This window comes from Phalacrocorax carbo, chromosome 3, assembly GCF_963921805.1.
Source record: "Phalacrocorax carbo chromosome 3, bPhaCar2.1, whole genome shotgun sequence".
NCBI lineage: Eukaryota > Metazoa > Chordata > Aves > Suliformes > Phalacrocoracidae > Phalacrocorax > Phalacrocorax carbo.
Window position 1 is genome coordinate 1,556,160 of NC_087515.1, and position 134,255 is coordinate 1,690,414.

The window sequence follows — 134,255 nt, forward strand, 5'->3', positions numbered from 1 at the left end:
ACCAGAGCCATTACTCCTCCATCAGCTTGCTCTGTGTCCCCAGTGGCTACTGCGAACACGCAAAGGTTAGAGATATAAAAATAGGTGGGCTTTTTAAATATATGTATATCTACGCTTGTTAAAGAAGCATCTGAATGCAGGGTATCACTATTCTTCACCCATCCGCAGGGGTGATGGTGATGGGGTGACAGACCAAGGGACAGTCCCTCAGCGGGGGGGGCTGAGAACGGTCCTGTCGTGACCTGAGTGGTCCCTGGGCCGGGGCTGGGGTGTCCCCCGGGGGCTGTCGCTTTGATTCCCTGCTGGCCCGAGGCAATTTGTTACACGGTTAATGGGTATTTGAAGCTGAGTGAAGTTATTTGTTGTCCCTGATGGGGCTGAGTGTCATTGCCTTGGGTGACATTAATGCCTCACCTGTACGGAAACAAGGACCGCCGCTTCCTTAGCGTGCGTCTAACTGATTAGTGAGGTGCCTGCCACTTTTAACAACCTCAGCCTTGGTTTTTAACACCTTAAAAACTGCATTTAAGAAATTTGGCCTCCCCCAAGCGACAGTAGGGAGATGCTGCTGGCATCAAGGGCTTGGCCGGGGGTATTTGGCGATGGGTTGGCACCAGCAAGCGATGGAGCACCTGGGAGAGAGCAAGTGCCAGACCCCAGCTGGGGGCCCCGTCTTGCCACCGAGACGTGACACGATGGCAAAGGGTGAAAAGTGAGTAAACTTGGGTTTTCTGCAGAAGAAAAGCGAGCCACCCACGCGCCAGGAAATCTCTCCTCTCCGTGTGGGTGGTGGAGGCCCCAAGATGAGTTATCTCTAAAGGGCGACTCTGGGGATACCTAGAGATCTTCATCAGTGTGGATTCAGCGCGCGCCGAGGAGGAAATATCAGCGTCGCCAGCTGGGGTTTTGGGTTTTTGTGTTGTTTTTTTCAAAGCTCTTTTTTAGCAGCTCATTTTAAAATCAGTTAGAAAATAGGAGCCTCCGCCCCGCCAGGTCGTCCCTCCATGGACCTGTTCCCACGGCCGTCACGCCACCCAGCCCCTCCTGGGAAGGTTTTACCCTTTATCCCTCCCGCTCCCCCATGGGACGCTCGTGGGAGGGGATGGCAGGAGCAGGGGGCAGGAGCCCAACACAGGGGCTTCTCTTTAAGGCTATTTGATGGAAAATAACTGGGCACAGGCAGTCTGAACCTGACCCTGCGCTGGCATGGGGCATCCCTTTAGCCATTCCCACCAGCTGCCCCAGCTCAAACCTCCGCTCCTCACCGGGGCTCGGCTATAATCACTCATAGCAAAACTAAGAGCCCAGGATGATAAAATCAAGGCACTTGCAAGCAAAAATTGCACCCGGTGCATCCCTGTGAGCATCCTCAGAGCTCACACCCATGCCCAGCTTCCCTGGGATGCTCTTGGCCATTGAGCAGGAGCAGTGCTTGCAGGCAGGCGGGACACTTGCGAAGCGAGGAGGGATGCACGATGAGTTATAGCTAACACGTATCTACCATATATAACGATGTGAAACTCCTACACCCACGCGAGCTCCTTCTCCACTCGCAGGGGGGCTGACATTTAAGCTGTAGATGCTCCCGCCCGGCTGGCGGCACAGCTGGCGGGGACACACCTGTACCGCAGCTGAAAAAATCACTACCCCAAGGGGGGGGGGGAGCAGTAAGAAATTAGCATTAATTAGGGGTAAACACACAGGTAAAAACTCCATCGTGCTCATAATGCAGTGTCATATGCCACTCCAAAAAGCGCTCCGCTCTTTTTTACGGAGTGGTGTACGGCACAGTGTTATGAGATGAGGAACTAAATATATATATATTTACTCTATATATAAAAACTTAAGCCTGGCAGAGATTTTTGCCTGGACAGAGAACAGCTGGCTCCAGCTCAGCTCATAAGAAAATGAGATGAAGGAGGAAAGGGGGGAAAAAAAACCCCCAACCTCAGCCCTGAGTGTTTGTATTTCCACCAGCTACAAGGTTTCTCCAGCTGATCTGCCTCACAGTGCAGCTTGCTCCAGCTGACTTCTTAACCAGCTGCTTCGTATCAAAGCCAAAGGCTTTTCCATATGCCACAGAAAGCCTAACAAGAGGCAGAGCAGGCTGCATTAAAGGATAACCAGAGAGTTATTTGCCATAAAGGCAGGCAGAGGAGCCCCAGCTGCAGGGAGATGGTCCCTGCTGCTGGAGGGAAACGTCCCGCGCTGCTGCGTGACATGGAAAAGGTTTCCCAAAGCGAGGAAGTGCTGCCAGGTCTCCCAAAACTGCAGGCAGGTGGACAGGCAGCTGTGGAGCCTGGGCACGCAGCACCGCAGCCTGTGGGGATGCATTGGTGGGGGCAGGTTTGCTGCCGGCAGCCTGGAGAAGAGCAAGACCCCGATGCGAGACCCAGGAGGAGCAGATAAACAAACAGTGTAAGTGAACTGCCCGAAGTGACACATTGGCTGGGCTCGACGCCCCTCCTGCCGTCACAGGCTTTTCTGTGGCGCACTTGGATTTATGAAACCAACCCAACAAGTGTTTCCAGGCCCTCTGCACGCAGAGCATCCTGCGATCCCGCCTCGCTGGGCGGCCGCCTTCGCCTCTGCGACCCCCAGGCCAGAGCAAAGCCTACGGAAACCAAGCCACCCGTCCCTGCGTGCGGCGAACCCAGCGTCCCCGCTCTTCCTCGGCATCCTGGGCTGTATCGGCAGCCTGGGCTTAGCTCAGCTCACCTACCCAACCCCTGGCTGGTTTTCAGGTTGAAAAATTTAAGTAGAGGAAAAATACAGCGAGAAGCAGAGAGATTTATGAAAGTCTGTTATTTGTCTCCCTCCTGTGGATAGACGCACAAATAAAATTAATGCCCTCACCTCCCCCTGGGGCTCTGCTGATGAAATGTCCTCTCTTGGCTCCGTGTCACAGGATTATAAACCAGGGCACTGCACGAGCGCGACCGCGAGCAGCGTCGGGATAACGGCACGCTGCGAAGGGCTTGGGAGCGCCACCGAAGCATGCACCGTAGCCGTGCTGCAGCGCCAGCCCGCCAGGGGCAAAGCCCCGTGGGTATTTGTTCCCTGAGATCCATCGGCAGCCAGAGCGGCTCGAGCGAAGGCAGCAATAAGCTGTGGTACAACTTTCTGCCCCAAGATGGGGCGGGGAGGAGGGGAGGTTTTGCTCCTCGCAGTTGCAGAAGAGGATGGGGAAGTCAGGTCAGGCCCAGTGAAGAAGCCATCCCAAGCGAGCAAGCTGTGACTCCAGAGAGGTCACAGAGACTAGTTTTAGCTGCAAGTCTCAGCTTAGCAATGCTGGAAGATGCAGAGAAAGAAAGAAGTCACTCCATGGCAAGGGGAGCTCAAGAGGTGCCATCCATCCCCCACAGCACCCTTCTATATTTCTTTGGAGTTGGTGTAATTCAGGTAACTCAAGTTATTTTGACATTCAACATTTAACAAATTAGCTACACCGTCAAGCTAACCTCGTGCAAACTCAAGTGGGGGACGCGCGTAGGCAGCAGCGATTCAGTGCGTTGGCGTATAACCACTGTAATTAAGAAACACATAAAAGTAGATAAAAAGGAATAGGGAGCACATTTAAAGGAATGCTTTCCTGGCCTTTTCCCAGAGTATTTCCACAACGTTTGGCCACAGCGAGGGAAAACAAAACCTCACAACAACCAGAAAAGAGCCCTTTCAATTCCAGTAAGGAGATAATTGCCGCTTGGTTTTCCCCTTCTAATAATTATGTTGTGGCTGGTCAGAAGGGAATTCAACGGACAGGGCGAGGGTGATTTCAGTCCTAGCTAACGTAGATCTAATCTGTGAACCACGGTTTCTTTCAACCTAGAAGCTCCTGGGAGACGGGGAAGAGGAGGGCTGCGACTGCAGGAGCCCCAAGCCTCGAACTGCGCTGGGAGCGCTGTCGCTCACCCGCACGTTTGCCTTGTCACCGACTCAAAGCAGCTTTTCCTCCTATTATTTACCTGCAGGGGCTTTTCTGGGAGAAGCGACCTGCAGAACGCTCGTCCCCCTCACACCTACCGAGCAGTGTTTCCCCTGATCAGGTGTAGAAACCTACCCCCAGTCACGCTCTCGTAGCCCGCATTACAGGCCATTTCCCTTCCCGTTGCTGCCGTCCCTTCTCTCTGAAGAGGCACCGGAGTCTTCCCCGATGGTGGGGTCTCGGTCCAGAGTTCCATGCCCCTTTCCAACAGCTCGCTCCTCCCGGAAGGCTCTGTTCGCCGTTCTGCAGAGCCCGAGCCTGAACTCGGCGCTGACCTTGCCGCCGGGTCAGGGCGGCCGGCTTCCCAAGGCCCCTTCGGCACGAGTGATTTACGGGCCTCTTCAAAAAGCCCCGGGGAGGCCGAAAGCAAGGACACTACCTTTTACCAGCTTTCCCCCTGCAATACACAATATTATGACAACCGTCTCCAGCACGCCCATGCCTCTCAAACTGGACACGTTAAATGAACAAGTCATTTCAGTGTGATTTTTTTTTTTTTCCACAAAAGCATAGGAAGATGCACGTTGTCATTCCTGAAGTTAACGCTAACAACGTTTATTTTTAAAACAAGTCATTAAAAAGCATTTCACATCAATAAAACGCCAGTCCTCGGTCACTGTGCAAATGAGACGCTCATTTTCGTGACCGTTTGTGTTCTATAAGCAACACAACAAGTCTGTTCCGAAGGAACTTTATCTCCTTTGCATATGACTTGCAAAATAATTCCTTCAGCCTTTTGCGCAGAGCTCCCAGAGAAGGCAGGCTGTGGCAGCTGGGGATGTTTAACATGCTCTCAAAGAACTCTTTCCACAGTTCGGCATTGGCAAGCCTGCAAAGGAACGAGAATACATGCAAAAAAAGTCTAAATTTGAGCTGTTAAAACACTATTTCCCGTATTCGCCCCGCTCGCTCCCCAGCCAGAGGCTGGAGCAACTGCAGACAGCGCTGTAACACCACGCGGCTTCCGCTGTGGCACGCTGCTTAGCGAACCAGTGGGATTTTTCCTCGTTAGCTGTCGTTTCCTCCTTCCAGGCAGCAAAGTAGCTGAGGAGGCTGTGCAATTCGCCACTCGCGCCGCTGAAATGCTTCCTGTGCTTAAGGCGGTGAATTCTACGACGCCGTTCCCACGCGCCGAACCCAGTTTTTCGGGCATCAAGAAGCACGTGCAGGCAACGCTGAAAGCTGTGGCAAACTAACCTCAAACCGACCTGGTGTAATGACACATCTTTCTAGACAAGGGAAGGTTTCGAGAAGATTTTTGGACACCAACCTTCTGAAGGCTCCCTCAGGCTTCCAGATACCGTTTTCATTCTTCACTTGCATGTAGGTACCAAAGAGCATGCAGTAAACCGTTGCTGCGATGCCGAAGTAGTCCGTCTAAACAAAGTATAAACAAGTTTCATATTAGAAATTTACGGAGACCACTAAAAATCAGCTGAAAAAACACACTCTATGGAGCCAGTACGGCAAGGTGTGGAAGAAGAGGGTTCAGGATCGCGTTTTTAAAGCAATAAGCCGAAGCTACCACTCCAGTGCAAAAGCCTAATGTTTCTCTACTCCATTTGTTCGCGCCAGATGCACGCCCTGAGCTCCGAACGCTCGGGCTGTCTATGCAACCTCATACCTGGTAGTTCCACGGTTTCTGCGTCAGCATTTCAATACACTGAAATCCGGAGGTTTCACACTTTGCAGTAAACGCCGTTCCTTCGGGAAAGAGCGTCATGTCTATACTCTGGCCCAAGTCAATGAGCGTCAAGCCGTGAGAGAGGCCATCTATGTCACATGTATCGTTGTCCAGAAACCTTCAGCCACGGAGACAAGAAGCGATCGTGTAAGTATCAAGGCTTAGGGATCGAGATATGCTGGCATCTCAGGGAGCAAAGGGAAATACTTGCCTTTCTCCAAGTATGAAATTGTCAGGTTTAATGTCCCCATGAATGATTTTGCAGCTGTGGAGCTCTTCCACCATATAAAGAATTTTTACAGCGAAGTAGATGACAAGTGCTTGAGGCATCACCTTTTCAGGAAGCTTTTTGTAAATGTTTATGGCATTCTGTAAACCAAAAGATAGCAAAGAACCATCAGCTACACAGAAACAACTTGATATGGATTACAGGTCTGTGTTGGTAAACACAGAATATGTTCACAACGAAGGTCCACGAAGGGCAGAGTAGAGGAGACATCTGTACCTTGTAATACAATAGCACTCCAAAAAGAATACAGATGTTCCAGAGCATCAGCTGATTACACTTACTAGCAATGTTCCGTAGTTGTAGAGCTCACCAACCAAAATGCTTCCATTTTGAAAGAAATGAGCAGAATAAAAGTGGATGTAGAGATGGCGTATACTTGGATCGAGCCTTTCTACCAGCTGTGTTGCTATGTAGAACTCCCAAGGGTTGGCAGGCTTCTGGACCTGTAACCAAGAAGTTGATTTGCTAGGAAAATCTATTAGCATTAAAGCACAAGTTCTTCTCAGGTTGGGGTTTTTTGTTTGGTTTTTTATTTTGCTGGCAGACTGGGCATTTTTCCTCCTGACCAAATAAAATACAGCGATGACCAAATAAATCTACAGCAATTAACCTCAGGTCAATACACTCAACGATTAATCCTCTTGAATCAAGACTTCAATTACACGCCACAATTGCATTCTGGCTCGTGCGCTCTTTTGTGTTATTTCAAATGTCAGTTTTTCTGCAACGTTGATATTTCTGCTGGCAACAGACATTTTCCGTGAGAGAGAAAGCTTTTGAAGTCAAAAGAGCAAAACCATTCCGATTCCTTCCCCTACTATTTCCCCTGCTACATCGAATACCTGATGCTCAAAAAAACCCCGTTAAGTCACCTTTGCATGCTAGAAAGCTAGAAAGTTAATGTGTTACACTAAAAAGATTTTTGCTGAAAGATTAAACGCTGCAGAAGAGATCCACAAAAAGATTCCAGGGGTAGGAAGAAAGATCCGGTGTGGAGAGGCTAAGGGGGGGTGCGTGTGCGTCAGCTCAAACACATCACCACGTTTCAGCCAGACTCTAGTAACCCTGCACGTGCCCTCCCAGCCAGCAGCAGATGCAGGGACGCATGACCTAGTACAACCCTGCTGGGCTAAGCCGAGCTCGCAGTCGCACAGACTTTCCTCTTGGCAGCGGTTCTGATGTAAACACATGCTATCATCTGTTGCTCATTCCTGCACCGAGGCAGCCCAGAAGGCAGAGCAGAGAGGGAACTGCTCAGTCTACAGCCGCCATCGAGACAAGTGTGTTTTATTAATACCAGAGAGGTATCACCCGGCAAAGCCTACGTAACAGGCAGCTGCCACCGCACAGGCTGGCTGCATGAAGTGTGAAAGTGCTTGTGGAAAGCTAGCGGGCGTGTATCCGGAACGGAGCGTGGCCCTTTTGGGGCGATCTAGCAACAAGAGCAGTTTATCACCAATCCACACACATTTTCACTTGCTATGGACGAAAAGCACAGGTAGCTGCCTTTGTTCAGCTGAGAAAGACAGCCCGGCTGTAATGCTTACTCCTTAGGATACTTGTGACCACTTGATAAGAGATGAAGAGGCAAGCCAAGTCAAGAGGATAAATAACTTCCCATGCAGAATGAATCAGATGTCACAGGATTCAGTCTAAACGTGGCTTTGGGGATAGACCAATAAGCTTTGCTTTGTATTTATGAACAAGAAAACTCAGCAGAACCCACCCAGGGTAGGTGTCTTTACTATAAGACTCCACAATTTTCCAGCAGAGCTATTGTGAATTACCTTGAATATTACTTTCTGGTTGTTTCTTGGGTTACTTGCATCCAGAATGGAAGCCTGATAGACTTGAGCAAAAGCTCCTTCTCCAACCAAGCAGTCCACATGGAATGAGCTGGAACCTTTAAGAGATGAACAACATTAAGCCCAGCTTACAAACTTCACAGAAAAGAGATATCACCACTCGGATGAGGAAAAAAAAAAAAAAAAAAAGAGATAAAAGCAAGCACCAGCCACGTACAAGTTACTGGTTTAACCCCAATGCTGGCTTTTCTCTACAGGTCTCTTCCTGCTGGCCAGCCTTTCCACAGAAGAGAGCCTTGAGAACAAGAGTGCTGTAAAGTGCCACATACTAAAAAAAAAATTAAAAAATCAATGTTTCTGTTTTAGTCTGACTCCCTGGAAGTAATCAAATTCCAAAGTGCATGCCTTAAAAAAAGCAAACACTAATGTTTAAGTCATACAACTATGTTGCAATTACTGTCATACAGATTTTGTTGACACAGGACTGCTGCTATTCTATACAAAGTTTGAGAGTTGTGTCACAGATTACTAGGAAGGGAAAACTGCCTACTCAGAATGCCTAATCAAAAACTTGTGGCTTATGCTACAAAAGGCAAACAAAAAACCAGGTCTAATTTCAAATCTGGGGTTTAGATAATCTAGAAGCTCTCTGGATATATGCGCAAGTAAACTGAATTAGAAAAAAATACTTTAGAGGTTCCCAGAAAATCTTCAACAAATGCTTGAAAATGAAATGTTTGAAGCAGCTCTTACCCAGTGGGAGTTCAGCCTTCAGTCTGATGGATGGAAGGGTAGATTTCCATTCAAAGTAGTTGGCATAGGTGTGGAGTGGTTTAGGAAGCTCTGATAAGAATTTGCAAATCAATTCCTTATCCCAAGGGTTCTCAACAAGGACTTTGTGGAAAGAAGAAAAATATTTAAGCTATAAAAGTGTCATTTCAAAGAGGTAACATAAGCTTATACTTGAATGATTACTGCTGATTTAAAAAAAAATCCAACCACCCAACCGAACACCACCAAAGTCAGAGGGCAAAGTTAAGTATTCCTCAATTCTGCCAATCCAGTTTTTATACCTATGTGTCTTCCCTGTCAAAGTTGCCCAGAATGACAGATGTTTCTGAAGTATTTGAGCCTCAGCTAGCGAAGAACCCTTAGGCACTCCTGGGTAGTTCTGTACTTCAGAATACCTTTAGCATCAGGTAATACATGTACGACCCACACTTGTCTTTCCCTGTATCACTTGTACATAACGCAGCGATCTCCTTGCAGGAGCCACAAGGCAGTCTGCTCCCTGCAGCCACCACCTCCACGCTGGAACAAAGCGCTGCCGCAAGAACTTGACGCCGCTCTGGCCTCAGACTTGATGGAAGAAAAGGGTAGGCAATGCTCTGTACCTGCGGCTCTAGCACTCCGGGCTGTCCTGTCTTGCCCAGCTCCAGGCGGCTTTTCATGGGGAGTTTTGTCCACCCCAACGGACAAGGAATATTCAGTTCTGCTCGTGCCAGTCTGCTCGCGTAACCTTTGAGAAGCAGCTGTAGCAAGTCCTTGAATTCCATTTCCTTGTTTCAAGACATTTCCTTGAAACTCCCCTTGTTCTGCAACATGTTTAAGAGCAGGGCTACATATTTAAAACAAATTATTATTAATTGACAGTACTGCCATGGTATTTCTGCATCTTCAGTAAGCAAAAATGTGTCAGATGTCTGCGCTTGCAACTTTGGCCATAATCGATGTTAAGATGAATAAAACTGACATTTCTTAAGAGAATAAGATCTGGTCATAACATGCTACCCATAGACTTTCAAGGTCATTGGCCAACAAGTCCAACCCATATTGAAAAGAAAGCAGTAGTTTTACACCACCCCCCACCCTTAAAACTTTCTGGATCGCAAACTTAATTTATCTGTGTCAGAAAAGTTAAATCGTAGCAGCATTTTCAGGGGCATTATCACCATAACCAGGTTCACTTAACGCTGCAAAGTGCCGAGATGCACGCTAAGCGGAGTCAGCCTGACACAAATACGTCAGCTCCAGATTTACTTGGAAAACTTGACTCAAGAGCGGCATAGCTAGACCTGCCTGCTGCGGCATAGATTTGCCTACTGCTCTCAAGCCTTGAAAACTCTCAGCAAGTCACGACATACCTTAGCTTCTTCGTTTTTGTCTGCTTGTGCAGTTCTTCAGAGTACTCCAAATCCATTTGTGGCAAGTCATCCTCACAGGCTGAACAAAGGGAGCAGCAACGATAGCAAGTGTTTATTTCCCCCAAAGGCAAGCACGTTTAGAGTATTCTTACCAAGACAAGGAGGCTAAGTCACACTGAAGCTGCGAAAATTGCTAAGCTATCAGAAGAGCTAGAACTGAACAAGCCTATTTTAAAAATATATAAGGAAAGGCAACAGGTTGATTTCTTTCGGGAGTGTATTCCAAGACTAAAGAGGGGCAGACAAGCATAAAGGTGCCTCCCAAAGAAGGTGGTACCAGGACTTCAGTCAGTTTTTGTGACTATTTACAACCCCTTGGAACAGTTCAAACCAGCACTTCCACAGCACAAAGTCTCTTGTCCCTTGCCACCCTCTCTTATCCCCCCGCAGTTAAAAATCCTTGGAAGGCTCATGTGCTGGCCAGCCCATGCTCCCAGCTGCTGTTCTTGCACAGAGTTTGTACCCAGAGGTGGCAGCAGCGGGAGCCGTACCCATGCAGCATTTGGCAAGGCCTGCGAGGTAACTAGGGCAGAGAAATGGAGTTTAGTACCGAATTAGCTGCTCTCAAGCAGAAGCATTCGTTATTTTACCTTTGTCCTCCAAAGGTTGTCGCGGATGTGCCGACAGGTAACTAAACGGCGTTGATACAAGCTGGGCAGCTCGTGCAAAGTCTCTTGTGTTGTTTGGGCTGGGAGCTAATGTTTTATTACTACTTTGTACATTCCACACCGTATAATCATCCCTCAAGAACTCCGGTGTCCCTGTTTCTTCCTACACAGGAAAAAAAATATAAGAAGATTTAAAACTAAGCCAAACCTCTCCTGCCAGAGCTGCACTGTAACCTACTAGCAGCCTCCGGAGTCAGTTTCAGTAGTGTTGAGTCTGCCTGTGTCAAAGTTAGAAAAATACGGAACAGCAATATAACCTAAATCACAGGTTTGCAGTTCTGTAACAGAGCTGAATGTTGGAATAATCAATATCACTGCAAAATGCTCGACAACGAAAAGTTGCCGTAAGAGTCTGAAAAAGCCCATCTCATCACTTGGTGATCACTTACATCCAAGCAGCCTGAATTCTGTGCATCTCCTTGGCTATGAAAACTGTTAGGTGGTTATTAGAACATTAAGTGTCTCTTGCTCAGCGTCCTTCCTCCCCCAAACAGATGACAAATCTACACACCCACCGCAGCCGGATTTGTGCTAGATTAGAGGTCTCCATTACTAAGCTCCTAGAAGCTTTGTGAAAGTTAACTGGAAAAGTTCATCCCATTGGCAGGAAGTGGGAAAGGGTATCTAGACTTGAGCTAGGTATCATTCGTAAGAATGTTGCAGGATTGGGATAGAACAAAGGTAAATGCAGCCACCTCCGGTATCCCCTATAACTACGTAACCCATTTTCAAGGCTAATTCTTGTGATAAGACAAAACAACTCACTTCTGTACCCGCTGTACAGTCAGTCAGGGGACGTTCTCCAATCGTTCTGGGCTCTTCTGGCTTGTTTTTATGCTGTGGGATCCTGACAAAACAGGTAGTTTAGAATAGCTTTTCCCCAGAAACTTTCCCAGGCAGACTGATCATAACAAAGACTTGTGGCTTTTAATTTTTTTTTAATGGATTTTTTTAAAAGAACCCATTTGCAGATACTCAAAGAAGTTGCGGTAGATCAAAGAAACGAGCTACCCACAGTCATCCAGAAAATTAAGCATCTCAAGCACACTGTCCAAACAGGAAAGTTGCGCAATTCCACAGAAAAGCAACTACAGCTTTCTCATGCCACTTCCACACAGCTGCTAGTGATTGTATTCAGGCCAACCCTGATACAGCAAATACAGCCACGGCAAAATTATATGGAATAGAATCAATCCTATACGTAATTCTTAATAAAGTGAACTCAGATGTTCCTTTTTCCCCTCCTTACCCGCTGTTCTCTTTTTCATTCTCATCTTCAAAGATGGAAAATGCAGGCGTGACAGGGGCAACAACAGTAGCTTTCAGACTTCCATCAGGCTCTTAAAAATAGAAGATAACCAACATTATCTTCACCCAACGAAGATGACAGACGGCCTCATTTTCTCCCCTAACCAGGCAACTGATGCTCATGGCTACGTCTAGCTAGACCAGAAGCACCCTCAGAACTGCCACTCAATTAATCTCTCCCATAAGCTCTTGGAAATGGGGAAGATTTTTCCATCTCAAAACCAGGACTGGCAGGAGTACAGAAGCCTTCTTGGCTGCATCTGACCACTTGTGAAATCTCTCTGTGCTCACTCTTGTAAGTGACTGCTGCTGTCTGGTCTGCAATTTTAACTGTTACGCTAAGATGGTGATTCAAATGCTAACACCCAGCCGGCAAAACGGTTTAGGAAAAGCTTTACTCATGTGAAGTACCAGCTGTGCCCTTTTCAAAGTTAGGGTTTAAATACCAGAGAAATCTCTACAGGGAAGCTACACGTTTAATACACACATTAACAGGCGTGCTAACAGTAAAGTGATTCTGCTGTTCCCAGACTGTGCATAAAAATTTAGAACCCATCAGTAAACTAAATTCTTTATCAGGAAAGAAGTGGCTTTGTCACTCTGCACCTAATCAAACAGCCACCTGCCTCAAAATTCCAAGGACCAGTGGGAGGGGTAAACAGGAAATAAAGGAGTGAAATATCATGGAGTGAAACAATAAGTAGTACTTACCACTTTTTCTGCAAAAGACTTCAAATTGCTCCTTGCTTTCTTCAAGAGGAGATAATTCAGGCAAGATTGGTGTTTGAAACATATCCAAGAGAAATCCTAAACAAAGAAATAAAAACCACAAGAAAATCACCCCCAGTAAAAGAAATTTTCAGAGGTTCTTCCATTGTGTAGTGGTCAAATCAAATGCCGATTAATTGTTATCAATTGTCAAGTGCCAATAACCACTTATTCCTTCATATTGCATTCAAACACTCCAGACAGCTGAACAAACACAGGAAGATCCGACTTGGCCAACGCATACTTGTTGGCGCCATGGCCTTCGCCCTGCTCCAAGATGAGATTTCAACTTCTCCTAAAGGAGTAAATTCTCCTTTTTCTGCATAGTTATTTGGAAGACTAATAAATATCACAAGCTCTTCTTTAATTATTATTTTTACAGCTATATATTCAGCTGCAGCTGTTTGCTACATGGTAGCAGTTAACAGGTTTTCTATCAAAACAGAAGAACATGGCAGAAGAGTACAAAAAGGATAAAACAGTATCAGGATATTGTTGCTCCACATCTGACATCAGAAATACAATTGCAATTTCCCTGTTAGGATTTTGGAAGTGCAATGTTTAGAACTGACAATGTCCTTTAAATAATCAAAGAGCTTGTGCATGAGTTACCCTTGCTTCATCTTTGGGGGAAGCTCAATGTCAGCCAGAGGTAACTTATTAACTTCCTAACATTCTTCCACATTAGTCGTTGCAGGTCATCACCTCAGAAACAGGAGTCCCTGGCAGTACTGACACAAGCAGCTCAGAAAACATGCTGCCCAAAGAAGCCTGGCTGGTGACTTCTCCAGGAGTTTACAGGATGTGGCTCTGGGATGTTATTAATTAAAGCATCTACTTCTGGTCAAAAGCTTTGGGTCATCCAAGCAATCGCAAGAGAAAAGTACAAATTTGATTTTATTTTCCTCTTTGAATGGTGCACATGCCCATCACTAGATAGCCTCCTTGTAGATTTGGCTCCACTAGAATTACCGGGCAAGACCCCACGAACTCCAGTGCAACTAGCACATTATTCCAGCTGCTTACCCAACGCTTCCTTCGTGTGAACCGTAGGCGACGGTTGCACTTTGAACGGCGTTGCCTGCATTGCTCCTCCCAGTGAGGTGTTTGGGGTAGCTTGAGAAGCGTTTCCAGAAGCAAAGGAAGAATTTCCGACTCTAGATGCTACAAACGAGAACAGTGAGATCATTCCTGAAGTAGCCTGGGATTGTTTACATTTCAGTAGTGAGGAAAACATTAGTAAGAGGAGTAAACAAGATGAGTAGCAGAACGACAACCCAGAATTTTGGGAGAGCAGATTTTGGCTTGTTCAGAGATCTGCTTGGCAGGTCCCCAAGGGAGACTGCCCTGAAGGGCAAGAGGGACCTTGGGCAGCTGGGTGGCCTCCGAGGACTCCATCCTCAATTCACAGGAACGATCTATTCTGACACAGAAAGTCAAGCAGGCAGGAAGCCACCAAGGACAAACAGTGAACTCCAGACCGAGCTCAAACAAAAAGGAGTTGCACAGAAGGTGGAAACAGGGACTGGCCACATGGAAGGGATATAGAGACATTGCCCAAATGTGCAGGAGTGGAGGCAGGAAAGTCAGAGAGCTTAGCTAGGGTTGGAACTAGTAGCCACATGCTATTGAGCCCCAGCCAATAACAGTCATACCAATAGCATCAGTCTTTATCAAAACTTGGCTTATTACCTTCTTTCACATCCACAGAAGTAGCTAGTCCAGTGGATCTCTTGTTAGGGTGCCTTCAAAAGAGAGATGAAGAACATAAGATTGAAATAAGAGCTACCATTTAAACTCCAGCCTCAGTTCAGGACTCAGCAGTACTACCCTCTAAGCAGTTGAGGCCTTTCCCGGTCTAAAACAAAGGAAACATCCCAGACAGGCAGCAGCTAGTGTTCCTATTTTTTCCCCCATGAACGACTCTGAAGTCACACAAACGAAGCAAGTGAGAGATCCTTTAGAATGTTATTAGATACTGCCCCCCAGAGAGCTTCTCATACAGTTGCCAATAAGTATAAAACCTCAAAGGCAGTGGAGTCCTTTAAAAAGGCTAAAATGCTGGCATTAAATACTCTTTTTGGACACAGTTTGCCTCCGAGTAACTCCCATAATATGAGTGAAAGATAACTGGTTCCATTTCCTCGTCGGCCAAGCCTATGCAGCCGCGCTTGCTTTGCCAACCTAGGTTTCTCCCTCTGCCCCCCAGTTCTGTTTCCTGTATTAGCCAAGTCCCACAAGCAAGAGTGCAGAAGACAAATACAAGCGCTTTTGTTCTTCTCTAGAGACCTTTGCGGCCAAGATGTAATGTATGGGACCTGCATGAGCTAAGCATGTCCTGTTGTTTATTTTAGGTATGCCAGGGACAGCAACACTGAATAATTACTTCAGTTACACACTGGATTTCCTCATAGTTATTGCAACGAAAATACAGGGTGAAAGGAATTAAGAACTGAAATGAGGACTGTAAGTTATATAGGTTTGATTTACGTCTACATATTGGTTTCCACAGGCTACTTCAGATTTTTTTTTCAGAGGAATGAGAGGACTTTTAATTGATTCTCAGCTGAAGTGTAGATGTGGAAGACCGCAGAATTTGCAGAGTAAGAATTAGCCTGTTTATACGTACTGTTCTCCAACACTCCAGTTAAGAGCTGAGTCAGGACGTGCCCGTTCCTGAGCCAAAACATTGAACGGAGGGTGCACAGAACTGTTCTGGAGCTCTCCAAGCTCAGGCTGAGTTTTGACGACATCCTTCTTAAATGTTACTTCCCACAGGGAGGTTGATGTCATCCGGTGACCTGCGGGTTTCACTGACTGCAGTTTAAGAGCAGCGGATGATAAAGTACTTGATTGAGGCTGGTCTGGCACCAGGGTGTTTTGCAGATCTGAATTTTGACAAGATGCTGTCCAGTTTTGCTGTAAAGCTGCACTGGGTGTCACACGTGGATGCACCTTTAGAAACAAAAAAAAGCTTTTTACACTCAACCCCCCCAAGTACAGCCATTGCCATTTCCCCGTTTATTTCTGCATAACGAGAACAGTTTTTCATGCATAAGAGAACTTTTACATGCGACTAAAACTAAATCGCGGAGAAGCAAAAACAAATCTTTGGGATTAAAAATTAAAGTGTATTTCATCAAGTATTTGAAGTTATGCCAGATATCTATGCTAGCCAGGTATTGCAGCCTGAACTTCCAGATTCAGTTAACAACTTACTCTGGTTACTGTCTAAAGTATGGTTAAATTTTGTGAGATAGAACCTTAGAATCATACAATCATTTTGGTTGGAAAAGACCTTTAAGATCAAGTCCAACCGTTAACCCAGCACTGCCAAGCCCACCACTAAACCATGTCCCTAAGCACCACCTCTACACGTCTTTTAAACACCCCCAGGGATGGCAACTCCCCCATCTCTCTGGGCAGCCTGTGCCAGGGCCTGACCGCTCTTTCAGTAAGGAAATTTTCCCTCATATCCAACCTAACCCTCCCCTGACACAGCTTGAGGCCGTTTCCTCTCGTCCTGTCACTGGTGACTTGGGAGCAGAGACCAGCCCCCCCCTCACTCCAGCCCCTCTCAGGCAGCTGCAGAGAGCGAGAAGGGCTCCCCTCAGCCCCCCCTTCTCCAGGCTAAACCCCCCCAGCTCCCTCAGCCACCCCCCAGCACACTTGTGCTCCAGACCCTGCCCCAGCCCCGCTGCCCTTCTCTGGACACGCTCCAGCCCCTCAAGGCCCTTCTTGTCCCGAGGGGCCCAAACCTGAGCCCAGCATTCGAGGTGGGGCCTCCCCAGGGCCGAGCACAGGGGCCCCATCCCTGCCCGGCTCCTGCTGGCCACACCAGTGCTGACACAAGCCCGGGGGCTGGTGGCCTCCTTGGCCACCCGGGCACTGCTGGCTCATGCCCAGCCGGCTGTCAGCCAGCACCCCCAGGGCCTTCTCCGCCGGGCACTTCCCAGCCCCTCTGCCCCAGGCCTGGGGCGCTGCCTGGGGTTGGTGTGACCCAAGGGCAGGACCCAGCACTGGGCCTTGTTAAACCTCACACAACTGGCCTCGGCCCATGGATCCAGCCTGTCCCGGTCCCTCTGCAGAGCCATCCTGCCCTCCAGCAGATCGACACTCCCACCCAGCTTGGTGTTATCTGCAAACTCACTTAGGGTGCACTCGATCCCCTCGTCCAGATCATTGATAAAGGTATTAAACACAACTGGCCCCAACACCGAGCCCTGGGGAACAGCAGTTGTGACCGGCCACCAGCTGGGTGAGTGCATGAAGACTGCTCCTACTGATCATAGCACATACTTACCACTGTCTTATTTGGTTCAGCTGATGTTGCAGATTCTGGTTCCAGTCTAGTTTCCTCCAAGCTTTTGGTGAGCTGGGTGAGCTGTTCCAGCTTCTGCTGCAGGGCTTGCAGTTCAAGGACAGCAGACTCTTTTTTCCTTATGGAGTCTTTCTCTTCTTCTTCTAAGGATTAAACAATGATGTCAAGTGAAACAGTTAATCAGTATCCAAATGAGTTTCTCAACACAGACATTACAAGCTGCTTGAATTTAAAATTTAGATATATACAGTCTGTGCAACTGCAGGACGATCTTCAGATGTCGAGGCATAAGTTTGGGAGAAGGAGGTATTTCTTACAGGACTTGGTGTCTAACCCCTCAGTCCTGATCCCTCACGGGAGGGCTACACAGCACTATCTCAGCACTGGCCTGGCAACCAGCAGCAGCCCTAGTGCTTTTTAGCAGAGTTCACAGGGTAGCCTACCTCTCACCTGGTGTGTACTTGTGGTGCCAGACGCAACCACTTGTTTTAAAAACGCATTAGCATCTCCCCTCCCACTGAATCTCTCCTTTTTCCACTGACTGCAATTGATCCATTTCTTCCTTTACCAAATGAGATAACTACTTCTTTCATCCAGCAACTTTCCTCCCCCCATAAATGTCACACATACACAACTAACCCACTTCTAAGCAGCTGCTCTTTATTTGCACTCAGTTTTTGTTTTGCTTCTCTGAGACTTGTCTATTTGAAAGTCCCCCTGCTTCTCCAAAACGTCATCATTCAGAGGTAACACCTTTGTTTGCTAATTATGAACTTCGCCTGGACCCCATCCCAGCTACAAGCATGCCACCACTGTCTACACAAGGGGTGTCCCACAGCTACATTTGCCAAGAAGGCAAAGTGAAGACAGCATCACTCTTTGCTGCAGCATGCCTTTGATTGACATGGGCCACGGACAAAGCACGGCATCATGTATATGACAGTTTAAAGCATACCCTGAGTTCTCCCCGATTACAGCCTACCGACAGGAACCAAGATACTCTCAATCTTGAATTACAGGCTGCAGAGAGCCACAGCTAGAGCTCACATCAGGGAACTAGTACTGCAAAGAGCTGCTCACACCTTCCTCCCGTTTCCTCAGAAGAAATGCCACCCTCTGTATGAAAATCTAGGCTTGAAAAGGACAAACTCAAGGGATGAGCTTAAACAGTAACTATCAATGCCAGTCATTTGGCATGTTACCCGTTGCTTCCAAGCTCACCCCACCCTGTTTCCATACGGGGAGGCTAACTTGGGCTTTGAGAAAGTTTTCAGGCTTCAGGAGAGAGGTTGAAAAGAAATGAATGCAGCCAAGTACTAGTTTTCCAAGAATATGAGAATGTTTCTGAAATAGCTCGATGGAAAGAGAAGAATACCCCATTCTTGCTGTCTTCTGAGGCGCTCGTATTTCTTGAAGTATCTCTTGGCTCTTAGCTCCTCAAATGACAGTTCAGAGCCTTCACACATGAGCAGGTTTTTATCATACATTGCGATCTGCTCACATTCAACAACAGTAGACGACGACTTAGGAAGAACTTCAGATTTGGAGAGGTAGGTAACATACTTTCTGTGAGAAAAAAATAAGAAAAGGCTCTATTCAAGTTTATTGGACTTATTCTGGGAGCATGTTAGTTTTCCCACAGTGTGACTTTAAAAAAGACCCCACACACTTACACTTCTTCTCTTCCACCAGAAGAGCATGACTGAGTACCAGCAGGATCAGGACCCTAAAGCAGAGCAGGGGAAATAAAAAAATTAAAAGAATTCCAATATTATAGTTAACCATCCATTTTGACAAGACCAGCAACCATGAAGCCCCTAATATTTAATTCCGACTGAAGAGGTGACAATTCAGACCGTGAGCATGGCAAGAACAGATCGGAAAGAGCTCCACAAGTCATCAGAGCCTGGGGAAGTTCATCCTGAAGAATCAATCAGCATACAACAGTTTGCCATAGTCTCCGAGAGCTTTTGGAAGATGAACAAGATCCCAGAGAACAAAGACAGACATGCGTAGCTCTGGAAACTGCAGTCCAGAAGGATGCTGGAACTGGCTGAACAGGTAGTTTCTATTCCAAAAAGCGAGAATGTAAGTTATGGATCACTTGGGTTTGTTAAGAACAGACTGGGTGGCCTCTTGCTGTTTCTTTGACAAACTATCCAGCCTCAGGGGGAAGGAACAGGCAGCCAGCATAGTAAGGTTTAAGCTCTATTCCATCATCCAAGACACCTTTCAGTGTTTGCAGGGAATACTAGAGAGAGACAAGCGCTTTAGAAAAAACAACCAAGCTGAGAAAGGCTACATCAGTTTCCTACCCACAGTCTTTCACAGCCTTTAATTTCACTCCCCATTCACCTTTCATCTGACTGCGCCAGAAAGGCTGTGAGGAATCGTAACTAGCTTTGCCAAACCTCAGAAGAGCGAGGCTGCTGCATTCCGGTACTTAAAAACCAAACCTCTTGTAACTCAGCTTTTTTTTGTTGTAGTTTTACTGTGGGGGAGGGGGTGACAGAAGATAACTACAGGGTGGTGGGATTTGGACTGTAAAGGTAACTCAAGACCTCCACAAACTATGAGCAGAACCTCAGCTGGAACTTGTTAGAGACTGACCTGGCAAGCTACAGAGGGGCTCGTGAACTGCGATAAAGTCGTCTATCTCCTAGTTATTTCCCAGCTCAGACTGACTTCTGCAGGAAGGCACCATCCCACTGAGGACCAGCCAGAAACTTCTCTTCTTCCTCTGGCATTCTCTTTTATTCATTCTTAAAGAGCGTATTTAAGAACTAACTCAAATTTCACACCATTCAGTGTAGGCAATCTCCAAGAAGCATGACCAGCACAGAATCTATCAATAATATTCCTCCAAAGAATGCTAACCAGCTGGATGGATCGCTCTTTGGCAGTGATTCTGGAAACATATCAGGTGACTAAAAACTGTGTCCCATTGCTTCCCAACTGAGATATTTCTAAGAAGATGTGATGCTTACAGCATAAAAAGATCAGTGATGTTTGAGACAAACTATACTAACTATATCTGGTATATCTTATTCAGTCAAGCTCATCGATCTACACTTTGTGGGGAAAAACGTGGAGTCCTCACAATGTCTATGTTGCTTATTAATAGTCACATACCTGATTTTTGCAAGTGTATGCCGAGTCATTAAGATTTGAAACACCTTTTCGAGGAACCATTTGATTCACAGCATGAGAAGTTTGAAGTGGTTTTATAACAGCAGCACCTGGGGCAGGTAATATAGGTTTGCATTAATAAGTAGAAATAATTTTTTCATTTATGAATTTTTAATAAATTTAAGCATTGTAAATTAATACCTTTTTCTGAATACACTCCCCTTAAGAATTTTAAATACAGCCAGGAAAAAATAAAAATCAGTTTCTACAGGAAACTGGTTTTCTTTAGTGACAAAACTCACGGATCAAGGTAAAAGATGCATTTAATTGAGCTACAGGTTACAGGCAGATACCTTTGGCCTCACCTTGCAAAGGAGGATTCCGAGGATCATAATTCTGCAGCCAGCTAAATTGCAAGAAATATCAGTTATTATCGTTAAGTCATCTGTCCCTCATTCCTCCCCACCCGCCAGGAACATCTGCTTTCCTTGTACAGTTATCGACACCAGGAAACGTGACACTACGGAGTCCAGCTTAGTTACAGGACAGTTATTACTGTATATGGACATATCCTGTTGGCTTCACATTCACAAACATAAAAAAGCCTGCAATAGGCAGCAGTACATGGAAATTGGGTTCTTTTTTTTTATCATCACCAGAGGAAAAACATCATGAGAAGCACCATCTCTAGTGCTTTTAACAGCTAAACACTAAACTCCAACAGGCACCTGCTCTCAGCTAAGTACTGCATGATAAACACTAGAAACTAGATATATGTAGTATTGCAAACACATCCCTAAGGTGGACTAAAAAATCCAGCTCAGATCAGGAACTGACATCCGATTCCACTGCGGTTCCAGCTATGGCCACAAACCAAAATCAAGGAGGGCCCAAATCAAGCAGCAGCAGAAGTATGCATTCAACTGGCAGTGTCAACAGAAGCAGAGGCAGCTACAGGGTGAGCTACAGCCAATTAATACACTCTGGAAAGCATACAGGTGTCCCTAACTTGAAAAGCCGAGTGTCATTAACACAGTCAGCTTGCTCGAGCTCCCAAGTAGTGAAGCTCATGTGTAGTGTTTCCAGGGTAGGCTGCCTGAAGCAGGTCAGGCTGTCCATCTTCAGAGTTTGAATCCACTTAACAGAGACTAAACAGGAAACGAATCAATTCAGTGAAGGTATTTTCTTTCTGGGCCCTACTTAAGACACTGTAGCACAGTTTTTCTCAATACACCCTCCGAAACATCCAACAAATATTAAGGAGCAAAGAAGTATTTTTAAGCTTACATCCGCCTTTCACAAAAATAACCGCTGATTTACTTCTGCTACAGCACAGGGCATGTGCACACAAGAAAAAAAATTAACCATGCACTATTCGAGTAACTCAACAAGGAAAAGACACATCAGAATTACCAGTACAGCTGTTGCAAGTTCTCTCGTGGCTGTGCCTGGTTGTGAAGTCCTTTTTGAAGGACAGCTCCCGCACACTGCACATTGCCTTCCTTTACAAGCTGCTGAGCCCAAGCAACATAGAAGTTGGATGACTTTACTCCAATTCCCTGCCCATACATGTAGTCAAAATACTGGCAAGGAGAAGTTATGAACTCTGCCTGCATAAGATAAAGTTGCATAAGCCATAAGCACTTTCAAAAACATTTAAGGGAAAAAAACCAAACTCCAATAACAATTTCTCAGTTACCATTCTAAGAAAGCATTGTTTTCTAGAGATAAAACCAGCTAGTAAATAAGATACCTCTCACAAGCTAAACAGCTTAATAACACAGCTTTAAAAAAAAATATGCTATCCTTCAGCAAGACTGAGAAGTTCTCAGAGCTGCTACAGAGCACAGTACATATGAATTCCACAGCACACCCCCGAGGGCTCCTTTTCCTCCCACAGCTCTTTGCAATCACGGAACTACAGAATAATAGGACGGCTTTGGATTTTTAGGCTAGCTTAATTCCCCAAAAAGCATATACCTACCAGCTTAATGCAGCAGTTAACAAATCTTGGATCATCGTGGTACCTCTTGTCGCTTACGAATATCTTCACAAGCTGCTCCAGGAGATTGGGCAAGCGGTTTTGTTTTTCTTGAAGGGGAAGACATCCTTCTATCCACTGCACGTACCTGAAACGCACTCAAGCAAGTTAAAAGCCTGTCGTACCTCAGCAGCGATACTGACATCTGAACCACGGGTGTACTGACCTGTCCCACGGGTCCAGCGGGTCAGTGCCTTGGTAATTCTGTATCTGGGCCTCGTAGCTCCTGCAAGGCAAAGGGAAGGTTTGGGCCGGGGGGGGAAGAAGGAGGGAAATCCTTTGGGTGGAGTCCCAGGCAGGGAAAGGCCCAGAGCTGGAGCTCAGCACCGCCCGCCCCCTCCGAGGCGTTAGCATCCCCTCAGGCCCAGCAGGCAAGCCTCCCCTCAGGACCGGTAGGGGCGAAGACCAAGGCCGAGGCCTACACCGCTCCCTCTCCCCTCAGCTCCCCTCAGCTCCCCCCGCCCCGGCGCCCCCGCTCACCGCGCGGTCCCGTCCATCTCCCGCCCGCCCTCACCAACCGCTACCGACGATTCAAACCCGCCGCGCAGGCGTGCCGGCAGCCCGCCTCGCCCTCCCATTGGCCGGTCCGTCTCGCCCTCCCATTGGCCGGTCCGTTCCGCCACCACCCCAATCACCAAGAAAGGCCCGCCTCCCCGTCGGCCCATTGGGTGGGGCGGGCGGCGCGGCCCCGCCCCCTGCCCCGGGCTGCCCCGGGCGGAGCTCGCGCCGCCCCGCAGAGCCCGGCTCAGGGTTGCAAACTGCTGTTTTTTGTGTGCTCAAGGGCTGTTTAATTCACCTTACATCGCTCCATACACGCATATAAAAGTGCTGCAATACAAGATTCCAGTTACAAGTAGTAGGTATTTCATAACATACTGATTACGGCACCGTTACTTGGCCGGGAAAGGCAGATACACCCGCCCTCCCTCTGCTTTCCCATGAGGGTATAGTTCCAGTTCCAACATTTATACGAGACTTTACAAGCTCCTTTGCATGACGAAGCTGTTTCCGGTGTCAGCTGCACGTTCTGCTGCGTAACCCAGGCACGTGAGCTCGATGGCTGAAGGCAGCCAGCCAGGGAACACGCTGGAGACTCGCTCCTCCTTGTCGACCGCTGTGGATCGCCCCTGTTACGCAGCGCTCTCCGAAGTCAGATTACCAGGTGCAGGAGCAGTAGGGGACAAGTTTAAGATCTCTTCAAATGAAAGGCCTTCATCCTCAAGGGGTATCTCTGCCTCAAACATACGCTGGAGCAGAGCATCAACCGTCCTGTACCCTGCAGGTGGCCAAAAAGAGTCACCGTGAGCACGTGTTCCCAGTCCTCAGCAGAAGTCGGGAAGCAGCTACCTTAAGGCAGCTCCTACTCAAAGGTAGTTCCCCATGCTTTACCCTGAACAGGCAAGAAAAATGCCCCAAATGACCTTCCTGGGTATTTTACCCCCACACTTTCAAGCACTGTGAGCACTTGTAAAGGATAAGACCATTATTTTAATATTTTCAGCACTTTTCCTGTGTGTCCTTCAAAGGATTTACCACCCCAAGCAGCTGCCATGCCAAGAAGCACAAGACTGGGTAGCTGTTGAGGTATGGCAAGAAATCTGGAAGAAAAAAGTAAGCATTAAGCTAGAGGAAAGGAGCATACAGTCACCCTGTGATCCAAGCCAGGAGGAACACAGAAGGAGAAAAGGCAGAAAAAACAGACTTCTTGCAGCAGCAGGACCTCAGCCGCCAAGACTGTCTTCATAGGCTGGCTACCGAAGACAAGGGCACACAGGAGGGCCTAGGTAGGAAGGAGGAAAAGGATTGCTACAAAAGTAGGAAAAACAGCAAACATTAGAGCATCCACAGTTCTCTAAAGATCTCCAGTTGAGTTTTAGCTGCTTTTATAGCCTAAAGAAAGCAGAAGTGCACAGGAGCTTCCCCAGAGACAGGCCTATGACCAGGGACAGTTCCCAGCCTTGGCCTCTTAAGCCAAAGACCAGGCACGCTGTTGGGCTGCACTTACGTTTGGAGGCAATTTTAAACACCAGCCCTTTAGACTGCTGCTTCATTCCACCTTCCCGCTCGAGGTCGTGCTCAGAACTCTCCATGTTATCAAGGAGCTGTTCATCCTGGAGCTCATCCCTACACAAGAAGGACCAGAAGTTACCCTGGGGGGGCACGTCTTACCCAGGGGCCCACATGCACCCAGCAGCCATGGATTCTCTTGGGCAGGGCAAGTGCCACAGTCGTGCTGTTGGTCTCCAGCTCCTCCCCTGTCCTCTGGGAAACAGCCTGGGGCCGGAAGAGCTCAGCGAGGCAGACCCAAGGCCAACGTGAGTAGCCTGCTAACATTAGACCAAGCCTATATGGTCACGACAGATTAGCAAGAACAGTGTGACAAGGAAGAGGAGTCTCAGCTCACACCTGGGGGCAGAGGCAGGCATTTTCCTGCAGTCCCACAGCCCTCATCAGATGTGCCAAGCCGGCCGCACCCAGCGCGACCCTTTTGCGGGGCTTACTCTTGAACTCCCATTCCCAGCTCCTGGATTTTCTGTTCAATGGCTGTTTCTACTTCACTCTTCTCTAGGGAGTACTCGACAAAGAAAGCTTCCAAAATGAATGACACAAAGATACTGAAAGAAACGATGAGCAGAATTACATCACGGCATTTCCTTACTGACACCCCCCCTGCTTTTGGGCACTGGCTCAGTATTCCCAGGCCCATTCCCCAGCATGCCATCCCCTCCTCTGCTGGGGATGGGGAGCTCCAAGTCAGTCAGAGCAGCACTCACTGGAGAAAACACATGCAACAGATTCCTCTGACACATGTCCCGCCTGTCTCTAAGAGTCACACCGTGTGTGACCGCCAGTACCACCCTGGCAGGGGGCAGAGCCCCTCTTCCAATCCAAAACAATGGAGGAGAGCAACCCAAAACTTACTTGACAATAATTATCACCATCACAATGTGGAAGGCAATGAAATACAGCTTGGCAGGCTGAACCGTCACGTTGGCAAATCCGTTGGCAAAGAGTATAACGGGAGTTAAGGGCAAGAGCGCTGGAGGAGACCATCATGCTGTAGGGTAGTGCTAAGGGAGGAGCCCGATACACTGCCAGCAAGGACCTTCTGAACAAAGACCGTTCCTCTGTTGGCTGGCACTATGTGCACGGACGCACACAACACAGGGGACGAGCATGGATCACCAAGCTCCAGTTTGGACCTTCCACCACAAAGGATATCATGCCACTGATTGACTACGGTCAGCTCCATCAGGACGATGAAGGACGATGCAAAGTTGTTGAAGTTGTTCTTGCAGTATTTTGCACGGGCAAACAGAGAATCCTTGAGGGCTGGGTTTCCACATTCCAGGGCATGAGGAGCATTCGAGTTTGCAGGGAAGAACTGGATTTTCCCATGGAATAACTCCATGCCAATGATAGCAAATACACAGTACACAACCTGGGAAGAGAAACCTCATTGCCTGCTTCTCCAGCGAGCAGCAAGCTCCACAGCAAGCTGAGAGTTCCAGCAGCTTTTCCAGTCTTTACGGACACAGCCAGCTGCCAAGGAGCAGCATAGAGTCTAAGTGACCCAACCCACTCAAGGGCAATTACCAGTCAGGAATAATATGCCAAGAACTACAGCTCAAATGCATGGAAATGAAGTATTCTTAAATCGTAAGAGGAGAACTTATTTTTAGGTAATTATTTGAGAAACAGATTTCTTGTTCAGCTTCTTACCTAGGTCACAGCTGCAAAGAATGTCCTGACCTGGCAACTAGCAGGATCCCCAACCTCTCTGCACACATTTACATGTGCGATGACCAAGAATCAAATGGACACTTACAGTTTCAAAGGCCATCCATCCAGAGATTTGCATTTATCCTCTTGAAAAGAGCGTGAGCATGGGACTTTAGACACAGCCCTGTAAAACTGGAGTGCTTTGAGCTAAAATACCAGGATTTCTTACCAGAGTCAGCCCACCAAATGTCAGCATTGTTGGTACGATGTTTATCAGTGTGTTCATGATGACCCGGAACCTACAGCAAATGATTTATGACAGCATCTGCTGTGGGGAGGCTCTTTTAAAGCCCATGCTTATTAATTGTCACACCCCATCCAGCACATGCTCCCCACATGCCCTTATTTATACTTAAGTCTCCAGAGACGCTGCAGCAACAGGGATCATCCCAGGCACAGTGGGACAAGGCCTTGGGATGCTTTAGAGTGGCCACAGTCAGTCCAAAGCAGCCATGCAGAGCAATTCAAGACACTGTCTCAGGCAGCCTCTGACATGGCTTGCCCCAAAACCCCATATCCCTATACCACTCTCTTCATTACCTTTGAATGCTGTCAACAATCCTTATTAGCCTGAGGACCCTTAAGATGAAGACGATATCCAGGATCTGTTGGCTGTTGTACTTGGTGGCTAAGAAACCAAAAAAGAAAAGATTGTTTTTCTTCTGAAAAACAAGCAGGGAAGTGAAGTGTAAGAACATGCTTTACAATTATGTCCTTGTTAAACACTGTTTATAACAGGTAGTTATTAAAAAGAAGAGACTGAGTTAGTTCTTAGAAACCCTACAAGAAATTAATTGTCTTGTCAAAAAGCCTCCCAAGGCCAAGGTGATGGCAAAAAGACAACTCAAGACCACCGAGTTTCCCAGATGCATGCAGACTGCTTAAGCTGCACTTACTCGATTTCAGGGTGGTATTGAGTATCGTTGCAGTCAAGGCAGCAAAGATGATGAGGGTATCAAACCTAGCACGAGGGAAGGCAGTGCTGTTAGACTTGTGGCAGAGAATGGGCGCTTAAGCTGCCGTGTGACACATGAAAGTAGTAGCCCCTCTTCCTCACACGTGTGCCAGGCAGCCCTGCATCATCCCAAACTATCTGCAGAGTGGGAAGAGGAGAAAGCATTTTGCTAAACGCAGCTTTCCCCTGCCCAGCCACTACCTTTACACGCTGCAGAGTTACCTTTGAGTGAGCTAACAGAGCAGGGCAGAGCACAGTTCAGAGCCAGGTTAGGCCAGGAAAGCACAATGCCCTCTGGTGCACACAATCATTTTGATTATTCCCTGGCACGTGAGTCAGGAAGCCCATCTCTCCAAGAGACTTCCAGTTTGAGGGGCTGAACACACAGATCTCATCGCATTTCACACCACATTTAACACCAACACTCATCCCACTCACCAGTTCCAGAACTGATTTTTGCCAAAGAACGCCCTCGGTTCGTAAGTGTACACTTTCAGGAGTATCTCAATTATATACAAAGCAAGGAAGACCCACTCTGCATATGAAATATAGGGGGATTCTTCATCCAGAGCAATGAAGACAGCATTTATTAGAATGATCACATCGTAAGTCCAGACAAATCCCCTTCAAGAAGAAAAAGGTAAATCAGTTTGCCACTCCCAAGAAGGTAAAAGTTACACAGTTATTTCAGTTCTTTGCCTCCTCTCAAACATTGAGATTTAGGTAAACCACCTTTACCCATCACTTCTCCCCAAACCCAAGAGCTTCGGAAAGTTACTACAGAGTTTGGCTTTGCCCTTGAAGCCCAACACAAAGCAGAGCACAAGCCTTCAAGGCACACCACTGCCAATGCTCTCAGTGTTAATCTCGTAGAGGCTGACTGCAGCTGTGTTTCTTACAAGCCGAGCAGCATTTCTCAAGCAGAAAGACTGCATGAGTAAAGCAGATGACTATACAAAACTGGGAGGGGCTGGTGCACCAGATGGGTGCGCTGCAGCCAGAGGGACCTGGATGGGCTGGGAAAGCAGGCAGGGAGGAATCCCACCACGTTCAAAGGGAAACGCGAAGTCCTGCTCCTAGGGAGGAATAACCTCAGGCACCAGTGCAAGCTGGGGATCAACCACCCGAAAAGCAGCTCTGCAGGGGGTGTGCGGTGTCTTGGCTGTCGAGTCGAACATAAGCCAGCAACGCACCCTGGTGGCAAAGACGCCAACAGCATCCTGGGCTACAGGAGGAAGAGTGTTTTAAGTCCAGGGAAGTGATTTACATCCCCTCACCTACTCAGTACCGGTGAGGCCACATTTGGAGTTCTGCATCCACAGCTGGGCTCCCCGGCACAAGAGAGACATGAATATACTAGGGCGAGTGCAGCAAAGGGTCACAAACCGAATAAAGGGTGGGAGAGTCTGACACATTAAGTGTTGAGAGAGCTGGGATTGTTCAGCCTGAAAGGGGGATGGGTGAGGGGAATCTCAATATGTACTTATAAATACCTGATGGGAAGGTGTAGAGAAGACAGAACCAGACTCTTCTCAGTGGTATCCAGTGAAAGCACAAGAGGCAAGGGGCACAAGTTGAAATCACAGATTTTCCGTTTAAACAAAAAAGCTTTTTTTTAAACCGAGGGTGGGCAAACATTGGAACAGGTTGCGGAGAAGTTACCGAGCCTCCATCGTTGGAGATACTCAAAATGCAACTAGACATAGCCCCAAGGGCCCTACTCTAGCTGACCTTGCTTAGAGCAGCAGGGTTACACTAGATCATTTCTAGGTGTTCCTTCCAATCCCAGTGATTTCACAATGCTGGGAAGACTCAGATGCCAAACAGAGCACTAGTAGCTCATAGTACCAATGTGGTAAGAGCTGATGAAGCAGCACAACATAGCTTTGCAGCAGAGGCTGCTGATGTAAGATCACCATGAAGCAAAGCATTTAGTCTGGCCCTTCAAGGCAGGCCATAAAGCACTTCTTGCTTTCAGTAAAAACTATTTACTGTCAGCACCTATAGAAGAACTAGAACTTAAGATATAGAACAAGCGGGACTGCAAGAGGTATGGGCTCGCCAATAGCCAAGTCTAGTTTCTCCACACCACTGAAGGCAGGCTAAGAGCAGAGTTGGTCCACAGATCACTTAAAAATGTCCAATGTTTGCCTAAATGTAGTTTGCACTTTCCAGCATGACACCCAGATGAGCATTTGCTTTTCACACCACTGCTCCGCAGCCCGTTGAGCGTGAAGAGCTGCTTGCTCTGCCAGTAGAGGCTTACCTGTGCCTAACCATGCTGCGCAGGAACCGACTCACTGCTGACTTGTATACACGAGGCACCCATTGTCCCAGCGGATGGCTGCGTATTTTCAGGGTAATCACCTGGATGTTGAGCAGATCTGCCAGTTGTACAAAGGACTTCTTGTCTGCAGTAGGGAAAAGCACTACGCATCAGTTTGCTGCCATTAAAAAAAAAGAGACCGTGTCCGGCAAATGCAAACATATATGCACATAAGCCGGAGCTATCTGGACTCAATACCTGTTCATGCACACACACAAAGTGGTATCCACCACAGAACAGGCTGAACTCAGCACTCAAGCAGCTCCTCTGCCCCATTCCTGGGGGACTGGCTCAAGCCACAAGCCAACAACCACCACAAAACTTTAATGATCAGGATGGGCATGATCCAGCATGAGGAGATTGACCCATCTGTCCTGATATTCTGTCTCCAGCAGGAGCAAAGCGAGATGCTCCAGAGGACTGCGTGGGAAGGTACGTTGCTTAGAGGAATCTGATAACGAGAGGCTTTCCTTGTCCTGTGCTGAGAACAGGAGGTCCCAGTCTCCATGGTGAGCTTGGCCTGATATCAAACAGTCAGGAAGAGTTGCCCACAGCATACATGATGTGGGCTACGGCACAGGAGGAAAGAACAACCTTCCAGGATTTAAGCAATCTGGAGGGAAGCAGAAAGAGGGGCCTGGAGTCCCTCTGGGTCCATTACAGACCACAAGTCCCAATGCCAAACCCCTTGAAGCACCAGGCTCCTCCCCAGGCCCTTGAGCACAGCAGTGCCCTGTTGCTCACCTACAAAACCCTTCTGCTCATCATCTGATATGTGTAGCAGCAGCTCTCGGTGGGAGTTGCTGATATCAGGAGCCACCAGCTTGACAAGCTGCTTCCACCGGGCTTCTTTAACCACAAACTGTGCTCCTTCCTCTTCCTTCAGGAGGTTGAAGGCCTCTATCATCTTGCGGTGCTTCATGTAAGCAAGCTTACGGATCTCATTCTAGAAAAGAGTATCATGATTCAGGCAGCTTCAGTCACCCTTCCCCTCTTTTTTTTTTTTGAGAGGAAAAAAGTCTTATTTTATTGGCACAGAGATGCCAGAAGAGACTCAGAGGAATGCACTTGGAGTGATATTAGACATGTAGTACAGCACAGTCAGTGGGGGTGATGAGAAATGATATTTAACAGGCAACAATGGGCTCTCCACACAGCACTCTAGAAGGATCAGTAGATTGCTTGCTACTGGGAGATGCACTGAAAACCGGAAGAAAAGACAAAGGACAGCGTCTAACAGGAAGGAGATGACAATGATCACAGGATCTGCATGTCCACAGGCCACGGAAGCAAAGAGGATGTGCCCACACATGCTTCCCATCTGCAAGTGAATACTGCTGAGATAAGGGGTGGAGAATCTCTTTCTGTGCATGATTAAGCAGGCTAAAGAATCTTATACCCTTGGGAGACCAGCCTCCGGGAAGACCTAGCAGACTGCTTACTGAGATGGAGCCAAGTCCTTCATGGGAGCACCCAGGAATTCCCAGCTCTCACCCTTTGATCCCAAGTACTAAACTGCACCTACTCAGTTTGGGTAGAAGCAGCAAGAGTTCCGATTTACTTAGACCTCCCTTTACATTTCCTTTGCTTTAAGGGCACATGCAGTGGCAGAAAAAGTGTGCTGTGTGCTTATAGCCAGCTGAAAACAATCTCCTGCATACAGACAGCATTTCTGAGCTAGGATTAGGCCTTTAGCAGTAGTAATGCAGAGACATGTGTTTCCTACCTGTTGCAACTTCTTGGGTCCACAGCACCATAGAATATTTCATTGTTAAATGCTAAAAGCAGAACTCACAACAATCCTCACGATATGAAAGGTGGACCTGTGCTTGCTATTTGCAGAGCATCAATGGTAAGAAGCTGTACTCCCTCCTCCACACCCAGAAGCAGAAGCTTTCCAAGGGAAAGCCAGATATTTCCTTACAAGGTTAGACAGAACAGCAGGCAGTCACAGATCACAATTCCCCCCTCCAAACGTTACCTTCAGGTGTTTTTTGTAGTTGTTGTACACAACAGCCAGGAAGAGAGACATGAAGATATACGTGTTGACAATGACAAAGGCAATGAAGAACAGGGCATACCATGAGCTGAAGTCAAATGCTGGCATCCTAGAGAAGGGGAGAGAGATTGCTACTTGCTAGGCAGACAAACAGGGAGATAAAAGAAACCATAAGAAAACAGTCTTCCCGATGGATTTCTACATACTGTTTTGGATAGCCAGATTAAACTTGCCAGATAATACCCAAGCTAAAAACTATGCATTAGTTCAGTGGGAGAACAGCTTTCTTCAACTAGGTTTTTGTCCTAGTTTATCACGCCCCAATTCAAGGGACGCAGAAGAGAAAGTGCAGAGGTTAAGCTTCTGTCAGTGTGGCTAAGTTTAAGTGCCAAGTCTTGAGGTGACACCTCAGTCATAAGCTGGTTATTGGCTTCACAGACACTCGCTGCCCTCAGACCCCATCCTTCCTCTTACCATGGGAGGACTAGAGGTACTTCTCAGTCTAAATGCCCAGGCTCCCCGTAACACTCCAGTTCTGTTCAGTACATCTCCAGCACACAAATGAGCACGCCATTCCTCCCTGCCCCGCTCTTTGATGGCACCCTCACAGTACAAACCAAAATGGGAACCCAGTTAAAACAAATGGGGATAGAAAGCCCAACCTCGCCTAAGTTTAACACAGCTGTGCAAATTAATAAAAGTCTGCACAGAAAGCCCTGCAAATATTATGAGAGAAAAAGGTGTCTGCTCACTAGAGCACACCCTTCCTTTTCTGGAATTGGCTTTAATCAAGAAAGTGTTTGTCCCTCTGGTTTAAGCCTTCATCAGCTGCTGGGTCAGTTGGAAAGCAGTATTTTTAATGCATCTTTTCTAAAAGTCTTCCTAACCTCATATTCAGAGCCATTTATAAAATGGATGGCAGAGAATTCATGAAACACCTGCAGGCTGGAAAAGCAAAAGCCCTGTTGCTGCTCTGAAATACCTTGTTGTGCAAAACACAGCGGCAGGGTTTCTCGTTAGAACAATGCTAGGAGCGGGACACCAGCATTCACAACAGAAGGACTACAAGCTCAGCACACATACAGCACACGTACATGACATCCGGGCTGTTTGCTGTTGTCACCAGCACATAGAGGTCAAACACAATTTCAAGGTAGTTTTTGAAATATGGCAAGCCTTCTGCTGTCTGGAGATTCCTAGGAGGAAAAGGACAATCTAAGTCAAGCAGAGATCACATGTCCCACCACAGGAACTGCATGTGTCAGCAGTGCTTGTATTCACTAATAATCATTCGGAGTCGCCAGGTTCCCTCCTGCCCGAATGTATCACACACATTCTTCCCACACAGCTCTGAGCAAAAGCAGTATTCGCACCTCTCACCAAACAGCTTCAAGGCCATGAGGGAGAACATGAGAAGGCTGAACATGAAGAGCAAGAAGACGTAGGTGATCTCCGGCAGCGTGTTGCGGATGCTGCGGAAGGCTCTCCGAATCTGCTGGGGAGAAGGGAAGCGTTTAGAGGCAAGGCGGTAACCATTTTTCCCCTCGCCATCCCATCTGGAACAAACACCTGCACAGGGACAGGCAAGCAAAGTCAGACACAGGCACTCTTGCGTCACCCGGCTGGAGAGATTCCGACACAGATGTGCCAGCTCTGTTCTGCTAAAACCTGTGCAAGAGCACCAGGCCTTTCCTCTTCATTCCCAGAGGGGATGCTAAGAAGAGAGACCCTATCTATGTACCATCACAAACTCAGCTAGCCAAGGGACAGAGGGCCCTGTGTCACTGCTGAGATGCTCTTGTTGCAGGGGACTGGCCAGGGACAGAAGCCCGTTGCTCCAGGCCACGAAACACATGCTCCGAGCCTGAGAGTCCAACTGCTCCCTCCCCCAGGCCTCCACACCACAGTAGTTTATTCATTTGTAAGTCAGGACCAGAACAGTCTTGGGCAGCAGGGCAAAGATCTCACTGTGACAAGAGGAATCAGAGTCCAAATCAAGTTCAGTTTCTGAGAACAGCGTGACACTTGTGCTTGTTTGCCTACTCCAGAAATAAGTAACCTGGCCCCCAAGCCAGGGAGAAACAGTTTTCTTGTCTGCAGTGCTGCTCACATTCACCCCTCCCGAGGACAGCATCTAACTCCGCATGCAGAGGCTGCTCCTCCACGCAGGCTGGACTAAGCACAGCCCATGGGCTGACCTTACAAGAAACATTCCTCCTCCATGCAGTCGTATACTTTGTTAAGTGTGATCTCCCCTAAATCATCGCAGCACTGTTTGGTGAGGAGCTCTAGTTCCAGCCCCAAGCATGCTCAGGGCTCTGGACAGCAATAACCCAGCCCACAGGTACAGGGAGAAGCCTTTTGGTACTTTGCACAGAGCCCAAGCAGCACCAGTGCTAACACACCCTCTTCTCCATCTCAAAGTCTTGCTTCCAGACACCTCTGAGAGAAACCTTCATTCACAGGAACCTAAGGTCTGCCATTTCTGCAGAAAAACCTTTATACTAAACCCCCTGGATCTCAGAAAGCAGTAGGCTGTACAAAAACAGGGCCCTGCACCAGGGGTACATCCCACCAGACCTCTTCCTTACCTGGCGACTCTCTGCAAAGTTGATCAGGAAAATAGGCCTCACAATTCTTGACCATCGAATGCTCCTCACATTGTATGTCCTGAGGACCCCGTATATGGCCAAGTCTGTTAGTGATAACTGTAGGAGAAAGAAGGAACATTCCCAGAAGCAATGCTGGAAACGTGTCTAGATGGCGACGACAACAGGGTCGGCCGATACAGGACGGATGCACACATGACAGGTTTGTGAGAACAGGGTGGCTGAGCTGTTGGTCAATTGGGCCATGGCTCTTGTAAAGCCCTTGTGCATCAGGCCTATGTTACCAGGAAAGCAAAAGGAGGAAAAAGCTGCCTCCACGTTGGCCGTTTCAACCTCAGAGGCTCCCCTAGGCCTAACTCACCAGGATTGCAACCATGATGCAGATGTTCTTGGTATCTTTCCAAAATACATTGCGAAGGGTGACTTTTGCAAAATGCGTCAGTCGGCCGAAGAACACCAGGAGGCACAACACCTCGACCAGAGAAGTGACCTGCAGAGAGAGAAGGGGCCCAAATCAGGACAACCAAGAGCAGTGCCAGCCCTCTTCACACAGCCCTGAGGATGTTCAGGCAAAGGAAAAACAGGCAGAGTCAGCATAAAAGTTTTTCCAGTGGGTTTTGCTGTCGGCTGCTTTACAGGCTCACACATCTGGCACTGAGCGATAGTTTCAGGCTTCCTTTTGTGAAATTCCCTGCCACAGGCAGGCTAAACCCAGTAAATTTAGATTTGTCTAGGATTCAGGGAGCACATCTCTCACAACACACTACCACAGGAAAAATAAAGGCTACAGAAAAGTCGGTCCTAAGGGCAACACTCCAATTCTGCTTTCATAGATGAGGACTGGATTTGGGTCACAGAGAAGGCTAGAATTGTTTCTCAGAGGCAGAAAAGCAACATGACTGTGTCTGCGGTCACATCAGCCATTGCTGATGGCCATGATGGCTCCCGCAGTCCCTGTCTAGCTCTTATGCCCCTTTTTTGTGCCCCATTTCAGTAGATCAAAAAGACGTCAACAGAAATACCAGCATCAATTCTCTCCTGACAATTTGACAACTACTTGCAAGCAAGAAACCTTTGCCTGCTCTGCCAAACAAGGCAATACTAGTTGCATTCCTGCTTCTCCACTGAAAACTTACCAGGAAAGGGAGTGGATACACAGCAGGTTCTTCAAACATGGCAAGGGACAGGTTGAGAAAGATGAAGAAGTAGGTGGCTGTTCGCATAATCCAGTGGTTATAGAGGTAATAGAGCCTGTAGAAAGAAGGTAGTGGCACCGTAAAGGCTCTAGTGCACAAACCCACAGGCTCACCAAATGTGTCTTGGAAGGGCAGCACACGCCATCCCAAACAGTCATGGGGGAAGAAGGGTAACAGTAGCACAGCTTTTGCCAGGCAAGGATTTGGCAATTTGTTTCCTGGCCCTTCCTTGTAGGCTGATAGCTGATGGATGCCTTACTCCCTTTCAGGGAGCAAAAATCCTGGGAAGGTGGAACACAGGGGTTCTTCAGTTCAGTTTAACACTGCAACATACGGATTTGGTAAAGCTGCTTCCTTTCTGCAATTACCTTGTTCCTCAATTTGAGTGTAAACTCCTGCTAAGCACAGGTATCCACATGAGAGACAAACTAAGTCTGGTTAGTTATCTAACACCCTTTCTTTACAGGTTAAAAAGCAAACAGATAAGAAAAACCACTAGAGAGAAGCACGTTGTTGCACATTAAACTGTTTTTTATACAGAGCTTAAGCAGTATTCTGTGTCCTACAGCAGGAAAACCTCTGGTAAATGCTAGCAATAACCATGAACGCATCCAGCTCTGAGCCTCCCACAAGGCGATTTCACACAGTGGCACACAACAGCAGCTCCTCTGGGGAGATGTAGAGCAGATCTGCAGGGCATATAGTTTCTCTGCCAATGAAAAAAGCTGCCAGCGTTGCCAAACAGTCCTCTCATCTGCCCAACAACCACCTGCATGAAAGCTACAGGGCAGGTGATTATACAGATGACATGATATTATACCCATAATAGCACCATCAAGACATGATCATGTAAAAACCTGCTCATTTTTACTATTTATACTAAGCATACTTGGGCAGGACAAAACCACATGTACCTAGTCTGTTTTTTCCAAAGCAGGAAGGCATTACAGCTACACAACAGCATTCACCTGGTCAAAACCTTTGTAACAAAGGTGCTTTACCATACTTATGTCTCCAAGATGCCTAAGAAGCTTCCTTGGCTAAGACAGGAGAACTACGTAAGAAGGAAGGGTTTATGGGGAGGGCTACAGGAGTCACTAATGCTCACACACAGCTTTGCTGCCTGTCTGTGGTATCTCCTTTCCCTTCCACACTAGCCACCTCCTCTTAAGGTTGCTTGCCTACAGCAGGCCAAGCCCGAAGGAAAAAGTGTCCCCCCTCTCTGAAGCTGCTCAGCCTCTTCCCAACAGCTAAAAGGGAAGCAACTACAACGTTGTAAGCAACACATTCTTGACTTGACAATTTCACCTATTGCCAATTAACACAAGCTTTTAATTACTCCTGCCCCCAGCAGCTACCACCCTTTCTGAAGTTCACCTGCGCAGAGGTACCACACACTCCCTTGATTAGCTGAAGCTTTGGTGTGCAGCAGGCTGGTGTCACCTGCCGCCATGCCAGCTAGCTACAGCCGTGACCGCCTGGCACGGGGCTGTTGTCCCACACAGGCCAACAGTGCAGTCCCCACTACCAAAACCCCACCACCTACACCCAGCACAGCCGTGCTCCAGCACTCCCATGCTCCAGCACTCCCATCTATACAGGCAAGGGCTGACCAAGCTTCCCATACTCTTCATCCCCATGGTATGTTACAGCTTCTGGTTTGGGGGGTGGTGGTGGTGTTTAATTTTGTTTTGTTCCAGCAAAACCCAAGTTTTTATTTCCTTTCCTGTCCTCAGCATACAGACACCCTAAGCCCCACTTGGTATAGGCATTTCAGCTTAAATCAGTTCTTTGCATCCCACCCACCCAATCTCAGTGCCCAGCTGCTAAACCTGAAGTCCTCAGTCTTTGCTGGCTGTTGTTCTTTGGATGCAGGTGTGTGTGGTTCTCCCCATCCCAGCTCAAGTGCCCCAGAGCCCTGGTCCAGTGGGATGGCATGGGGACGCAGACCTCCTTACCTGACCGCCTCCGGGGAGGTCTTAAAAGGAATATTTCTGTTGTACTGTGCATCAGAGACAAACGCTGCTGCCAGCAGAAGATCCTGTGGGAAAGGGGAAAAAAAACACAGCTGGTCAGTAGGTGTTGGAGCCTGAAATAAAATTGAAGGCAAGTGATCAAAGGAGGTCCCTCTTGCCACACGGTGAGGTACACAGAAATGGGACGAGGGATGCCACGGCTTCACGCACCCGCGACTCTCTTCTACTAGCGAGCACCCCCTGCTGTCCCACCCTCCCTGGGGGCACCGGAGTCCCCCGCTACCTGCGAGGCCGCCTCCGCCATGGCTGGGGCAGACACTGCTCCTCCCTATCCCCGCCGCCTTTAACGGAGTCCGCCCCGCCCCGGCGGAGGCGGGAGGCGGCGCCGAGCCCGCCCCGGCGGGGAGCCGGCAGCGGGGATGGCTGCGGAGGCGCTGCGGTCCCGGGCGGTGCGCTGGGCGCTGCTGGCCGCCTTCGCCGCCGGGGTGCTGGTGGGCTGGCAGGCCAACCGTGCCCGCCGCCGCTTCCTCCGCTGGCGCCAGCGGCGCCTCCAGAGCCGCCTCGCCGCCGCCCAGAAGGAGCTGGAGGCGGCCTGAGCCCGGGGGAGCCGAGCCCTCGGTGCGTCCCCGCTGCCGGCCTCCCTCCTTCCCTGCCTGGGCAGGGGGTGCGGGAGGTCGGCGCGACCCTCCGGTTGTCTCCTCCAGCAGCCTCGCCTCGGTGGATGCTGCACCGGATTCGCCCCGCGCCTGCTGTCGGAGCCGGTTTGGAAAGGGACGGTGAAAACCCCATTGAAACGCTGCTGGAGGAGGATGGCATCTGTGGGACACCAGGGCCTCTCGTGTCCTTCGGGGAGCGAGGTCCCAAACGGCCTCGGACTGACCTGACTGAATATTGAGGATATGGGAACGACACCACCAGATGCGTTTCCGTATTTCAGAGCGTGGTCTGTACCTGTCTTGCTTTAAGCCTGCTGCGGGGGCACGCTGCTCTGCCCTCGCCGAGGAGCGCCACTGATACATTAAACTAGCAAAAATCACGATCCTAGGCGTGCTTATTTCTTTGATAAGTGAAAACATACCTTACGGGCGAGGGTAACAACTGGCGAATCTCATTATGAAAGTACACACGTGGAAAAAAACCTGTGGGGACGATTAAGTGGTGAAACAGCCACGTGTGTTGGTAGCGTGAATGAGGAAATTGAGTAAGGATGTTTGTGCTTTGGGCTCTGGATTTCTTCTTGCGCTTTGGACAAGGAATTGTGGCGATAGCTGTAGCGCGTTTCTTCTTTCCCCCTCCACCGCTACCAAATACCAGAAGAGCATTTCCTTGAGGCTGAGAGAAGGGGCTGCTCCCGCTTCGCGCCGGAGGATTGCAGGCTGCTGGTTTTCAACTGTGTTGCTGAACTGTAATGGTTTTGAAGGATCTTTTTGGGGAAAAAATACACTGCCCAGCATCCTGTAAGATCTCAGAATGCTGATTTATCGCCAAATAAGTAGTTCTGTGGGTTTTTGGTAGGAACAGGGCGTCAGCCCTTCGGAAGCTCTGTCAGCGCAAAGGCCGGGGCGTGCAGTACGAGGGGATCCTTTCAGCAGAGCTACGGCTCACTGTGGTGCAAACCACGACGGCTCGCCCCACGCAGTACCTACGCCACCAGCGAGGCGTCGTACCTTTTCACGGTGCGCCTTTTGGTGCTTTTTTTTAACTTCGAGGCCGGCAGAAAGGGAGGATTCCGCGGGGCGGCCTTGCCTGCGGCCGGGTGCCATTTTGTGAAGGGGCGGTCCGCGTTGACTACAGCTCCCGCCGTGCCGCGGGCGGCGGAAGTGACGTCATCTTCAGGCGCCAGCGCGGCCGTTGCCTAGCGACCATGCCGGTGCGGCGGGCGCGGGGTCCGCTGCAGCGGGTGCAGCGGCGGAGCCGGGAGCTGCGGGCCCAGGTACCGGGGGCGGCCCGGCCCGGGGCGGGGCGGTCCCGTCCGGCCCGGCTCTGACGGCTCCTGTCCTGTGTTGCAGGTGGAGGCGGTGCGGGCGGAGAGCGCGGCCCTGGCCCCCGGGCGGCGGAAGGCGCTTTGGCTGAGGTGAGGCGCTGCCCGCCCGCCGGCGGGGCCGGCGGGGACCCGCAGCAGGGTGGCTGCTTACCAGCCCTCAGGGGCTGAGGTAGTTTTAAGCGGGAATTTGCACGTTACAGGTGATAACCAGCTACGCTGCACTGGTTTTGCACTGGTATTTGTCAAGCTGTGCGCACGCAGAGCTGGGGGAAGGTCCGAGTATCTAAACCTACGCGTTTCAGTAAGGACGTGTGATTTGCGTCGCCCGCCTATCAGAATTTTAAGAAAATGCTGTCTGTCTGTCTTCTTTTCAACGCAGATGTGTGCAGCTGCGGAAACTGGTGGATGAGAATATAAATGCTCTTCGTAATTTGAAAAAAGTAAGTGTGGGGAGAAATTTGTTAATGGTTTTCTCCAAAACACGTCATGGGTGAGTGTTCAGAGAACAGCAGCCTCTCTTGATTTTAGCTGCCTCAAGAGCAATGTCTAGTACTGCACAGCCCCCAACTGAGATCTCTGAGATCTGTTTACATTATTTAAAAGCACCTTTTTAATGCTTTATTGTGTACAAGTTCCACGCTTAAAATCTTTTATCAACCCGATACGTTATAACATGTCTATCAACCCAATGCAGTGTGTTGGAAACGGAGAATGCAGATTAGAAATTTAACAGGAAATTTCATCTTGGCAGAGGAAAAGGGCAAGAAAGACGTCACTATGCAGGGAGCGACGGCAGCCCAGCAGGGAGAAAGCTTGTGAGACGCGTCTGGAAAACTAACTTTGTAGGGGAACGTTGATTCTTTGAGCAATTTGTTGTGTTCTTCTTTCTCAGGCTGATGAGCCTGCGCCTGTGGGGAATTACAGTCAGAGGAAAGAAGAAGAAGAAAAGCTATTGCTAACACTCTTTCAGGAGCTGCAGAACCTTGTTCTTGCCTTGGATCAGGATAGCGTGACTATGAATTATGCAGCGTAAGTAGCCTAAAGAAGGGAACACAAGCTGCACTTTAATAGAATTGTACATGTAGGGCTGGAAAGGACCCTAAAAAATTGTTAATTCATTGCCTTTTTTTCACACGTGATTAAAAAAACAGTACTGAAGAGCCAGCTCTTATGGGGCTTGTTTTCTTGATGCAGTCAAGAATGACTCGCAGGAATTTTCTGAGGGTGTTGGTTAATGTCTCAAATATAATGTGGCTGTTGTGAGGAGAGGACGCAATGTGGTCTGTACGCTTAGGGAGGAAACACCATTGGGATTTTGGAAGTTTTTCAGATCAGGACAGAGAGTAAAACAGAGGAATGAAAATTCTGTATCTGGATAATGTCCTTGCAGAGAAGCCTGTGTTGCAAGGCTTGACAGCAATTTCAAGATGCTTTGTTATAATAATAATTAAAGTTTAATTTATTTTGGGTAGGGATGAGGAACGTCAGAAAGGTCCTCAAACAGAAGATGAAAATGGAGAAGAGGATGAGAGTGAAGATGAAGAAAGTAGTGAGGAGGAAGACAGCGAAGAAACAGATGATGAAGACGAGGATAAGTTGCTGGATGATCCAAATGTTAAAGAATGTATTGCAGTTGGAAACTTTGATGCACAGCAGGAAGGGGATCTCACATTTACGGTAACTCTGTCTCTAAGTTTTTTGACGTGTCGGTACTGTGGATTGTTCTGCATTAAGCAATAACTATAATTAAATCCTGTGCTCCCGGGATTCAGCCAGTTCCTTGCAGGATTCAGGGATAAATGGCTTTTCCTGGTGTACATTTGGCTTGGTGGAGTCCAGCCTCCTTTCGCCACCTTCCGTAGTGGCAGGGTCTGTCGCAGTAGCATGATCTCCGTTGTGGGAAAAAATAAGTCTTTGTGTGGTGGTTTGGTTTTTTTTTTTTTTTAATTGTGCCTGGAGCCCTTTTGAGATATTTGTCTGTCTTTTTTCCCCGTCTCTCCTTCCAATGGCAAAGAAAGGTGAAGTCCTACTTATACATGACAAGAAGGCGGATGGCTGGTGGGTAGCTGAAAACTCGAAAGGGGAGAGAGGCCTCGTTCCTAGAACCTACCTTGCGGTTAGTGTGCTGCAACCTTCTGCTGTTCTGGGCTCGCCTCTGCTGTTTTATATACATTAATGATGATATAGCTGCACAAAATGGATCACCGTGCTTACGCGGCGGTACGCAGCAGTGTTTTGCCAGTTATCTGGGAAATAACACCATGTTCGTATATGTGTGAATGGAGGTGGCTAGCAAAAGCAGCGTTTTTGTGCCTTGTGCAGATGTGGCACGGAAAGGCAGGGAAGTTCCTTGTTATGGGAGTCATAATCTCTGTCACTAAAGGTCAACTCTGAAGACTCCAAGCTGCTATGGACTAATTTGGGCTTTTCATAATTTATGTGAAATGTGAGTCTCTGTAAATGTTGGAGTTTTTGTGATTTGACATGGAAGAACCTTTTCAAAATGAGATTTAAAAGTTTTGTGACTTTCAAATTGTCATTTTCAGAGTGGCTCACACGTTACTTTCTGTATTTACGCACATATATCCAGTATACAATTGGGGTGAACATTTAAATGTGGGGATGGTTTGGATGGAGTGAGACCTGTTAGTCCAACCTTTTCGCCCTGGAACAGAGCTTTTCACAGTGTAACTGAAGAGCGTGTTGAGGTGCTAACATTTCACTTCATGGTGCTGATGTACTTCTCTTTCTAAAGAGCCCGCTTTGCCAAAGTGTCCTCTTGCTTACTCGTAGGAATGCTCCAAGCCCTTGCCGTAAGCGCAGAACTAAGGGCAGTGTTCTGCAGTTACAGCGCTATGGAGTGATAGGTCATTGCAGACAGAAAATCTCTTCTAAACCATTAACATGTGCTGTGGTTGGAGAAAGCGTTTTTAAGAACAGAACTGTGAAGAAATCATGTGCTTTCCCTTTCTGAATCTGAATTCCAGATCCGTGACGAAGATGTTGACAGCCAAGAGCAAAGCGAAGAACACATAGAAGTGGTGGATGAAACAGCAGATGGAACTGAAATTAAAAAAAGGTAAACAGATGGTGCGAAAGCAAATAAGTATAAAATTACTCTCCTTAAAGCTGGCGGCACATTTCTTACAGCGAGAATACCTCGCAAGGGTAGTCGGTGCTTTGTGACGGCATTTTTCTTTTCAGTACAGCAGACACTTGGGTGTTTTTGAGCTCGCAGACACACTTTTACTTGAGTGGGTTTGTTTGGGAGTTTTGCTTTGGTTTGCTTTTGCTTTTGGTTTGCTCCATAAAATCAAAGAATGGCTGGGTCACGTGTGAATTATGTTCCAGCTCAGGAGATAGTTTAGCAATTAGTCCTAGTAGCTGGAAATATGTCATTATTAGTATCTCAGAAAAATACAGTTATTAAGCTGCTGGTATTTGAAGACAAGCCTGTATTTAGTGTTTAAATTTTTGCCCACACGAGGATGATATATTATAAAAAATGCATTACTTTTCTTCCAGAACAGATTCTCACTGGAGCGCTGTAAGAAGAGCTATCTCAGAGGTAGGTGTATCTCTTACGTTGCTACTCCATCTACCATAACGTTAATGATTTTGTAGATGAGGTTTGCTTTTTACTAAACACTGTTTCTCGTAGTGCAGGCCAATGTTTTTAATGAACGCCTTGGTTTTTGTAGCCAGAAATTCTAGGGTTCTCTAATGCTTTAGAAATAGGCTGCAGTTATAGCCCAGTCCGCGTGTCGTCTGAACGAAGGTGCAAATGAGATGTCTCGTGTTGTTTTGCCACAGTAGTATCACACCGTTTCTTTCAAGGGTGTGATTTTGTTCTGTAACTGGCTGCTCTGCTGCTGCTTTGAAATGGAAGGGGGATTTAACAAAATGGGAGCCTGGCTGCGTCGATACGTGAAACAGAGCAAAAGTAGTTCCTGGAGATGGGCCAGACGAGCTTCACATGAGAAGAGGTGACCGATGCCCAGGTCTCTGATATTGGTTGTGTGAGAGTTCTAAATGAGGATAGAATTCGATGTTAAATAGCAGGAACGCCAATAGCTGTTTGGGGTTTTTTGTTAATAGAATGATGCAGTGGAGGTATTGGCAACCATAGGAGCAGTTCCTGCAGGATTCCGCCTGTCCATGCTTTTCCAGCTCTTAGAAGAAGGTAAGGTTTTTCCCATAATAACTGCAGTGCAGGATTCGCTTGGTCTGTGGGGAGTTTCTTAGCCTTGTTATAGCCTATTGGACTCAGATCAGTATTGCGTAATTGGTAATTGGTACAGGCTATATTCAACCTGTCAAATAACGTACAGAAGGCTTTTTTTTCCTTCTTCAATTAAGTTTTAATTTATCTGTGTGAAATCCTGGCTACATGGAGCAATGACACAGTTCCTAATGATTTCAAAGGTTTTCCTCTTTGGAAGATACTTCCTGTTGCAAAAAACAATGATTTTTTTGAATCTTCCCTTTTTTTTGGAGATCTTTTGGAGTCTCGTCACTGAGGATGTTACACATCTCATATTTTCTTAGTTTTTCTTTAAAACTGTTTCAAGTCAATAGCTCTTTTTGTTAAATTACTGAGCTTCTGGAATGAAATACTGCAGAACACTTACAAATAGTAAAAGTACCCTTTTTAAAGGGTGCCTGTAGAAGATACCCCCATAGTTTTGTTTGGACCAGTCAAATATTCAAATAGACTTCTAGCCACATCTGAATTTTGGGTGTTGTTCATATTGTGGCAACAAAGATGATAAACAATTTTAAATATTTTTAAAATGACTCTTGTTGTAGGCAATCAGTTTCGAGCAAGTTACTTTCTGCAGCCTGAACTTACTCCGTCGCAGCTGGCTTTCAAAGACTTGGTGTGGAACTCTGAAAAAAATACTGTGAGTGTTACTGGTACGAAAGCTGTGATGCTTTTGGTTTGAGAGAAATGACAGGATCCGTAGACACGAATGGCTAGCAATATTTTGTACTGGTGGGTGAAGGCTGCTGCGAAACAGACGATAGATTTCGCTGTCAATCCAGACTCCTTAGGCAGCAGGTGTGATCACATCCTACTCTCTGATAGACAAAAAAAAAAGATACCCAACGGGAAAACTTGTACCTAATGAGTCATGTTTCATCTTAAGTTTGTGGGTTCCTTCCCTGTCTGGGGTGAAGCAGATCTGCATGGGTGACAAGGCTGAATTTTTAAACCGTTAACTTCTGCTAGGCACCGTGAAATCACCAATTCCGTTTGTCGTCTTTTGTTTTCACTAATGATTATGTCTTGATTTGCACCGCTTTTAGAATATTTCTTTCATCTCAAACTTTGATAGGACCTTCTGCCTTTCACATTAAAATATTTGTAGCAGTCTTTTTAGAAGAGAGCTGAAGGCTTATGAAGAAATCTTGTTGCTGCTGCTAATACTACACAGGCTTTGTGGTTAGAAGAATCCCGTCTAGTGAACGCTACACTCTGTCATCTCAGTAAATAAAACCAAAGTGATACCACATTCAGGAGGAGCCAGTAGATTTAATCCTCCTTCTGTTGTCTGTATTTCAGATCTATCCTAGACCAACTCGGTTATCCGTGATTGTAACTTTATGTAGCTGTAAAATGATTCCTGTCCCAGGAGGCAGTATACAGGTTCTCAGTAGGCACGTTCGACTCTGTCTATTCGACGGCAACCGGGTAAGTTGTTTGGCTGTCAAAGTCTTGAGGTGTGGATCTTTCAGGATCTTTCACGCTCTGGTCCCTCTGGCAGCCAACTCCTCCAGCTGTCTCACTTGGAGAGCGAGAGACACGCACACACAACCTGCCTTCCAGGCCGCTTCACTTACTCTCCGATTTGTCTGGCCTGACACTCGCCTGCGATCACACGCTGACGTACGTACCCTCGCTCCCTCCAGCTGCAGACACACCAGCCATGTAGGCCCCCAGTGGCCTGCAGTTGCTGGCACCTAGACGTCCACACACACACATGCATTCAGAATGGAGAGCCCATTCACCCAGGAAAACAGTTATAAATGGAGTTTAATGAAAAAACAGGAGAGACTGCACTGACCAGGTACCAGGCATGGCCAGACATGCATACTTACCCTTCTGCTTTCCCACCCTTGTTATTCCACAAAGCACCTTGCTCCCTCCCTTTCTCTGCCTTTGGTTCCTCCCCTGAACATCGCACAGTAAGTCATGTGCAGTCCCAGAGTGCTTTTCCCCTGCATGCCACAGTGTCTCATATCCCCAGGCAGGAACGCCTTTCAGTCCATAAGGTGATCCAGAGAGCTGCTCCTTTTGACTCATTGTGATGGGTGTCGTACCCGGCCCCTGGGCCGCCCTGGGAGGGGCTGGGGTGAGAGCTCCATTCCTCTGAGCCCATAATTCTCGTTCCCCCACCTGCCATTGTGCCTCTCTGCTCCCTCGTGTTTGTGGAGACGAGCCTTTTCTGGGCTGATCTCTCTCCTGTGATGGGCCTGGGAATAGCTGGGTCAGGGTCGTATTCAGATTTCCCCACCCGCAGTTGTTCCTCTGCTCCTTCGTGCGTATGTGTAGAGCAGCTTTTTGTAACAGCACCTAACGCTGATGATCTGGCAGTTTTCTTCCTGCTGTGCCGAATGCTCTTGGGGGCAAAGGGACCATTGCCGGTGTATATGAAGCAAGGATGGTTGGAAAGTGCTCTGTGGCTTCAGAGGAAACTTCCTTTAAACTGAAACCGTCTGATAAAGTTGAAGAGAAAGCATAATTTTGTCTTTGTGTGCAGTGTTGGATTGATCTGGGGTTATACTGCATTTTCTTAAAGCTGCGTAGCTTTCCAGAAGAACTCAGCTTTTTTCACCACTATCATGCTTTAGGTGCTGAGTAACATTCACACAGTGAGAGCTACGTGGCAACCCAAAAACCCTCAGACGTGGACCTTTTCTCCGAGGGTGGGTATCTCGCTCAGGGAGTGACATAGCCAGCAACTATCTATTTCCAGCTTCTTATGTAGTGATGTCTATGACTTCTGGTATTCCTGGTGAAATAAACCGTACTGGAACCAAACTGAACATGCAGAAAAGACAAGACGTGCCGAAGTGCACAAATTCAAACTAAACTAAGTGTCCAAACAAAAACACTTCGGAGAAAAGAGCTGGGGGGAAGGAGAAGTAGCGGCAGGGACTGGTGATCCAGCCGGTTAACTGGTTAGCTCTGAATTGGTATCAGGCGCACACTACGTGGTGTTCACAGAGAAGGGAAGGCGGTAGCCACCTTGCGTGTGAGCTTTCGCTTTGATTTCATTAAAGAAAGAGCACATGCTTTGTCCTGTGTTTCGGGTGACGTCGCAGCAGTAGCGATGTCATGTTTCATCCCAGTTGTTGCTGTGTTCTTGGAGAGAATTAAGTGCTTTTTGATATCTAAAGTTTGTTAATAGCTTGTCATTGCGCGCAAAAAAAGGACCTTGGTAGCACAACTGTGTTTCATGGCAGGATAAGGGGAGCAAGGTTTCACCTGAAATTGGTTCTCTACTCATCATTTTCTTCTATATGCAATGGGATTGGGTCTGAGATCTTACATGAATGAGTGATGTGCTTGATGGCCTTTAGAAATCAGCGGCGTTTGTTAGCAGGTACATTAAATTTTCTCTTTTTCTCCCCTCTCTCTGCATTAGGTAACAGGCATTTTACCCAGCTTGCTGGATGGCGACTGTTTTGTCAGGTCCAACTCTCTGTCTTCAGACATTGGTGTATTATTTGAACTTGGCATCACTTATATTCGCAATGTAAGTGTGTAAGGTTGCAGTAGAAATCATTCCAAGCACGTGCTTACGAAGTGAACCAGCAGGCCCGTATCTGGCGTTCAGCTGCAGTATCCCAGCAGCGAACTGTGAGATTCAAATGGAAGTTTAGCTCAATTTTGCCTAGCTTACTGTAAGATTGTCTTCCTTTTGGCTTCTGGGAGGGGAGAGAGATGTTGGGTGTTGGAACTTCTAGTTCTAGTCAATATTTAGAGAATAAAAAACTTTCTGACTAGTGGACATGAATGTACCTTTACTTGCATTGAAATAATTTCTGTTAGTCTGCCAAAGATATTCTGTAATGTGATCACAAAGGAGCAATTCTCTCTTCGCTTCTGCGTTGTTTTTCTATGTTTGTGATTTATTTCAGGCAAGCGAAACTTTAATTTTTATTACGGTCACAGTCTTCCTCAGGTGAATCTTGGTGATCAAGTGAATCGGGGTGAAAGATGAAAAGTGGGGTAACCGCAACGGTTAGCAAGCAGGGTACTATAGGGTGGGCAACAGAATTTTGAAGGCCTGGATAGAGAAGTTGCAAAGGGGCCTATTTTCTCTTTACTAACACCTGCATGAGCTTAGGGTGCAAGAGTGCAGTGCCTGTGGAGATGCGGAGGAGAGACGCGCCGACAGCGTGGTGGGGATGCAGAGCTGTTGTGCAGGGATGTAAGCAGAGTGTGCAGCTGTAGGAAACTGGACTGATGAGTCCTGGTGATGAACAGCATGTTGGCAAGTGATGGTTCACAGAGACCTAATGGAACAGAACAGCTAATTGGGGTAGTCAAGATTATGCAAAGTTATCTGCTTCTGTTTATAGAGTAAGTTTAAATGAAGGCTGGAGTGTTTGCAAGCTCCTACCTGTAATTGGTGCTTTTGGGGTCTGGAATGGATGGGCTGGCACACAGGATCAGCTCCCTTTCCCCGGCGGTGTCTCTGGTACTATGAATAAAGCCTTCTGATGCACAGGGTCGCTGGCTTGGAAACTGTTGACTCTGGAATCAGAGGGGTAAATCCCCTGGGTATACTTTTCCCCTCCTCCTTTCTGTCCTGCATTCCTTAGGGTATCAGTGCAGGTTTGGGGGATTTTACCTTTGTATCTGCGCATTTCTTCTTTTTCAGGAGCTTGATACACTTAGGTTTCCCTTCAATGGGTATTTCTTTATAAATCCTCGTCTCCTAAATGTGTTTGGGGATGATCAACTTCAGTATAACTGTGTGTGCTGTTCGGTAAAACATCTTCAAGCACCTGTGAATGTGACATAGTCAACGTTGGCTTACCACAAATCTGGGGCTTTTACCATTTCACCACTTCTTTGTGATTATTCTAAATAATTGTTTGTGGTTCAGTTACTCGTTCTGGTTTAGCTGCTCAAGTTATTTACGCTTCTCTTTTTTTCTAGTCAACAGGCGAAAGAGGAGAGCTAAGCTGTGGCTGGGCATTTCTGAAGCTTTTTACCTCTGATGGAATGCCTGTTCCTTCCAAGTAAGCTTATTAGGTTTTCCTTTTCTCCCTCTGTGTTTACAGATGTATGTATAGAGATCTGTTGTAGGCTAGGAGTAAAGTTCATGTTTCATACTTACACACTGATAGGGGCAGGTGTAACCCAGACTAACGTCCAGGTTGCACTGGGTTTTTCAATGAGATGAGAACTAGGATTACATTATTCTTTGACATTTAAAATCTTCCATATCTAAGATTTGATACTCAGGTGATGACTCCTCAAAAAACATTTTAATGAAACAACTGCTAAATTTCATGTAAGAGAAATATTGGAGTCACATGGAGGAGAATCAGTGTTGCTAATTTCTTCTAAAATAATTAACTAGTTTCCCAATATAATACAAGTTTCAAATTTATCATTTCAGGTTTGGTTACTGAGTAATTATGTATAGTCATTTCATATAAAATACTAGCCATAACCTGAAGCACCATGTTGGTTTTTGTTTGAGATAACACGTTTCTTTCTTTCTCAGAGAGTGACTGTGAGAACACGTACCCGTACCTCTTTTAACTATACTGCTCTTCTTTCACAGGATGTATGAGCTGCTATTGAATGGTGGTACTCCCTATGAGAGAGGCGTTGAGGTTGACCCGTCAATATCAAGAAGAGGTGTGGTTTCTCCTAAACATCACGTAAATGAAACGCTGTACCTGTTTTACAACGTGCAGCGCTCAGCCAGGGTTCTCGTTAGTGTGCCGTCACCGCATCACGGTTTGGTTTTGTGTGTTCTCATTTTGCATGAGAGAGAGTTGATTGTTAGGACTGGTGGGATGCGGAACTACTATCTGCCAGTGCCAGCGTTTCTGTGATATTTCCTCAATGATTTCTTTGACTGCACCTAACGCTTCTTGGCTATGGGGTGATGGTACAAGGCTCTGCAGTTACACGGGTCTAAAGAGTTCCCAAGCTGGGCTGTTCAAGTCACATGTCATCAATCCTGTATCACTTACACGCAAGTTCCACATGTGCATAAATACACTACCGAAGACCTGTACTGGTTCTTCCCTGGGGGGTTGAATAAAGCTTCGCTAAGGGTTGGTTCAGACGATAGACCACTTGTGTTTGAAATAGGGGCGGCCATAGCTTTCCTCTGGAAGCTGTAATAACATCCGTTTGCCAGCGACACGTGCTGCAAGCTATAGGAGGCCTTTACCCCTTGGGTTTGGATGCTTCCTCCGCGGTACTCTGCGCGTGTTATGAGTCCACCAGCCTAGAGAGAGGCGATAGCTGGTGTTAGACCATGTGCTGAAAGAGCTGATATGTTGATAGTTTCTCAGACGTTCAGTTCCTCCTGGTTTTGAGACCATCCTTAAACAATTACAGTTTTAGCAAAACATCTCTTGCCAAATTTCAGTGTCCATTCTTGTAATATAATTCTTAACATTCTTTCACAATGACGGATTTCATATCGGGTGTTTATTTCTTAAGCAGGTAGCGGTGTTTTTCATCAGTTTATAGCGCTCAAGAAACAGCCTGTGCTTACAGTGAAACTGAGGTCGTTAAGTACGCAGTCAAAAGACATCCTGAAGTAAGTATTTGTGTGTGCTGCCACAGCATGAAAAAGCATTTCAGATAGCCTAGAATGGTTCCAGAGGTCTCCAGTGTTCCCCTTCCCTGGAGCACTGGCTATGGGAAAAATCCGAGGGTCGCGCCACCTGCATATTGTTCTCGATCTCGGTTTGACGCTTGGAGCTATTTTGTTGAAAACAAACAAACAAATCTCTTAAGTTTAGAAAAGATTGAAAACTACAACAGCAAGACTCTGGCCGTTACAGCCGTACCAATGTGCACCGTCAAAAGCTGTGGCAGAGTCAGGGGAGTGCCAATATGAGCTGCTAATAACCTCTGTGAAACGGTGACTGCTCTCAAGGCTTGGTGAACGATGCTTTGGAGGAACAATTCTGAATAGAAATCTCAACTGTGTGTTCTTTATTTTCCCAATAGCTTGCTACCAGAAACCTTAATTGGCAGTATGTGCTGCATCCACCTCTTGATATTTTATCGCCAAATACTTGGCGATGCACTCCTGAAAGACAGAATAAGCACGCAAAGCACAGGTAAGCACAAAAAACAGGTAAGAATTGCTGTTGTGGAGAAGAGCTCAGTAACGGAGAGGGTGTTGGAGAAAGATCGGGTTCCTAAAGAGAAGGACTGTCTCCAAAGTCTCCATTTTGTAAGCGAAAGCAGGGCTCTGCAGGAGCAACTCTCTCTGATACAGGGTGCTTGTAGAGTTCTGTTCCCTGGCAGTGCTGGTGTTGACCGACCGTCTCACAAGGTTAGGAGGTCGTGCTCCCTGCCTAGAGATTCAGTGCTTTAACCTTCAGCATGCAGGTGTTGTGGGGGCAAACAGAAAGCTGTTGTCCCTCCTGATAAAAGAGAACAGCCCCTTGCTGCCAATACCACCGCGCAAACCAGTCATATTGCAGCTCGCAGCTAACGCGCTGCCCTGGTTGACATCGGTTCACGTAACAGAATGCAAACCCCACGAGAAGAGTTTTGTTTTCTGTGGAGTATGAATGAAGTGGTTTCAGTGAAATTCTCATTGACAAAAAAAAAGCCTATGCGGTCAGGTAAAGGGTTACTTCCAAATGCATAAGTAAATAAAAATAAAGGGTAATTTGGAAGAGAAATGTTTCCTTTTCACCACCCATGCAACAAGAGATTAGATGTGCACGCAGGTTTACTCATCCATTTCTAGTGTCTGCATGTTCTTGTGAGTTATAGAAGAGATTAGGCGGATGTTTTTGTCACTGAGGCTGTGTCATCGTTTCTTTTATTATTATTTACTTATGGGCTAATGCAGCAGGAAGAGACAGAAGTGGAAGAACCCTGGTTTTAGAAGTCAGTGTTTTGCTCTGATTTTGCAACTCTGTCTTATTCCTCCACAGCTTTCCTTCAAAGGAACTGTAATAGTTTATAGTCTTCTCCATTTTAAAATAAATTTGAAATACGGAAAAATTACATTCCTTAACTGTACTACAGATGAATGTATGTTGGTACTGCAAGCGATTTTCTTGTGCTTTCTGCTGTCTCTTCTCCAGACTGAATTGTGTGTCATCTGTTCCTATGGCAAATACATCTGCTGGTGCACTTACTAACATTGTTAACTTAGAACCTTTAGCCATACTCAGGCATCTGAATTACAGATTCCTCTTTCAGAGGTACTCAGAACTTAACTCCCTTCCTGATTTTCTTGAACTTTAATATACATTCTGAGCATACTGATTTCAGTATCTGAAAGTCAGACTATTTAATGCTTTATTTAATAAACTTATCACCGAGAAACTGAAAACGCTTAGTTTTTAAAGGCCAGTTGAGAACTGCCGTACTTACTTGGTTTGATCTTATAACGTAGGACGATAGATCAGGCTGATGACCTCTCCTGGAGTTCGACTGCATCCATTTGGATCCAGACTTCATCTGAAATGGTTTAGAGGCTTTGCCCCAGCATTTCAGAAGTTGTTCTGGTAGCCATTTTCTACTTTTTTCCGGTGTAACACAAGAAGATCTCGCTTATTTCAAAATCGGCTGTCACTTCAGAAATAGGCAACGTAAAATGTCTGCTATATTTCACAAAAGCAATCAGTTCTGGCTTGCTTCCATGAAGTGTTTTGTTATTAGTAAATGGTGAGTTTACTAAACTTCCCATCAATTTCAACATGAAGAAACAGGTGTACATTAAATATTTAAAATCACAAGAGAAAGAAAACACTTCAACCAAAATTCCTCTGTCACTTGTAGCACTCTTCCAATCTTATCCGGTCTCATTAACTAAAATAATGACAGGACCCCTGCGCCACTGGGGTTCAAGATTTGCTGTAACAGAGAGCTTTGATTCCTGCCAGTCACAGGGCGGCAGCTCTGCCGTGCCCGACTCGGATGCAGCCGGCCCGCTCAGCTCTAACGGGAGACCCAGCTACTCCGCCGGTAGCTAACCCGAGAGGCACGCAGGGCACCCATGCAGTTTGATGACGTGCCCTGTTTGGTAAATTTACTATGACACTTGTTACCCGGTTATCTTAAAATTGCGCACAACACAAGCCAGACTGAGGTAAATGAAGGCGTGTTCGTTCGTAACATCCAAATCAGGCGGCACAACTTCAGATGTTTGTAGAAAAGACAGGTGCAGAAATGAGGAAGGACACCTCGCTCTACCCCTGGCTTAAACCAGTAAGGTCTCTTGCTTGCTGGCTTCTCCTAATAAACCAGCAATCGTGTTTTGGGCACCTCTCCTCTCTCAGGTTAACTGCCCCTCAGCCACTGAGAGTTTGCTCCAGTCAGAGCATGCAGTTGTTGGAGAGCTTTTCTACTTCCCCCACTGCTCTGGAGTACTATTACAGCTAATTTTCCCTTTGAAATATTCTGAGGGGAGGGGATATGTTGAATACCTTCACGTGCTGACACCTTGAAAACCATCCTGTTTCTTCCTTAGCCTTGAATGGTGTCTGTTCTCTGTTTCAGAATTAATCTGCAATCCTATTTTGGCAACTTTCCCTCAACTCATGGATCAACCAGACCTGATGGACGCACTGCGGGTATGTTATCCATGTAGCATTCAGTTACATCTGTTGCATCAGGATTTCCAGACAGTTTGCAAAATTTGAGCTTTTTCTTTAATCCTGTGAAAAGATAAATGGAAAAGCCAAACAGCACAAAAGCTCCAATCATTCCAAGTAAGTGCAGCTCTCTTGTGTCTCAGCACCTTCAAAATCGCAAGAGGACGCTTGAGTACCTTCAGAAGGGATGCAGAGACATAAGCGGGCTAGTGTGAGCGCTGCTAGCCCCGTAGCCACAGCAAGAGAGTGGATTAGCTGCCTGAATGCCCGTCTGACTTCTAGGACAGGGCTGCTTTCATGCCAGGTAGGAGCTGGCTTAGCTTCCGAGGGGCAGTTACAGGACAGCGCTCACCGCATTTACGCCGCGGTCCCTCGCGGGTGTCCTGGTACCAGACGCCAACAGCTGAGTTGTTTCTGCCTGAAGGATGCTACTGCTAGAGGCTGTCAGGCTTCGGGGTCAGGCTAGAGTTCTCCATGCTTGTAGGGTGGAAAAAGTCAGCCTCGGTTATGATTGATTTTTCTGAAAAGTGGATCCCCTTGATTCCATTTATATGGCCCTGGAGGTTTCAAATCTCCAAATCCTCCCATCTAACATTTGGTGGAGTGGCTGTTTGCTTAAATCAACTAAACTTGTACAAGGGAGGAATGGGGAGTGTGAAGAAAGTGGGACTGCAACAGCAGCTTAAACTACTGTGGGATTGCAGCGGGCAAGATTTTTGCAGCTAAAACCAGAATTGCTTTAGATCTCCACAATCTCAGTCTGATTTTATATGTTGTTTCATTTTAGAGCGCTTGGGCAGATAGAGAAAGAACATTAAAGAGATCTGAGAAGGTAATAAGTTACAGTTTTTTCTTTGACATACATTCAATCTAATTCAAGCTAGAAGCTTTCTGTCAGGGTTATTGGTAGTTAACTTTTCCTCTCACCCTACAGTTATTTAGAAACTGTAGATACTCTAAATGCCGTTCTTAGCATTTCCCACCCATATTTATAACAGTAAACTAGGAGAAGAAGGGATAAGAAATCAACTTGTAACTTTTTGTCTCGGTGTCGGTATACGGTTGTTAGCGGGGAAGCTATTATAGGTTCGTACCCAAAGTGTGGCCCCCTTTCATGATGTGCTTCCAATACTTGACTGGTAAAAGCTTTCCACCGGTACAAAAGGGGCTGTGTAGGTCCACAAATTGTCTTTCCTCCTCCGACCTCTGAGCTCCAGACCTCCCGCAGTCTGCCTGCAGAAAGGCCGCCAAATTCTGCACATCTCCCTACCTCAGAGAGTTGTAATCTCCCATTTTGGCGTGTAGACAGCCGGGGAAGAACTAAATTGGCCGTGTCACCAGGCTCACCTGTACCTTGTCCTACTTCCCATCCTCTGGACAAAGAGCAGCTGTAGGTAACTGGATGAGAAAGGCTTTGGCTCTTGATCCAAGGCACTTCACTCGGGAGCAGCAGCAGGCTATTCCATCCTTTGTGCGTGCTGCTGAACTGGTATGCAAGGAGATCTCCCCATTTATGCAAAAAACCCAAAACGCTTTTGAGTCAGAATCGCTTTTTCAAGGCCATTCATCCAAAACAAAAGCTGATCTGCTCAAAGAATTAGTAACTCGGTATGCCAGAACCATCCAGTTTTACCTGATTTGTCAGGTGCCACTCCCGCGGTAGGATTGCTGCCCGGCGAATTCTTATGCCTTCCTGCGTGGCTACATGACACTCAGCTGCTCAGTCTGCTGCTGGGATGGGAACTGCTCGATGCCAGCCACAGCGCTCGTGTTTCTGGAGCGTTTCTGGAGCATTTCTGGAAGAGTCTCGGTGGTCAATGAGTTTTCCAGGAGGCAGCGCTCCGTGTGCGTCCTTCTGGCGTGAAGGGGGTTTCTAGTGGGCGCCTGGAAAACGAGGCGCACAAATCCTGTCTAGTTAGAACGGTCGGGGTCTTCCGGTGCTCGGTAATTGTCCAGGCTGATTCTTAGTCTCTGGGGTTTGCAAATTGGTCTTTACAGGGGAGGGCATAATTCTTGCCACACACAGAATGTCCTGCCAAAGCATGAAATAACAGTACTTTTGGTGTGCCCTTACCTCCTGCCAGGAGCCACGCGCTGCGGGGAGCGGGGGACTTGCAACTCTCCACCTAGAGCAGGAGAGAAACGAGTGGAGTTTGGGCTTCCGAGGCGGGGAGGATGCGGCACTTGCCCGGCGGCCGCGGCAGTCTCAGCCTGTGCCTGCAGAGGCTGCGGGGAGCAGTTGTCACGCACTAAAACTGGTGTTTTTTAGGAAGAGATACAAAAACCCCACGAGCGAAGGGCTCTCGGTGCCCGTTGTACAGATTGCCCTGTTTGGTGTCGCTGCGTATCACTGCTCTTTGTCGTTTGGAAAAGTGCGTGGGTTGGAGAGCAGATTTGTTGATCTTAGTTTAGAGAGTTCTCGGTGGCGAGTTTGAGGCTGGTCCGAGCTAACTGATGTTTGTTCAGGCAGGTCAAATCTCTCCCCGTTGTTATCCTGGGAACTGGGGGTTAGTTGAATGTTTTCTTGTCTGGATTTTTTCCTGTGTGCATTACTTCTGTAGAAGCGCTTGGCAACACCACGTATTTGCACTGAAATGTTATCAAATGCTCTTCTCTGCAGAGAGATCGAGAATTTCTGAAGTCTCTGTTTGTCCTGGTATACCACGACTCTGTCTTCCCTCTCCTCCAGTCCACCTTCCTCCCTGACTACCAGTGGGCCGAGGAAGAGTCTGAAGCGTCTCGCTGGAAGGTGATCGCTGACTTTTTGAAGAAGAGCCGAGAGAACGATGGTGCGCTTCAGTACCTGCTGTCGTCAGAAAACACTCACAAAGCCTTTGATATCTCAGAGCTGGCTTACGATTTCTTAGGAGAAACGAGGCAAAACGATCCTGGAGTATGAACGGATTATAGAAGAAAAAATTCAGGCTATGTAAGAACGGGGTAACAATATAAATACATTTCTTACCAAAGAGAAGCTGTGGTCCCTCTGAACTGCCGTTAATATTTGCACACGTTTACCACTATTTTGAAAGCAACTAAAATTATTTTATCAGTTTAACTAGTGGGAATTCGATTTGAAATTTTCAACTTCGCAACGTTAGCCAAGGCTGCCTGTTGCTGTGTGTACCCCTTGTCGCCACCTCGGGCGTCACTTTTTGCCTAAGCTGAGCAAATGCTGAGGCGGCGCTTTTCTCCTCTCACGCAGCTTCCATTTAATTTCCAGTTTTGTTTTAATCAGGGTGAACAAAAGACTCTCTGTGACGGCACCCCAGTCGGCTGGTAACAGGCAAGGAAAAGAGCGGCGATCTTTAAGAATGCTGCTGAGCGAGGTCAGCCACGTTAGGAAAAAAAATCATCTCTCGTCCAGGTTGCTCGGTATTTAGACTGTTTGACTGTTTTTCTTTCCCACTCAGGAAAAGGTTGGGTTATTCATAGGAATGTGCTCGACCCACCTAATACAAATAAAAGCTGGTGGGAGTACAGGACACGCTGTCTTTCCCCGCTGCGGGGCCATGCCGTACGGTGGCTTCCTAGGGCAGGCTGACGAGCGGCAGGGTGTTCCTCGGGTGGACCAGGGTGTTAAAGGCTGCTTTTCCCCGAGCACGTGCTGCCTGCTCCCAGGGGGGAGTTACCCATCCCGTTTCTCTCTCGTGCGCGCGTCTCTGGGTGGTTTCTGCGCGGTGACGGGTACGTTGGCAGCGCGTCCGACGAGGCAGGCGGGCACCGAGTCACACGCGGATTTAAGTCCAAGCCAGGCACCAGATTTGTCTGGTGTGAAATGTTTTAAGACAACATCTGTCAAAGACCACAGCCCGAAGCTGGCTCCCGCTGACAGCGCTTGACGCTGTCAGTCGCTGACACAAAGCACTTCCCCCAGGCCTAGGAGGGGCTCGGGCAATAAGAAGCATCACGGATTTGATCTTTGCGATGCATTGTGCAAGAGCTTGGCAGAGAAGCCAGATTCCTAGGGCATTTCCTAGGGCATCACTTGGCTCTCCTAGCAGAGAGATATGTTATCTTGCTAGGAAATCCTCCTCCTCCTGCTGCTGGGTATTGCTCGAGCTAGAGGGGACAGAACGAGGCCCTGAGGCAGAGGTGCCGCCTCCGTGGGCACTCGGGGGCACGCGGGCGGACCCTCCCGTCTCTCACCAGTGCGTTGGGTTGTCTGTTAAGAAAAAAAAAAACAAATAAAAAATGTTTGGCTGCAAGTTTTTGAAGGCTGGACGTGCCCAGTGGGTGTGGGGGAGGCTGACGCGGACACGCAGCCGAAACCCGAACAGAAAGGGGAGGAGGCTGTAACAACAGTGGAAGCAAAGGTATTTCAGGCTTGACAGTGTGCCAAGGACAAAAATCGATTGCAGGAAAAGTTTCTGCCCCGGCTTGATGCCGGATTGCTTTTCTTTCCCCGTCGTTAAAGACCTCGAATGGAATGGGTGGCGGGGCCGGGGTCCCGTTGCTGCCCCGGCGCGGCGCTGGCGGCGGGGTGCGTGAAGCCGGCCGCCCCGTCAGTCGGGGGAAGCGGCGTGGTGCCAGCCTGGGCTGGTTTCTGCGATTACGTCCCTGCGGGCGTGTCAAGTTAAAACCCCGCACGGGAGCGGTGCGGCGCAGGCAAATGCGAGCGGAGCCGAGCCGGAGCGGTCGTGGCGTCGGCTGAGAAGAGATGGCCTTGGCGTGTCCCCCCGCGGCCCCCACGCAGCCCGCCTTGCCCTCCGGCCCTGCTGTCTTCAAAACCTTCCCCTACGTATTCATCCTACCGGAGATCGTGAGTATGCCGAGCTTTGCAGCCTTACGGCACCCTGCTAACGATCCTAGTGAATCTAAAAATCGGGGAGCAGCCCCCAAAATGATCCCGAAGACAGCGTTAAGGGGAAATAACGCCTTTTAGCTGATACTGGAAGCACAAAGGCGGTCTTTGTGATGTGGGGTTGGTTTTTTTTTTTAACAGCTGGAAGACAAGACACGCTCCAGCTCCATCCCAGAGCCCGTGCGAGGGTTGCTGGCTGCTGTGGGGCTGGGAGAGGCTGGAGGGCTGCCGGTGCCTCCGGGGCAGAAGCAGCTCTAGTTACCGCACAGAAGTTGCTTGAAAATCAAGGGAATTTCATCCTCTGTATTAAGTCTTTCCAAGGGCTTGAAGGCAGTCGGGTGTCTAGTAACGTGTGACATTCCATGAATCTTTCAATTGCCCCTGGGTCCAGAGGGCGTGTGGTGGGAGCCGCCGAGATAACCGCTGCTGTACTTTGACACGACAGCGCCGGCGACGCGCACCACCCACGCTCCACGGGCGCAGGGGCCGGGCTGTGCCGTGAGCTGCCCGTGCCGACGGGCTCGGCTCCCCGCCGTAAATCTGGGGGAGTTTTTTCCACCGGAGCAGGAGCGGCACAGGGTGGCATGACCTTATCCGGATAAGTCCGCGTGCTATTTGTGCACGGTAAATATCTTCGGTGGATCCGGAGCGAGCAACTCGCTCTGGGCTGGTGCTTGGAGTCAGGAGGAGACTTCCTCATGCTGCGATTTCAAGCCCAGGAGATTAACGAGCGGGCAGGGCTGGGTTGATGCCATCATTCATCTTTTCTCAGATAAAAGCACATTTTCTGCCTTCTCTGCCAAAGCCCTCAGGGTGACGTTTCTGTGTGTCGAACAGGGCAACAAACTTTTCCTTTTTTTAAGAATCTTTATGAATTATTTCCCAAGAGCGTTCGGGGAGACTCGTGCCAGCCTGCAGTGCTGCTGTTGTGCCGGGATGCTCCGGGAGGCTGCTCCGTGCTGCCTGAAGACACAGGGCTTCCCGCTGCTGGGGCCAGCTTGGGGGGGCGGTGAGGAGGGGCTCGGGAAGGAGAAGGGGCTTCCTCCATCCCACCCTCATCGGAGGCGCCTCTGTTTGTCCCTGACAGTTCTGCGGGGCCTGGGTGTGGATCCTCGTCGCTGCTACCTCCGTCTCCTTCTCACTGCTGCAGGGATGGGTGATGTACGTGTCCATCAGCTCCTGCCTCGTCTCCCTGCTGCTCCTCTTAAGCTACCTCTTCGGCTTTCACAAAAACAGCGAGAACTGGAAAGCGCTGGTAAGGAGGGGCTGGGACAGATGTTGGCAGCAGCGGTGTGGGCGGAAGACGGCCGTGGCTGGCCGTGGGTTAGCTGGCCAGCCGCCGGCCCTGCTGCAAACAACCAGCCCTTTTCCCTCCTCTTGCCTTGATGGGAAATGGCGGGGGAAGCTGTGTTGCGCCGTGGGTGCTGCGTGGGCACACGGGAGGGTTCGGTTCCAGCCCCTCTGGGCGTGCGTGTCCCGTTCAAGCACTCGCACGTGCTGAGGATGGAGGCTCATCCTCAGGGTGAGCGGGAGGAGGACGGTCCCGGGCAGGCTTTGATCCCCGCCGCTCCCTTGTTTTGCAGGACAATTTGTACCACAGCGCCACGGCCATTCTGTACATGAGCGCTGCTGTCTTGCAAGCCAACGCGACCATCAGGTCTGAGTCTGAACGCAGCTCGCCGACTTATTACCAGCTCAACAGCGCTGCCTCGGTGAGTCGGTCCAGAAAACCCCGGGCAGGCCAGAGCACCCACAGTTCCCCTTGCGGAGACGCAAGAGCAAGTATTAAAGCCACGGCAGAGCCATCCCGAGCCCAGCAGTGCCACAGTGGTCAGAGCTTCAGCTCTGAGGCGGGGTTACACTCTCCCAGCTGACCCCAGCTATTGCTCTTCTTCCTCTCGTGCAGTTCTTCGCCTTCATCACGACCTTCCTGTACATCCTCCACGCCTTCAGCATCTACTACAAGTGAGCGCGGCAGCGCCTGCTTTGCCTCCGCAAGACGAGGGCTTTCCCAGCGCGAGCGGTGCCGCTGTCTTCCACCAAGGTGTCCCTGCCCCGGCCCTGTCATCCACCCCGTGGGGACAGGGGCTGCTTTTTCACTTCGTTGAAGGAGGGATTTTTGGATGGCGGTGTCGGATCAGTGCGCTTGAGGGGATGCTTTGTGCCTTGCCCGCGGGCTACGCGAGGGGAGGGACTGGGTGCAGGCTCTGAGCCAGCCTCCCACTCCGACGTTCTGCCAAATATAGACCGAGGAAAGGGGGAAAAAAAAAGAAAAAAAAAAAAATCACTGTTCCTTCAGCAAAAAATTTCCTTTGTTATATTGTTTTCCCGGTTCGGCTAGATCACTCCCCAACACATAAATTCATAACAATGATACAATAGTGTGTTCCTTGACTTTCAGCTAATTTAATTTGGTATTTGCAGTACTTACAATAAAGCGACTACCAACAGTGTCTGACCAAATAGATTTTGACCACTGTATAAGCTGCGTTCATTGAACAAGCTGACTTTACTCCGTAAGAGTTAAAAATTTCCTTTCAAAAACCCAGAACATGTTCACAGGCTTAGAAAGCTACAACAGACTGTTTAAACAAGTAAACCATGGAACTTCTAACACACTGCTAGAGATAGTATGAAACCACAGCACAGAAAGACTTATTACTACCGTCCTTTTCCGTAGTTCTTCTCCAGTGCCCGCTAATGGCCGTCACAGAGTGTGCGGCCGCAGGGTTCGGTCGCGGGCAGCACCGTCCCCTAACGCCGGCGGTGCAGGTGTCCCTGCTCTGCACCTTCAGCGCCGGGCTGGGCGTGAGAGGGAGCTCCCTCCTCTCGCCGCCCCAGGTAATCCTCCGCTTCTGGGACCGCGTGGGCGCTCACTGCATCTCGGGGGAGGAGGTGGTCCTGGAGACACGCTGGCGATGGCAGCTCCCGGGTAAAGCGGTCCCATCGCAGGCGGTCGCTCCTTAAAACGGACCGTCTCTCGAGACGACGGAGAGGAGACGGGGGAGGGATGGAGGCTGCAAAATTAAGCAGCAAATCAAGCAAAATTAAGCAGCGAGCCAAACACCGAGCAGGATGCCATGGGATTACAGCGCTTGCCTACGGTTACCCGGTTTAGCTGGATCCCATCTGAACCCCCCAGTCCCTGGCAGATAATGAGGCATAGCTCTCGATAGCGAAGGACTGCTGCCTGCTAGAATCAGTGTTTTCATAGCAATCGGTGCTATTACAGCACAAATATATTTATTAATAGCAAAGAAAACAAAGAAAGAACTTAGCCTAAAATTCCCCAAAAGAAAACGTCTTCTTTTTTTCTCCAAAAACAGATCCTCATTAGCTTCAAATATGCCAAAGGAAGTATTATTTAATAACACTATCACTTAAACAATTTAATAATTATTACAGACCCTTGTACAGAAGATTTTGCTTTGAAATGAGTCACTCACAAAGGCACCCGAGCGCGGCTGTTCAGTGACGCAGAGGTCACAGTGCGCGGCCTGTGCGCCAAAGCTGCTTTTCTGAAGGGTGAATGCAGCCAGCACTCGTGTTTTCCTGGCCAGTCAGTTATTGGATCTTTCTGGCTGACCACATTTTGATTACAGGAGTGACGATGAACAGCTAGATTTGTAGGTATTTAATAACGATGATTTATATGGTTTGTATTTTAATTACCGTCCGATGCTTACGGAACAGGATAGACGCTTCACAAAATCAAAACCTGTAAAAGCAGTGGGAAATGGTCTAGAAAACATAGAATCAGTGAAGGGTTTGGGTTGGAAGGGACCTTTAAAGGTCTCTAGTCCAACCCCAAGCTGGACATAACAGAGTGATGTTGATCACCTTCCCTTAAACCTTCCAGGAGGCCGAACAAACCATTTCAGGAAGGTGCAATGCTGATTCCCGTCGCTGCCCATCGTTGTTAGCACGTGCATTAACCTGAAGCAGACGAGACAGCCTAAACTGAGGAGGCCTACCTGAACCATGCTGACCAGGAACTGAGCCACCTAATGAGTAAAATTCATCCAAATACGTTTGGCGTGTTTAGGGTACCTGCCATTTCTGCTCCCCGGTTTCCGGACAAGCAGCGTCTGTCGACCCTTGAACCTCCCCTGCCATCGCGCGCCAGCACCCAGAGCTGCTTCCCGCTTGCGGCCTGGAAGCCGACACACGCCGACGGAGGCTTTTCTTCTTTCCTGCTTACCAAAACAGCTCTTGGGAGCCCCAGTGAGCCTCTCTTTGTAGTCCTGAAGGCCTTGCTCTACAGCTAGAGGAAGTCTCTTCCAGTTTGCAAACTCCAGGATGAAATTAAGGGCGTTGTTGCTCGCAGAGAAAACCCTGCGCAACAAAAACTCCCATAAAATATCCATTTTACACAACAGCATAAATATAATAATGGAAACAACGCATAGACAGCTCTACTATTTTCTAACAAATCCGTAACCACCTACATCCTACGCCCAGATACAGAAAACCATTAAAGAGAAATCCAAAGTAATTTTGACAGCACAAGCTTTCACTAATGCGATTTTATCTTCCTCCATTTCTTTTTAGAAAGCAGCTTAGGCTGTAAGGGGAAAATATCCTCTCGGAAGGTTAAAAGCCTCAGTAACAGGCAGCATTTGCCTGTGCACTAACTTCTTGGTCCATTTCCACTTAAATTTTAATAAGGAGTCAAGACACCAGAGCATTATAAGCAGTACCATCATTTTTTGGGGGAAAAATGCATATATATTCAGCCTACTTATTTATTGAAACAAAGCAAAGCAAAAAAAAAAACACAAAAAAACCCAAACCACAAAAAAACCCCAACAACAAAAACCCAGCTCAAAATTTGCAAGTGTTTGAAACTCTCCTTCTACCAGCGATTGCGTTTATAGGCTTTCAGAAATCAGTATAATTCACACGGCAAATCTTTAGCAAACGTGAAGAACTTTTCACAATCGCTTCACTGACGAAAGCGTCTGAGGAGGGCTAAGTAACAGCGGGTAAACCCGAGGGAGAGCCGGGCGAGCTCGCAGGGCAGCGACCCGGCTGGGCGCGTGCAACCCTGGATTTTCAGCTGAATGGAAATCCAAACGCCCGAAACACACAAAATTTCTGCCAGGAGGGACGTCTGCATCCCCTGCTCCACCGCCGGCACGTGAAATCGCTGGATGTGCCACCTTCGTCCGAGCTGAAACCAGTGGCAGTGTTCTGAGGGTTTGGGCTGGTTTTACACCCCCCCCCCACCCCTTCCGAGGCCTTTCCTAGCAGCACTAAGGTAAAACAAGGGAAAATGGCGCTTAGAGCTCCTCAAACGATTTTGGCTTTAATGACTTGCCCGAGGACTGTGCCAGCAGGACTCGAAAGCGAGGGTCAGAAGTTCCTTTGCCAGCGTCCGCCAGAACGGCAGCAAGGCGAGCGCGGCTCGGGGTAAGGGCCGGCTTGGCTTCGCGCAGACCCTAACGCCACCGCTTTCACAAACTCCTTACACCTTTCCTGCTGTGTAGACAAGTCCGCGTCCTGCACAGACCCCCTGAAATGCCGCAATATATTCATATAAACATTTTGTACCATTACAGCAAAAAATCAGTTCGTGAAGAAGCCTTTCTACGTGCTAGAAGTTTTCAAAATAGGAACAGGGACTTACACATGTGCTCCAGGGACTGCTCTGACGCATGAGCCCCTGCTTCTAGAGATCCCTTTAGGTACAGGTTCGCATTGTCTTAAAGGGCTTTTACGGTAATTACGTTTTGGCTTGAAAAAGAAGTGCTGCTAATGCAGCGAGGAGCTCACGCCCCGCTTCCCTCCTGTTGCACCGGCTACTCTGTGCCGGCCGCTCACACGGGAGGAAGCCCCGCGTCCTCGCTGAGGTGCTTCGGGAGAGGTGCTTCTCCCGAGACAATCGTTAGCCCTCCCGGACGACCTCCTGCGTACGGTGGCCTCACGACGGCCAACGTGACCTCCGGGGTCACCCGTACGCTCTGGACCGTCGGAGCTGGTTTCACTCCTCCCATTTAAGAGCGGAGGAAGAGCGGGGAAGACTCTGCCGCACACCAGCCTTGTGTCGTGACCAAGGGACGGTAGCTTTGCGGCTGAACGGGTCAGGGAGAGAGTGTTTTAGCCGTTCATGCGCTTCTATAAAACCACATCTGGAATTACACTGACAAATGCTTCATGCTCGCCACTAATACCTGCTGCGTGCATCACCTCTAGCCCGTGAACCTAGAGGACACGACAATATCAGAGGGACCAGAATTGCCCTGCAGGTGGCATAAACCTGGCTATAAAATGAGTGGGCGCGTTCTGTTGTGCTGTAACTGCGTAGGTGCGGCGGAGAGGGAAACCCAGCCCTTCTCCCCCCCCAGACAAGGGCACAAACGGCTTTTCAGGAGCTGATTTTCTTATTTCCCCGGAGCTCCTTAGAAAGAATTCCACTTAATGTTTTGGGCTTTTTAAATTCTGATAGGGGACGGTCGTCTGGGGTATGGGTGGGTGGAAATTAGGCAAAGAATGACAGCTAAAAGGTGGCCTGTGTCAGCTACAGTCACCAGAAGCCTGGAGCCTACGTTGTGCTGGATATTCCTATCTTTACGCCTCTTCTCCTCCCGTTCCCTCGTGATTGCTATTTTGACACTTGCCCTACAGTTAATTATATGCAAACGTTATTCTGCAATGGTTTCCACAACAATTCTGCAATGCTTAACATTCAGCGGCGTGTTTTTAGGCACCTTGTCCAACAAAATTGATACACGTGTGGTTATTAAGTACCTCTAGTTTATCTCCTGATTTTAACACCAGAAGGACGGCTGACCTGTGCGTTGTCTGATGTGGAAAAAGTTGTATTTGCTTTAGCTACTTTAATAGTAAATTTGCGTCATTCCGACTTTTAAATTGTTCATAAAAAGAAGTTTTACCTTAGAATTTGCTGTTTTCCAAACCCCTGGGTTCCAACCTCACATTTAAAACAGCGTTTTAAATACTTTCTTTCACTGCTTCTACTAAAAGCATCCCTAAACATGCTTCCACTGCTTAAATGGCTAAAGCAACAGCTGGCTTGAGTGTTCTAGAAATAATTATGCACCTCTCACTTCTATAGGTCGCCAGTAATACGTCCTGTACCTGTCTCTGAATCTTCATTCAGCCCCATCAACTGGGGTTTGGAAAACGCTCTTTTCTCATGTCAGGATAGTTTGACTTGAGCAATTACCGGTACAATTTCCACTCTAATATCCCCAGCCTCATTATAAGCCATAATAAGGCCTCACAACAGCCTGTTGAGGGAAAAAAAAGCGTTATCCTTGCTGAGTAGCGTACGAGACACAGGATTATTTTCAACCAGTATCTTAATCACCTGTCGGTTGTCACTGGGGAGGCAAAGGCTTGCCTGAGTGATTATGGTATCTCAGTATCACTAAAACCAGACCAATGTTGTTTATGACACCCGAAATCGTTTGCAAAACACTTTTACACGTTCTGCTGCGATTTGCTTTGAGGCATTTGTGACACGGGTGACTAGAAGTTTCTTACACGAAAAAATTCAAATGGTTTCTGCGACCGCGTTGCCGTGCAACGTAACACGGGCAAGTAGCTAAAAGTCACGTAGCAGAAATAAAAAACCCCAGGCAAGCAGCTGCCCCGTGTTAGACGTACATCTAATTACTCGACCTCTCAGGCAGCGCCCTCCCAACAGTTTTAACAGAGGCCACTTCCCTCCTTGGGCTCCTGCCCCGCTCGCTTCCAGCCAGAGAAACCCGCGTCTGCCCCAGACACACGAACTCCGCCGCAGGTCGCCGGCGGAGTCGAGCGACTGCGTTAGGTTTGGCGCAGCCTATTCGTCGCGCTCGTTTCACCAAATAAGCAAACAGCTATTGAAAATTCTTCCGTTCATTTACTTCTTTCTCTCCGGATCTGATTGACCAGATGAATCCCTGCGAATCCGCGACCTGGTTTCAAACCTCTGCCGCACAAAGACCTGGTATCAGGAGTAAAATATCCTGACCCTGCCCTCCTGGCTGCAAAGCACCCTCCCGCTTCACAGCAGCTCTCAAGGTGCAGAATTTATTTCAGAGAAAACCTCCAACCTCTCGCACAGCTCTAGGGAAAACGGCCCATGCGTGCATCGGGCTTCGCAGCCTCCAGGTCGGATCTCGGTTTTTGGGAGCGCCTGGCACAAGAGCTTATTCTGCTCGCTAAGGAAAGCTGTTCGCTCCTGGATGACCCCAAATCGAGCAGAACTTAAATTCGCAGCAGTGCCTCCCGCAGGGCAGCGCCCCTGTGAAGCGCAGGCGTTTTCCGAGAGGCCAACGCGCGTGGCTGCGGGCACTTTGCTCTCTGGGGTACTGACAGCACAACCTCCCACCAGCCCCAGTCTACGAGCCTTTCAAGGACAGCGAAAATTCCTCTCCATGTGGGCAACACACATCGTCTGGGGGAAATGAACGTATTCAAAGAAGTGTTTCAAAATGCGTGCCGGCTCGCCTTACCGGTATAAACCAGTACGTTTTGAACTCAGGTACGTGAGACTGTATTTTCAGACTTCATTTCTCCTGCATTTTACTTGCAAAGCAACACCTGTAGGAATAAAACAGTTTCATCGGTCACTCAGCTCCCTGCCACATAAACCAGCCGTCGGCCAACGCCCTTACGATGCTGTGCAGCGAAACCGAGCGAGTAATGCTGCAAATCGGATTTTACCTAGCGCACGCGGCACTAACGGAGGCTCTGCTCGTGGCTGGATTTGCCTCTCTCCGTCAGCTGCAGCAAGTCACTCGGCCCTTGTTTGCCCCCTTGCTGTACAACCAGAATAAGGCGGCTAATATAAACGGGGCAGAAGCTCAGATTAGGCGTGCGAGTAGTCCCTGCGCCTCAGAACCGAACTGCCTGAAATGCTGGTGCTTTGACCCGGCTACAGAATAAAGCGCAGCCCCACGCCGCAGTGCTCTTGGAGCTGCAAATGTCCTGGCCGCGGTAGGAACGTTTTCTCGTGGCTGCTGGAGCCTAGAAAAGGCTCCCTGGGAAATCCAATTCTGGCCTGCAGAAAACGGACGGCTTGGGAGGTTGTTCTTCCAGGACAGAAGCGAAAACACCCGACGACCAGAGCGCGAGCCGCTGAGATTCAGACACGCTCTGGAGGAGCTCGGGAACAAACCGGCTGTTCGTCTAACGGGGACGCGGCTGGCGCGCCAGCGGGTTTGACGGCCTTCCTCTTCCGCCCGAATCCCGCTTTCCACCTAACAGACTGGGAAAGGTTTCTCAAAACTAAAACGTCATCTAAAAAACCCACGAGTAGCGGAATCTAGAGCTGCTTGTTGTCTCCTACAAATGACACTGACTATACGGTTTATTTTATGAACTGCCCTGAAATGCTTCTGAGAGCAGGTCACACGGTAGTTAATTCCAGTAAATATATTAATTCCAGAATAAAATTTGGTAATGAGCTGGCGCAGCTGGGCTGCATCGAGGCATGCTTACTGTCTCAGGGTCTTTATATCGAATTCTCTGTGTGTAATAAAGAAAATTAAGGCAAAACTGCTCCCTTCTTCCTATGGAAACGTAGCTACTTTTCTAAGACAAACTACTGAATAAACATGTTTTCTCTGCAAACCTTTCTGCTCCGTTACTTGAATACAAATTCCAGTTGTCCTGGAATATCAATGTCACTTAATGGAACTGAAGTTGACCGTGACATTCCAGGGAACGGTCGTGTAAATTTACGCCTTCACAGAGAGGGAGTACAAACCCCAGCCTTTCAGTGCAAATATGCACAATGCCGAATAACCTAGAAGAGAAGCATGCTGTTACTGAAGGCAGGGAGGTACAACGGGAGCTTTGCTTTAAGTCATTTGTGGTGCAAAGGTTATTGATTAGCAGAGTCTGACTGTGATTTGCTCTACTGATAATAAAACTTTACAGCCCCATGTGCTATAGCTGGAGCCAACAGCGTTGGGCTCCTGTGCTGTGAACAATTCCAGGGGGAAAAAAAGGTGGAGCAAGTTTCTGAAAAGCAGCCTCAGCCTGGTCTTCTCTCTCTAAACTAGTCATGATGACACTCAGTATTTCACTTGGAAATCCTTGGCTAAATGGAAATCATTTTTTTCCAGTTCCCCTACTACCGTGTATTGGTATTACCCCAGTGCCGGTGGCTGGCCTTTGGCAGCCCTATTGCAGCGTGGGCGATCCTGTAAAAAAGATCAATATAATACAAAACCTACAGAGAGGGGCGGAATTGAAATAATGAAAAATTGCATTCATAAAAAATGGCATCTGCGAGTATTTATCTAAGTGCACTTTGTATTCCCTACGTCACTGAGCTCTAAACTACTGCAAAATTCCCACCATTTTCCACGTGACGCAAACGTGACAAACTGAGCACGTCAGACCTTACTTTCACTTGCTGGGTTTCTCTCCTTTTTTTCCTGGCCACTGTCCTGGAGGTTACGGCTGCTGAATGGGCTCCTACCGCGTTAGCCGAAGTAAAGCCTTCTCTCATTCGTGTCACCACGAAGGCAAAATCTTACAAGATTGCAAAGGAATTGCTGGTGTGAGGTGTATTTGTCGCCCTCACTATCTAATTTCCCAGTGACCTGTGATGACGTACCGCAGTGGGATTACCACAAAACGTTAGGATTGGGAAAAGATCTCGTTAGAATTTCGTTATAAAGAAGGCAGTACTTTTACAGAATAACAAAGCAGCAGCTTTTTCTTTCAAAATAGCTACTAAAATATTCTCTTGAGAAACTGTGGTAAATACCTGCAATTCAGGTTCATGTAATTCCTCCCTGATTGACTGTAACGAGTCTCCATTTGTCTTGTAAACCCAATACTTAATCGCTGTGTTCAAAACGGCATCAGGCTGTTACAGTGCTCAGTATGGCTAAAATGGAAAGCTATTAACTGGCTGATTTGCAAGCCTGAAGGGACTTCGGAATCTGTATTAAATCACACGTTATTTATATTTCAGGATTATGGAATTGGCTCCATCTGGCTCTCTGTGGCTTATCAAACAAGCCGCCACCACTGACCACTGGTGCCTTCCCGCAGAATTCAGCTGGAGAAGGTGAAATGTGCAGAAACGCTGCTTATCAAATATTAAGAGACGGATGTGAAGAAGCCTGTGTGGGGTTTTTGTGAGATTTGGGGGAATTAAGGCATAGAAATCATAAAATCTGCTCTTGGGAAAGGCTGGTTCACCTGGCGCCGAGTCCTGCGAGGTCCTCGCTCTCACTATTTTACTCTGACGTTCCCCGGGCGCTCGGAGATGTGCTGCTGAGGGTGGCCTGTCGGGGTGAGGTGGAGCTCAGCGCCCACGGCACCCCTGCCTGGCCAGGCCATTCCTCACCTACCAGTGCTTGGGAGGGCTTCCCGAGAGCCCACGTCACGTGTACCGCCAGGGTGAAGTTCCTTGCAAAAGGCAAGAGCCATCGCGTTTAACACAGAGCTGGAAGCGCCGGTGCGGTTTGCTCGTAGCACCCACTGGCAAGCGGGGCGGTGGTCCCGGCCACGGGAGAGGTCGGCCCTCGCGCTCCCCCCTTGGCAGGGTAACACAGGGACGACTTCTTTTTCTCCGTCGAGCACCCAAACCACCAGACCGGGGGCTGTTTCGCGCAGGGGCTCCTTGTGAAGCTGTGAAATAAACCGGCTGCCACTGCCCGAAGCGGGGAGAAGCCCTGGGTTCTCACCTCCGCTACAAATCCTGCTTGTGTGTTTTCTCCAGAGGCCGCTCGTGGCAGCAGAAACCTCTCCTGGGTGACTGGAGGAGTGCGGCTGTGCCACGTGACTCACTGGTGCGTATTTCCACTAGCCAGTGCTATCAGGTCTCCTGCCCGGAATGCCATACCTGGTTTATCCCAAAAGGCTCAGGGAGGGCTGCCCCAGGGAGCAGAGCGTGGCCCCTTGCCACCCTGGGAGGGAGCCAGGCTTCAGACTCAGCCCGACTCCTGCATTAGTCGTCCCTCCGCAGCGCCACGTAGCTCCCACCAGGTAAGCGCAAGGAGCTCGGCTGCTTAAACCAGGGTTTCAGTTCCACTGTAGGGACCGGACGTTCTAATTGCCTCCAAAAGCCATACTTTTAAGCATTTAGACTTCAATAACTCGCCCAGGGCTAGGGAGGATGAAACACCCCTCTGCAGACAGCAAGCGCACGAAGTCTTAGGTAATTTCTGTGGGACTTAAAATCGCCATCAGATTTCAAGTTGAGTTTCACTCGCAGGGGGGCAGTGGCAGAGCTAAGGAAGAAAAGATACTGCGATTTCCCTGTTCTCCCATCTGCCCAGACAGACCAGGATGTCCGTGCCGTGTTTCTGCTCTGGGGGTGAGCAGGGGCGGGACGGGGTGAGCTCCAGAGGGCCCTGCCAGCCCCCGCCAGCCTGGGGTTCTGGGATTCTCTCCAAAGCTGGCAGCAGCAAGTTACACTCAATACTAAGCAGAATTAAGTGATCTAATGGCAGGTACCTGCTGGGATGCACCGTAATTGTTTATAGAGATTCTAATTATTACGGGATAACTGTGCTTTTAGTTCTTGCCAGTTTTGTTTCGGCATGTCTTCTCTGATCTACGTGCAGGGCACGGGTCTCCTACACAAACAGCAACTGTGTGAGTTAGAAAAATCTGAAGTGAACAGCTGTTTTCTGGTAAGTGAGGCTGTGCTCAGAAAAGTATTCCTTACAGACAGCACCATGGTATTCTTCAGCTTGCTTAAGAATTTTCTAGCACCTGCTTAAGAATTTTCTCATCAAATACGGTCATTTTTGCTTCTTTTTTAATAAAGGATTACTGAAACACCAGTCCTTCAAACTGAGCACTGTGTCTGAATGTCAGCGCTGTGATTTTCAGGCTGAATATATTGGTAGCATTCATAGCATCCAGCTGTGGGCACGGCTGGGCTTGGCTGCTATCATCTGTCTAATAGACCTTGAGGTCTCTCTGAGCCTCCCCCAGTCCGTGACCCTCCAGTATACGTTGGGGTAAGGAGTAATGAACACCACAGCACACAAACATAAAATAACTTGCCCGCCTCCCACAGCAGGTCTCACTCAGGCTGTATGCTAAATATTTTATTCTCCAAAGCACAAGAAATTGAAATCCCTTCTCAAGAGAATTATTTATGTCAAGTCTGGGTGATCTACGGCAACTCTGTGGAGCAGGGAATAGTTACGCACAGGAAGAGAAGGCGTGCAGGGAGCCTTGCGAGGGAAGCTGCCTGAGCAGCGGCCAGCCTGAATTCAGAAGGAATACAACATTCCTCATCGCCGACTGCTCCGTTCCTGGGAAAGCAACTTGCAAAGTCCTGACATTTTCTCTTCGTACCATCAGCACCGTCATCAGGCAGCAATCGTACTGTTGGCAGTGCCATTAACCTTCTACGGCCTTGCCTTAACGGCGCTCAGAGCCAGAATTAAATAGAGCACAGCCGCCTGAAACGCGACCGCACCAGAACTGAGGTGCCCAAGTTCAAAAACACGTCCCTGGTGAAAATCCCCCTTCCCCCCTGTAAAAGCCAGCGCCTGCTGCTTCGCTGCTAGGCTGGCCGCACCCCTGCGACGCGACCTCCCGCGCGCTGCGTGTCCCGCGGGCACCGCGGCCCTGCCGCCGCTTTCTTCTTTCCGAAGGGCAGGGCTGGGACCAGCAGCACGGCCCGGCGCTCGCCCGCCACCGAGGGTGCCCGGCGGGGGCACGGGAGGCCCGTGCCGCCTCCGCTGCGGCCTGCAGAGGTAGCTTTGCCCGCCAGGTAGGCAACAGCGGCCGGCCGCTGCCCCCGCTAAGAGGAGCGACGGGGAGGAGAGCCGCCGCTTCTCCCGGCTCCTGCTCCTGTTGGCGGTGGCAGATCAGCTGGCTGCTGGCAGGGAGAGACGGACGTGCCCTTAGGCACAGCGTACATGTGCGTGGGTAGCCACCTAGAGAAACTGAGTAGAAGCTGCTTTTTCCAACCACGTATTTCCCCCCCCACCATAAAGCTGGCGGAAGGTGGGATCCTGCGCAGCCGAGAAAGGCTCAGTGCGCGCCAGGAAGAGCGAGAAGAACAAGAGAGAAGAACAAGAACCTGCCCATGCCCTCTTTCTAAGAGGGGCTGTCCTTGGGGAGGGGACAGCCAGCCCATGCTCTAACCTACGTGCCAAGGGATGCTTATGCATTTTGCCTGAGAGAGCGCACGGACAAAGGGTACAAACGAGCTAAGGCCCTGTGTGGAGTCGCCTAGTGTTTTAAAGCACCAAGGCTGCACAAACATCCCCCCTCCCCGCTGGGATTTAGTTAATTTATTTAATGATGCACAAAAGAATACAGCCCCCATCTTCCCCAGGCTGTGTTAAATCTTCAAAGCTGATGGATTTTGCTTAAGGGAGTAACACTTTTCAGAACCGAAGTGGTTTTTAGGGCTCCCAATATAGCTTTGTTTCCCTCTTGTACTTCAATTGTGTCATCAATGCTCGCAGTAACATACATTCTGATGGAAAGCAATTGCCAAGGCTGGCAACTGGCTGTGAGCCACTGCGAGACAGAACGTGATCTTTGGTCTGAAGCGGTGCTACCATTCGTTCATCCGCCCTCCTGTTCATCCACCTCCAGACATAGCCCTTCAAGCATCCCTTAAAACTTTGGAGCATCTTGGCAATTCTCTGCGTGAAAATCAGCCAGTAATTTTTAAAAGACACTGGTATCTTCCTAGACGTCAGGCCCGGGGATTGTCAAAACCCAAGCAACGGTAGTCACATATAGCGTTTTATTGCTGCTACTAATAAATCCATCATCACGAATTAAAATATTTAATGTGTAAGGATGTTGGCAAAATAAAAAGAATGTGGGTGTGGTTTTGTCAAAGCAAATGCAGCACCGCAGGTACGTGCCTTTACACAGGATTTCAGAGTCCGTGAGGTTATTTTTAGCCAACCTTGACTTAACGTTCATCAGTCATTGTCCACCCCGTTGCGGGTAGCTGTTTAGCACGCTGCTGGCTTTGCTGTCTCCCTCCCCTCCGCTCTCCTCCTCGTTTCAGGTTATGCCAGCTTCTCCTCAAAGTTTTAAAACTTATCAGCTGCCTCACATTTCTTGCATTTGAAAACAAGGCTGAAAAACCCATGGAAGCCACACTACTCTGCCAGAGAGGCTGGTCGGATTCCTGACCCTTGTCCGTGTCCCGTAACTCTCTCTGGCAAGAGTCAGCTTTACCTTTGAGCCTCACGCTGCGAAGGCTGTTAGTGTCTGGGCCGCTTCCTTCTAAAGTACATATTTGTGGTTGTTGGCTGTGCTTAAATTAATGCATTTCACTTGAACCACAAAGAACTCACACTGTATATTTTGCTTCCCTAATCATTATTTGGCATTATAAAAGAAGATATAATTTATACTGCAATAAAAAAAAAAAACCCAGGGTATTGATTTGAGCTTCCATTAAGCACATGTCTGTGCAAGAACCAACGTTACCGTTCCTTCCAAGTTTGAGCTTTTCTTCTAACTGTGAAGAGGACCAAGGAATCAAAACAACTACAGAAAAACAGGCAATGCCAACAGTCGCTCATTTGGCAGTACAGGACGTTGCTGTGGGCTTCCTGGGGTTTTTTTATACTGCACCTGCTCATCCAAGGTGGCAATATTTACCGCGAGATTTTGAGAACCTATCGTTCTAATGAAGGACGGTGTTCATAACCGAACTGTGGACCGAAAAGCACCGAGCAAGACGTTCGTGAGACGACCTGACGGTAGTTACCAACCTCTGTTTCCACTTCCCTCCCTGCCGATTAGCCTAACAAGCAAGGACGTGGCACTGCGCTCTGAGAGCTTCGAAAGGAAAAGGAGGACGAGGGACTTCACCAAGCAACGAAAAAAATCCAAACCGTTAAAATAAAAAAGCGTAATTTTGAGGAAAATGCGAGTCTTGCTTCTTTAAAAAAAAAACAACTTGTGATGTGAATTGTAAATGAATGCTCATTCTAAGTTGTTTGCGCTCCGTGTCGTCCGCCCAAAGCCTATGCACCATCTAAGTACTATCTGAAAGAGTCGGAGAGAGAGTTTAAAAAAGTACACGAGCCGTGGGCTGCTCCTTTGCAGAGAAATGCATTTTTTTGCAACAAGTATGTGTTTTCTTCAGGCTAAGATAATTTTTGTAATTAGGAGGACACAAGTATTAGTGATTGCAAAAGATTCCACAAAACCCAACTACACTGTAGTCTTCTCAGTTCAGTCTCCCTGCTTAGAAGATGATGGCAGAAATCGGGGAAATAAAGAATTGTGATTCTTCTAGATTGTGCTTGTCCTAGCAAGGTTGGACGGGATGATCCCTGAGGTCCCTTCCAACCTGGGATTCTGGGATTGTGATTCTGGTCACGTCTCAGGTCATGTTCAACACGAGCTGAACATGCCATGGCTACTATAAAACCGCTAGATCTGATTACCATTAGTATATTAATATAGCATTAGTATACATTAATATATTTCCCCTCTCAGGAAGGAAGACAAATTTTGAGAGAAGCCCTCGCTCTACTGAAATGCAGATACAACTGAGTGCAGATCATACTCATTTCTTAGCTGTTAAAATAAATATCTGAGTTTCTAAAGAAAGGGCTAAAAACCTGACAGCATTCTGGAATGGCAAGGTAACAGAGCCTTAAATAAAAGGTGGCAGAGAAACAGGGACAGTCAAAAATAGGAGTAAATGCGAGTGGTTTCTAAACCCTCAAAGACAACAAATTTATACCTAATACCACATTCATGTTTTCACAGTAACGTTCTTCTAACAGATGGCTGCTGCTTGAGCCATAATTGTCTTTCTTTAAAGACAATTTGAGACACTTATATCAACACAGCACGGTGTAGAGGAGGTCATCCAAATTTGGTCCCCTTTAGAAACATCCAACTATGTGGCATGTTATTAATTGTTACGGGACAGAGATGCAATGTTGCTAACTTTTGTACTTTTTCACTGAAAATGCTGTAGTACGTACTGTTTCGCCTATAAAAAGCTGTTTCTTGGAACAAAGTGTTTATGTGACAATCTCATTTTTAAATAAGAGTGCAGGCAGACACACTCGTGTGGTAATGCTACATGTTAAAATACAACGAAAAATTAATAACATATTTCTAGGGCCTAACATTTTCCTACACTAGCAAGTTCTAAGATTGGTTGCTTTTCAAGACTGTGTGGAGCTACTACAGCAAAATCAATCAAAGAACAGGTAAGGCTACAAATACAGCCTTCTTGGGGCCTTTTAGGCAGAAGTGCCAAAACCTGGTGAGTGTTATTTCGTGCACTAAGAAGTTATGCAAAAGTTGTCGCCTTTGGCCCACCGTGATTTCTGAGTGAGGAAAGTTTTAATGCCTCAGAGGATGTGGCTTCTGTTCAACACTTCTGGAGAGCAAACGAACACAAGGCAGCGGGTATTATGTCTGGGAAAGGACCTCCAGACAGGTGTCTCAGTTCTTTTTGTTTACAATATTTTCATCTTAAGAAACTGTCATCTCGTCTCAGAGAGACAAGCATCCTTTTGAAACAAAGAACGACTTCATTTCCCTGACTCACTGGCAAAACCCGAACGTGGCTGAAGTGGCAGACTTGACTGCGAGTGAAACCGAGTCACAGTTCTCTTTGGAACATTGATTCAAACCATAAGCAAGCCAGGAAGTCCAGGCAAAGCTGTAAATCAGATTCTGATCCCATCAACATCAGAGCCACAATTCAATACTTCAGCCTGCGTAACTGATAATACAATGGGGACCGTCCTCCTTAAATGGCAAAAGAAGCGTGTTTTCCAGCAGAAATCTTCACAGCATGCCCGCGATACGGACAGGGCTCTGTAACATTGCTAAGACGAGACTGCTTTCCAAGGTATAATGTTTAAGGGTTTTGGTTTTGTTGCTGTTTGAAGTTTTTCAAACTCTTACGGCTTCATTTGTGATCTTGGACCTGTGAAGGGTAATAGGTTGGAAGAGAATCATCGCAGACAGACAACTCTTCAGTTGAAAGCTTCAGGTCAGCCCGCATCGTGCCGGACTCATCCTTCAGTGCCGTGCAGTTTCTCAGCTGCAGTTCTTTGGTGAAGCAGAACTCAATCTGACCAATCGTTTGTGCTTTTTCACCCTGGAAAAATGAGGGATGAGATCAGCTTGATGGGGAGAAGAAAATAAATCAATTCTTCAGATACCTTGCCTTAACTATAGAATACAGTAGCGCTTATTTGTATATTTGTCACTTGAAAAATGTGAAGGAGTCAGGTTCCAGAGGCATCCACTCGGAACAGCTTATAGTACGTACTTGTCTTGAAGGGGCAAGCAGACAAGGAAATGCATTCCACTAACATAATTCAGTAACAATCTGGGGAATTGGCCTAACTAGTGAGTCTCATTATGAAATGCCGTGGCACAGGTTCCCTTAGCATTTACAAAATCTGCACAGTACACAGAAGCTGTTCACCTTAATGATGAGCTCTGCCTGAACTCTGTGAGTACTGAAGGGCGTGCGTGACCTGAAAGCCACCTTTCACCAACTCTTTTGTTGCAGGAGGGGAATTGAGGCAAAGAAAATTCTCCAAAAAGGAGAAGAGAAACCTGGCTTTATAGTAGCTTTTAGTGAAAAGAATACAGAAGCAAGCTGTCAGCAGTAGCAGAAATGTAATTTTTGGACTACAGGACAGACTAGGAAGAAAAATATTGGTCAGGAATACGGCAGGCAAGGCAGAAAATAAATTGGTTCTGAAACCACTAAGCCAGACAAAAATATATGTACAAGTCAGAAGTAACTACTGTGGTGGGATATTTTGTTGTTGTTGCTTTGGTTTTGGCTTTTTCTTTTTTTCTTTCCTTGTTTTGGGTTTGGGGGTTTTGTTGTTGGGGGTTTATTGGGTTTTGGGGGGTTTGTTTGTTTGGTTTAAAGAGACTTAAGAACACAGCACGCCCGTAATACATTCTGAACATCAAAGTACCTCCATAATGCGCTTCAGGCATTGACAAGGCTGGAACTCTGAAAAGGGCTATCTTTAAATAACTGGGGTGTACTTTTCCTGTTCTATTACCCATGAGCTTCAGCTGTTAAGCACAGGAGACTCAAGCTGCAAATGACTTTCACTCAGTTTGGGCAGTATCGCAATTGCACTAAAAGCAATGGCAGAACTACGGCGAACAGAGCTAGAAACTGGCATTTGTGTTAGCTCTGTGTTTCTTCAACATCAAGAGGTGGGTGAGTGTGCAACCCACGTTCAACTCATATTCCTTTGTTGCTTAAAGTAACTTAAAAATACATTTTTAAAATATTGTAACCTAGAATTCTCCTTCACTTGAAGAAACATGTGAGTATAAAAACCTCAGGGCACTACTAAAGCAAATGAGGTGACAACACACACGCTGTTAAACTCCCAACAGCAACTGTATCTTGGCATGTTTTAATAAATTGTCATCTGTGCACGGGCAATAACTCTGCCAAGTGTTTTGTAGTAATCCACTTTTATCAAGCTGAGATAATAAGGAACCACTTACAAGAGGGAGAGCTATCTTGTGGGTTTGGGTTTTTGTTTTCTTTTTGAATAAAAGCAGAGTAACCTAGCTGAAAAAGGAAAGAAACAACTATGCCGCCTACCCACATAATCGTTCAGAATACTACTGGGTTCCTTCAGGGGCATTTGGCTCAGGTACGGTGACCTGCATTTTATGCTACAGCCCGCTGTCTCCGTGTACCACGTTCTCTACTGCATCGCAATTCACAGTACAATCGTTGGCAAGGAAAAGTAGAAAAAAATGGAAATTTTAGACACTGTTGGTTCGAAAGGAAAGACTATAGTCATCGTGAACCACGATGAGGCTCAAAATGCCTTTTTATACCTCTTTAGGATCTGAGCAGCTTTATTTCTGAAGGACTCTGCCCATTGAGTAATGTCTCCATGCAGAACACGTGAGCCAGGCCCAGTGAAGGGAAGACTGCTGTTAACAGGCAGTACCCTTGCCGAGGCTGACAGTCACTGGCTCCGTTCAGCTCGCTCTTGTTGCTTCTAGTGATTTGCTAAATGGCACTTAAGCTTTAGCAGGAGGAGCGGGAAGTACTCAGCTACAGCAATACCTCCAGCGTAGTGGACAGAGCATTCACACAAGAGATGTGGGTTCAAATCTGTGCTCTTCCTAGAAAGGTTGGACTAGATGATCCCTGAGGTCCCTTCCAGCCTGGGATTCTGGGGTTTTAAGATAGAGACCTTTAAAACCCAGTGCTCCATTTTCTGGGTTAGTATACTAACAGCAAAGTTACTAGGGAAAGGATGGACACTTCCCCCACTAACAATATTAATGCAAATTAATTAAAACAAAATTAAGAAAAGGCTGTGGCAAGAGTAGCATGAGCTGAACTCGGTGGTGCCAGTATGTACACAATGTTCTTATGAACTCAACTCCAAGAATCAAGCAGTATCTAATCTGCAAAGAGCTCTACACACAAGGAACACCCAGACCTAACTTTCACCATGCTGAAGATTTTTCACTCTATTTTTGCTTTTGTTTTGTGATTAAAAAAAAGTGCTCTTGAAAATTAATTTTAAAAATTGGTTTTTGTTTGGTTGGTTTTCTGTTTGATTTTTGGCTTTGGGGGTTTGGGGAGCATGCGTTTATTTGAAGTTTTTACCTTTTCTGGAAGAAGACATTGGATCTTTGGCGTTACACCATAAAATTTTGTAAGAGCTTCCTTTATGGCAGTCATCTGAAAAATTAAAAAGCTTATTAATTTAAGTCACGAGTGCATCTTCCAACAGCTCCCACACTTGTTAAGTTCACAAAAAAGTTTAGATAAAGCACAACCTTGAAGAAATATATAATTAAAAAAAGATCACTTATTCTCTAGAAATTACTTGACTCCTGCTGAAAAAATACACGTACAAGATTTTGTTTTATAAAAGATTGCCTCTTACCTGGTAATATGAACTGCTTGGCTTTATCCCAGCTTTCAGGAGACAACTGAAACAAAGATAAAACATTTTTCCACGGTTTCTGTACGCAAACATTACTTTGTAATCTTTAGATAAACAGATAATCTTAGTGAGAACTCGGCAAGCGTTACAGCAATGGGGCGCAAGGGAAACTTGTCCTCCGTCCTCTGGCAGGCCTAGGAAAGGCTCCCCTTTTCTGAAAGGCCACTTCCCATCCAACTCGGCAGGGTCAGGAAGAACCCTCTCCCCCACCTTAATCCGAGGAGATGGGAGAGTCAAGTCTTAGGAGAGTCAAGTCTTCCGTCACAGCTAGGGGTAGGGGCAATATTATTGTTATTTGCTGGACCGTCAGAATGCGCCCTCGAGTGCCAGGTAGGGCATGCAGTTTAATTGCCTCCTTACCCCTGCCCTGAGCCATACCCCTGTGCTCCGGCCACCAGGAGGGAACGGACACAGGCTTATGAGGCTGCTCTAGGCACCCTCATGTTCTAACACAGGGCTGGCTTGCTGGGGTAGGAGGTGCACCGCACACCGGGAGAGGGACGTGGTGCACGGAGCTGGATCGACATCAACGTCGGGGCAGAAATGTGTCCTAATGAATCTGTTTCTGAAGAGGAAGGGTTGTTCACTTAAGAGAAACAAGGTAACTCTCAAGAACCTCTAGCCTATATTCCCCTTCCTTTAGATTCAGTCCTGAGGGAAGTCCACCATTCCAAGCTGACAACAAGACTCAGGACCCAATAGGTGCAGAGTCTCTAAGTCCCAGCTGCTTCTGTAAGGGGTGGGAATGTTCAGCGTCTTGCAGGATTTAATCCATGAACGCTGGTATTGCTCAACCCTTCCAAGGTCAGGTTCTGCACAGGGGAGATTTAAACCTGTCGACTGAAGGTCTAGCTGTTTGTCATAGTTATTTGACACCGGACATAAGGAGGCCAATAAAATAGATTACATTCTGTTATTCTTACAGGAGCCTGCATGATGCCCTCTTTTTAATAATTCTGTTTTTGGAAACAATCTTTTAATCACTAACACTACTTTTTCTCATTCAAGTATAAATGAAGTATAATGAGAACATTAGTGGTCTTTATTCTTTTCAGTAAAGATTCATTTAACTATGTTAATTTTTACAGTGGAGAATATGCTCTGAGCAATTAATTTCAACATATTTCAGTCTCACTTCTTTTTTGGTGTTACACATGCTGATATAGTCACATAATCAGTCACTGTGCCATATGTAAAGTGTTTTAGTCACACCATCACAGCTTTTAGGCAATTGACTTAGATGTTATTCATTTTAACACTACATATGACATGCTTTTAAGCCCTGTGCCTAGAAAAATCTAAGTTTTACAAGACACCTATAAAAATAGGACTGGGGGTGGGAGAAAGACGTATTTCCTTTGTGCATGTGCGAAGTGAATGAGACTTTGTTAGGAGACTGCTTGGACAAGACACTGACGGAACATGAACAAGATTTTTTTTTAAAAGATATATTTCTAGATGCAAAAGAACTTACTTCCTCTCTCAGATACTGTCGTGTTATACAAAGAGACAATTCATGGTCAACAAATCCGAGTCAAACGTTCTCCCACCCATACCAAGCACTGATCAGGAAAGGACTTTGGCTTTCTGGCATTCACCTGCAGCCAGAACATGTACATGCAGTGCTTGGATAAGCTACAGAATTCACAGAATCCCAGGCTGGAAGGGACCTCAGGGACCGTCTAGTCCAACCTTTCTAGGAAGAGCCCACCCTAGACAAGATGGCCCAGCACCCTGTCCAGCCGGCTCTTGAAGGTGCCCAACGTGGCCGAGTCAACCCCTTCCCTGGGGAGATTATTCCAGTGGTGACTGTCCTCACTGTGGGATAATCTCCCCAGGGAAGTGGGGGGATTCCCATCAAGATTTTGTATGTGGAATGGCCAGTGCTTTGGAACCATGAGGAGGAATCAGCCCCTAGGACAAAGCAAGAGTGTCACGTCAGGGTTGCTTGAAAGGACAGCAGAGGGCTGCCTGCGGTGACTGACCACCACCCTTCAGGACATCCTCTCTTGCTGTAACCTCTCAGCCCTTTCCCAGGATGTTCTGCAGGATTCTGTCTGCAGCTTGTCCTCTCCTCTGAGCAGACCACCCTCTTTTCTAAAAACAAGTGTCTGAGCCTCAGTATGACTCAGAAGTTTGGGGGTTTTTGTCACTTGATTTAGAAGTTTGCAGGTACCACAGCTTTTGGTAGCGAGATATAGCTGATAGAGCTTCTCAAAATTTACTGGTTCACATTGTCTAAAATGATGCCGTGAAGAACGCTGCTGGCTCACCAGACTCCGAAGTGACCAGAGACATGCTTTTCAGAGTAAACAACCCTTCCTCTGAACTCCAGCACTAAAAACTAATTTATGCTAATACTCATTTCCCCTCTGCCATCAGATTTTTAGACCTTGTTTTATTAGGCCAGATTTGAAACGTTCACAAACTTCTTGAAATAAGAGGCAGATTACCGAGTTCATTTACATACCTGTTAAGATCAACGTGCTGGTAGAGTTCTAAGGCTTTACCAAAGTATTTCTTCTGAGAATTAAGGACCTGAAGCGTGGCTGCACAAGTGCCATGTTTCTCCCACTCATGTTTCCTATAGGAGAAAAGCAAAATTTAAGTTCCAGAAAACATTATTTGCAGATATATATGTGCTGCACAAGCTAGCCAATATACTTAAATCAAGTACCTGAAAGGCTACATGTGTGAAGTAAGACGCTGCACCCAAAAAATACTGCACGTGCGAAAAGCAAACCCAAGAAAGACCACTCCCACCATTTCAATTACAGCAACTTCTATATATTTTTTTAGTAGAATCATTTACCGAGAGATTTTGGACCTATCAGGAGAGTAAGGAAGAAGCCCAAGTCCCTCATTATGGTTTGTAACATCAGGCTGAGGGAAAATTCTTTCAGACAATAACTCGTGTTAAAAATATATAAATCAGTTGGCCTTAATATTGGCATCGGCACGAGAGAGACTTTTTAAATTAATGTAAGAGCTGTAGAAGATAAAGGAGAGGACGGTCTAGTGGCTGGGATATTAGTATGGACCCGGGACATTCAGAATCAGTGTTATGTTTTCCTAGAAATTACGTATATGAATTTGGGCAAAAGTCATTTATAGCTCAGCCCTTCATGTGCTATTGCACCAAAGGGATAACACTCCTCTCTCCCCACCCTCCCCCCCACCATCAACTACCTTTCTAAGGCTGGACATTGAAGGGGAGGAGAAAAGCTGACTAAGGGAACTTTGTCGCAAGAGCGTGACAAAACTTGACTGAGCCCAAAGTGCTGTTCGGGTGTTTCTTTAGGTTAAGTTAGCCCAAACAGTTCAGGTGTTTGGTTTTTTCAGCTGTCTCCTTTGAATCAGCTTGCTTTTGAAATAATTAAATGAAGGCATTTATGAAGTGAACATGTATCGTGCTCCTATGGTACAAAGGTCTGTCCGTGTATTACAGACATGTCTGGAGGTCAGAACGGGAAGAATTTGCATAGAAAATGAATACTTCTAAACTTTGTCTAAGTTTTAGTGGAGCCTTTTATGTCAAATGTACTTTGAAAGCACTAAAAATCTTTCAGAACTGAAGAGGCTAACCCTTATTTTGGGTGGAACAGTGAAACTGCACAGGCTGCTAAGACAAGACTCTTGCCTCAACTTTTACTTTGCCCTGTGGCAGTACTTTCATTGGCCTGCTCTCAAGTCTTGCTTCTGTTAAACCATCAGGTCTTCTAATACCATGGAACAGAGTGCAAAAGAAAGCAGTTCTTGCAATTTTATGGCAGACAAACTCAAAAAGGACAAAAAATGGGGCAAAGATCAAAATAAATTTATATCCGTTCTAACGTCTACTGAAAGACTAAATAGCGTAATCTTTAATAAGACCACCTGTAGATTTGGGGGTGGGGGGGAAGGGGTCTTCTTTATTATTCCTTTCTTTTCAAATTTTCACAAGCTGCTTATATTAATAGCAGTCAATTCAGCAGATGTACACAAAAAAAGTGATCTAATCACAAATTCCTGCCACTACCACAGCATTCCCTGACCTTATGATGCCTGAAGTACCTCACCGGAAAGCAAAGAAGCACAAGGACAACTACTATTCACTTGAAAGCCTGCCTTTCAATGGTCCATTCATATTAAAAAATTCAGATTTTTCTTAAGGAATGAAAACTTTAAAAGAAGTTATGTTTGTATCTAGAGAAATTCGTACACTCCTTCTGAAGAGAGAACGAATACAGCAACTGTGGCGTCAAGAAATCTGAGGCGGGGGAGATGATTTTCACTGTACGTTCCCAAATTTAGCCTTGTAGAGAGCTCTCATCTTGGCTGTAACACTCAGCTCGACTGCATGTCAAGTGAATTGTATACTGCCTGGAGGAGTCCACTTTACAGGGGCCAAAGAGCAGATTTCCCAACAAGGGATTTGAGATTACTGATGAGAAAAGAGGCCACAATTGTAAAGAAAATGGAAACTCTTTTAGGGGTAAATTTAGCAAGAGATATTGAGCGGTTAGCTTGGCCCAGAAGCAGACAATTCTCAAATTCAAAGGGCTACTGGAACAGCAATAAGCTGGAGGCAAGGTTTTGCATGTAGAATGACAATTTTTCTTTAGAGAATATACATGTGCATGTACATAAAACTAATGGCAAAGTGTTTTGCCTGTCTTTTGAAGGGTTTGAGTAGTACTTGTACTTAGGTGTCCTGCTGTTTCTACAAAGGAGGCAGAAATAGAGGGCCAAAGGTCTGATGGTGGTCGAGAAGCATATTATTGCCAGCATGGAACTGCTGTTGGAGTGGTTTGGTCCAGTTTGCACTGATCACAGGGCCCAGCATATGGCGCTGCGGGGATCCCGAGTGAACACCCACAGAGCTACACGCAGACAGTGCCCATGCATCATCAGCTGCAGCAAGCCCAAAATACCCAGGCCCAAGTTTTTTATTCAGTCCCGTGAGCTTCTAGAATGGAGAGCTACTTCAGAGTCACTATAAATCAATTACTGGAACTTTAAGATGACACTCTTGACAGTGTTACTTTATTTTGCAGCACGGCCACGTGAGAAAAACTACGGATGCAGATAGCTAATTCTGACCATTCGGCATAGGCATATGAAATTTCACCTTCACCTCTTCCATTTAAATGCCAACTGAAGCAGCTCGGAAATGAAGGAGCTGAAAATACCAGGGAATAGCATAAAACAATCTCTTTAGAAATCAAAAGAATTAACGCCTCAGTGCTATTCGCTGAGACACATCACCCTTCACCTAGACCACAACGAGACAAGATAATTCTCCTTGAGCCTCAGCTCGCAGCTGGGTGGCACGAGGATACGAAACATAGCTGCCTGTATTCGTGAAGGCCACCCACCCTTCTGTACCTCTTGTGGCAGTAGCACAGGGCACCTACACCGGCTGGCAAGAACTTTGCGGAACATTTTTTCCTCCTTGCAGGACACAAGTACTTTGGCAGGCGCACAGGAGTGGCGCTTACAGCACTAGATTGGGTTCCACTATATAACTTGTCCTTCTCCACTATCTTCTCTATGGTGCTGCTAAGAATCAATGCTACACTTGTATACCTCAAAGCTCAGGCCTACAAGTGAAGTCTTGGGGGCTGCAGAAATGCAAAGGAATGGAATTGGTACAGCTCAGCAGTGTGGAAAGGAAGCTGAACCTCACGGAGATTTTGCTTCCCGTTATGTACAAGGACACAGTTCCCCCAACCACGAAGTCACGGAGATGTGACGGAAAGTCAGGAGCATATCAGGTGGGTCCCAGGATTATAGAAACCATCCAGCTGGAACACTGGCTCATTATTAGGGTAGGAACAAAGGTCCGTAAAGCACAGCTCCAAGTACTGCCCACAAAATGGAGCCAATTAGGGACACCCAGGTGTCCCACGGGCTAAACACTGACTCATTCTTCTGTATCATATGCATAAACCAATCCTGAAGGGAATTCTCTTGGTCTAGAAATTTTTATTTGGTCCAAAAAATTATTAACTACTATAAAAGGGATGGTTTCAGTTAATAAATTTTGAAATGCAAAGCACACATAACTGGCAATCACAGTTCGTAAGCTCACAAGGTAAACAAAGAAGTGCAATTACCCTTACAGAAGCACCCGCAGCCATCCTAAAATCGCCCGGAAGATTTCTTACCTCCCCTTTTAAGCCAGTGCTACAGCTAGAGGTAAAGCCAGGAAGAAACATACTACACAATTATAGCAGTCTTGGAAAAACCCTGATGTGATATGCTAAGATATTCAATATCCATTTGGCTGGTCACTGCTCATGCTCTTTACCCAATTAATATGAAAATTGTGAAGAGTTAGTTTTACTTTCAGATTCTTATTTCTGCTGTATTGGGATTTTTACACCACAGAGCGTTGTTTTTTGGTTTGGGATTTTTTTTTTTAAATTTTGAAGTAAATACAGTGTTTTAACTTAAGGGGTACCTACAATGGGATCTTACTGGGAATTCTGAGACAAGTGGCTAGGATGGTCCAATGCATCCTATTTTTCCATTTCCTCCTCAGTGAGAAAGCCCGAAAAGAAAGGTCTCTCAAAGCCAGCAACACAGTGAAGCTAGCTATGAAAAGAGGCCTGGAAGCAGCTCCTGCAGCTAGCTGTGACACCCCAGGAGTGCTACTGCTATTCAGATTTAATGTGTCAACAGCAGCAAAGGGAGGAAACACATTCTCTCTCTTTCTGTTTCATTTCTCCAAAACCTCTGCCATAGCCCTCTCTTCAACAGGTGCATTTTGCAGGTGCTCTAACAGGAAAACAGATTTTGTAAACAAATCCTATAAAATACACTGCTTTCAGCGGCCTCCTGGACGCTGCTTCTCATGCACAACTTCTCACCTGAAGAACTACTAACTCGGATTTTTATATAAAATAATATCCAAAATACTTTATAGGGGTTTTTTTTGTACTCACCAGAACTGGGTGCGATTCGGAGACGAATGAAGCACATCAGGCCAATAACGTCTCATGTCTGACAGAAGATCCTAAAAATACCACAGTTAATAAATGCAGCTACAGGGTTGAAAAGCTATTTCTTACACAGTTTACATACATTGATACATTTTCTAAAACTGAAGCCTCATCTTTCAACATCCTCAACTGAAACATTTACTTGCAGAAAAGGAAAAGGTCTTTTTCCCCAATATTCTGAAAATGCTCTTGTTGGAGGTAACAGGTAGGTGCAACTACCTAAATATCTGAGTGTACTCATACTGACACACTGCCTCAAAGTAAGATTTTCTGTCAGCTGTCCCTGCAGAAGTTGCTCAATCATGCAGCTTTTCACACTTGTTGGCTCAAGCCCCCTATTGCCCGTTTACAATGCCTTTGAAGGAAATATGGAATATTTTTTTTTTAATTTAAAAGAAAGAAGTACTAATGCCCTGCGAGAAAATGCACAGTAAAATGTACTCTGAACTCATATTTTCTGTGTTCTGGCTTTGCAGTAGAAAATGGAAGAGAGAACATGGACTGACTGTACCTCCTTTTCACAGGTACTTTTTGCCACTGCTTTGTTCTCTAGATTTTTTTAAGGAGGATGTGGCTGAACGAGTCAAACCACATGCCTACAAAAAGTAGGAAGAGCTGCTAATGATCACAAGCACTGCAACTTCAGGTAGTACCAGAAGCACCTAATGAATTTGTGGAGTCATTAAAAGCACATACCTGTCGACAAACATCAAGAGTGATACATTATAAGCTACAGATTTTGCATATAGGATGTGCAAAATTAATTACACTCAGCTCTGCTTGGGATGAATGTTTTTGTTTTAAATAAATACCTTAATCTCGGTGACATTGAAATGCCACGTCCTGTTACACTCTTCAGTTTTGTCAGGCCTAGGGAAGCAAAATAAAAGTGAAAAAAAAAATCTAACTCACTAACGGTAACTACTAGTGTTCTATTCTACATTAGCCTGAATTTTAAATATGCAACATTATAGCTGGGGACTTTATTTAAAAATGTAAGTAACCCATCAGCATCTACAGTGTTTTAGAAGTAAAACTTAAAGACGTTAATTATGGTCAAAACATTTCCGATGCAGAGGCTCTTCACTACTCCCTCCAGCCCCTCTCACTCCGTGTAAAAGACAAACAGGGGGAATAAATAATATGGAATCGTCTTGCACATGATGTCAGTAATGACAATGACCTCCTCAACAACTGCACCAAGTGATGGTACTGCAAGTATCGCCAAGACGTTCACTGGGAACCTAGACATAATGCTGTTCGCCTTTCCCGGACGCAAAGCTTAAACTCCTGCACTGAATTCTTCCCTGTATTTGTCAGGAAAACCTTTGACTTGCTGCCATCGGCCCCAATTCCAGTGAGTTGATTCCTTTGAAGCAAATTAGTCTCTCCTGTACTTTTGCAATACTTGTGCTGAGTTAAGATACTTAAAACCACAAGCAGTCACAAGACATTAACAAATTCTGGGTACTCAGGGAGTAAAAAAGTAAAAAAAAAAAAGGAAACTATACTTCCCCTTCTGTCTGAGAACATTACTGATCTTACAAGGAGATGCATAAATAAAATGTTCACGTGGCAAGAGGATTTCAGGAGCTCAGCAAGTCACGAGGTACAGAAGTGTACTTCAGTTTTATATCAAACAATAGTGTTTTGATTTCAAAAAAAAAATGAAGGCTTTTGTTTCAAGGAATCATAAAACCAGACAGATTAAGCCCTCAAAAAAACCCCCACCACTAAGCATCCTGGTACAAAACTTGATTTTTCCTTTCCAGGCTGAAATAAAAACACTCTATGATCATACCACAGTCCATGGATTGTCCAGTAATCAGGAGGGTCTTTACAATCATTAGCATTCATCTGTGGAAAACAAAACCACAGAACATTTGTTACATGTGTCCAGGGAAAATGGTTTAGAGGAAAAAATAAAAGTTAATTCACTGGTGGTCCAAGACCCTAGTGAGACATGACAACTTTTGCTTGCCCACATCAGGAACTGGTGAACTCCAGTTACTCGAAGCTGTCATGGATCATGTGCCACTTAACAGAGACCAACTGGCATTAAGATTTTGAAGCGGCTCAGGTGAATACCAGGAGGCATCCTGAACAGGCAGTGTATAAAGAAGACAAAGAAGACACAGGACAGGTTCTGAGGCAACAGAAAGTAGCCTAATCCATGCTAAATAAATGGAGCTAAATCTGCATTTATCCTATTCCAGGTGGCAGCTCTCTGTATTTTTCTCATCATCAGATCTTTTCAAGGAGTGCAAAGCCATTAAAATCAAAAACACCAACATAAATATTAGACAAGCATACCACCATCTTTCAGCATCCAGGAGTAGTTCTGTTATCGTATTAAAACGGAAAAATACAAAGAAGAGATGAAATAGGTTGCTTATTCCGAGGAAAATGGTTAGAATATATTCTTAAAATATTCTGGCTTGAGGGACAAGGAGTCAGAAGGAAGAGGAAAGACTATATACATTCCTACAAAACAAAAAGCCCCCAGTCAAAACTTTTGATAATGCAGCAGAAATAGCCCACACGTTAATTATTGTTTAGAGCAGAGCACATATTCCTGAAAAAAACCCAAGAAATCCATGTTCACACACCACAGAATACCATTACTGTATTTTCCCCGATTATTCTGCTTAGAAATTACAGCTCTTTTTTAGTAAACACTTTTCACCATTAAAAACCAACATCCTCAGACTTTCTTTCCCCATAATAATAGCTTTCCTTTTCGGCTCTGCATCCTGTCTTAATTATGGCACAATGCCTTTTGTGTGATGCCAGAGCAAAAGCAGAGTGTAGACAAGAGCAGAGAGAGGCCTGTAATCTCACTAATTGCCTTCCACACGCCATGGGCCAATGGCAGCAAAACTGCAAGCTCTGCAAGACTTTCTTGTTCTGTGCCCATTTTCTTCCTCTCCTCTCTTGCCACCAATAATAGATGCAATTTAACCCAGCAACAGCTTTTTTCCTGAAAGGAACATCGTCAACAAACTCACGCTGCAAAGGCCTGAACAGGATTGCTCCTGTTGCGACATAAGCTTTGTGCAGCTGAAACAGTTCAGCTGTCCAGCCCAAAATACAGCAAATTAATAGCCAGCAGCTAATGCATCATCCCCTGAAAAATAACCTGACAGCTAACCAGCTTGCTCAGCTGCGTGCGGTAACAAGGACGGTGCAATTGTGCTCCTTATCCAGTCTTTAACTGCAGTTCTCAGACATGCTAAAGGAAAGCCCAGAGTATTTTAAATTTGACATCAGTTCTCCCCTGTCACGGCACTAACCTTATTAGCAGTTTCTTCTCCATGTTTCATCAGGCCTCTGGCGTTACACTGTGCTCTGGCAGGACTGAGAGGTCAGTGCAGCCTACGACGCAGTAGCTCACACTTTGCATGCTTTGGCCAGCTTCATTCACCCTCCTTTTTAATTCTAGCTGTAGTATTTTTCCAATGTTCATTTTAAATCAACATCATAAAATGAGCAAACGCTAATCTGAGAAGCTGGGTACCCCTGCTGCTTCTACAAAAACACTTCTTATCAGCCTTCCTGTTTATCATATACTGGTTGCTGAAGGATTAATTCAACCTCAGGCAACCGTTGGCTTGAAACGGTTACAAACGTATATTTTCAAGTAGGCACTGGACCCCAGAAAGCCTTCTACATCTAGATGAATTTGAAAAGGGAACACGGCTTTCTCCTGCTTTACAGCAACCTGCTAATCAAACCAATGCAAATGAACCATGCACGGTCTACACCACTGAGAAAAGTGCCAGGGAGCCTTTACAGCACCCACCATGCTGAGAGGGAATGCTGCAGCAGAGGGATTAGTCTATGTGTAACAGCAAGGCGTCGGACAAACAGCAGCTGCCGGAAGCATGGGAGCTCCTTTCACCTCTGACATGCCAAAAAGTGAAACACCATCATTCACAGAAGCGTTCCCATAGAGCTGCCCAAGTTACAAACCCCTTAGTATAGCAGCTTGTACGTAGGAGAGGGTAGTGCTACCGCATCCCTTACAGGTACCCCAAGTTTAAATAAAAAGTCAGCTTCTGGGAAGTGGAATATTTAATCCTGCTCTCCCTTTCAACCACCCTGTTTAAGTAGACCATCTGTTTAATTAAGATCAATTTTAAAGTGTTATTTTGTAACGAAACATCACAACTGCTATGAGAAATCCTTGCTTTTGAAACTGTGGAGAGAGTTCACCTCTTCAATTTCTCTCTCCCAAACAGTCTGTGATTATTTTTTCCCTTGCTCCTTCCTCCCACCCCCTGGGGTAAAACCAATCAATGAATGAACCAAATTTATAAGGTTGCTGAACAAATTTGGGAGGAGGGAGATAAAACAAACCTACTCCTTGTTGAACACGTCTCTAGCCTGACCTGATAAGCTAAAATCTTTCATGTGTTTACCCTTTCAGAAGATAAAGACGCACAGAAACATCTAAACCAGACCTTATTCACAGAGGAGCTGGAAGCATAGATTAAAAGTTATCTTATGATTCACATGGGCATTGAGGGAAAAAACCTCCTTTTGTTCCAAAACAGCATACGTCAAGAGCTGGGCTCAAATTTCTGGCATGCTGAACTGTGCCCACTGAAGTTTAAAAGAGAAACTGAAGCTTCTCTATTATCCACAGGGTTCTTCATCCTTGTGTCAGCAGATCTGATCACATCTTCCATTTTGAAGTACAACATATTTTTATCTTAGCTGTATGAGAAGAGGCCTTTGAGTATTTTCAGCATAGGAAAAATGTTCTACTTACCAGATGATAGAAGGTATTTCATAGCAAAAGGAACATAAGTAGTGCACCTCTTAGCTGTGCTTTTGGCAGACATATGTCAGAAGGTTGGGTTCATTTTTGGTTCCCACCGCTCAAATACAGAAATACTCAGACACCTGCCATAACAGCTTTAGAGTTCTCTTTTTCGTGACTGAATCAATATTTGACGACTTATTATTAAAACGCCAGAGCCAACATTATGAAGCCAAAACTTGCTGTGCAGCCGACAGTTCAAGTACTAATCTGCTGTCTTCAGTCGGACAAGGCAGGCAAGTCTCCTTACAGAGTCTGGTGAAAGTCTAGGATTAAGTTTACAACTAGCAAGACATCACAATATATGTAACAGACAACTAAGGCTTAGCGTACAGCATGTCCTACTCTATCTGTAACACACCACAACCCTGTCTTTGTTTACTGCGACTCTGGAGTGCAGGGGAAGGAGCAAAAGTTGCACCAAGGTCAGTGAAAGCCTTTAGAAAGATAAAAGGGCATAAGCAAGATTAAATGTTTGATGGGCTTTGCTCATTCTCTTTTCACAGATTTGTTGTCCAAGGCTACCTTTGTCAGGATAAAAGAGAATGAAACACAAAACTCTTACCTTACATACAGTCACCGGCCAATGATGAGCAAGATACAGCTTTTTCCAGGTGTGAGGGTGGTTGTCACTGGAGAAAGACAGACAAATCTATTTTTCCTCACGCATTTTAAGAAAAGCAACACGATGCTTATACTAGTGTAACGCATTGATTTTAGAGCTGTTTTTTGTTTACAGCTTCTAGTGCAATATTTGAGAACTCCAAACACCGCAGGACCAAGCTAACAAATCACATAGGAGCAAGATACCTAGAAACTTGCCATTACCCCCACACTGTTAAACAAATGCCACTCCCAGCATCTTATCTCCATACACCTTCCATTTCTTAAATATGGAAGAAACATGTTGCTCTGTTTTATAGTTAGGAGAAGGCTTACTGGCAAGCTTTTACAATGGTAATTAAAAAAGAAAAGACAGATATCTTTGTTTAGGACGTTAAGAATCTTCTAAATCTTCTTGATGGGTATATTAGCTGAAAAGAAAGTATACAACATTCTTGGAACTGTAACAACTCTTCTAAAAAAGAAAGACTACACCCACAAGCAGTGTAGTTGACACTGCAGGAAATACAATTTGAACTTGCACATCTCCAACGTTTTCGATACAAAACAAAAATCAGAATAAAAAGTAGAAACCATAAATCTCAAAAAAGCTGACTTTATAATTTTATAGACATTTAATTCAAACACTACATTTTAAAAATGCTTACTATAAATTGAGTAGTTTTAAAACATTTAATAAACAATCACTGTGACACAGTCTAAAGGTTACCTAAGGAAGAACTAAAGAAGGAATATGCTATATATTTTACAAAAGCACTTGTGTTTCAAAGCCTCTTAGAATAAAGAGATATGTAACTCACAGAGGCATCAGCACTATCTTACTCCTGCGCAGAGGTGGGGCGGGGGGGGGAAGGCTTAAAAATTTTGTACGAAAAGTGTTGGAAGCCGAGATCGTGTCTTTGTCACTTCTACAGAAGCATTTACCAACAGTTTGGAGCAGCCCTAATCTGGATCAACTGGTAAAAAACCCCTGTTGCTTCAGACACTACAGCAGATATATTTAGCTGTCAAGCAGCCACACTAAGTGATTAAAGAGAACAGGAAGTGGGGAAATCAACAAAAACAACTGTAAATTTTTCACATTGACAGCACTATGTGCAGTACTGTCAAAATAAATTGTTACTCTCTGGAAGCTAATAGCCATGTGTTCTTCATTAGTGCTTGCCAGAGGTTATATAAAGAAAAAATATGAGAGAAAGCTAATTGTTCTCAAACCGAGGCAGCCGGGATGCTCCCATGTTACATCGCTTCTCAATTTTTTCCTATAGTTTTGCTAGTTTGCAATAGCCACATCCTCTCTTAAGCATTCACATTGTACTATGGTTTTTAAATAATTTAGCAGAATGGCTCTGGAACAAATCAGACATAGCCACAATGAAAACCATTAACACTTTTTAACTGGTCTTTACTGCTGCTGTGAAAACCTGAATAGAAGAATTCTCCAGTACTGTAGAGCAGTTAAGTTTCCTTGCTTTAAAAATATCCTTGCTTAGAAAAACACTATCTTTCATCTGTATTTGAAATAGCAGCTGAACTTCTGCAATGACAATCACGCCAAAACAAGTTCTCCTAGAACAAGCCTTTTGGCTAAGCATAGGTCAGAAAATTTTGGTTATTAAATAGAACAGGTTTTAGAAACTTAAGCTCAGAACTGGAATCCGCGGGAAGCCATTTTCAATACCTATCCAGCTTCAGGGCTATCTCCCCCTTTTTTGACCGGAGTTACCCTGCCTGGCGCAGATCAGCACTGTGCCTCTAGAGCAGCCCCTGCCACCGCCCAAGCCCTTGGGATCTGAGAAACCTCAGCTGTGGTGGTGTCTATGGTACTTCACATAACGGAGCTCAGCACTGAACTGAGGACCCTTAGCCACTCTCTTGCCAAAACGTCGAAAGAGAAAAGTTTATTTCCTAACATAATGCAATAGGAATTTGAGCTTTTACCACAGAAGTCTGTGATTTGGGGTGCGGGTTCCCCCATCGGCCATTGGTATTCAAGCTCAGATTTTGCCAAGCACAGCCACCAAAAGGCTGCACGGCACTGATACAGCTCCAGCTGGGATGCTGTATGAAAAGGAATTTAAACTTATCGGAACTGAGAAAATAGCAAGAAAAAAAAAAGTACATTAAAAGAGCATACAGTGTAACAGTTGGTGCAATTCATACCATAGGGATGATTCCAGTTGTTTATTACAGATTCCAAATTGATTTCTGATTTTTTCATTACTATATCACAAGTCCAAATGATTAATTTAAAGCAGGATTGCAAAGTTTTTAAGTGCAATGAATGTAATTTAAGCTTCCCTCTTTTTTCATGCTGACACAGTAATAAATGTAAAGCTTTTCTTAGGCACGACCCCGACTCCTCCAGCTGATGTAGATGCCTCATTTTACCAATCACCTAAGGGAAGAACAACACACCGAAAATAGCACATAATAAAACAAGAAAATGTACACTCATTAGAAGTTAAACTATTCTGCTCTGCACTTAAGAAAGAACTGTCAGAGATTTCTTTTTAAAGCATAACTTACCTTTGAGTGAACTTATCCGAAGTACACAAACAACACAGTGCCACAGAAAACCAGCCCAGCATCCAATAGTGCAGCTTTGCAGGCTTCATTTTGTTGATCAAATAGCTGGAAAAAGGTGTTAAAAGAAGAATTCTCTTACTTATCCAGTGCACTAAATTGCAAGTGTTAACATGCAGAAATACATAACTATCTCAGGAACAGCAGGTAATATCAACTCTAGACTAGATTTACAACCACGGGTAAAGTGAGGATCTCTTTTAAGGCTGTGCCTGATTCCCCAGCTTATATGCTAATTTTCATAAATTAATGGCATCAAGGATGAGATTACAGTTCCCTTTTTTTTTCTGTACTTGCACATAGTCCCAAGAGAGCCACTTTCCAATAACAGAGACGTAAATCTTCTATGCAACCGTACTTTATGTTACGTAAGACTCTACTTGTGGTCAGTTCAAACGCTCAAAGCAATTCCTTAAAGAAACTTTGAGCTTAGTATTGAATATCCTTGTTGGATTGACCAAGGCTGATATCAGAAGCTCACTGGAAGTGAACTCTGATGTCCAAGGATGACGTTCCCTCTAAATGCCAGTCGACTATGAAACTGATGTTAAAAAGTTGCTGCTAAAACCAAATTAGTTCCTGTTCTTCTTATAAACTTGAGACAGCCTCTACGAAACCATGCACAGCCTCCCTATTACCTCGTGAACCCTAGAAATCAGGGGAGGAGAAAAAAACCCCCAAATCAACTTAACTTTCACCAACAGGACCACTTTCACTTGGCACAGGTCAAAAAACCCCAGCTGCCTCCTGCATCCGCCAGCCATTTCACACCATTTCAAACGCTACCTCCTAGATGCCAGAAACAGATGTACATGCATGTATTTACATGCAGTTAGTAACGCCTCACCAAACCTACTTCCTAATTTTCTCATTTTGAGAACCCTAAAAAAAAAAAGCACTACAAGCCACTGCGTGTAACCTATGTGCCCTTTTGAAGATCCCTCACTACACAAGTCATCTCCTTTTTTCTAGGAAGGTTTTAAAATTAATCCTTTCTAATAACACCAGTAAAGACATTGCTGAATCAGCCATTACGGCTAACTTTAGGAAATTCAGCGTAATTCTGATCCACGGCTCATTATAAACACGAGTCCATTATGGCATGGCCCCGGCCCCAGCCTGCAGGCCCGCCAAAGTCCTACCCCGCAGTTCTGCCTCCCAGCTTGCAGAATGTGTCGAGATTTCTAAACTGGTGAGGGGTTTGGGCAACGGGTCTAACAGTTAACTGGCTAGATTTAGTACAGGGTTTTGCTAAATTGTGAAGAAACTACAGCCTTTAAGCTACCAGTCTATTTCATATGTTAATGCCTTTCTAATTGGCAATGGACGTATTATGAAGGTAAACGGCTTGGCCTAACAGAAGATATTACTAGATAAATCTTCATTGGCAACTGTTACTTTTCTGATCTAGTTTCCTTAAAAAGGCCTGAAGGATTTTCACTCACCGAGCAAGATGAGCACAAAAAATTTCAAATAATGCGGAGTGTGCTACTTGTATACAAAAGCAATCGATAATGTAGAACTAATCTTGATCAAAAGCTAGCTAAACCAAGATGTACATCTTGTATTAACGAAACTGATAGATCCACGTAACGTTCAAAAAAATCACAAATAAGTAATTATCTGCCAGGTCACCGATTACACCAAGAGTTCCGCATTTAAAGTGGTCTTAAGTCTCATCACTTGAGCAGTAGGAATTAATGATGTAAGATTCAACCTTATAGACCCGTTTATGATTTAATCTACTGTTATTTTCAACTGATAACCAACCAAGCAAGCCTTTATTCTTCTGCAGGATAAACTACCTACCCAAGATAAAACATTGAGGGCTGTAAGGAGTGTTCAGGTAAGATTCTGCCCCGCCTATAGAAAGCGTATTTCTTCAGCGAGCAGAAAGTACCACTTAAAAGACAATAATGTCACAATGACAAAAAAAAAGCTGCACTGTACAACCTTCTGGAAAAAACATCTTAAGGAAGTAGACTATGGAAGGAAAATGAGCCAGCAACATTATGGCATTTCTTTTGCAAACTGGTATGACTTGAGATGGCAGCCACAAAGAAACATTTTTTTCCCAGTGACTAAGTTACAAAAAAGCATAAAGGCAATTATCTCCCTTTGTCATTGCATTGATCAAATAACAACCAGAAACAGAGGAGGTCTTCAAAAAAATGCTATCAGAGCAGTGGTATGCACTGGTTTATTCGCCACACTGCTCTGCGCCCTGGAACCAGAACGTAGGGACAACAGAGACAGTGAGCAGATCTGAAAGCCCCCCGACCTGTAACTTTTACGTAACAAATTACATTTCTTCCACTGATAAACAATACATAAACTCTCTCCAAGGTTTTAGCTTGGAAGCCAGTATTGCAGCTGTCATGTCACTATCACGATATATTGAGTAATTTACTCTAATTGACCTTTTATTCATCTATGACATTGATGGTGGGAGATAAAATGTGCATCAATCTCCCCTGAAAAGCACCCAAATGGTGCACATTTGAGGAAATACACATCCAACTTAAAACTGTATTAACAAGTTAAGATGTATGAAGGAGATCCAATTTTAATAGACATTGCTTCTGTTTACTAAAAATTACACTGGATTACTAATTACACAAATACAGAAAGAAGAGATTAACAAATCTTACACCAATTCTACTGTAATAAGAAGAAACAGGAATTTCATATATTGAAAGTTAGTCATTAAAAAAGTCATAACGTTCCAAAGGACTTCGTAACAAAGAAAACTTCCAACCTGAAAATGCAACACGCACAGATACATAAAATCTTTATTTGAAACTAGGCTATTGGCTCGTTGTCACTACAGTTAACATTCTAAAGGACAGGAACAGCTTTGGGATGACTCTTGGTTTGCTACACCTGGATACGAATGGAAGAGACTTCTGTGCGTGTTTGTAAGCGAGTCAGGACAAGGTCACTTTTAGCTGTGTTAGCATTGTTCCATGCTGGTATCAAAAGTACACGCCTGAGCTTATCAACGACTAGGAAACACTTGTAATAAACAGTGATGAAATCTTTCTTTAACATATTTACTACCATTTGAATTGTAATATACGATCCTGAGGGGGCTGCCGACATAGCACACGCTTCTTCTGTACGCTAGCGATCAGTTACCTGTATTCTACTGCCTTGTTTTCTTTTTCTGCCTTTAATAACCAGCTCGACTAACAAACCCCACATTTGTATAAAATGTCCTTAAGCACTGAAGCCTTAGCAGGGAGGACCCCCGCAGCTAACAGCATAGCTCGCACGCAGATGTCGGCAACGACAGCCAGAGAGGAGAATTAGGGCAGCTAGTCTGGCATCTGAAGGCACGAAAAGGAACACCTAAGGTTTTGGTGCCATGTCAAATACGGCAGCACACGCTACTTCTGCCACAACGAGTTAGACAGCCAAGTTACAAAACTGCGCACCGAAAGCATTAATTTCATTTCTAATGACACTCCGGCAACCTTTACCTCCACAGCCCGCTCCCAGCCAACCGCCCCTCCCAAAAGCAAAAAGCACCCTGCGGATTTTCAGGCGCGATGCTCACGCCCGCTGACACGGCAGGCTTTTCCGCAGCGCTCTCCCCCTGCTTCTCCGACCAAGCGCAGCGCAACGGGACGGGCGCAGCAGCGGCCTCCGGGCGGGCCCCGCAGGGGCTCGGTGCCGGCCTCCCGCCCGCCGGAGGAGCCGCGCACGGCGCCGCCCCGCTCTCCTCACGCACAGGCTGAGGCGCTGCTCTACTTTTAGCGCAGCGGTGTAAGATTTAACTTCCTGACACCATAAAGCGCTTGCTCCAGATGAACAACCATCGCATTTTATTACAAGGGTATTTTGATAAATCGGGAGAAATCGCAGAGAACCCGAGGCAGGATGCCTGCAAGTGACGGCAGGATGCCGAAGCTGGTGACAAGTGCACAAAGGTTTTCCTCCGCTCTGGGAAACGCTGCGATTTCTTTGGCTGACTTTCGATTTACTTCACAGGGAACGAAAGGCATAAAGAAGCGTAACCCGCCACGATGCGAGTCCCGCAACACACCCCCCGCCCCGACTCGGCGCAAGTCGGTAACCTCACCGGGGGCAAGAGGCGAAGCAGCTCACACGGGGCGGGCCGGACGGCCCCTGCCCCGCAGCGCAGCCCCGCGGAGCGGCAGGGGCGCCGGAGCAGCGCGCCTTCCCAGCCCGCCCTCCGCCGCCCCAGAGCCCACAGCTCGCCTCACCTCGGCCGCGGCTGCCTGGCCCTGCCCGGGACCCGCCGGCCCGCCTCACCTGCCGCCCGCTCCTCCGCAGGAGCTCCCCCGCGGCCCCGGCCTCCCTCCCGGGCCAGGCGCAGCACCGGCAGGGCGGGGGCGCTCCCGGCAGGGCTGACCTCCGACCGGAGGCGGGCGGAGGGAGGGACGGGGGCGGGGGGGGGAGCAGCGCCGCGGCCCGGCCCCCGCCCCGCGGGGCCGCCCCGCCCGCCCCGGCCCCTCGGGGAGGCCGCCCGGGGCCGGGCCCGCCTGCCCGGCGGGGTCCCGCCGCCTGCCCGGCGCCCGGGGGGCTCGGGGGGGCGGCCCGGCAGGAGCAGCGAGCGGCCGCGGGGGACAGCGTTGCCGTGCGTGGGTTTGCTCCTGCGGATGTTTTGGTTCGCTCGTCCTTAGCACGGTCTGTGTTTTAATTATTTGGATTTCTCAGCGAACGTTTGTGCAGAACAGAGGTCTTCAGGAGCGCGATAAGGACACTCCGTGTTTTCAGTAATCTACTCAAATAGCAAATAGGAGATTGTTGACTAAAGCAAGCCCAGCAAGCGGAACGGAGAAACGCTGACACGTTCATCTGTGGCGAACTTCTCCAAAATTAGGAGGGAAGTTTGAAATGGTAACGCTCGTGTTTGCAAACAATGGGAAGTTTCTGGTGAAGAAACAACCCAAAGGGATGATTCACGACTATCCCAGGCAGGACGTGGTTCACGTTTTGTTAGCGCTATGGTAAACCATGAAACACATTCCAGCCCCTCTTTCGCTGCTGATGTGTGAATCACAAATGCGAAGCGTGGTTACTAGTTACTCTCCTCTCGTTTTGAACTAGGGGGCATATGTCATAATCATCCTCCTTAAACATGCTCGAGAAGTATGTGGGCAGATCTACTTCCACAAGCAAAACAACATTTGTTTTGAGCAGATTAATTACAGTCTCTGTAATAAAGTCTTTGTTCAAAGTTACATTATTATTCACTGGCAAGGTTCTTTTAGTTATGCTTACACACTTCCGTGCTACGAAGTAGGATGAGACAAAACTAATCTCTTTGCCCACCTTCCTGTGGAAACATGAAAATGTGCTGGATGAAACAAGTGATCCACCTGCTGTTGCCTCTGACGGTGTCTGAGAGGTATCAAAAGTTTCAGAGATTTTGTTGAAGAGTTAAAAAAAGTGAAGTTCTCCAGATCCTTGTATTCAGCCCTGCTCCCGCTCCTCGTCCTGCTGCTGAGGGCATCACCGCTCCACCTGCCACTGAAGTCTCTGTCGCTGCCCGTGAGGAGTCGGTAGAGGCGGACACAAGAGTTATTCTCTCAGCCTTGGATTTCATCTTTGCCTGCAGACCAGGGATGAAAAGAGTGGGCGGTACTTGCGTGTATCGTGGAGCGTGCAAGGTCTTGTGCTCCCACGTTAGCCCTGTTCTGGGGTGCGGTGGGGATTTACGCTCTGAGGCTGCCGAATTAACACCTAGCGCTCTGTGAAAACTAAGCCCAAAGACAAGTTTCCCATTAAGATGGTTTTGAAGGGAGAATCAAAGCTGCTCTAAAACAATGTAGGCTCGTAAGGTGTCAGGACGCAGAAGCCATGTTTTTATGTCATGTCATTACAAAATAGTGCATGTTAATGGGGCTGTTATTAAAGAGATTGTTTCTGAGGGATATGAGAAAGCTAGACAATGGAGAGCCACTTCAGCTAACTATCTCCTTAAGACTTTCCATTTAGTGTTTATCTATGTACTGGAAACAAAAGAATTGCTAATAAGGCAATAATTTTAAATGAAACATTGCATCAGGTGCAGATGCCTACCCCTATAACGAGAAAGCAAGCCAAGTTCTACTTTCACTGTTTGCAACCTTTTTATAGTGAGATTAGGGAATGTTCTGCTCCTAAGACGTTCATTGCTTCAGTAATGTGAACAGCTGTTGTTGCAACCTGTTTGAAGAATAAAAGCAATTATAACAAGGCTGCTTTCTCAAATAATAATTTATGAAACTGTCATGGTTTAGCTGGGACAGAGTTAATTTTCTTCCCTGCAGCTGGTGCAGCGCTGTGCTCTGGACTTAGTATGAAAACAACGCTGATAACACACCAATGGTTTGGTTGTTGCTGGGCAGCGCTTGTGCTAGTCAAGGACTTTTCCAGCCTCCCGTGCTCTGCTGGGGGCACAAGGAGCCGGGAGGGGAGGGGGCACAGCCAAGAGAGCGGATTCAAACTGGCCAAAGGGATATTCTGTACCACGTAATGTCATGCCCAGTGTGTTACCTGGGAGGGGCTGGCCGGGGGGGCTGGCAGCAATCGCGGCTTGGGGATAAGCAGTGTCAGTCAGCAGGTGGTGAGCGGTTGTATCGCTTGTGTTTCTGGTTTTTCCCCTTTTTCCTTTTTATTATATTATCATAATTCTTATAATAATAATAATAATGATCGGTATTATTATCATTATTATCTTCTTCTAATTATTAAACTGTTCTTATCTCAACCCATGAGTTTTCTTGCTTTTGCTCTTCCGATGCTCTCCCCCATCCCACAGGGGTGAGGGGAGTGAGCGGCTGCAGGGTGTTTAGTTGCTGCCCGGGGCTGAACCACGACAGAAGCAAAACCACTTTTGGCTTTCATTGGCAGATAGTCCATCTTAATACAACTCAGAATATTTGGGATTGTTGACAAGCATTTGTAAATATCCATGTTTATAAGATGTGAAGTGGTGCCAAGATTTCACTTAATAATTACAGCCTGGAACTTAGTATTTCTTGTATGTTCTGATGGTTGGTTATATTAAAAGAAAGGTGTAGGCACTTTGGTCAGTCTGAGCTGGACTTTACGCCACTGGTAGCCTCCACTGACTTCGGTGGAATTATGCACACTAGAAGAGCCTGTTTGTTAGGAGTAAGGCAGGAAGAATTTGCCGTGTAAGTCGTAATGAAAGGACAAGAAATTAACATGCATGAACATGCATAGAGGCCACGGGAGCTGTTAGGACCTTTGACTTTTCCTCAAGTGTGGCAACATCCTCACTCCGATACGAGGCCTGCTGTAGCCATTCCCCCGTCAGCAGGCTGGCCATCCAGCTCGGAACTCGGTACCTGACCCATATCCGTGTCCTGCGTTACGGGGCTGTGGCTCCACAGATTTCCACACACTCAAATCCTAGGGCCCGAGCACATGCCAAGAAACTTAGAATACTCTTCTGAATTGGGATAAAACTAAAAGGTACTGAAGCGCTCTCCTGAGCTACAGCCACAACCACCAACTTAGAGTTAAACTGGAATTTTAATACTTTATATAATTAATTCTGAGAACAAAATTGGACTCCTAAATCTGAGCAACATTGTAGTGAAAAATAATAGACCTCATTTTGGGAATGTCTCATTAAAATTACTATGATCTTTTATTTCAGTATTGATTTTTCTCTCCTGATCTCTCCCTATGAACACTCACGATGCCGTGACTAGGAATTGGTAGAAAACTGGGGGAATGTCAAAACATTTGAAAAGTTTCTTCTAAATTTTTTCATGAAAATAACATTTTCCTCAAAAATTTCTGAACAAATGTAGTTGTAACTTAGATTTTTATATGTTTATATGCTGAAATGTGTTGCCTGAAAAAAACCCACCCTGATCTGAGGCATGATTCATCTTCTTCAATTATTTTATATGAAGCACTTCAGAAGAATGCATTTTTCCAGCTTCCAGCAGTTTACATTCGGACTGGGATTTAAGAGTCAAGACAGGCTTTCAAATTTCCCTAACACAATGCGTTATTTTGCTTTGATTATTCCCATTGCACAAATCAAACAGCCAAAGGTAGATAGACTGTATTCTTAATTGTGCGTTAATAAGACATTTACAATACTCTGAGCAGATGCACAAATTTGGAATGTATGTATATTCCTGTGTCCTAATTTTAAGTCAACAGACTTTGGCCCATGCATGATTTTGAAAGCTTGAATTTGATTTAAGTTGCGTTAAGAGCCTGTAGCAATGCCACCGCTGCTTTTTTTTAACAAACCATTAATTTTAGAGAATCTTTTTAAAGCTATGCTGGGTTTCCCATGTAAACCACTTTTTCTTCTTTCTGTAGTAACACGTTAGTCACATTTACATTGCTGTATGAACAGTAAAAATAATGTTGACTTACCTTTTGCAATGAGGTTCTAAAGGTAGACTTGGGAATTACCTACATTCAAGATAGCAACATTTCCTTCAAACGTGAGAGAGACAGTTAGAGACGTTACATTGTGTGCTGAATAGGCAGCTGGACCATCAGAATGCTTTCCTGCTGTCTAGGTGACAAACATTTAGGTAAGTAATATTCTGGTCTTCTGCAGGGCTCAGAAGGTGTTATCTGTAGACTGGGTTCAAAATATGCTACATGTATTTGAGAGCAGCAAGTCAGTGTTACTGAAATGCTGAAATGAATTTTACAAACTATAAACTATCTTTTAAGTCTACTGATATTTTTTTTCCCCTTTGCAATCTCTATTTTGTCAAGTGGGTTTTGTCTTTCAAGTTTGGAGAGTCAGTGGATGAATAAAAATGGTAAGTGTAATACCAGACATGATGTTTCTGCATTTATGATTTCCTTCTGATAGGGTTTTGAAAAATTAGATTGAAACTCTTACCATCTTCCCTGAGAAGTGCAGCGCTGAGCGTTTACTTTGACACAATTTTGTGCTGAAGTGAATGACCGCTAAGGTTTCCAAACTTCAGGAGCATGTTCTCTGAGCGGCTGCAGAAATAGGCTCAGCAGAAACAGGGCGGGGTGAAGGACACCTGCCCTCCCAGGCTTGACAGTCCTTAGGGCGTCGCTGAGGAATTAGTGCCACCTGCTGCGCGTTCTGTAAAATCAGCTTCTAGCAACATCTTGCCCACCTTGGGGGTGTAGTTGCTCACGGCGAATATTCGTAGCTTCTGAATCCTTTATTATATATTTAGGATGAGAGGAAACGGCCTCAGGCTCCGTCAGGGGAGGTTTAGATTGGACATTAGGAAAAATTTATTTCCTGCCAGAGCGGTCAGGCCCTGGCACAGGCTGCCCAGAGAGGTGGGGGAGTCACCAGCCCTGGGGGTATTTAAAAGACATGTAGATGCGGCACTTCAAGGCATGGTTTAGGAGGCCTGGGGGTGTTGGGTGGTGGTTGGACTTGATGATCCCAGAGGTCTTTTCCAACCTTAATCCCATGATCTCTCGCCGCTGAAGCGCGCTCGGCTCTGGAGAGGAGGTTGTTCGCTCCTTAAGCCCGGCCCGATGCCCCTCTCCTCCCGCTTTAGGGTGTCAGCACCCACTCGGGGCGGCTGCAGCCGCCGGAGAGGACAGCTTGGCTTGGCTTGGCGTTCGCTGGGTTCGAGCGTGGCGGGAAGCTCCAAGCGGGAGGGCGGGAAGGGGCTGCTGGGCCTCCTACGGCGGCGAGCGGCCGCGCGGCTCAGCCGTTAACGCCATCCCCCGCTTTAAACTTCCCGCCCGCCGCTGGCGCGGCGCCGCCGGCGGCCGCTGCCTTTTCGCCGCCGCAGTTTCTACGCGAGGCGGGCCGCGGATGGCTGCGGCCTCGCTACCTCCCCTTTCGGGCCGCTGCTGAGGAGCGGCCGCCGTCCCGCCGCGCCCTCGCTTCCTCGGGCCCGCCGCTGGGCTGGCGCCTCGCCCAGCGCCCGAGGCGAATCTGCCGGGCTCGTCTCGCCGCTAGCGCAGTTTGGGCCGTTGTCAGGGAGAAACAAGATGGCGGCCGCAGCGGCGGAGGAGGACACCGAGCTGCGGGACCTGCTGGTCCAGACGCTGGAGAGCAGCGGGGTGCTCAATAAGATTAAGGTGGGGTGAAGGAGAGCGTCTCCCCCGCGCACACCGGGCAGGGCGGGGGGCCTGGCGGCGGTTAGCGGCCCCGCGGGGTGCGGGGGGGGCTGTGAGGCTTCGCCCCCTCTCGCTGCCGCTTGCAGCCGGTGCGCTCTCTCGGCGTCGCGGCCCGGCGGCGGCACCGCTTCCCCCGTGGTGCTCCCCGGCCCGGGGCTCGGCGCGGGGCCGGGTCCGGCGCCTGCCTGCGCGCCGCTGCGGAGCCGGTCGGTGCCGGACGTGGAGCCGAGGGCCCGAGGCCTGGCCGCCCCGTGAGGTCTGCCCGGCGACCGGGCGGGGGAGGGCGGGGAGCCGCGGCTGCCGCAGGGGGCCCGGCGTCCGGCCCTGCGGCTTCGCCCTCGTAGGTAACCCGGTGGCCGCAAGAGCTGACTTGCTGCTGCCGCCAAACCTGCTGGGAACATCCAGCCGTCGGGTGGCTTGGGATAAGGTGGATAGTTTCTCTCTGCTTCGATATGAAAAGCCCCTCTTGAATGTTTCAGTTAGGGGTCCTTGAGGGTCGCTGTTTAAGCGTTGTTCTTTTTGAGTGTGGGTTGCTTGAGGTGCCTTTTGGAGGCTTGCTAAACCCTGAAACTCTGGGGATGCTGCCTGCTTATGGGGAACAAATAATGCTGTGTTAAGAAAACGTATGGAAGAGTGTTGTAGTGGAGTATATGCAACCTCTAAGCCTGTGGTGTAGCCTGAGCTTGTGTCAGAAAGGATACAAAAATTGGTTCCATGGATTCTTGTTCATGTCAGAAGTTTCCAGCAATAACTACTGTGTATAGCAGAGCGCCATACAGATCTGGAAGCATGAGAACTGCTGGGTTCCCTTCCAAGCTAGAGGAGAAATGATGTTTGAATTTCAGATCGAGGATGGGGGTGTTCATCTGCAGCGTTCTGCTTTAAGCATTCAAAAGGTGGATGATCATTGCTGATATTTCAGGAACAGTTCAACAGCTGAAATGAGTAATGGAAATGAGAGCGTCTTTGTGTGTGTGCTTTAAAGCCTACTGGATTTTGGGCTAGTTATCATACTTTACAGCAAAATAGTGTTATTAAAAATGTGTTGTTCTTGTATTTCAAATGGGCAATCCTTATTTAACTCCTGTAAGTTCCATAAGAACTTATAAGTGAACATAAATTACGTAAATAAACATAAATTCCGGAAGAAGATTCTAGCTCACATAACTGTATTTTGAGTAGGGAGAGCCTTTTTCTAGTTAAGTATCAAACAGGCCTTTTGGGCCACCTGTTAACCTTTCTCACATAGTGTTAACCAACAAAAGTATGGTGATAATAAAATGGTAATTAAAAAAAATCACAAGCCAGTTAGCTCATACTGAGTATGTGAGCTGTAGTTTCTTAATTCCTGCCTTTGTGTAGTATACAAGTTTTTGTACTATGGGTGCCAGTTTGTGAATGTACTTATTGTAATTTTCACTATTCTGTAATGCTAAAAGTGTGTAGTGCCCTATATGGTCTAAGGTATCCTTAAGGAAAACTAGGAAATGACTTAAAAAAACTCAAACTGCATCCTACTTACTGGGTTATGTCTCTTTAATACTAGGAGTTACTGTTTAATAATTGGTATGCTTCTGGTAAAGGCTGCTTATCTGAGGAATCCATGGTGTTTTTTTTTCTTAGCTGTAAATGTTAATTGGCATGTGGCTTTAATGGCTGTCTGTTAATTGATAGTATTAATGACTTACAGAATTTGTTCTGCTAGTACCTGACAAAAAGCCTTTTGCCTTCCAGAAGAATTAAGGTTGAACAATTCTCCTTAAATAATTAGCTTTTAATTGAAATTAGATTACATCATGCATAAAAAAATTTGCACCATCAGTTCATTAAAATAAAACATAGTTGTGATCAATAGTGTTTTTATTGTGCGTGAGCATTTTTTATTATGTGGTAGGACTGAACGAACACTTATATATCATTGAAGCATAAAACAAACAACTGCTTTAGAATGAATACTGAGCATTTTTTCAAGATGGATGAGGCTGGAAAGCTAACTATAATGTATTTGAGATTTATAGAAGTTGATACATGAATGACAGTTATGTGGTCAATGTATAGTTGAATTGGTACGAAGCACTACAGGTAAAGATGGCTCTGGAAGGTTTAGAGTTCATGCATCAGGCTGCCAGCTAATAAATTTTGTAATGTAACGATTGAGTAGTTTTTAGAAGGAAACTTTTAGTAGAGAACTAAGGCATCACCATAACACGATTTTATAATGGATTGTGGTTTATTAGTTTATTCTTATTTTGGAATTAATTTATTGGATGCATTGGTATTGATGTAAATTATTTAACTAAAAAAAGTTACTTGTATGACACATTAAAAATCTTTCATGAATTCTCTATTCACCTTAGAGTTTGAACACTGGAGTATTTAATGAAGTCATGTTGTGAAAACTGGAAGATGTGTAAATATATTTGCTGCTTGCAGTTGAGAATTTCCCGTCTTTTCTCCTGCAGAGCGTGTGTGTATGTGTATATATATAAAAAATTCATTAATCATTGGAATCAATCTGATGGATAAAACTGCTTCCCAATGAATTCTGTAAACATACAGGATATAACTGGGTATTTGTACTTCAGTGAAAACTATCACTGATTCTGTGTGATGCATGCTGTACCAACAGAGAAGTTCTTCTGGCCTGAAGAGAATGTGATCTTTCTCTCTCCTAGGGAAGCTGTCATCATCAGACCAAGAAGAATGCTTTTTCCCAGCTGATACTGTTCTTGCTAATTTCTTGCTAATCTGGTTCAAAACCTAGACAGCTGAGGTACTGGCAAATAATGTGGTGTTAGGACAAAACCACTAATTTTAAAATAAGCTGTTAATGCATAGGTCAGTTAAAATTGTCCTATTTGCTTTTTCATTGTCATTCCATATACTATAATGAACAATGCTTATAAATGTCTTTGAATTATTAACTGTTGTGATGAGTGTGCTGCAGTGTAATCTCCTGTTTTCTGGGTGGTGTGGGTTTTGGTTTTTTTTAGCAACAGTCCATGTCAGAAAGTCAACTAATTTCTTGGAATAAGGGGAATCATTAATTTTTTAATGTAATACCCATTTCTTATTTTTATAAGTTAAGTAAAATACAACCATTTATAATGATTTCAGATTAACTGACATTCAACATTTAAATGACAGTGTTATCCTCTCAACATTGTGGATGTATCCTACCTTCAGGAACGTGAGAATGAGAAGTACTTGTGACATGCAGAGTAAGCATGTGATAAATGTAGCTGCAGGTATTTAGAATTTATGACTTCTAGGTGTTTACTACTTCCTTTGTGGTATGGATTCTTCCTATTTCTTTTTCCAGCATTCTTTATCCTTCAGCCAGCCGGTTTAACATTCTTAGCCAGTTAAGGCTGCTAAGTTGAAGAGTTTTCCACTGAAGTGGACAAAAAAAGGTCATGCAAACTATTTTACTTGGTCTGCTCACAGATAAGAACAGGCCTCATGGACGGAGAGTGGTGGGTACGGAGTGACGTTGGTAGTGAAGTTGCTGTTTATGGTTTGTCACCAGCTTTGGATTTGTGGTGTGTATAGGCTTTTAGCACGATGCACGCGGGGTTTTAGCCTGGGGTGATCATCAGCGGTTAGACTGCTTAATGCTGTGCCAGTCTTGCTCTGTATCTACTGAGGTATAAGACAGCTATTTTGGAGTTAGGAAGTGGAGATGCTGAAAGTTGTTCGGAAACCATGTGCCCATGTGCCACTAAATTTTACATATGCAAGAAATCGTGCATGCAGCAAGTTGTTTTGTAGCACTGGAGCAGATGTGCTTTGCCTGGAAGATCTGTAAACCGTTTATCTCAGCAGCAATGCATTCTTTTACCCTGCAAAAACTTACGCGTTACTTTAATCATTTCACTGCCCTAAACATACATTTAACCCCACTGTCCACTGATGCCTCTGTCAGTAATGATTTGTGAATGCAAGCTTGCAGGAGAGTTCTGCACCTCCAGCTGGCCTGTTGCAGATCTCCGAAGTGAATGTCTCTCTTATTGACACTTGCTGAACTTGCCTACCCCTTGCTTCTTAGGGAACATATGAAGTTGCCTATATGTGGCTTCAAAAACTGCATGAGAAAGGTGGTAGCATATGCATTTGGCAAGCTGAAATTTATCTAATGCTTTCTGCTAATGGGTTTTTGATGAGACAAAAAATATCCTAGAACGACTTCTGCAAAAGCTGCAGGACTCCGAGGGTTTGTGGAAATGATGTTGAGAGATGCATGAAATGGACAGCAAGGCATTGTCAACTAGCAGATAAAGTCATACTCAACTGTACTAAGTGTACAAAGCATTTTATGAAATTAAAGTCACCGCTTTTTGATCTAGTATTCCACAGCGTATCGCGATCAGTGTTGTGAAGCTATTGCTTGTTAATCTAAAATATTGCCTCAGGGGTAGGAAGTATGAATAAAATTTGATAGGAAAAAATAATTTTGCCGAGACCTCTTTGGAAGGTGTTGGGATATCGGGATGTTTGCAAATGAATTGTGTAGCTGTGCAGAGGAGACCAGTGTGCGGTGAATAAGCGATGTCCACAGTTCGTGCTTAGTGCTTGTTGTAAGAAGTCACCTTGGTCACTGGTGTGCCTACACGCTTTGAGGCATAGAAATGAGTTTGAAGTCCCCAGGTGCTTTCCTATTGAAAAAACTGTCTCACGTTTTTGTCCTGGGACAGTAAGCTCTCTTGTTTAAGTGCTGGACAAATGCATTCCAGCACAATAAGAGACAAATGCCACAATACAAGAAAACTCCAGGGGCATGCTACGTACGTATGGGTTGGAGTCTGCAAGTGGGAGGCAGTTACAGGCTATGGGTCATCCTTCGGTCCTGGGCAGTCTCTCTTATCTGTGCTGGTTTTGGCCGAGAAGGGGTTAATTCTCCTCACCGTGGGGGGGCGGCTGCCTTTCCAGCTTCCCGCGCTCTGCTGCGTGGCGGGGGGCTGGGAGGGGCGGGGCCATGGCGGGGGCGGCTGACCCCGACTGGCCAATGGCAGGTTCATTCCATACCACGTGACACCATGACCGGTATATTAAGGGGGGGCAGGTGGCGGCTCGGGAGCGGCGTGGCAGCGGGCGGCTGCGGCGGTGCGGTTCGTTTTGGCGGTTCGTTCCCCCCTCCCCCGGGGCTTTGCGCCTCTCGTTGTTCTCCTTTACATTGCATTTCTGTTGTTGTTTTCTTTTAACTATTAAACTGTTCTTATCCCAACCCACGAGCGTTACCCTTCTGATTCTCTCCCCCATCTACCGGTGGGGGAGTGAGCGAGCGGCTGTGTGGGGCTGAGCTGCCGCTAAACCATGACACTTACCCTTTTACTTCTCACCAAGTATCTGGATGAAAGCTGCTGGGGATGGCTTTTACAAGTGTGCTAAATCAGATTAATAACCTTGTTAAGGTAGGGGCTTGTTGTCTTACTATTAAGAGCATATTGCCAAATCAGATTGGCATTTCTGAGATGCCGTCTGAAATGTGTTTGGGGAGCTCCTGAGATAGTAAGAACTGTTTTCCCCTTCCCCAGGGAACTGCAGCCTGAGGGAGCTGTTTTCCTGTACAGTACTTCAGACAGACGTGAAAGACTCTATTCAGAGCAGGATAAACTTACCTAGGTTTGGAAGAAGGATGCTCCAGCCCAGTGCAGAAAAGATGCTTTCATGAACTACATGCTTCTGATTTACAGTGCAACAGCAATCGGCAAGAGTCGGCGTTGTCTGAGCTGTAAATGCCTGGTAGGAGGAGGGGAAGTGTACTTTTGTTTCAAATTACTGACCCATACGTTTCCCCACTGAGCGTAGATAGCGGTTGTCATATACAATGCCAGCCTTACCCGTTTTAGCTAAGTTCAGTGAAATCAAATCGCTGCCTGATAAAACTTCTTAGGGATAGAAGGGAATGGGCATTTCTGACAGGATGAGAAGGAAGTCTGTGGGTTTGGTGGGTGCAAGAGTGATAGATACATGCTGTCCCCTTGTCAACACATGGCTCTACTGACAGAACCCTGTTTTACTGAAGACTTAGGAAGGATACGGGTGGGAAGTTGGGTGTCTAGCTTTGGTCTGATTTGCTGCTAGACTGAATAAAATTCTTCAAAGTGGGTTATGTTGAAAACTGCTAGCAGAATGGGGCAGTGGGGAATAGGAGGTGGCAAGAGCAATTTGTAACAGTGTATGGAACACAGATTGGGCTGGTGCCAAAGGGTACCAGGGCAAAGACAAATGCAATACCTTCACACTCCTAAAAAAAAAAAAAGGGAGGTGAGATAGAAGAACACTGTGTAAATGGGTTAATCTAGGCAGTTATATAAGCCTCCATATCTGCTGGTGGGAGCAAATTGCTCTGACCATACCTGATGATGGTGGTCTTAGTCTCTGGTGTTCAAATTCTCTGTGCCTTGGCTCAGGTCCTGAAAAGCCTTTACTACCATCCTGCTACGTAGTATGATTCATCTCCTTGTATTGGGGTGATTTTTGATTTTTTCCTTTGGCCTCAGCTTTTTTATTGTTTCTTTTCACTTTTTGTCATGAACTTGAGAATTACTGCTTTAACTTCACACTCGTTCAAGTGTATGGTTCCATGTCTAAATTTGACATGATCTTTTGAGAATACCTTGCTATGACCTGAGCAGTACCCACCTTGAAGAATGAAGGTCAGTGTGTTGGAATGGTGTAAACCTTCTGTGTGGAGATAGTACAGGTGTGCTTAACTTCAGGCTTACTTTGATGCTCACAGGATTAAAGGGCTGATTGGAGGGCTGCTTATCTGTGGAGAGGCTGTAGGGTGGTATTCTAGATGATGCAGGTAAGCCAAAGGGAGAAGTAATAAATACTAGTGGCATTGTCTTCTGGTAATGAGGTCCTGACCTTAAGGATATTAATTGGGCACTAAAGGAAATGTAAGGTGAACCTGCTGTTAATGGGGAATGGCAATATCTGGGAGAAATGGACACCATGTCGTTAAATAGATGAGGAAGAAAAGCACTCAGTCCGTATTTAAAAGCCACTGGATTGGACCTAGAGGAGTGGAGCAGGCAAATAACAGTGCCCCTGTACTTGGTGCTGGTGAGGCTGCACCTCAAATGCTGGGCTCAGGTTTGGGCCCCTCGGGACAAGAAGGCCCTTGAGGGGCTGGAGTGTGTCCAGAGAAGGGCAGCGGGGCTGGGGCAGGGTCTGGAGCACAAGTGTGCTGGGGGGCGGCTGAGGGGGCTGGGGGGGTTTAGCCTGGAGAAGGGGGGGCTGAGGGGAGCCCTTCTCGCTCTCTGCAGCTGCCTGAGAGGGGCTGGAGTGAGGGGGGGGCTGGTCTCTGCTCCCAAGTCACCAGTGACGGGATGAGAGGAACCGGCCGCAAGCTGCGTCAGGGGAGGTTTAGGTTGGAGATTAGGGAAAATGTCTGCACTGGAAGAGCGGTCAGGCCCTGGCACAGGCTGCCCAGGGAGGTGGGGGAGTCACCATTCCTGTGGGGTATTTATAAGACATGTAGACATGGCCCTTCAGGGCATGGTTTAGGAGGCCTGGGGGTGTTGGGTTGGGGGTTAGACTTGATGATCCTGGAGGTCTTTTCCAACCTTAATGATTCTATGAGTATAATCACAGTTATGTGGAAAAGAATGACCATTGTGATACTGTTCCAAAATCTCAAACCGGTCAGGCTCTAGAACAGCCGGTGTAATGGCAACTCCTTTCAGACAATTTTGTTCCACAGTCTTATGATCTAGACCCTTAAGGGGGTTTTCCCCTACACACATGTAATGGCTGATGTCTTCTATTTTGAACAGTTGTAATTTCATGAAACAGTGTTTCGTGAACGCTTTGTTGTTATTCTTGTCCTCTCATGTTAGTATACTTGGTTTCTGTGGCATCATTGGAAAAGTAAGTCAGCCTTGCAATCATTTGAGGTTTTCCATTGTGACATAAGACTGCATAATCAAGTTGTTAGCTGTTGGTGGGGAAGTTAAATGTAAGCTGTTTTTGTAAAAAATATTTAAATTAATGGGTTGTAAGAGGATTTGCTGATTGAATGCTGTACCCCAGCACCTGAACAAGTGTAACTGCGGCGTCATTGTGTGCAGTTGGGGTAAGCACTTTACACATCTTTTCATGGGAAACCTTTTTAGCTTTTTTGCATTACATTTTGTCCTTTAAAAAGGTGTCCAAAGAGGGTTGTGCTTAAAAAGGAAGTGTTTATTTTATTTTTCCCATGAAAGGATTTTTTTTTGGTGGGAGAGAACAGTTACAGGGTAATCCATGTTCAGTTACCTTTGATAATATACATGAGAGAATCCAGACGCTCTTCATATTGTTCTTATTCTTAGTTATGGAAATTGGTCTTTCTTTAAAAGCTTGCTTTCTTCTTTGCGCTTGAGAAAACTGGCATACAGAGTAGCCCTGTCTTTTTTTATAGTTTATTACTGCAGTGTTATCTACTGGCTAATCCAAAATCTTAGATTAAGAGTTAAAGTGGTGAAGTCCTCCTTCAAATGTAAAATATATATTGTCCATTTGATGTGTTCAATGAAAGAGTAGAGAAACTGTAGCGTTTAAACAACTTTTTAAAGAGTAGGCAAGGCTTAGGCTTAAATATTCAAAATAGTCTTTAGGAGAATTCTGTTCCTTGATATTAAGACATTCAGGATCAGTTAGGTAAAACCCCAGTACAGGAATACTTGAATGACGAGAAATATGTTCTCTTTTCCCTGAGAAATTCTATTTCTTTGAACGTGATCTGACAAGAAATCATAGGAATTTGTATACCTTAACATTAACTTTTAAAAATGTATTATCACAAGCTATTCATTCATGTTTCCTGAACGAATTGTAAATGAAGAGCAGGTGTTTCAAAGCTGCCTGAAAGAGGTGGATTTTTAACTCTCAGACAAAACTAGTGGGAGATAATGTAGGTAACCTGGAATCTTGTTGTGTATGAAGAAATAATTTAGGAAGTCTTGTATCCAATCCCCCCCACTGCCTTGTTCTCAGACTGAAAACTCTTCTTTCTCAGCCTCAAGTCACATTGCCCGTAATCTTAAGTGTCTTAATTGCACTGATGTAGATTACAGTAGATGCCAAGTTGCTTGAGGAGAAACAAATAGCTGTTAAGCTACTTGCTGGCTCTTTGCATTCTATTTGCATAGGGAAAACAGTGCTTGTAGAAATGCTGTTTTGTTCTTTTTGGCAGGCAGAGTTGCGAGCGGCTGTGTTTTTGGCATTAGAAGAACAAGAGAAAGTAGAGGTAAGAGCTCCTTAAAAAAAGGAAAAATTCAACATCCTGATAGTTCTGCATGTAGAATTAAATCTAGATAGCTTTAATACTTTCTATTTATGAAATTTATCAAGAGAACATTATGTATTACCTCATAAGAGTGTGATGCTTCAAGAACACAAAACAGGACCACCAGGGTGTTTCCCAATGTTTAGAAATAGGAATTGTTACGTAGCCTTGGAAACTAGCTGTAAGTAACGATCTTTGGTTTTACACTGCTCTGTCCCATTGACAGAACAACTGTGTATCTTCTCCTTCAGATACGACTTTTTTAAAAAAAAAACCAAAACCTGACAACAGTAGTTGACTGATCAAGATTTTATCAAATCAGAATGATGTCTTTTGAAATGTAAAATATTATAGTGGGTTTTTTTGACAAGTGTATTGTGAAAGCAATTTAATGCAGTAACTTGCCAAGTATGTTAATGCTTTTGGTATTTCTTGTAAGGATGCTGTAGGCTTATTTCAGGATAATTTGCTTATATTTAAGGAAAAATTCTGAATTAAGAGATGGACTAAGTACTGATACTGTGCCAATTTAATAATATTAAGGGTATGTGCTACTAGAGCGATTAAGTAACAGTGCTGCAGTAGTACGCAGATGCTAGTTTTGTGACCTCTTCTACTGCTGGCATCGCCTCATTTCCTGTGTCTTTCCATTTTATAGAACTAGAGAGGAGAGGGTGCTCTATGCTCAGGCGCTCTGTTTCAAGAGAGGAATGGAGAGCTGTTCCGTTCCTCCACCAGCTAGACGGTTGTGCTCTTTCTGGAAAACTGCCCAACTGATGTTATTGTGACATCAGTAAGGAGGGGAAGTAGGTATTCTATGGTATGAGATTCCATATTCCAGGAATCTCACGTGAGACTGCTGAAGAAGACATCATGGAAGAGTGATACAACAGAACTGTGCCATCTTTTACGGGAAGCTTCAGCATGTTATCGAGTACCCAGGGAACAACCTCCCAGGCTGTCTGGAGAGTAATAGGGCTGGAGAGAGATCTGCTACAGTTGATCTCAGCTCGCCCTTCTTCCAAAGGGCTTAAATGTATCATCATATTTTAATTTTACACTGTAGAGACACTGAAAATATATTAATACTTACTGCTACTCTGAATTCCTAAATATTAAACGAGAGATATTTCTTTTTTCACACAGCACTTTCTTGTGTGTGCATTTAAGACTACAGTGATAAGTACCTATAACAGATCCTTTTTTTTTTGAGCTAGGTTCTTACCTGGTATATTTTGATATATTAAGAACGGCATTTAGAATTTGGTTTAAAAAAATCCCTGAGCAATTTTGACAAACAGAAGCATAGCACATTGTTATTTTTAAACAGATAAATCAATTGAAACAGGCAAATATCACAAGGGAGAAAAAACATTTTCATAATACCTTTGAAAGTCTTTTAATTAACAGACGATTAGTATTGATTTGTGAGTCACTAATTAGCACAGTCCATGCTTTGTCTAGATGATTTGTAAATTCCCATTTTTAAAGTCGGACTGAATTTCTTTAAACTTGGCACTATATTAGAGGAGCACATTGGGAGTTAACTGCTTAACTTACCTTTTAATCACTAAGTAAATAAAAATAAGTATGCTATTAAGAATTTTGGTGAAATTACCCTACATCTGTAGCTTCTACAATAGAAATACTGAGACAATTTACCTAAGTAAATGTATAGCTCTGCAGCTTTTACTTGTAGGTAGTAGAATTAGTACAAAGGTAGATTTTGAAGTGAGTTACGTGTCCCAGTCATCATTGTGAAACAGCATACACCAAAACACCAACTTGCTATGGTTCTCAATTTCTTGCTAGTATGAGGATGATGTTAATTACTGTTTGGTTTTTCCTTTTTGACAGAACAAAACACCTCTGGTAAATGAAAGCTTGAAAAGTTTTTTAGGTACAAAAGATGGTAAGTTCTTTGTCTAGTATACTTTCCAAAATAATGAAAACAGGGAACAAAAGGTTAAATCTTTGAATCTTTTATTAACAGTACGGTCTTCATGGCAAAGGATGCTTTTGTTCCTGTCAACTGTCATAATTACTATTCAGTCAGAATAAATCCAGTCTGTAACTTTTGAAGTTAATATTGCTGAAGTTGTATTTTTAACTGGGGTGACTAATGCATTTAAATTAATATTTCATGGTGAGTTATGACATGCTAACTCAGAGCCATTCTAGACCAATAGAAGCAGTAACCAGTGAAAACTCACTGTAGAGGTACAGTAGTGAATGCACACATAGGAGAAATGCCAAAATGATGTCTTTAAAACAGTTGAATAGCTTGAAGAAATAGTCTTACACCTGAATCTTGTAAACAGTCTCTATGTTCCTGCAGTATTGCTGACTTCAATAATTTTGATACGATGGCTGAGTTAGAAATTAGGGAATTGGCATACAAATTAGCTATGTGGTGGTAATTTGCTGTATGTCTAAATGATGTTTCTAGGAGCGTTGAATCAATGTAGATGTTCCTACTGAAGCCATGTTAAATCTTTGAAGTAAGAATTGTCTGGTATATTTTCACTCTTCTCATTTCCTTTTTAGGTCGCTTGGTAGCAGGTCTTGTTGCAGAATTTCTACGGTTTTTCAATCTTGATTTTACATTGGCTGTCTTTCAGCCTGAATCAAGCACAGTAAGATATACTGGTTTTATTTGTATGCTATGCTGATTGTTTGGAGTGCATGGCAATGAATACAGAAGCTATAATAGATTTGTTTAAGCCTCTTGCTTGTGTTTATTCTAAATATATTTTTATATTTAGTCTGTAAAAGGTACTTACTGCCATAAAAACATACATTCCAGGAAAGTGTGCTAATATGCTAATATTTCTTTATTAAAAAATGCCTGATAATGTTAATATGGAATTAAATGAATAATTTTTATGCAATCATATAACAGTACATACAACAGAATGCTCCTGCAACACCTTTTGCCAATAGTTTTACTATGTCATGACATTAAATTAGTATTGTTATATGAAAATTAATGTCAGTAACCTACCCTGAGAGACATTTCAGTGAAACAAAGGATTTTGTGCAGATGCACAGGACAAAAAGGGATTGAATAGAGTAGTTCAGTTGGAGGGCACCTACAATGATCATGTAGTCCAACTGCTTTTAGGCTTTTGATATCAAGTTAGAGGTTTTTAATAATGTTTGTCCCTTTGTCTCCCTTTATGATATAAAGGTTTTAACAGATTTGGGGTAGAAACAGTTCCATTTAACAGAAGAATTTCTCTTTACATCTCAAATACTCCTTTTTATCCTTAATGTCAGTTTAAATAGTTAATTTATTAAAAATCCAAATTTGTTAAATCAATTAATTGACTTCTGTTTCTCCGAAGTTCATGTTTCTTTTTAGGGGCTTAATCAAAGAAAATCCCATACACCCTTGTCCTTTGCCAAATAGCCTAAGCTGCACTCATTGCACTAGAACACATCTGTACAAAGATTTGTGTTCACGCTACCAAATAGAAACAGTCACGCTTTCTGTCACGTTGCCACTTGCTCTTGGGAGCAGTGCTTCTCTGGCATTGTAAAGGCACCTCAGGGTCTTTGAAATGCCCCCTTCCTTTTTCCAGTAAAAACATCTGTTTCACCTAGTGCAGTGCATATATGAAATTTGGCCAGATTTAAGCCAGTTGGCCAAGACTGCTGTGTATAGTGCTGAAAGATTTTGCTTTGTTTTCCTTTACTAGCCCCTGTCTCTGAGAGGCTGTTGCATTGTCTCTTTATCCTCCATGTTTCAGCGTGCTTCACAAGTGGTGGCCTCCTTCAGTATTCGTTTGACCAGCGTTTTGATAGGAAGTGTCACTAAATAATTGTAAGAGTTCAAGATTAACTGGTGCCCTTTGCGGTATTGCCATTCTGAGATTAGGCCAGCCTACCTGGGTCTGCTGCAGCATTGTGCTTCTGCTAGAATGGGAAGCTCAGTTTTAGAAAGTGTGTTTTTCTTTATTTTTTCCTGCCAACCTCTTTTTGGCTGATACTGAGTTACTTCATCCCTGTTTCTGTCCAAACCCATTTTCTTTTTTCTTTTTGTGAAGTGAAACAGACCGAAGGTAAGTGTTGACCTCTGCTGGTGCACTTCTATATGCCCAGGAGTGGGGACTCTATCATCCATGACTTTGCTGGAACCACTGCCTAGGTGTCCTAGGATCCACTTTTAAATGGGATAGGCTAAAGTAACTTGACCATTTAAATCCTCGAATCCTGAAGCATGCTAATGACAACTAAAACAACTTTGGATGGTCTGTGATAAGTTCAGGTGCAGACCAGAAGTAAATGGCGCAGTAGGCTATCGTTACTCTAGTCCACATCAACAGGAAGTCTGAAATAATCACGGGTTAGTCAAAATATTGCTGTGTTAAATGAGACCAAAAATTATGGAGTTGTATTACAAGATTAATATTGTGTTTTCTGACAGTTATTTCTGTTTTTAATGGGCTTCGCCCCTACAGCTAAATGGACTTGATGGTCGAGAAAACTTAGCTCGAGATTTGGGAATTATAGAAGCAGAAAGTACTGTGAGCGGTCCCCTGTTGTTGGAGGTTGTCAGAAAATGTCAGCAGAAAAAGGCTTCAGGCAGTGGGGAAGTAAGTAGTGTTAACGTGTGATTTCTTTCTTCATAATTCTTTATTTTCGTTTCAGTGATGAAAAATAAACTGAAATTAAGAACACTTGGCTACTGTTGTAGTATACTGTTTCAAGTCTTTATTATAGTTAGTATAATAAGTTATGTTGAAGGCATTTCATATCAGAAAACAATGCTGAAAGATAAAGATTATGACTATTGTATTACCTCTAATGCCACGCTAGTGCTCTTTACTAATATTCTGCTACAACATAGTAACGCAACGTGAACCCATATAAATGACAGAAAACGCTGTGTTGCTTATCAAACCACAGTAGAAATTGGAAAATAACACTTTTAGCTATACCTGTTTTCTTTGGCATACTTGTAATTTTGATATGACCTGAAAAGCCTAGAATTGGTTTTGTTAAAAGCTTTAAAGCTGTTCTGAAAACGTATGTATTTAACGTTAAATATATGAAAATATTGAACTACCTGAAGGCAATGATGGTAATATTTTAATGGAATATACAATTAGGTTGTTAATGAAATAAATGAAATCCAGCCAATACATTTGATTAGTCTGTCTTGACTGTGGCTCAAAAGAAAACCTTCTGTGCCCAAGATGCATTCCGTATCCCAATCAAAGCTTAAATTCAGAAGTAGTTGTCATAGACTTCGTAACATAGCATCACAGTGTCGCAGTTTGCATACTGTATGAGTGGGGATGGTAGCCTTGTTTCTTGTTTGATGATATTATGACGAAATTCAACGTGTTTTTAGTAAGAGTTTGTGAAACTTCTTAGGTGGCTCCAGTTCTGAGTGATAGCCTGTGCCCCACATCAAAATCGTCTGATGGAAGATCAAGTACACACCCTACACCAAATAAGGTAAGATTATGGATATATAATGAAAAGGCTACATAACATACATGAGATAAGTAAAAGAACTCGTATGAAACTGCAGATATGATGCCCTTCACATAAATGATCTTCAAAGTCCTGTACCTTTCTGGCTGGGTAGGTGACAGCGCATACACACAGCCTCTGTGAGACACAGTGTTGGGGTTTGTCCCCAGCCAGCATCCAAGCCCCACGCAGCCGCTCGCTCACTCCCCTTCAGTGGGATGGGGGAGAGGGTCAGAAGAGTAAAAGGGAGAAAACTCATGGGTTGAGATTAAGCCAGTTCAATAGGTAAAGCAAAAGCTGTGCTCACAAGCGAAGCAAACCAAGGAATTCATTCCCTCCTTCCCACGGGCAGGCGGGGCTCAGCCACCCCCAGGAGAGCAGGGCTCCATCACAGGTCATGGTGACTTGGGAAGGGAAACACCATCACCTCCAGTGTCCCCCTTCCTCCTCCTTCCCCCAGCTCTATGTGCTGAGCACGATGCCATGTGGTGTGGGACACCCTGGGGTCAGCTGGGGTCACTGTCCCGGCTGTGTCCCCTCCCAGCCCCTTGTGCCCCCCCAGCCCCTTGCTGGTGGGGTGGGCTGAGGGGCAGGAAAGGCCTTGGCTCTGTGCAAGCCCTGCTCAGCAGGAACAAGAACATCCCTGGGTTATCAACACTGCTTCCAGCACAAATCCAAACCGTAGCCCCGTACTGGCTGTGATGAAGAAAATTAACTCTATCCCAGCCAAAACCAGCACACAGACTGGAGCTAACTTATCTTTTTATTGGGCAGCTGGCTGGTTGCTCCTTGGGATTGATAAGGTGTTAGGATACAGCTGTCTTTGTGTTGGGGCCTGTAACTTTCTTTTCTCTGTTGCTTCCTGTTAGAGGCCTGGAATTTTTTTTTTGTGCTAGTACTCCTTTACATTTGACTGGAAGTGATTAACAGGTGGAGAACTATGGGACAGTGTAGGGCTTGGAAAGGGGCATGGTCACTGAAGCCTCTTTTCCACAAGAAACCAGCTACCTGCTGCACCCAGTTTAAAAACCAAAATAAAAAACCACACCCCAAAAACCAAAGCAAACCAACCCTGATTCAAGAACTAAAATTTGTTCAAATTACTGATGTATTCTGATCACAAAAGGTTTTAATAGCCTTTTTCCAAGATTACTGGAAATAACTTAAAAGCTTTCCACCTCACTAATGAAAGCTGAGAAATAGTATTGCATGGATTTTGTTGTTTGCTCATTTGGGAGAGGGGATGATAAGGATAAGAGAAAATAGCTTAGTTTGGATCTGCTTCATTTTATTCCAGTTCTTTATTTTTTTGCCGTGCAAAAACAGAAAACTACACAATTTGAAAAGCAAGCTTTATTTCAAGATTAAGTAACTTAATTTCTGTGCTTGTTGATATTAGCTTAAAACCTAATATTTCTGTAACTGACTTCTGAATGGAAATTCTAATCACTTCAGACCTGCTTTAGGAGAAGAACATTCTTGGTTGGTGCCAGCTTTTCAAACAAATCCACTAAAAAGATCTGAATGCTAATTAAATATCACTGTTACTAATAGTGTTGCTTCATACCTGAGCCTCTACTTTTGTCTTAGGGAGTTCCTAGGTTAGCTAGGAAGAACTGATGATGATGAGTGAGAATTCACAAATATTCCATTCTCCCTTGTGTATACTGCCTTTTGTCTTCACGTTTAAATTACTTTATTTGAAATAAGTAGGTCAGAAAGAGGAGAGCTAAGTGTGTGTTATATGGCTTTTCCTCAGGAAAAGAATAGCTGTCTAGAGGGGGGGAAAAAAGTAGTTCCAGTATCTTGTAAATTGAACGAGGTTTCATATGGTTTTTTTCTGGGTGTGCATGCGCATGTCTCGGGGCTGGTCCAACCTCTGGTATGAACCTTATCCCTTTATGTCTGTTGTTGATAGAGCTTTTTGCAATGCAGGGTTTTTTGTGTAGTTGAACTTAGTGCAAACACAGAGGCGTATGCTATCCTAAGACTTGTTTCATTAGGAAGCTAAACTGATAAGAATGAGTCTTAAGTTATGCCTGTAGTCTCTGCTTTCGAGACAGTATCATGGAGTAGTAACAGTCGTTCCTGTTAAGATTATAACAAGAACAAATGACAGTCTTGGTTATCTTACAACAATTGTTTGGGCCTGTACGAAACAGGAGTTCCTGTACCCAGATTGAATAGTGCTGCCTACACTGTGAAGAAAATAAATACAAACCATGTCTGCATGATTTCTAAAGATTTCCAAAGTGGTGATGTACTGTCGTTTGTTGTATTCTTTTCTGTATTGAGGTTGCCAGAGTTCTTTTTCAGGCTGCGATTGAATATTTAGATGCGCTAGTCCACAGATGTGAAAGCTGCTCCTGTTGACTGACTTCAGCTTAATGATAGTGATTGTGACTGTTCCAGTTGATAGGGGCTATCTTTTTTTAGTGTGTATATACTTAATCCCCAATAGGTATAAGGGCACAAGGAAGTGATTCTAAGGTTTATTCTGAGGTCTAAGTTTTAGAGAAACTACCAGACAGGAGTATTTAACTTTGAGCAAGAAGTATTAAAGTATGGTAAAAGATCATTCATTGAACCATGTTTCCTTTTTTAAGGAGAGTTTTGTGCATTGGCAGAACACCACAGTTACGAGCTGAATACTTCTGATGTGCAGCAGCAGCCGAGGTGGTGATAAGAACACTTGCATTTATGTGCTCTTTCCGATGTGATGAGGTTGCAAGTACAATATAATTTCCAACAAGTTGGAACTCATGATCAGGCTTTTTATACTATTTATACCCATCTTTTATGGCAAGCAAATCATAATTCCATTGCAGTGGGAGATGAACATATTCTGGAAATGCTTTTCATAATATATTGCTGAATCCTCCATGAAAACATATTTATCTCAGAAACAGGAGAAAATTGGTTTCTGTCTGGATGTTTCCTCATAGAAACAGTGACAGCTCTTGGTTGGACAACTTATTCCTCTAAGAATAAGTAGTGGATGTCTTAATGGGACAACAGTTCTTGGATTTCTGCCCCGCCCTGGTTCTCTCTCTTAGATTTCCCCCCTCCCCTGTTCTCTCTCTCTTGGCAAAGGCAGGACGGGAGAATATTCTGCCCGTGCAACATACTTGGAGTAACAGTAACGTAGAAGGAGGAAATCTTAGCCAGTCCCGGCTGGAGTTACCTGAACAGTCTAGGCTTCCTGACTGAAACTTAAGATTCTCTGGTGGTTTTCAGCAAAGCTGTGAGCTGAACTGGCTGTGACTGTGACTTGGCAACTAGACGTAATGTAGAAGGGAGTGTGCTGGGAGAGAACAAGACCACAGCTCTTGGCAGCAGCAAAGAATTACATTTAAGTGCAAGTGTGAAACCACACTCTGACTTATCTTATTAACACCATTAGTCTGAAAACCAAGGTAGGCATGTTGTTGCCCTTTGAACCCTTAACTACTTTCAAATTGTAGCAATAGGTTATTTCACTTCAGCAAAACTTTACCATATAGGAATTCAAGCAAAGGCCAACTGTTGTACTTCTGGTTTCTCAAGTGAGATAGCAGCAGCTGTCTCTTACTCCAGTCAGGCTATCACTAAGCTCTTAATTTTCAGCAATAATTTTGTTCCTCCAGGGTAGGAAATTAAAACGTTGTTACTACCACTTACAGATGTAAGTACTTTTTCATGCCTGATTAAAACTGAGCTGCTGAACTGCTGCCAGCAATTGAATGTGGCTCTGACTGAGATAAAGTGACCTTGGTAGGCCTTTTTCAACTTCCATGGCCTACAGTTTGAAAACTTTACTTCAAGCTTCTGAATGAAAGTTAATGACTCATAAAGAAATACTTGGGACAGTGCAACCTATATATTGGTTATATGGGTAAAACAATACTGTTAGTTCTGTCTCAAAACTTTTGCTATTCTTAGTGTGCAGGAAGTAAGTTAGTGAAATAACTAGATCTTTTCACTGGCTTAATTTTTAGTAAGTTTAGGGGGAGATAAAAATTGTAGTACTGCTTGTTAAGTAGCAAAATGCTATTGCTTAGAAATAGAAATCTGTTTTTTTCACAACAGCTTGATTATCTAGATAAATTTGAATGTTGTTCTTTGGTTCATGATGTTTTGCAAAAATATGACTTGACCAACATGGATGAGTTGACCTGCTGGTCAAACTGAAGGGCAAGAAGGAGCCGCAGAGGCAGCGGAAGCAGGGACAGGTGTCCTGGGAGGAGCATAGGGATGCTGCCCAGTTGTGTAGGGACGGGGTCAGGAGGGCCAAGGTGCAGCTGGAGCTGAACTTGGCAAGGGTTGCAAAGAATAATAAGAGCAGCTTCTCCAGGTAAGTCAGCCAGAAAAGGAAGGTCAAAGAAAGTGTACACTGCCCCCTCCAATGAGCAAGACTGGCAAACTGCTAACAATTGATGAGAAGGCTGTGAGGTACTCAACTTCTTTGCCTCAGTCTTCACTGGCAACCTCTATTCGCACGCCTCTTGAGTGGATGGACTGTGAGATGTGGACTGGAGGAGCAAAGTCCTTCCCACTGTAAAAGGAAGGTCAGGTTTGAGACCACCTGAGGAACCTGAGCATACATAAGTCTATGGGACCTGATGAGATGCATCCCAGAGTCCTGAGGGAACTGGCTGATGTAGTTGCCAAGCCACTCTCCATGATATATGAAAAGTCCTGGCAGTCAGGTGAAGCCCTAGTGGCTGGAAGAAGGGAAACGCTGCACCGATTTTCTAAATTTTTTTATTTTTTTTAAAAAAGGGTAGAAAGGAGGACCCAGGGAACTACTGACCTGTCAGCCTCACCTCTGTGTCTGGGAAGATCATGGAACAGATCCTCCTGGAAGCTGTGCTAAGGCACAGGGAGGACAGGGAGGTGATTTGAGACAGCCAGCATGGCTTCACCAAGGGCAAGTCCTGCCCGACCAACCTAATAATGGCCTTCTATGACGGAGTGACTACATCAGTGGACAAGGGAAGAGCTAGGGATGTCACCTATCTGGACTTCTGTAAGGCCTTTGACATGGTCCCCCACAACATCCTTCTCTAAATTGGGGTTATAGGGATTTGATGGGTGGACTGTTTGGTGGACGAGGAATTGGTTGGATGGTCACGTTTAGAAGGTGGTTGTCAACAGCTCCATGTCCAGGTGGAGGTCAGTGACAAGTGGTGTCCCTCAGGGGTCAGTACTGGGACCAGTACTGTTTAGTATCTTCATCACTGACCTAGACAGTGGGATTGAGTGCACCCTCAGCAAGTCTGCAGATGGCACCAAGCTGAGTGGTGGGGTTTACACACCTGAGGGACAGGATGTCATCCAGAGGGACCTGGATAAGCTTGAGGGGTGGGCTCATGTGAACTTCATGAGCGTTAACGAGGCCAAGTGTTGGGTCAGGGCAACCCCTGGTGTCAGTACAGGCTGGGGGATGAGGGGATTGAGTACAGCCCTGAGGAGAAACACTTTTGGGGTGCTAGTAGATGAAAAGCTGGACACAAGCTGATAATGTGTGCTTGCAGCCCAGAAGGTCAACTGTATCCTGGGTTGCCTCAAAAGAAGTGTGATCAGCAGGTCAAGGGAAGTGATTGTGCCCCTCTGCTTTGCTCTGGTGAGACCCACCCCGCAGTACTGTGTCCAGCTCTGGGCTTCTCAGCACGGGAAGGACATGGAACTGCTGGAGCAGGTCTAGAGGAGGGCACAGAAATGCTCCAAGGGCTGGAACCCCTCTGCTACGAGGCCAGGCTGGGAGAGAGGCTTGTTCAGCCTGGAGAAGAGAAGGCTCCAGGGAGACCTTCTTGTGGCCTCTTTCAGTACTTAAAGGGGGCTTATAAGAAAGATGGGGACAAACTTTTTAGCAGGGCTTGCTGTGATAGGACAAGGAGTTACGGTTTCAAACTAAGAGGGAAGATCTAGACTAGATCTAAGGAAGACATTTTTTACAATGAGGGTGGTGAAACACTGGCACAGGTTGCCCAGAGAGGTGGTCAGTGCCCCATCCCTGGAAACATTCACGGTCAGGTTGGGCGGGGCTCTGAGCAACCTGACCTAGTTGAAGCTGTCCCTGGTCACTGCAGGGGGTTGGACTAGATGGCCTTTAAAGGTCCATTACAGCCCAAACCACTCTGTGATTCTATTACTTGATCATAAAGTTAGCATATATAATAGTCCTTAGGAGCTTGGGTATCTGTAAGACTGAGCCGTAAGCATGATGCAAAGACTGAAGTTTATGTACTTTTAAAGTATCTTGTTTGTGTCATTTTTGGTTTTACTATTTGGACAGAGAAAGTGTCATTAACTGCAGCATTAAAACTTAATATTATATTCAGAGATTACTCTTTAATGTGGAAGTTGGAATAATTTGCATGGGTTTAAACTGAGTTCTTTTGAAGATGTTTGTAACAACATTTGTTTATGAAGTTGCAAAATAATACTAATAAAGCACCATGTAACTTTCAGGCTGTAAAAGAAACCAACCCCCCTATATTCAAAGCTAGGAGGTAAGAATCAGTCTGTATGCAGGCGGCTTTATTTGATGACCAACATCTCTTAAAATTGGTTGCTTTTATAATAGAGGTGATCTAGATAGCAAAGCAATGCAGAGGATGGAACACATTTTTTTAGTGGCAGCAACAAGGAAGAACGCTTCCTTTCTAAAGCGATAAAACAACTTTTTTCGCTTGTGTGATTCCTGATGATACTAATAAATTCTTGAGAAGTACTAATAAATTTGAGAAAACTTTTTAAAGTGATGCTAGGTGTATATTATGTTGTGTGTTTATATTACCACTTTTACAGTATTATAAGCCATAAACTGAGTTTATATGGGTTTTCTTCAAAAGTAGTTACTTTTTTCAGTGAAGGCTTTTTTCTTTATCTTTCAAGGTGGCTGAAAGCACTCAGAGTGATACAAGTGTCTCATCAGGGGAAGCAAGCAAAAGAAGCATTCATTTTCTGCCTAATGAAACAAGACTAGATCCTCAACTAGAAAACAAAGACTTAAATACCAAAGAAAAAAGTGATCCAGGTGTGGATGAAGATGATGTAGAGGGAGATTCTTTTTTTGATGATCCTATACCCAAACCAGAAAGAACGTACGGCTGGTAAGTAACATGGATGTTCTGCTCAATACAGGTTTCTTTTGTCCTCAGTGTGCTTGCAGCCCTTTGAGAGGTAGCTGATGTGTGATTATTCATGCTCTGCAAATGCAAGTGTTTAGATCTGTTCAGGAACATTTTGTTTCTGAAATGAGCATTTCTGTGATTCTGTTCTTTGAAATGCACAGTGCCATCTGGGATCTTCTGGCTGTGCCGTGGGTGGAAAAACCTGCATCACTTCAAGGTGCATCAGTTAGACTACATAATGTCCCCAGCCTATTTCTTTGGTGAAACGAATGTGTGTGACACAGATATCAGTGCCTCTTCTTGCAGCAAAGCTGCAGTGGTGATCAGTACTAAAGGAAGCAGAAAATGACAGGGAGAGTGCGTTAGATATCTGTGAGGAGTACAAAAAAACCTGGTGAGTGTGTAAACTGGCTCCATAAACTGTGAGAATGAGAAGAGCTTTCTCACAGCTGAGGGTTTCCTCTTCACATTGCAGCACCTTTTGTGTGCAGTTCTATGTTTTCAGTGAGGTGGTGTTATTTCTGCATATGTCAGTCTTGCAGACGCTTCTGAAGGGCACTTTTTATTCATCTATGGAGTCTCTTGACTGAAAAAAATAATTTGAAACAAGAACAAGTGACTGAACTATAGAACAGCTTTGTTATAAAACTGAAAAACAAATCTTTGTGTTATGATGTTGTGTTATCTTGAGGCTTAGTTTAAATATCTCTATTGAGAAATGCTGCAAGATCATTTCATGGTGTTCTTTTGCTGTGTTTGAGTAATTGGAGAATTGCTCTAGCTTAGTAGAGGTTACCAGAAGAGGCTGCAGAAGGGTGTGCAAGTCGGTTTGACAGCAGCTCCCCTCTTGTTGGCTTCCTCCCCCCAACTACATTGACAGTGGGTAGAAGAGGATAAACCTTTTGGCATTATTGCTGCAGTAGATGCTTACTCTTAGAATGGGATCATTCTGGTACAGCACAAAGCGATCATGCTAGGTAAACTAGCTCTTTAAAGCAAATTAATGGACTCTGAGAAAGGTAATTTGTAATACAGCTTTAGTTGGATGTATATTAAGAGCAGAATTTTTTTCTGCAGAGCAGTGATTTTTCCTCTGGAAAATTTTGTGTGTGACATCCTTACTATGGTATTTCTTTTCTTTTTCTTATTGGAAATATCAAGATTAAAATTGCACCTGAGTGCATTTACTCCTTGCTCATTTAACTAGCTTTTAACCAAAGTCTAAGCATCGTAGCAAGTGGTTGTGTTGACATAAAATATGTTTGAATGATAAGTTGGGAGAAGCAGAAAAGGCTGGAAAAACTCCTGAATAAAAATAATATTTGCTAATTTCTTATTGTTCGAGCACTTTCACATCACAAGAAGGGAAAGTCACTTGAAATCAGGTAAACTGGATTTCTTTGAAAAGATCATCCAAGAAAGACTCTTAATTATTCAGTAAGACACAGATTTGTTTTTTCCTAGTAGAGAAACTCCCTACAGAAAACATTGCCAAATTATGCATGTCTGTAGTAAAGTCAGTCCACCAAGTAGTAATTTGTACCTCATAATGTTGTTGTGATGTAGATACTATAGTAATTTTCCATAATGAGGCTTGCTGAATATGTTAATAATAAATGAGCTAGCAACTAATGGTACCTGAGCTGTCTCTGCTGAGTGTTTCACTTCTGTCTGCCTGGCGGCTCCTCTAGAGGAGGAAAAAGAACATACTTTTCAGGTGAAATCCTTTTGTGGAACGCTGTGCGGGTGTGCCTGAGTCCCAAGGGGTGAGTAAGTAGGAGAGGTGCCAGCATCGCTTGGTTTGCGAAGAGGTAAATTCCTTCCGGGAGCTTTGCCCATTCCTGAAAGAAGGGTGCCTTAGAGAGAAGGAGAGCAAGCAGTTACTCAGGACAGAGTGAGAGGTGTTCCGAGCTCCCATTGCCCCTAGTCTCTGAGCCATTGTTCAAAACTTTGAAGCGTTTTAATACGTGATGGTGTATATGATGTTTTGGTGAGAAAGATACAATGAATGATTCACATGTTGTCCTGTACTAATAGGAATGGAATCGCAGTAACAGTTCTGGTAATACTAAATATGAAAGCTTTCATCTCTTTTTAATGCTCTTTCTTCATCCGTTACTTGAAAGTACTATTTGAACTCAACACTTTAAATAGATGAATGGAATAGGGAGCAGCCCAGTGAACTTGTAACATGTGATGATAAGATCTGTCTTGCTCTAACTGGGAGGCTTTCATTCTGTGAACTGGATGTTCTTTAGGATTAGGTATTTCATCAGACATAATCTCTTCTTGTTGTAAAACAAACTAAATATTGATTTATATCTGAATCTTTCTTCTTTTGGCTGCGTTTACATGTGGGAATAATAAAAGGCCCCTTGATAAAAATAGTGATGCTGGTGAAGGTGCAGGAGCTCTGTCTGTGAAAGAAGGCAGGCAGAAGTCTTTGCACAGGTGAGAAAGTGACTTCCTTACTGAATATCTTGCTTGACACTTGTGCCAGTGAACTGCCTACTGTTTTTAAGATTGCAGAATCAGTAGTCCTTTCCCCTTGCTCTTCTTGCTGTAAGGACTGCTGTTCTAGTTTCATGACAAATTAGTAAATAATAAAGAAGGTCACTGTGCGCATTTTACAGCTCTGTGAAGTACTTATTTGGTTTGTTTCAGGAAAACCGAAGCTAATAAAGCAGGAGGTCTAGCATCCCTTTCTGATGCACCGCCTCTAAAAAGTGGGTTAAGCTCCCTGACTGGTGCACCTTCGCTAAAAGAGTCTGAGAGTAAGTTTTCACATGCTTTCGTGTTTTGATGAAGTTAGGAGGCATTTCCTGTAAAGTAATGAATGATCTCCACGTTCAGATGCAAATGCGATTAAGTAGCCTGTATGTGGCCCCCTTCTGGTTGTGACGTGCTTCAGAGGAATGCTTTTTTCACCAAGTGATTGCATACTGTTTTTGATACAGTACCCTGTCATTGGGGCATCTTGTGTTTTGGAGTATGAAATACATACCTACATTCTTTTTTTGTGTATAAAGAATTTTTCAGGAGTGTAAAATCCTACTGCTCAGTTTTTAACTGAACTGAACTTACTCGTTTTTATTGTTATCTTACGTTCTTTGCACAAGCTCTTTAGGGGTATTTGCTTTCATGTTGTAAAACCTGATTCTGAATACTGGGAGATCATCGCTGTTTGCTACTGATGTTTTTTAAATGTTAGGAGAGTTCAGGCCTGGAAATTGGATCTAATATATAATTTTATAGTGCAGTATGGTAATCAGGTTGTTATAAAAGAACACTTGTAAATGGTTGATGGGTCTGTTTAAATGGGCTCTTTAATAAGAGTCACAGATTAAATTCTGATAAAAATGCTTTTGTTTTGTTACAGATTTGAATAGAAACTCTGTTTTGAAAGACCTGCGGTTGGTGAATGCAAAACTGGGATCACTAGAATTAGGCAAGTAACTGCTAAACATGAGTAAGCCCTGGTATTTTTAACTGTAAGTTCTGACCCAGCCTCTTAGAGGAATCTGAGAAACTGAAATACACATATTGAACTAAGATCTTCAGCTTTTACTTCTCTATTTAACACAGTTGTGAAACTTACTGGAGTTAAGAGCAAGATCTGATCCAAAGGAATACAGAAAAGTCAAAACTGGTGTCTTGTACGTAGATTAAATTATACACATGCAGCAAAAATTTTATTAATTCTGTGCATACATTTGCTAATATCAAGTGACAAATTTCGTTGTCTAGGTTTCTAAGAAAAGAAGTTTTATATTTGCAGAAAAAGACAGCTGGACAAGTCTTTCAGTGGCATCTTTACTTGCCCTCCATGCACGCCTTTGACAGTTGCTTGTAAGCTTTAGGAGCAATAAGATGATGTGATATCAACTCTCTCAAAATAGGGCTGCCAAGTATGTAAATTTTGTCTTCAGCAATGTAGTCAACATCCTGAAAAAGGTATATTCAATTTCAAAACCGTTTGTGTGAATGAAATCGAGATTTATTAATGACAGCACAAACTCAGCTTCTCTTCCTAAATCTGCACAGGTAATTTAATCTACTCCCACTTTTGGTTGCCGTCAAACCGTGTATTTTGGTGCAGGAATAAATTCTTACTTGCATTTCCTGAAGAGAAAACTTGTTTGATTAACACTTTTTAAAAATTATTTAGGAAATGGAGACGACGATGAGTATGCTGATGACTTCAACAGGTAAGAGAAGGATGATATTGCAGTAGGGTAGTATTTCATTCATTATAAGGCTATCCACTGGCTTATTTGAATTGTTTCGTACTATTTCACCTCGTCACTATTGCTGGAGCCTGTTGGTATCCCTGAACTCTTTTACCCTTCTCTTGGCTATTTTAATACCTATAGTTACAAATTTTAAAACAGGTTCTTTTGTGTAGGAGGTAATGAGTTCCTTAAAAACCTGGTACTAACTTTAAGATAAGTTGGTTCTTTTTTTGTGGAAGGTGTTTGGTTTTTTCCTGAACCACGCACTTAATGTTTGAACGCTTTAATGCTGTTAGACAATGAATATGGTGTATGCTGAAATATTCAACTACAAAATAAAGCGTCATGAGTAGTCAGTAATATTTAATAGCCTCATCCTTATGATGTGAAGGTATTGGTGGTGTAAACTGCGGGACTGAGGCTTAAGTATTTTATCAGTTTTTTTCATGGTATCATCTAGGTGGAAAGCCTTTAGTTGTTATGAGTTTTTAACTTCATACTTAACTTGTGAAGAAGTGAAATCCAAATCAAATGTCAGACACAAAGTGAAAGTGACAGTAATACCTGGATGTTTGAAAAGTCTTATTTATGCATTTATGGTTTTCCTTCTCTTTAGTACTAGTCATCGCTCAGAAAAAAGCGATATCAGCATTGGTGAAGAAATAGATGAAATTTCTGTGGAAACAGAAGGGTCGAATGCCAGTGACAAAGTATGATTCTTTTAAAATTGTTTTTCTTGACATTTTTCTGATCTTGTCTTGACTTTTTTTTAACCTTCCGTGAAGGAATGTGCCATTATCATAGATTCCTAGAATGCATGTTGAAGTTGTATTTGTTCTGTATTTTTCCACCTGGTGTTCCTGCCAAGTTTGATACTATACTGATTAAAAAACAAAACAGAAACCCCACAATAATTGTTCGGTAGCACAATTCACTGTCTTTTCCTAGACACATAAAATGTATTTGAGACCGGTTTAGTATCTGGCATGGGAATGTCTTATCCCTATGTCTCAAGATCTGTCTGAGCACCTCCTAAAGGAGCTCAGTGAAGGAGCTTGAGGCCAAAAGGAGGGGATGCTGTCTGAAGGACTGCAAGAAATAATACTTACTATTCCTATGGCTTCTGAGCTTGTAATTTAATTTGTTTTCTAGCTTGAAGGCACCACACAAGACCTTACCGTTTCTCAGTTAAGTGATGTTGCAGATTATCTAGAAGACGTGGAATAGAATTGGACAGCAAAAACGTTTCATTGTGCTGGACTAGAAGACTGCTGTGGACTGTTAATTTCAGACAATCACTTTTTGCTGGAACGTCCACTCCCTATTTGTGCCTTGTATTTCAAAAAGACTGTAGGTGGAGAAGGCTTTTAAATACTCTTAGCAAGAACTAAATGAAATAGTGCGTTCCCATTTGAATCTCGTTACTTTCTTTATTTGGTTCAGCCAAACGTTTTATAGCAGGAGGTGGATTTTCCAAGCAGAATGTCCATTGCTGGCAGTGGGCGTAACAAAAACCAGTCGGTAAGAGAACATCTACGGAGAGGCGTGTGGCTTTATAATGAACTTGCACTGTTGTTATAGCAGTCCAAATCTCTTTGTTTTTTTAAAGATAACCAAAGCAAGAACCTTCAGAGGTCGTGGTTCAACTCACTTGTCTTTCAACACAATTTTGTCAAGTCAGCATGTAGTGTATATTTATGGTGACTCTAGCCACAATACCTAATTGCTCCAGACTTACTTGAAACTGCTGTTTTTCTGACTCTTCTGAAAGTTGGACTTTTTTAAAGGTGTATCAAGTTGAGAGTACCTAAACTCTCAAATCTAAATTTAGCTAAATTCAGGAGCTAAATTTAGCACTAGTCTTAACTCCGAATATTCTTGTTTAAATATGTTTTTAAGACCATTGATGTCAAGAACCTAAGCTGGTTTTATACACGATAATTTCATTGATGTTGTCTGTTGTTAAATCCCAAAAAGCAATTTTCTAAAGATCCACAAATCATTAAATCTTACTGGTTTTTGTGAAGTTTTTAACAAGTGTGGTAATGGTTTGTGGAGCTTTTTGAGGGCTCTTCACGTGCTGTAAGCTCACTTCCATTCTTGATAACCCTTGTTATGTAAAAATGAGCGCCAAAAAGTAAAACCACTAACCTTCTGTTTTTCAGCTTCTGACTGCAGTACAGAATCCAAATATTAAAAAACATCGTACTGAAGACATCACGGACACTAAGTTCTAGCTAAGAGCAAATTCTTGTATTTTCATTATAGTCTTGCGAAACAGGGTCAGCAATAGAAACATTGGCAGGTTTTTTACCGATACTGTTGCACATGGCGCTGCTATAATATTTAGGCCATGGACATTCATAATACTGAAACGAGACTTCAAAACGTGCACTTTCTGAACGTTGTGAACACATTCGCAAAACATACGTGTAAGTGAATAGGAATAATTTTTTGTTTTTAGGCTTTATAATTTTTTTCATAAAACCTGTTGGCGCCTCGCCGGCGGTCACCAGTGGAAGCAGCGTGCTAAACTGAAGCTGCTGGTTAAGCGCATAGAGCTGCTGCTAGTGTTGGATGCTGACTTCAATCCCTTTGCACTGGGCCAGCAGGCATGGAGCAGTGCTGGGAAGTTAGGCTCGTACAGTACGTAGCTGATTTGAGAGGAGAGAGTAAAAGCGTGCCTTTTATTTATGCGCACCCCAAAATAGCCAGCAAAAAAGCATCAGAATATCTAGTCATGGAGTTAAGTTCAAACTTTGCCGTATTGTAGCGGCTGAACACAGAGCCCCCCCCCAAATTAATAAAATCAATGTGCCATAGACTTCAAATAGCAACAATGCTGTAACGTGATACACCCTGTGTAAAAAAAAAAAATAAAAAAAAAAAAAAAATTTCCTTTAAGTATGGGGGAACCTGTGCCTCAAGATACTATGTATGTAAAGTCTGGTTTGGGCTCTTTCCTTTTTACTTTTTTTTCTTCTTTTCAAAGAAGAGCAACAGCATGTCTGAAAGAAATAAAATTCCACTCGAATACCTGGGAGCAACAGGTTTCTGGCATCCGTTTTTAAGGTGTATGGAATAGTGTAGAGACAGTGTTGCTTGCCTTTTTTTTTTACATGTCTTGGGAAAACATGATGTTCCGTTAGCTGTAGGATGTGTGTCAGTTTATCATACCAAAAGAAGCAAAAACTTTATGAAATGATTTCTAGTTGCATTTGAAGATGTGGCCTTTTAAATAATTAGGTATTTGAAGTGTTAACATGACTTTTGTTCGCAGCAAAGTGTTGTTCTCTTACCTTGGGGGTTAATTGGAGACCTTGCACTTCGGCTCTAATTCAAGGAAATGCCAAAAAGTGGTAAGTTTCCGTGCTGTGCCTCCCGTGGGCTTTTACTGAATTGTATATAATAACTCAAATTGTAAAATAAAGCTATTGTGCTGGCTAAATTGTATTTTTGAGACTTCTTGAATCAAAAATCTTAATGTTTAGGAAATTCAGGAAGCCCTGTGGGTTTTGGGGCGTTTTCTTAAAATGTTTTTTTTTTTCAGAGTTAGTGCAGTCTGCAATGGAATGTGTGCCTGCTCAGGTTTCTCCTAAGCCCCGAGGTTCTTGCAATTTCTGATGGTGAATCCTAAAGCCTGCTTAAGACCAGGCTGATGAATAGGGTTACCGGGCGTCAGTCTGAGTTGTCAGATGGCTTATGATTCAACAGAGAAAGGAAAATAAGATCCAGTCTTGACTGGCAGGGTTTTGTCTTGTTTACCACTGTTAGTGTTACTTAAACATGACTGACGAGCTAAGCCCTCGTGGACGCTTGCTTTGCTGTACGTTTCAAACCCTATTGTTTGGTGTTTTACACTAGGCTTCTCCCTGAAGGGCCTAATGCAGTCGAATACCCAGCCTCGTCCGTTTGTTAGAGTTAACAACTGGAGCCCTGTCGTAAAGCATGGGAATGTTCCTGTCTAGGTGCTCTTCCGTATTGGTTCTGCCTTTTCGCAGACACCTCTGTGAACGGAGAAGGACGTGTCTGAGAGGGGCGCGTACGACCGGTCTGTGCAGTTCTGTACCAGCTGGGTCTGGTTAGAAACATGCTTTTTTTTGTTAAACACTCAGATGCTGTGATTTGTTTAACAAATCCTATGATTTCTAGAAGTGAAAAAATTAAGGACTGAGCTGTGGATGACAGTTCCATACCACTAATATGGCTGTGGTCATGAGGATGGGTTAAAAAAAATTATACCTGTCTCTTTTTTGTATGAAGATACTGTATTTCACCCTTTTAATCAAAGGGAGGAGCCATGGCACATCTGGTCAAATATTTCCTCATAAGTGATGCTTTCCCCAACTGTAATAAAACCACTCTCAGCTTAAGACTGACTTGACAATGTAGACCTTATTTAGACAATATATCCAGCTCTTGAGACAACTTAAACGCTCTGTAACTGCCGGGGCGATGGGG

General features: G+C 45.3%; 6 protein-coding genes across 16 annotated transcripts; 4 read left to right on the forward strand and 2 right to left on the reverse strand.

Annotated features, from left to right (window-relative positions):
* Positions 1–4,509: 4,509 nt before the first annotated feature.
* Positions 4,510–38,809, reverse strand: BUB1 (BUB1 mitotic checkpoint serine/threonine kinase). Its single transcript, XM_064445559.1, has 41 exons — positions 38,714–38,809; positions 37,029–37,111; positions 35,011–35,125; positions 34,236–34,364; positions 33,857–33,973; positions 32,639–32,760; positions 32,360–32,461; positions 31,248–31,374; positions 30,011–30,212; positions 29,207–29,351; positions 27,379–27,564; positions 26,882–26,946; positions 26,526–26,613; positions 26,155–26,224; positions 25,425–25,644; positions 25,125–25,215; positions 24,704–24,817; positions 22,369–22,428; positions 22,146–22,290; positions 21,575–21,771; positions 20,527–20,567; positions 20,165–20,271; positions 18,706–18,758; positions 18,408–18,598; positions 17,015–17,175; positions 15,341–15,666; positions 14,404–14,456; positions 13,738–13,875; positions 12,655–12,750; positions 11,885–11,975; positions 11,401–11,482; positions 10,558–10,738; positions 9,908–9,986; positions 9,158–9,381; positions 8,517–8,657; positions 7,746–7,861; positions 6,240–6,401; positions 5,881–6,038; positions 5,610–5,787; positions 5,256–5,362; positions 4,510–4,814 (listed from the first exon to the last, which is right to left on the reverse strand). The coding sequence occupies exons 1-41, from the start codon at positions 38,807–38,809 to the stop codon at positions 4,619–4,621; spliced, it is 5,355 nt and encodes a 1,784-aa protein (XP_064301629.1). The 3' UTR covers positions 4,510–4,618.
* MTLN (mitoregulin) lies at positions 37,412–38,085 on the forward strand. Of its 2 annotated transcripts, none has more exons than XM_064445558.1 (2): positions 37,412–37,664; positions 37,751–38,085. In XM_064445558.1, the coding sequence occupies exon 1, from the start codon at positions 37,466–37,468 to the stop codon at positions 37,640–37,642; it is 177 nt and encodes a 58-aa protein (XP_064301628.1). In that variant the 5' UTR covers positions 37,412–37,465; the 3' UTR covers positions 37,643–37,664; positions 37,751–38,085. The 2 variants fall into 2 exon arrangements, with proteins under 2 accessions (XP_064301628.1, XP_064301627.1); XM_064445557.1 differs by having other exon boundaries at positions 37,413–37,664; positions 37,754–38,085.
* A 5-nt stretch (positions 38,810–38,814) lies between the features above and the next one.
* Positions 38,815–55,921, forward strand: NPHP1 (nephrocystin 1). 3 transcript variants are annotated; one of them, XM_064445553.1, is made up of 20 exons: positions 38,815–38,979; positions 39,056–39,120; positions 39,410–39,470; positions 39,923–40,059; positions 40,503–40,707; positions 41,045–41,146; positions 42,018–42,109; positions 42,556–42,598; positions 43,129–43,213; positions 43,840–43,934; positions 44,597–44,725; positions 45,886–45,960; positions 46,683–46,793; positions 48,206–48,288; positions 48,840–48,916; positions 49,736–49,835; positions 50,252–50,364; positions 52,769–52,842; positions 53,651–53,695; positions 55,484–55,921. In XM_064445553.1, the coding sequence occupies exons 1-20, from the start codon at positions 38,911–38,913 to the stop codon at positions 55,760–55,762; spliced, it is 2,040 nt and encodes a 679-aa protein (XP_064301623.1). In that variant the 5' UTR covers positions 38,815–38,910; the 3' UTR covers positions 55,763–55,921. The 3 variants fall into 3 exon arrangements, with proteins under 3 accessions (XP_064301623.1, XP_064301625.1, XP_064301624.1); XM_064445555.1 differs by having other exon boundaries at positions 55,553–55,921; XM_064445554.1 differs by having other exon boundaries at positions 49,739–49,835.
* Positions 55,922–57,157: 1,236 nt separating this feature from the next.
* LOC104051875 (MAL-like protein) lies at positions 57,158–60,130 on the forward strand. The gene is made up of 4 exons (XM_009513019.2): positions 57,158–57,625; positions 58,755–58,922; positions 59,251–59,379; positions 59,574–60,130. Exons 1-4 carry the CDS (start codon positions 57,524–57,526, stop codon positions 59,634–59,636), a joined length of 462 nt encoding a protein of 153 aa, XP_009511314.2. The 5' UTR covers positions 57,158–57,523; the 3' UTR covers positions 59,637–60,130.
* A 12,221-nt stretch (positions 60,131–72,351) lies between these two features.
* RNASET2 (ribonuclease T2) lies at positions 72,352–103,299 on the reverse strand. Of its 5 annotated transcripts, none has more exons than XM_064445567.1 (10): positions 102,464–103,299; positions 93,544–93,648; positions 90,956–91,022; positions 87,367–87,422; positions 86,378–86,435; positions 85,509–85,579; positions 81,050–81,163; positions 78,520–78,565; positions 78,237–78,311; positions 72,352–75,716 (listed from the first exon to the last, which is right to left on the reverse strand). In XM_064445567.1, the coding sequence occupies exons 2-10, from the start codon at positions 93,630–93,632 to the stop codon at positions 75,525–75,527; spliced, it is 768 nt and encodes a 255-aa protein (XP_064301637.1). In that variant the 5' UTR covers positions 93,633–93,648; positions 102,464–103,299; the 3' UTR covers positions 72,352–75,524. The 5 variants fall into 5 exon arrangements, with proteins under 5 accessions (XP_064301637.1, XP_064301635.1, XP_064301634.1 ...); XM_064445565.1 differs by lacking the exon at positions 102,464–103,299 and adding an exon at positions 97,830–98,021; XM_064445564.1 differs by lacking the exon at positions 102,464–103,299 and adding an exon at positions 97,879–98,020.
* A 210-nt stretch (positions 103,300–103,509) lies between these two features.
* On the forward strand, positions 103,510–133,242 carry CEP43 (centrosomal protein 43). 4 transcript variants are annotated; one of them, XM_064445562.1, is made up of 13 exons: positions 108,889–109,094; positions 109,218–109,425; positions 112,868–112,921; positions 114,818–114,872; positions 115,508–115,596; positions 117,409–117,558; positions 118,343–118,426; positions 125,324–125,541; positions 128,227–128,336; positions 128,942–129,010; positions 129,731–129,770; positions 130,411–130,504; positions 130,947–133,242. In XM_064445562.1, exons 2-13 carry the CDS (start codon positions 109,351–109,353, stop codon positions 131,019–131,021), a joined length of 1,113 nt encoding a protein of 370 aa, XP_064301632.1. In that variant the 5' UTR covers positions 108,889–109,094; positions 109,218–109,350; the 3' UTR covers positions 131,022–133,242. The 4 variants fall into 4 exon arrangements, with proteins under 4 accessions (XP_064301630.1, XP_064301631.1, XP_064301632.1 ...); XM_064445560.1 differs by lacking the exons at positions 108,889–109,094; positions 109,218–109,425 and adding an exon at positions 103,510–103,644; XM_064445561.1 differs by lacking the exons at positions 108,889–109,094; positions 109,218–109,425 and adding an exon at positions 103,512–103,644 and having other exon boundaries at positions 117,424–117,558.
* The last annotated feature ends 1,013 nt before the right edge of the window (positions 133,243–134,255 follow it).

Excerpts from the sequence above, each read along its gene's own strand:
- NPHP1 (XM_064445553.1), top strand. The coding sequence starts at position 38,911 with ATGCCGGTGCGGCGGGCGCGGGGTCCGCTGCAGCGGGTGCAGCGGCGG. Across the intron at positions 39,121-39,409 it reads CGGAAGGCGCTTTGGCTGAG|ATGTGTGCAGCTGCGGAAAC; the intron begins GTGAGGCGCTGC and ends TTTTCAACGCAG. Across the intron at positions 40,060-40,502 it reads GTGACTATGAATTATGCAGC|GGATGAGGAACGTCAGAAAG; the intron begins GTAAGTAGCCTA and ends TATTTTGGGTAG.
- LOC104051875 (XM_009513019.2), top strand. The coding sequence starts at position 57,524 with ATGGCCTTGGCGTGTCCCCCCGCGGCCCCCACGCAGCCCGCCTTGCCC. Across the intron at positions 58,923-59,250 it reads GCGAGAACTGGAAAGCGCTG|GACAATTTGTACCACAGCGC; the intron begins GTAAGGAGGGGC and ends CTTGTTTTGCAG. Across the intron at positions 59,380-59,573 it reads AGCTCAACAGCGCTGCCTCG|TTCTTCGCCTTCATCACGAC; the intron begins GTGAGTCGGTCC and ends CCTCTCGTGCAG.
- RNASET2 (XM_064445567.1), bottom strand. The coding sequence starts at position 93,632 with ATGAAGCCTGCAAAGCTGCACTATTGGATGCTGGGCTGGTTTTCTGTG. Across the intron at positions 86,436-87,366 it reads TGGACAATCCATGGACTGTG|GCCTGACAAAACTGAAGAGT; the intron begins GTATGATCATAG and ends TTGCTTCCCTAG. Across the intron at positions 78,312-78,519 it reads CAAGCAGTTCATATTACCAG|ATGACTGCCATAAAGGAAGC; the intron begins GTAAGAGGCAAT and ends TTAATTTTTCAG.
- BUB1 (XM_064445559.1), bottom strand. The coding sequence starts at position 38,809 with ATGGCACCCGGCCGCAGGCAAGGCCGCCCCGCGGAATCCTCCCTTTCT. Across the intron at positions 37,112-38,713 it reads AAAAGGCGCACCGTGAAAAG|GATCTTCTGCTGGCAGCAGC; the intron begins GTACGACGCCTC and ends CCTTTCCCACAG. Across the intron at positions 26,225-26,525 it reads ATTGTTGACAGCATTCAAAG|GTTCCGGGTCATCATGAACA; the intron begins GTAATGAAGAGA and ends CATTTGCTGTAG.
- CEP43 (XM_064445560.1), top strand. The coding sequence starts at position 103,555 with ATGGCGGCCGCAGCGGCGGAGGAGGACACCGAGCTGCGGGACCTGCTG. Across the intron at positions 112,922-114,817 it reads AAGAACAAGAGAAAGTAGAG|AACAAAACACCTCTGGTAAA; the intron begins GTAAGAGCTCCT and ends CCTTTTTGACAG. Across the intron at positions 115,597-117,408 it reads TTCAGCCTGAATCAAGCACA|GCTTCGCCCCTACAGCTAAA; the intron begins GTAAGATATACT and ends TGTTTTTAATGG.
- MTLN (XM_064445558.1), top strand. The coding sequence starts at position 37,466 with ATGGCTGCGGAGGCGCTGCGGTCCCGGGCGGTGCGCTGGGCGCTGCTG.